Raw genomic sequence first — 130,247 nt, 5'->3', positions numbered from 1 at the left:
CCAAAAGAAGATAGCCACACAAACATAATTCCACCTCTAATAACAAAAATAACAGGAAGCAACAATCACTTTTCCTTACTATTTCTTAATATCAATGGACTCAATTCCCCCAATAAAAAGACATAGACTAACAGACTGGATATGTAAACAGGACCCAGCATTTTGCTCCATAGAGAAACACACCTCAGTGACAAAGACAGACAATACCTCAGAGTAAAAGACTGAAAAACAATTTTCCAAGCAAATGGTCCCAAGAAACAAGCTGGAGTGGCCATCCTAATACCAAATAAAATCAACTTTCAACCAAATAATCAAAAATGATAAGAAAGGACACTTCATACTCATCAAAGGAAAAATCTATCAAGACAAACTCTCTATTCTGAATATCCACGCTCCAAAGGCACCCACATTCATAAAAAAAACTTTACTAAAGCTCAAAGCACACATTGCACCTCACACAATAATAGTGGGAGACTTCAACACCCCACTCTCATCAACGGACAGATCATGGAAACAGAAACTAAACAGAAACACAGTGAAACTAAGAGAAGTTATGAACCAAATGGATTTAGCAGATATCTATAGAACATTTCAACCTAAAATAAAAGAACATATAATACCACTGCCATATTCTGTTCATAGTTGATGAAATGTCACTCTCTGCCCTATGACTGAGCATGTCCTATCATCATCCTATAAAGAAAAAAAATTAGATTCTCTCTCCCAATTAATTCCTTTTATGGCTTTGTCAAAACTCTATTCCTCACTGGACTTTCTCTGCAGATGCCACCATTGGCCTAGCTCTTCCAACTTTCTTTGTGAACGTGTTTAAACTGCTCAAGGTCCTTCTTATTCCCACATGAAATTTAGAGTCCTCTTGTCAGTCTCCATGAAAAGCTCTGAGGGGTTTGGGTTGCTTTTGCATTGGCCAGTTTGAAACAATAACATCCCTCTGGTCTTTGAACACAGATCCTTTTTTGGGGGGGGGGGTGTAGACAGGGTTTCTCTGTGTAGCCCTGGCTGTCCTGGAACTCACTCTGTAGACCAGGCTGGCCTCGAACTCAGAAATCCGCCTGCCTCTGCCTCCCAAGTGCTGGGATTAAAGGCATGTGCCACCACTGCCCGGCGAACACAGATCCTTAAATGTGTCTTCTGTTTCCTTGGTATTGGTCACGTTTGTTTGTTTGTTTGTTTGTTTGTGTGTTTGTTTGAATATAAATTTGTATTAGTTATTTTATTTATTTTCATTGCAAATGTTATCCCCCTTCCCGGTTTCCCTTCTACAAACCCCTTATCCTATCCCCCATCCTTCCTCCCCTTCTGCTTGTATGAAATGCTCACCCACCCACCCACCCACTCCTGCCTCACTGCCCTAGCATCCCTCTATGCTGGGGTATCAAGCCTCCGTAGGACCAAAGGCCTCCCTTCCCAATGATGCCCGACAAGGCCATCCTCTGCTACATATGCAGCTGGAGCCATGGATCCCTTCATGTGTATTCTTTGGATGGCGGTTTAGCCCCTGGGAGCTCTGGTGGGTCTGGTTGATTGATATTGTTGTTCTTTCTGTGGCACTGCCATCCCCTTCCGTTCCTTCAGTCCTTCCCCCAACTGCTCAATGCTTGACTGTGAGTAGCCACATCTGCCTGCGGTTCTTGGTGCGCAATCCTTGCGCGTGCATCTCTGTCGCTAAATCGTTTTCTTCTATGCTGTTTAAAATGGGTGCTTTTTAAATTTTTTAATTGTGTATTGCTAGTACAATAAATAACAGTGGGAACAGAGACTAGCTGGAGAGATGGCTCAGCGATTAAGAGCATGTACTGTGTTCGGTTACCAGCATCCATACAAGGCAGCTCACAAGCCCCAGGGGTACTCAATGCCTCTGGCCTCCAAGGTGGCATGATTAATTAATTTTTGAATGTTAAACCAACCTTGCATTCTTAAGACGAACCCCTTGTTGGGATGCAGTGTCCCTCTTAGGAATCACCGGATTTGAATCCGCTAATTCTGTTCTTTTGTCTTCAGAGTATTTGTGTAAAATCCTGGAAAACGTTGCTCTGTGGTTCCCTTAGTGCCTTGGGGTTCTGTAGAGAAGATTGCAGCTGAGCGTCACCTGTCCTGCTGGCAAATTTGTTTACACTATGTATTATTTCTCCCTTACATACCTGACAAAAATGAATGACAAAACTGAAGTCCAGACACTGTTGAGCTACCGTGTGGGTGCTGGGAATCGAACTCAGGTCCTCTGGAAGAGCAGCTGGTGCTCTTCCCCCTGTCACAGCTTTTGTGATTTAGCTGTTTCTGTGAATGTGCTCGTTGACCTGGCTGGATTTAAGTATCTGGAGATGAAATGGCTCCGTGAGTAAAGGCTCCTCTTTCTGCTTTAACATGTGGGGATTGTAGATTCTAACAAACTGACTGGGGCTTTTCCACAGACTCCCAGATCTAAAAGGCTGAACACTTCAGCCAGCCACCTCTGAGTTCGAAACCACAAGAGCAAGCAGGAGAGGTTCCAGCCTCACTGTGGATGTAACTGGTTGGCTTGGGAAACAGCTGATTCCAAAAGGCAGTGCAGCCCTTGAGGCAGTGCAGCCCTCGCTGTTACCTCACTGGCTAAATAAGCCATCCACTGGGCTTGTGTGTTGTTCACGCTGCTCAGACATATGCAACATCACCAGGCCCTGCTGCTGTTTTTCTCAGAGAACATCTCAAATTTATAATGACAAAGGCAAAAGTCCCGAAGTTTGGTTTTGGTTTTGTTTCTTTGTCTGTGTTGTTGTTGTTGTTGTTGTTGTTGTTGTTGTTGTGTTTTACCAAACATCCCCATAATTGTTCATTCATTGGGTTCATTGGGAAATTTTAAAATAAAAAAAAAAAAAAACCTTTGGCAATAAAAATAGAAATTTGCAGAAGCTGAGCGAATGGAAAGATTCTCTGTCACCATGTTTACACTCCCACCCTTCCATCTGCCCGGACAGAAGAGAGCTCGAGTCCTGTGAATGCCCCAGCTTTGGCAAGACTCCAGAAGCCATGGGCTCCATGGGTAAAACCATGTTCCTGTGTTCTCATGACACCAAAACACATCATGGAGAATCTAAGGCACAAAGGAGTCGGTGTAAATACCAAGTCTCGAGATTGTTCTCTGCAGGCAAATGTCATCTGGAAGCTCTCTGTGTTAGCACCTCATGTCAAGGTCTTCACTGAGTGACATGCTCCCTTCTCGGCCTCACTTGCTTCTCCCGTCCCCTTTCCTCCTGTCTTTCTTCTTCCTCCTTCTACTCAGGAGGTTATAGGAGGTCAAAGAGGTCTCTGGATCTCACTCTGGTTCAAATCCTGACTTTGTCAGTAGGTATGAATCCCAAATCATATTACCAATACCATGCTAGTATCAGCCGCCTTATTGATTATGAGGGTGACCCTGACCACCTCACTTCTCTAGTCTGTGCTTTGGTTTTCCTCATCTGCAGAGTGATGCTAGTATTTCTTCCAGTTACACAAATGTGAGTGAGGACCAGGTACAGAGGTTCACACCTTTAATTCCAGCACTTGGGAGACAGGCAACTGGAGCTCTGTGAGTTCAAGGTCAGCCAGGGCTACACACTGAGACCTTATCTCAAAGTAAGGACATTAACGAGATGCGATACTGTGTATCAAAATATACACTTGTCCCAGTTTTTAAATCTGTAAACAGGTCAGCAAGGTGACAGGTATAATAAACTCATAAATACACATATAAACACGTTCACACATATACACACAGAGAGAATGTATGGAAGGGAGGACAGGAAATGATCGTCTTGATGGCAGGAGAGTGCTGTGCTGACATTGGTGCTCGCCCATGGACTTCTTCTGACATTGTATGTTTCATATGAGTGTGAGTATTCATTGGAAACAAAATCACGGAGGCTTGGGAATGGCTCAGTAGGTAAAGTATGCTTGTTGCTGACCTCTGACTTCCAAAAGTGCCCCTTTCCCCAACCCCACACACACATGAACACACACACACAAAACAAGTCCATGGCACCTTACATTCAAATAAGCTTGCTGCTAATACCTGTGGTAAAAAAAAAAAAAAAACAAACAAACAAACAAACAGCAGTGATAAATTATTAACTCAAAAATATTTTCTACTTTACTAATTAATGAATTCTACAACCAGGAATACTCCGCAGCTAGAACCGTAACAGACTGTGTATGTTCAACTATCTACTATGGTGCATGTGCACGTGTGTGTATGTGTGTGTGTACGTATGTGCCTGTGTGCTGTACATGTGTGAACCACACATCAACCTTGGGTGTCATTCCCTAACTGCTGGCCACCTTGTTTTTGAAGACAGCCTCTCACTGGCCTGGAGTTTGCCACACAGGTAGGCTGGCTGGCCAGTGAGCACTAGGGATCTGCCTGTCTCTGCCTCCGTGCTAAGATTACACACATGTGCTGCCATGGCCAGTTTCTACATGTGCTGTTAGTCTTGCAGAGCAAACGAATAACAGATGGGTCCGTCCCTCTCCTCCTTGCCCCATAACAAGTGGCACCTTACAAAACAAAGTCAGAAGTCTCATGCTGTCACTATCTCTGTTTTAAATGTGGCCTCTGAGTGTATAAGCTCTGTGTGTCCCTACCATTCAGTTAACTCTCCATGGCAACAATATGATAGAGTGAGTGAGGGCTGGAGAGATTGCTCAGTGGTCAGGAACACTGTCTGTGGACAGACAGTTCAGTGGTCAGGAACACTGTCTATGGAGAGAAGGCTCAGTGGTCAGGAACACTGTTTGTGGAGAGAAGGCTCAGTGCTCAGGAACACTGTCTGTAGACAGACGGCTCAGTGGTCAGGAACACTGTCTGTGGAGAGAGATCAGTGGTCAGGAATACTGTCTGTAGACAGACATCTCTGGTCAGGAACACTGTCTAATCCTCCAGAACACTCAGGCTTGAGTCCCCACACCAGTGTCTCACAATCATCTGTAATCCAGTTCCAGGGGGTCCAATGCCCTTTTCTGGACTACATGGGCACCAGACATGCACTTGGTGCGTGTGCACACACACACACACACACACACACACACACACAGGAAAAACACTCATACACATAAAATAAAATAAATAAATCTTTAAAAATTAAATTACTGGTATATTGAAAACACAACAGACTGCTGAGGTGAAACCGGATGTCCATGAGCTGTGGCTCAGTGATGCTTTGGTACCTGGGAGTATTTTGTGCATAAGTTTAGTCTCACTCGCAGACAGGCTTATATTATACCATAATACACTATCTTTTTTTTTTTTAAGATTTATTTATTTTATGTATATGAGTACGCTGTCTTTGTCTTCAGACCCACCAGAAGAGGGCATCAGATCCCATTACAGATGGTTGTGAGCCACCATGTGGTTGCTGGGAATTGAACTCAGGTCCTCTGGAAGAGCAGTCGGTGCTCTTAACCACTGAGCCATCTCTCCAGCCCGTATGATACCCTATCTTTAACATGACAATATCCTACTGATTAACAAAAACTCAGAAACAGAATCACAACAGACCCTTCCAAATACTAATCTTTAAAAGCCTGCCGGGATTGATGGCCCCCTCACCGCCTGAAGAAATCAATTCTAGACTTTTATTTCATTAGACAGACAGGGAGAAATCGCTGCCTCCCATCACCGATAGATGGTCCAATCTGTCTTTCGTTTTTGTTTTTTGAGACAGGGTTTCTCTGTGTAGTCCTGGCTGTCCTGGAACTCACTCTGTAGACCAGGCTGGCCTCAAACTCAGAAATCCGCCTGCCTCTGCCTCCCAAGTGCTGGGATTAAAGGCGTGCACCACCACCACCCGGCCCCCAATCTGTCTTTCAATCAAGCAGACAAATATCAAATTTATTCACAGAACACAGTTCGCACCTCCTCTGACATGTTTATCATGTTTCTGCTTCCTCGAGAGTCTCTCTGTAGTGTGCCATTCTTCTGGGTAACAATGGCAGTGTTGATCATCGACAGTAGACAGCAGTGATCAGAGAGGGCAGCTTTCTCTCCGCAATGCTAACCCAAGGGCGAGTTCACTAATTAGCCACTGAGGTGGCTTTGCTACAATACTATTGATTCCAGGCCGTTCTCCCTCTGGTGGGATTGACAGATACCCAATTAAATTGGCTTGGTCAAAACAGTAGTAATTGAGACTCCCAGAGCAGCTGTAAAGATCAGGTGGGATGGGGGAGCACCTTTAGCTCAGACAATAAACCCCACAGGTCAGCGCGTAGCCTCCGCCTCAGACCCGGCTGCTCCATTCCCTGGCTCTCAGAAGGAAACTTCTCAAGGCTGGGCTTGCTCACAAGCGAGCTTCACACCACCGCATATGCAGAAATGGCTAAGAGACTAAGTGTTCTTGTGAAAACAAAGTGTGTGTGGTGACAGATATGCTAACTAACTTGGTGTCATCATTTCACAATGTGCAGTTTGTCAAGTACATTGTAAAAAAAGCTTGAGGAAATGAACCATATTAAAAGGGGTATTTACAGAACTAATATTTGATAAAGCCACCTAGATATGCTTTTCTAGAACGAGTCCTGTGGCGTGCCAATTATTCATAAATAATGTGTGCACATTACAACAATCCAGTCTGCACCTGTCCCTTTCGTTTTGACTGGTAATAACTTGACTCTCACGTGTTTTACGCTCTGTATATACTGTTACTGCATTTCTCTGTATCAAGCAAATATATCTCAATAACATTTTAAGACAAAAATAAGACAGGGTTATTCCAAGACACTCCCTGGCTTCTCTATCTTATTTGTGATTTGTCACACAAAGCTTTGTGCATCGTAGGTTAGGTATGCGACGTCCACGAGAGGGCGACATAGCCTCGCGTTTAAGCCCCACACCATCAGCGCAAGCGCGGCAAGAGTGCTCGGGTGCTCCGGGAAATCATAACCAACTTCCTTTCCATGGGTGAAGTCAGTGACCCTTCTGTCACTTGGCAAAGCTAGCCAGGCATCAAGCTTCGAAAGGCCATTCTTTAAGTTAATGATTTATTGATTTTGCTGCCTGGTTTTGCTTTCACTGAGCTGGGGACGGGGTGGGGGATACTTTTTAAACGTTTGTAGCTTGTTGCTAGAATTCTAAACAGAAAGTCTTCCTTGTGTGCTGGAATCCTCGGTGCATGCAGTGGCTGTGAATGTGGATGCTGACGGAGGACCTGCCCCCTAGCTGTTTAGTTCAATGAGAAGAACGCAAGAAGGCAGGAAGACAGGCGATGAAGCCACCCAGCTGCCTTAGGGCTGCAGCAGACCCCAGGCTGGCCTCAACTTCTCAGCATGGGTTTGCACAAGCCACAAGTGAGGCCAGCTGAGAGCTGAAGAACAGAGCTGCTAAGAGAATGAGTCACCTCTCCCCCCCCCCCCCATTCCATATGCAAATAAAAACAGAGCCATCCCCCAGACGCCTGGATGAGTTCCTGAAACTCGGAATGCTTGGCAGTTCTCACTGAAGGTTTGAAGCCGCCAGCTTACTTCTGCGCATGCGATCTGGCTCCTAGCATCATTTGTACCCTGGAGACCAGGAAAAAGCCATAATGCAATGTGCTATGTGCATGTCAAGAGGTCTCTGCATAAGGCTCTCCAGGGAGGAGACCACACAGTTATCCCCAGGGCCTTCTTATCTCCTGGAGTGGCCGCTCTTCTGGGTAGCTTTATGTCAACTTGGCAGGAGCTGCAGTCATCTGACAGGAGGGAACTTCATTTAAGAAAATGCTTCCACACTGTAAGGTATTTCTTAATTAGTGATTGGTGGGGGTGGCCCCAGCCCATGGTGGATGATGCCATCCCTGGGCTTGTGGTCATGGGTTCTATAAGAAAGTAGATTGAGCAAGCCAGGGGAAGCAAGCCATGAGGAGCAAACCAGTAAGCAGCACCCCTCCATGGCCTCAGCATCAGCTCCTGCCTCCAGGTCCTTCTCCTACGTCACTTAGGAGACTGACTTCCTCCCGTGATGAACAGTGTTATGGAAGTGTTAAGACAAATAAATCCCTTCTTCCCAAACTCACTTTTGGTCATGTTTGTCTTGTTGGGAGCCGACTTTTAGCAGAAAGCGGCTATCAGCTTTGCAGCCATCTTGAGCCATATACCCTGACATGAGACTTGGATTACAATAGCCTACAACAGCTGAGCACACTCCGATAATCTTGGTTTAGATACCTTGAGATTAAAGGTGTGTGAGATTAAAGGTGTGTGAGATTAAAGGTGTGTGACTTAAAGGTGTGACTTAGAGATCAGATTTAGAGACAAGACCTAAGGGCATGACTTAAAGGCGTGACCTAAAGGCACGGTTTAGAAGTGAGACATATAAAAGGCGAGAGGCAGACAGGAGAGTTCAGAACAATTAGGACAGTACAACAGAGAACAATTTGGAGTAACAGAGATTCAGACACTAGGAGTAGGAGTAGACATTAGACACTCGGAAGAGAACAAGAGGAGTACAACTAGGAACTAGAAGGAGTACAACTGGGAACTAGGAACTAGGAACTTAAGACTTGGGACTTGGACTAGGAAGAGAGACTGAAGAATAAACGGGATTGAATCACACTCTGTCTGGTCTCCATTCTTCAAGTCCGTCCTCACTCTCTCTCTTGCTGAACCCTTGGATCCATGCTTCCATGGACCAGAGCAGCTTGGGCCGGGAAACAGTGGCTGCCAAGCGTGGAGTAGAGAGGGCTGAAACATTTTTGGCCGCCCAAAGTGAGGCTCCAGCTCGGGCCTCAACATTGTCTCACCACAACAATAGAAACCCTAACTAAAGCAAGTTGATGCCAAGATATTAAGGCATTGCTGTGACATCCCTGACCATGTTGTTTTGGGGAGGATTATGGAAGGACTTTGGAACTTTAGGCTAGAAAAGCCATTGAGTGTTCAGTACCTGGTGAACTGCACTGTAAAACTTGGAAGATAAGAATGTTAAAAGCAGTACAGAAGATGGGGCCCAGGCGGCTGGAGAGACGGCTCCGTGGTTAAGAGCACTGACTGCTCTTCCTGAGTTTGAGTCCCAGCAACCACATGGTGGCTCACAACCATCTGTAATGGGGTCTGATGCCCTCCTCTGGTGAGCATGAAGATAGTATAGTCATACACATAAAATAAATAAATACTTTTTTTTTTTTTTAAAGGATGAGGTCTGTCCTGTGAAGTTTCAGAGGGAAGTTTAAAGACTATCAGGGCCATTTGCTATTTTGATTTAAGATTTTGTGATTCTGGTTAGCTGGAGCTGAAGAATCAGCTGTGATCATCAAGATACCAGAACTATTCAAGTGAAACCTTTGCTTTGCTGGGATACTCAATGCTGGCCAGCTGGAGCTGAGAAATTATTAGTGATTAAGAAGAGGTCAGCGATGTTGGGTTAAATCCTATGGGGAAAGTCCCCGAGAGTCAGCACTGAAGCTGTGTTCCACAGGCAGCCAAAGCTGTACCTCACGCTTGGCATCTGACGTCGGTAGTTTAAGAGTCATCCGGGTGGTACTGGTTTTGAAGTCATGAAAGGGTCATGGAGAGCAGGTTGGCACTGTGAGAGGCCAGGAGGGGCCACTGGGGAAGGTGCAGCCTCAGGGGTAGTTGAAGGCCCAGGACTGGAGGGCTCAGGCAGAGAAGTCGAAGCCCGGCACCATGGGGAGAGCCATGAAAAGCTATCTATGGAAGCAGAAAGCCCGGTATTTTGGGGATGGCAGTACCACGGGATGACCACCAAGAACAGCAGCTGCTGTGCACTGGAGCCAGCCGGGGCCTGGAAGACAAGCTGTTTGTTTTTTAGAATCGGAGCCAGAGAGTGACCCACGCCCCTTGGAGGATCCCAGAAGACCATGAGTGAATCTCAGAATATTGAATGCTGTTATTTATACTTTGGGGGCTCGGTTTTGCTTTGATTTCATTGTGACTGATCCCTGGTTCTTCTCTCTTGAAGTAAGAAAATATTTATTTTATTTTATAGGAGCATGTAGTTGAGAGACTTTGAATATTTGATGTGTTTGAACTTGTAAAGACTGTGGGATTTTTTAAAGTTACTTGTATTTTTAATGTGAGATCTTAGGGATCAATGAGAAAGTAAAGTGATGTCTGTGTCAGGTTGATGAGGGGTCAGTTGTGCTGGGCAGTTTTATGTCAACTTGACACAAGCTAAAACCACCTGAGAGGAGGAAACCTCTCTTTTCAGTGGTTGCCTTAGGGTTTCATTGCTCTGAGGGGACACCATGACCAAGGCAACTCTTGTAAAAGAAAACATTTCATTGGGCCTGGCTTACAGTTTCAGAGGTTCAGTCCATGACAGTGTGCAGGCAGACATGGTGCCAGAGAAGGAGCTAAGAACTCTATATCTTGAGTAGAAGGCAGCAGGAAGGCTGGGGAGATGGCTCAGTGGTTAAGAGCACTGACTGCTCTTCCAGAGGTCCTGAGTTCAATTCCCAGCAACCATATGGTGGCTCACAACCATCTGTAATGGGATCTGATGCTCTCTTCTGGTGTGTCTGAAGACAGCGACAGTGTAATCACATAAATAAAAATAAATAGAAAAAGAAGAAGAAGAAGAGGAGGAGGAAGAGGAAGAAGGTGGCAGGAGACAGTCTCACCCTGGCTAGACTTGAGCATATATGAAACCTCAAAGCCCCTCCTCCACAGTGACACACTTCCTCTCACAAGGCCACACCTCCTCCAATAAGGCCATACCTCTTAATAGTACCATTTCCCTTGGGCAAACCATATTCAAATTACCACAGTGGTTGATGGGGGGTAGCCCAGCCCATTATGGGTGATGCCATCCCTGGGCAGGTGGTCCTGGGTTCTATAAGAAAGCAAGCTAAGCAAGCCATGGGGAACAAGCCAGTAAGCAGCCCCCCTCCATGGCCTCTCTGCATCAGCTCCTGTCTCCAGGATCGCATTCTATTGGAGTTCCTGTCCTGACTTCCTTCAGTGAAAGAGTTTGGATGTGGAACTGTGAGCCAAATAAACCGTCCCCTCCCCAAGTTGCTTTTTGGCCATGGTGTTTTCTTACATTGACAGAAACCCTGACTAATGTGGCCACCGAGAACTGAAAAGACTTGAGTGTAAAATTTGTGAACCTAGGAATATGGAGGAAGCAGGGGTCCTCATTCTCCCTGGGGGACCACAGTAGCTCCACAGAAGACAGTCAGTATTGAAGCCAGCCTCCCTCTGTCAGAAGGGGGTGGGAGGAACTAGAGGACCTCATTAGTCAGGGGAACTTTCTGATGTGGAGAGCCCTTAGCTCAAACAAGCAAGTGGTTACTGGAGTCTAGCCCAGGTGTCACTGGCCCCACCAACTGCCAAGGGCTGCCAGAGGAGCTGCTTTTCTCTCTACCTCAGAAGAGCTCAGAATTAGCTCTGACAACCATGTGACAGACAGGAGCCATAGTACTGACTGAACCTTGGCTTTTCGCCCTGTCACCTGCCTGTCCCATAGCACAGGACTCTATAACCCTCTGGGTCTTAAACACTCAGAGAGGGGAAGCTCATAGAAGGAGATACTGGCCTTTCTCCTAGTCTGGAGCAGATGATGTTGGCTCAGTTATACATTTTCAAGACATGAAATGATGGCTGTGATTCAGTTTGTGGAATAAACAGCAGCCAGAAAGACACTCGGCCTGCGACAGCAGATGGAGCGAGGTCTCTATTCTGATGCCAAGCTATGCCTTAAAACCTCAGGGACAAGTAGTGAATAAAAGATCTGAAAATCCCCACATCTCTGCCCCTGTACTCTCACCTGTCAGGTTTGAGAGCAATAGTCCTGCTTTAAAAATGCATTCTTGGGGGCTGAATAGCTCAGTGGTTAAGAACATTAACTGCTCTTCCAGAGGTCCTGAGTTCAATTCCCAGCAACTATATGGTGGCTCACAACCATCTGTAATGGGATCTGATGCCCTCTTCTGGTGTGTCTGAGGACAGCAACAGTGTACTCATATACATAAAATAAATAAATATCTTCTGGCCTCCTTGGGAGCACACACACAAACACACGCACACATGCACACACATGCCATTACCCTTGTGCAGGCATTCACCCACACACTTACGTAAAAATAAAAATAAAGGGCTGGAGAGACAGCTCAGCAGAGCATATGGTGCTCTTGTAAAAGACCCAAGTTCAGATCCCAGCACCCACTTTAGATGACTGTCATCCTCCTAGAGCTCTAGGTCCAGGAAATCCAATGCCTTCTGGCCTCCATGAACACACATGCACAACCCACACACCCCTATACACACACGCACGCACACACACACACACACCTCCATACACATACACACATATACACCCCTCCATACACACACACCCCTCACATGCACATACACATATACATGCACACCCTACACACACCCACATCCATCCATACACACCACACACACACCTCCCTCATACCACACACATACACAGAGGCACTCGCACTCATATTAATTAAATCTTTTTTTTAAAAAAAAAAATTTTTAAGAAGCTTCATTCATGCTGTCCCATGATGAGCTAAGAGAGGGTCTAGCCAATTCTGCCATAAAAATCTATCATGACATGCGGTGCGAGCGACTTCCCAGCTCCACTTTCTGAGATCTTCAGCTAATCCTCTGAGCCAAAATGCACTCCTTTCTACAAAACCTGTGGGGCGGAGGGGGGCTAAGGGAGGGAGTTGACATATAGTTTCCAAGGGCTCTTGCAGCTGAAGAATTCCTATATTCTGACCAATAAGTATCACATATATGACAAGTTTAAAATACACTTAAACAGAGCTGGGGTGTGGCTTAGTGGTCAAGCTTACGACCTGGCACAGAGCCTTGCAGGCCACACTGCCTGCATCGGTTATGCATGCAAAGCCCCTGCCAGGGCTCTGCAAGCGGCCCACTGTGCTTCAGGAAGAGCGATCTGGTAGTCATTTGTCTACCAACTAGGAAGTGTGCAATCGGGGGTTTCCTGAGGATGGCAAGAACACGGGATTTGAAAAGGTTGACAGCTGAGGTGGTCCTCACCCTTCCCAGGGCTGAGGCCTTGACACAGCTCCTCATGTGGCCGTGGCCCCCAACCAGAAAATCATTTTTGTTTCTACTTCATAAATGTAATTTTGCTACTGTTATGGCTCATAATATAAATATCTATGAAAAGGTCATTCGACCCCAAAGGGGTGGTAACCCACTGGTTAAGAACACCTTATCCAGACGGAGAGTGAGAGCCACCTCAACACGGGAAGAGGTCGGTACCTGGGTGGGTACCAGACGCTAACCCCAAGTAGGGATTGCCAGCTATTGAGCTAGAGGCCATATGAGGCCCACGACTATGTCTTTAGTTAGTGTAGGATGGTCTTAATCAAAAGCTTGCCAAAGTTGTATGTTTTCTTTTTTAGATTCAAAATTTCAACTCTGTATGTAGGTTTCAAGAGACACGGAATTTGGAACGATTAAAACGAAATGCCTTACTGTTCAAACACTAGTGAAAAGGGACGGCTTCTAAGCTGAGGTAGACGGATGGCCTGCCAAGTGGGTCCATCTCCTAGTCTCCGTGACCTATGAGGACATCTGTGGCAAAAGGTACCAAGGTTGCCTGTGTTGCTATTGGCTCACCCTGGGTTATCCATGGAGACCCAGAGCAATCACAGGTCCTGGAAAGGGGAAAGGGCGGAGGAATATCACGGTATAATGTTGCTGGTCTGTTGTCATTTTGTCATTTGTTTGTTTAGTTATCTTTAGAGCCCTAAATGTTCCAGAATTCATTCTGTAGACCAGGCTGGCCTCAAACTCAGAGATCCACCTGTCTCTGCCTCCCTCCCAAGTGCTAAAATTAAAGATATTATCCACCTCTGCTTACCAAAATCTCCAACCTCTAAACAAGCTAGTAATCCACACAAGACATGATGGGAGTGGGCGTGGGCGGATTCAGGAAAGACAGACATTTGAGGCTGCCTAGGATATAAACCAACTTTTCTGTTATTACAAACCAATGTTGAAAACATGGCTTGTTGTAAAGTACAGATCTTCCCAGGGAGCCTCCTCCCTCAGGAGAGACAGACTCGTTGTGTTAGTCATGCTCTCAGAAGGAAATGGTTTGCACTCTCAAGTTACTTCCAGGGAGATGAAAAATTTAAGCCATTTGCTAAATCATAGGTAGACAAGGAAACTGGATCAAGGGTGGAATGCCTCAGGGTAGTGCAGGAGGGTTGGAGGATGAGCGGCACTGTTAGTCCATCCAGGGTTTACTAGGATTCCAAGCTCCTGGAATCTGCAATGCTGGGAGACTGGGGTTTATCTTGACAAGAAACAGCAGTACAGATATCCGGGTGGCTTTTCCAAATTCCAGAGCCTAGGAAAACTTGGTCAGAATGGCCCCTTGGTGAACTCTGGTGAGACTATGGCACGTTGGGAGAGCAGAGCAGAGCGAAACTTGTTGGCAATGTCAGCCAGACAATAGGGTAAAGAAAGAGGCAGGAAAGGCATCTTATTTTAAGGTTAATTCATCATGTATCAGAAGCACATGAGTAACAAAAATCCTAGAGGGCTTTGGCCCACTCCCAAGACTCTCATGAGAGACTGGCACTGCAGATGCTGTTGGTCCAGGGAAGCCCACTCTGACGTCACTGCCCTCCGACATTTTCCACAGTATCCCTAATGTCTTAAGGTGGACTGCTGCTGGTGGGGCGCTGGCAACGTTTGAACAGTGGGTGGTGTTGTTTAGAGAGGAAAGGTCATGACTGAGCAACAAGGGGGGGCTGTGAGGGAACCCGATCCCAGTGAGACTCTGAAGCAGTTCTGAGAAGAAGAGGGAAGCCAGGCCAGTGTCCCTGAGAAGGGGCCTGGCTTATTTTGAAGGTGTAGAACAATGGTTGGCCAACACAAAGTGAGCTTAGTGGGATTTTTGTGGGATTTTCGGTTTGATTGTGCTCTGTTTTGACTCCCACTCCCCCAACCCCGTACTGGTCTTTTGCTTTTCCATTCTGATTTCCGGGGTTCTTTTGAGGGTTTGTTTTTCGTTTTTAGTTTTGTTTCTGAGAGAAAGGTATCGCGTGTGCACTGTGTTGGACATGTGGAGGTCAGTTCTCCCTTCCCACTGTAGGATTCGAGGGGTTAATCTCAAATTGCGGGGATTTCACACAGAAAAAAAAAAAATTCTTTTCCTACTGAGTGATCCTTCTGGCCCCACTGTGTGAGTTTATTATGGGACTGAATGACACTGTTCTTAGGAATTAGTCCTGCAGGGTACGCCACAGGTGAGACACAAGGTTCTTTTGTGTTTGTTTGCTTGTTTGTTTTTAATGTTTTCTGAATTGCAGCTGCGTGCATAGACTAGCAGTCAAATACATTTAAATTGAAATCGTTTGCTGAGGTGCTGTTCTGGTCTAGGCAATTTGGGTTGAAACAAGGTCTCTGGTGGCACCGTTCGAATCAGAGAGTCCCAGATCCACAGAGGCAACTGGTACTCGACCTTGTGGGCTACCCAATGACAGCCGACCTTGTTCATACCACGAACTGATGCTGTTTGACTTGAAAACCTATGAACAAGGAGCCTGAGCTGCTGCTGCAGCAGAGGGAGACAAAGGGGAGCGCAGGGTGACCCTGGTTGCCTGGGATACCAAGGACCGCTAGTGGCAGGTGTTCAGACAGCTCAGGGAGGAAAATGCAAGGAGTTCACTCCTGCAGAGACTCATCAACCACAACCCTGAAACAGGTGTTGTTTGTTGTTCTGGTTGTTCTTGTTGTTGTTGAGACATCAGCAAATCCAGAGAGTTAATCAACAATGCAGAGAGGGAGGGTGGTGAGCATAAAGGCCAACACTGTCACTCACTGGTGCTCAAGGTGGGACAGCATGGTAGGGAAATGAGGGAAAGTGACTGAGCATAGCCAGGTAGTGATCATCTGTGGTAATGGGTTGCCCAAGGTGCTTAGACTTTTCAGAGACTCTGGCTCATGTGGTCTGTGAGATAACTGCTAGGCCTTAAATTATGGTTAAACAAATACCTTTCACCTCACAACAAAGCTTGTTTGCCTGTAGTTTCTAGCTAAACGAAAGAAACCAAGACCCTGACTCAACCACTTATAACTCGCTTCAAACTGAGGCGGTTCTGAGCTCTAGGTGTCAGGCGTCCTAGCCACTAACACCCCTGCACCACAGCCAGAGTAAGTGGCTAGATATCTTCCACACCTCCATTGGTGGGTATGTTCTCCTAAGAGAACTTCTTGGGACTTGAGAGATGGCTGAGCAGTTAAGAGCACTGCTGCTCTTGCAGAGGACCCGGGCTTTATTCCCAGAACCCACATGGCAGCTCACAATCATCTGTAACTGCGATGCTAGGAGATCTTGTGCCCTCTTCTGACCCATGAGAAGATACATGCACATCATACATGCATACATACATACATACATACATACATGGAAAACGCCCATACACACAAAATAAAAATAAATAAATTTTTTAAAGAGAGAGATCCTCTTAAGCAAAACACCCTGGGAGAGTCAGGTCAAGGGAGCATGTTTGGGAAGCAAGATGAATGCAATGCTCAAGTTACCAGAGATCCAAGACAGCTCTCTGTGGCTGTGTGGCTTTCCTAGGTAGGAATCCTCCTGGCTATTCATGGGCTAAAAGTAGTACCCTTGTTCCTGGTACTTCCATATGCTCTCTCTTTCTGTCCTTGCTGAGAAAGTGTTTGAACTGAGAATATGGCTCAAAGCCAAAGGGCTCTTGGCGCTGCTATTCTCCTGAACAGCTGCACTTTCTCTTTAGACCTGAAGACCCATCCGGAGTCCATAGCTGTCCCTGACACCGGAAATTCCTGGAAGAGGCTCAACCTGTCTCCTCAAATCCAGATCCAAAGCAAGGTGACAGAAGCATTTCCTTATCTAGAGGAGGAAAGCAAGAAAAGAGGTAGAATCCAGGACAGGAGGGCTTGACTTACCATGAGACTCCAGGCAAGTCATCCATCTTGCTGGACATCATTCTTGTGCTCTTAAACGGGGATGCAGGGTGTGGGATGTGTCTGCTGGTTCCTTGGGCTTCTGTCTACTTCTCTGGCCCCACTCTCTCCTGGGAACTCATATAAAAGAATGACATCTTTGCCTTGTGGGATCCAGATGAGACCTTCCTTCAGGGTCCCAAGAAAAAAATTAGAAAGCTGCAGAGAGAGGATGTGCTCGAATTGCTCTGCCCTCCTCCAGGAAGTAAAGAGGTCTCTCTCTGTGGTCTCTGTTCCCTCAAGGCAGCCATGTCTGCAGTCACCCTCTGGCTTCTGATAACCTCTTACCTAGCCCCCAGCCCCATACATGTTAACCAACCCTCCTGCACTACCCTGAGGCATTCCATCCTTGATCCAGTTTCCTTGTCTACCTATGATTTAGCAAATGGCTTAAATTTTTTCATCTCCCTGGAAGTAACTTGAGAGTGCAAACCATTTCCTTCTGAGAGCATGACTAACACGAGTGGCATGGAGCATGCCGAGCACCACAGGGTGCTTTGGGGTAATCCATTTGCACTTTGGGATTTATAGATGCTGGACCCAGTAGAAAATCAGCTTCTGTAGCTGCAATTGTGAATTTAGGGAGTGTTTTCAAAAGAGCTTTACTGGTCTCTGACGGACGGACGATAGCGCGAGTCTCTAGAATACATTTCTATCCGATGTTTTATTGGAGAGGTGCAAGCATTTCAGCAGTAACCAACCACTATCTGATTGGATTTAAGGCTCACTCAAGGAAATGGAACCCGTGTCTGACACTGTTCAGATAGCCAAGGCTCCGAGACTAGCAGGCTATGGATCAAATATGATTGTTCTGCTAAAGGAAGGTAGCAATAAAATTACTCTCGTGACATTCTGCTCCACCCTTAGCAGAGAGGCCTCCTCCTGCAGGAGATGGGCACTAATCCAGAGGGCCACAGCTGGACAATGAGAGGCCTTGGAACATTCAGATCTCAATGCAGCATCTTTCTCAGACCCTGTCCCTCGGGGATTAGGAGGGGATTAGAGCTGTGTGGAAGAGGAGGTGGGAAGATTGTAAGATCCACGGCAGATGGATCACACCAAGGAAGAGAGGCCTTCCGGACACATCAGGACGGAGCACGTATACACTCACAGAGCCTGTGGCAGCACCCACAGGCCTGCACAGCTCCAAACCGGACAGGGTCCCAGAGCTGACGTGGGGCAGTAGACACAAGTGTCTATTGCCAGTCAAAAAGGAATCTATAATTGATGAGTACTCAGAAGGAAAACTTAGTTTCTCTAATGGAGTCTCCCTGGGTATACAAACCGTCTTTAAGGGGTAGGCCCCATGCCTAGCATAAGACGGACATAAAAGCCACCACAAAGGGATTTTGGAAGACTTTCTTGCCTCATAATGCTTTGTTTGGATATTTTTTTTTAACCTTACTGGTCTTTTGCTTATATATTATGGTTTCTGATTCTGTGTTTTTATGGAGTATGTGTGTGCATGCACACGTGTGTGCCTGTGTGTGTGCATTGCCTGTGTGTGTGCATACATGTGCATGTGTGTGCATTGAATGGGCATGTGTGCATTGCATGTGTGTGTAAGTGTTCATGTGCACGTGTATGTGTGTGTATATGTGTGCATGCATGTGCATGTGGGTGCATGTGTGTGTGCATTGACTATGCCTGTGCATGCATGTGCATGTGTTCATGTGCACGTGTATGCCTGTGCATGTGTTTGAACGCACGTGTGAATGTGTGTGCATGCATTATGTGTGTATGAGTGCACATTCATTTCTTGTGCTTTTTTTTCATTTTGTTCATTTTGTCTTGTTTGTCATTTTTGTCTGCTGTTGAGAGAGAAAAGGTGCGCACTGCTAAGGGTGGTGAGGGGAAGAGGACTTGGAAGGATATGAGGGAAGGGAAACTGATCAGAATATATTTAACAAACTTTATTTGCAATTAATAATAACAACAACAACAACGTTTTACTTGTAATGTGTGGTGGTTTGTATATGCTTGGCCCAGGGACCAGCAATATTAGGAGGTGTGACCTTGTTGGAGGAAGCGTGTCACTGTGAGGGTGGGCTTTGAGACCCTCCCCCTGCCAGCCTGCAGAGCATGCTAGTCTTTTCCTGGTCCCCTTCTAAACATGCATGCACAAGAGTACACACAGGTACACCAGCACACACATACACGCATGCACACGCACGCATACACACTCCCACATGTATACAAGCACACACATGCACACACATACATGCATAAACACACTCTATAAAGACACAAAATATAGAACTCTCAGCTCCTTCTCCAGCTTCACGCCTGCCTGGATGCTGCCATGCTTTCTGCCTCAATGATAATGGAGTGAACCTCTGAACCAATAAGCCAGTTCCAATTAAATGTTGTCCCTTATAAGAGTTGCCTTGGCCATGATATCTCTTCGCAGCAATAGAAACCCTGACTAAGACATAACATATCACAGTTTTTGGTTCATGTATCATGTGCCTACTATAATGCTAGAACGTAAGTGGCAGAGGCAGGAGAATCACTCCAAGTTCCCGGCCAGCCATGGTTACCCTGTCTTGGAGCCAGCAAGAAGGCTCAGGGGATAAAGTGCTTGCCACACAAGCTTGATGACCTGGGTTTGATCCCTGAAACCCATGAGAAGGTAGAAGGGAAAACCAACTCCTGAGTTTGTCTTCTAACCTCCACATGTCTGCTATGAGCCACAGGTCTGAGTGTTTGATTCCCAGTTGGTGGTACTGTTTGGTAAGAATCAGGAGCATCGGGCCTCTTTGGAAAGAGCCGTGTCACTGGCGTTGGGCTTTGAGATCTCAAAAGCACACACCATTCTCAGCCCTCTGCCTGGTAGATGTGTCTCAAAGTGCAATCTCTCAGCAACTGCTCCAGTGCCATGTCTACCTGCCGTGTGCCTGCCGTGTGCCACACTTCCTGCCATGATGCTCTCTGACTTACCCTCTGAAGCTGTTAAGCCCCAGTGAACACTTCCTTCTCTATGTCGCCTTGGTCGTGGTGTCTTGTCACAGCAACAAGAAAAGTAACAAAGATGTCTTTGACAACTCTTCACGTTATTCATTGAGCCCGGATCTCACTAAACCCACAACTTGCTAATTCAGCTAAGCCAGCTAACCAGCTCGCTCTGCAGTTCCTATCTCTGCCTTCTGAGTGCTGGGATTACAGGCAGGTTACCACACCAACCTGGCATTTCTGTCAGTTCTGGGGATGTAAATTGTGGTTCCATGCTGGTCCTGAGCCGTCTTGCTGGTAATAGTTTAACCACTGAGGCATCTCTCCATCCCTGCCTGCTGTTTCTTGGTAATGTATCATGTGAGAAGCAATGAGTTTAATCCTCTATCTATGTTAATAGTAACTGACTACCATAGTTTTTCCAGTTACAATCTTGTCAACCCAACTACTCTGGCCAGATATATATATATATAGGGTTTCCGTTGCTGTGAAGAGATACTATGACCGAGGCAACTCTTATAAAGGACAACATTTAGTTGGGGCTGGCTTACAGGTTCAGAGGTTCAGTCCATTATCATCAAGGCGGGAAGCATGGCAGCATCTAGGCAGGCATGGTGCTGGAGGAGCTGAGAGTTCTACAGCTTGGTTGGAAGACAGCCAGCAAGAGACTAACTTTGGAAGGCAAACAAAAGGAAAGTCTCTTCCACACTGGGAGGAGCCTGAGCAAAGGAGCCTCAAAGTCCACCCCACAGTGACACAATTCATCCAATAAGTCCACACCTACCAACAGTGCCACTCCCTGGTGAGCCAAGTCCCTCCCCATTAGGAAAATGTCAGCCATTCATGACCCTCTGTCTAGAATCTGTGATTTATCGACCGCTGGAGGGTGGGAGTGGGATTGTTCCAAACATCTGCTTTTGCTTCAGCCTTCTCATACAGAAACCCACCCAAAGATGGTGGCCTCAAACTTCATAGGAACCTTTTCAGCGAATGTATCTCAGCAGCGTCTTCTACGACCCAAAGTCTGCATTCAGGAAGGGTCTGTCCTGACAAACAGCACTGCCCTTCAATAACAAAGGGTCACTTGGCTCATTCTTCACTCAAGGCCAAGATGGCTCCCTCCACCCATGGTCCCCTGCATTCTGCCCAAGTGGTCTCTGTCTGGTGAACAATATTTCCGGGATCTTGGCATCTTGCTCAAAGACATGCCCACACATAATAAGGCATGGAAGGGTTTTAGTCGAGGTAAAGTGTAGCAAGGACAGAGTTCATACTTTGCAAGGGAGAAGGACAACCTGAGACAGAGGGTTTCAGAGCACCTAGTTGTGGCCTGAAGCCACCCTTTGTGGCCTAGGAGGGCTTGCTGCTAAGGGTACAGAGGTGGACTTTGGTTTTAACTGAGTGGCTTCTGTTACATAAGCCATTGTTCACAGTGCGTGTCTTTTCCCCTAATGCATCTGACTGTAATTGTATGTGTGCCCAATCGTGCATAGACATGAGATGGTAAACAGGGACATCCCGTAAACGTTCACTGAGAGAACACAGTATGACCTACTACTGAAAGCACACCCACCAGCCCAGGCTGGATCAGCACTCAGCAGCCACCGCTCTCAGCTAGTTCTGAGAAGGAAAAGAATCAGAGTTGCAAGGTCAGCGTGACCTGACTGCTTTCTTTGGACAGGGGTGTGTGTGCAACTCTGTGAGGGTGTGGGTTCACTTTGTTGGGAAAGGGATGTGTCTATCTCAGGCCAAGCAGGGTCCCAGGCTAACCTGTCTCTAGGCTTCCCTGCCACACTGGTTTTATTCCAGGATCTTTCTCCCCCCAGCATTTCCCCTCTCACTCAGTCCCCTTAACCGTGATTCAGGTTTTCTCCAAAGTGACATTGCATTCTCTGCCGAAGTGTCAGGCTGAGGCTTAGTGGCTGAATCACCGAGCATCTGAGTCCTCACGCCCTGTTTGCTCATTTCTCATGTCCACATCACGGCTGAAGAAGCCAAGGCTGGGAGGAGTTAAGGAGAGTACCAAGGTCACCCAGCTAGAGCGTGAAACTGGATCTGTAGGATGCCAAAGCCCACACTGCCTGTGGCTCCAACTCCTCTTCCTCCTCTTCCTCCTCCTCCTCTTCCTCTTCTTCCTCTTCCTCTTCCTCCTCTTCCTCCTCTTCCTCCTCTTCCTCCTCTTCCTCTTCCTCCTCCTCTTCTTTTCTCTTTGAGGAGCTGATCTTTAGCAATGGTGTTTTCGTGACAGAGGCCACAACCCAGGCTGCAGCTTACCCCACTCTTGACAAAGGTTTATCTACATCTTTTTGTAGGGAATAATTACACTGATTGCTACTTCCAATTTCTGATATAAAAGGAAAGTGCTAGAAAAAAAATTCCTGCCGCTCCAGTTTTAAGTGAATCCTGTATTGTCAAGACACTGGGAGTCTAAAATTGAGCCCTTTAGGGAGCCAGGGTGTAGTTTTTAGAATCACAGTGAATTACAGAGGCTCGGAGTCAGAGGCAGGCAAGTGTCTCTGATGAATGAGTTAGCAAAACGCATTCATTCCACCACAGTTCCAGCCCCTGAAGTCATATTAGCTGTTTTTAGAACACACCAACCTTCTGCTAAGTTCAAGCCAAGTTCAGCAGGCAGAAGGAGGAGCGCTAGGCCGACAAGGCCTGCAGAGGGAAGCGCTCAGACTTGAGAGGCAGGAGCATTGACTTCAAGCCCAGCTGTGTGCCTTGGTGAGTCTCATACTCTCAGATGTGCCGCGAGGAGGGAGCACACTGGACAATAAATATTCAGTATTCAAATCAGCAACAGGATGAGCACCTGATGTTTGTCAGCCAGTCAACAAGGGCACCACTTGTAGTTAAAACCAGAGGAGGGAAACATCTAAAAGAGAACGTTCAGGGAGTAAGGAAAAGCAGTTAGGCGAGCGGGGTTATGTGCATGGAGGTGGCCATAGCCACATGAAAGGTACCCAGAAGCCCTTGGCTTAGGAAGGCATGGGGTAAGGTCCCAGCAGGGGACAGGCAGATGCTCTAAAGCAGTGGTTCTCAATCTGTAGGTCATGAGCCATTTGGGGTTGAACGACCCTCTCACAGGGGTCTCATATCATCCTGCATATCAGATACTTATATTACCATTTGTAAAGTCAGCAAAGTTACAATTATGGAGTAAGCAATGGAAATAATGTGTGGTTGGGGGTCACACAACATAAGGAACTGTATTAAAGGGTCTCGCCCTCAGGAAGGGTGAGAACCACCGCTCTAAAGAGAGGTTAAAGAGGAGACGATGTCCCGGCACGGTAGTGTGTGCCTAGACTCCCGGCACTCAGGAACCGTCACAAGTTCAAGGCTAGCCTGGGCTACATAGAGAGTACCAGGCCAACCAGGACACTAGATCAAGGCTTTGCATCAAAACAAATAAAAGAGAGAAAGACAGAGCCAGTGGGCAGGGCTGTGAGCAGGCCCAGAGGAAGCACCTGGTCTTCTACCTCCTCTGGATGATGCAGCATGGAGGCATGGCCAGATGAGAGCCTCTCACTCTGGAGCATCCTAGCTCCTTGACTGTAAGAGATAGAGTGCTCTTCATCACAATCGCCATGTGGTGACACGACTGTTGCCCCTTGTTCTTCCCTCTCCATACTCTGCCATTTCCAGCCAGAGGGAAAGCTGGTGCATGCAGTGGAGCGGCCCTAGCAGACCAGGCCCGGGAAAAGTGAAGGTCTGCGGTTTCCACAGTGCAGTGCAGGGTTAGGGGTGGTGGGGGAGGGCATGACAGCCCCTTACGGGAAGATGAAACAGCCCATGTCTTCTTGAGAATCGAGAATCGGAAAGGTGATGTAAAAAAAAACCCTGCCACCCTTTACAAGGAATTTATTGTTCAGAATTTCTACAAAGCCTAGGGCCCCTCTCTCTGGCAAGTCTGAAACGAATTTTACAACCTGCTGAAAAAGCTGCAAGTCAGACAAATCTAACACAATACACAAACATCTAAACATCATAGATGTCAAGTAAGGCTGTACAGACTGAGCAGATTTATTTATATATTAGAAATATACATGTAACACCAATTAAAGATAAAAGGAGGGGGTCATACATTTTAGAGAGAACAGGAATGGGGTGAACATTTGAAGGGCTGAAGGGGAAAAACAGAGGGAGAGAATAATGTAATTATATTTTAATTTCAATGTGTGTGTGTGTGTGTGTGTGTGTGTGTGCGTGTGTGTGTGTCAACGGTTCTGGTCCCTTGACAACTAGGTACAGCACTTTCTTTAGAAACCAATTCCCAAATCTGAGAACAATTTGAGAAAGTCCTAAAATAATGGCTGTGTCTGCTCTGCTTCTGTCTCTGCGTCATCGCTTGCAGGGGAAGAACTGTTTCAGCCCCGTTGTGGATACGGATGGCCCTGACCTACCTTCCCTCCCTGGGGTCCTGAGCTGGCTGGGAAAGTGGGTCCGGCTCCACGGCCTGCACATCCTCACAAACCTGACCGAACTCCCGGGTAACGGGGGACCGAGGTGTCTAGCCTTGTCTTTTCTGGCCCCTGCCTTCAGGGCAGCCCACTGTGTCCGTCTATCCCCCACTCACACATCAGTTTGCACTCAATGCTGTCTGCTGCTTTCTCTGTTCTGGGAGCACAGCCTTGGACTCATAGTGAGCGGAAGCTGTAATTCCTTCTCCCCAGCAGAGCTCAGGCTGGGAGCCCAAATGCGCAGAATCAAACATCACAGTTGCGCATGTCCCAGGAGCACAGGAACAATCAATCCACACTGGTTGGTGTCCCCCAGAATCTGAGCTCTTCATCCTGGATGAGAAGCAAGACTAGGGAGCCTGAAGTGCACCTACCCACAGGGGAGCCCATCCATTAAACATTTCAACATGACGGTGCAGTCTGCGTATGTGTTAAGCCGCGTTTATAGTGAGTAATTCTGGGACACATTGAGAGATGAACTAAGCCATATGGAACCACTGTTATGTGGGTACACTCACCCACATGTGGCTACACTCACACAAACACATACACGTAAGTAAAAATAAAAATCTCTCCTAAAACGAAGGAGTAATGGTGCTGTCTTTTCCCTTCATGAGGAAAATTAACAAAGAACAGATATCTGAGTGAAGGAACTGTGTGTGTGTGTGAGTGTGTGTGTGTGTGAGTATGTGTGAGTGTGTGTGAGTGTGAGTGTGTGTGTGTGTGAGTATGTGTGAGTGTGTGTGAGTGTGTGTGTGTGTGTGTGTGTGTGAGTGTGTGTGTGTGTGAGTATGTGTGAGTGTGTGTGAGTGTGTGTGAGTGTGTGAGTGTGTGTATGAGTGTGTGAGTGTATGTATGTGTGAATGTATGAGTGTGTGAGTGTGTGTGTGAGTGTATGTGAGTTTGAGTGTGTGTGTGAGTGTGTGTGAGTGTGTGTGCGTGTATGTGTGAGTGTGTGTATGAGTGTGTGAGAGTGTGAGTGTGAGTGAGTATGTGTGTGAGTGTATGAGTGTGAGTGTATGTGAGTGTGTGTGAGTGTATGAGTGTGTGAGAGTGTGAGTATGTGTGTGAGTGTATGAGTGTGTGAAAGTGTATGTGAGTGTGTGTGAGTGTATGAGTGTGTGAATGTGTGAGTGAGTGTGTGTGAGTGAGTGTGTGAGAGTGTGTGAGTGAGTGTATGTGAGTGTGTATGTGTGTGTGGGTGTGAGTGTGTGTGTGTGTGTGTATGAGTGTGTGAGTGTATGTATGTGTGAATGTATGAGTGTGTGAGTGTGTGAGTGAGTGTATGTGAGTTTGAGTGTGTGTGTGAGTGTATGTGTGAGTGTGTGTATGAGTGTGTGAGAGTGTGAGTATGTGTGTGAGTGTATGAGTGTGTGAGTGTATGTGAGTGTGTGTGAGTGTATGAGTGTGTGAATGTGTGAGTGAGTGTGTGTGAGTGAGTGTGTGAGAGTGTGTGAGTGAGTGTATGTGAGTGTGTGTGTGTGTTTGTGTGTGTGTGTGTGTGAGAGTGTGTTTGCGTGTGTCGTGGGGGAAGCAGTTGACTCACTAGAACCTCCTCATACAAGCTCATTCCACAGATTCTTCCTGACTGAACAACACTTGAAGCAACTTACACTTCTGGTCCTGAACCAAAAGCAAAGAAACATATGTTGATTTTTCATATTTAAGATTTATTTCTTAAAGGGCTAAATGAGGGGAGAGTCAGCCTACAGTTGTTTTTGTTGTTGTTGTTGTATTATTTTGGGGTTTCACTGCTATTGTAAATAAACAAAACTAAACAGTTGTGTTCCTCTGTGTAGTCCCGGCTGTCCTGAAACTCACTCTGTAAACCAAGCTGGCCTTGACTTCACAGAAATCTGCCTACCTCTGCCTCTAGAGTACTGGGATTAAAGTCGTGCACCACTGCATAAGGCAAGTTTCAAAACCTGTTTCCAGTTAATGAAGCATGACACGGGAACCTTTCCTAAAGAAAAGTGGCCAGTGCACCCTTTCTATGGATGGTAATATCAGCCCTCCCTTCACTGAGCTTCTTGAATGTCCTCTTTAAATATTAGATTACTATTTATTAGTTCAAATACAAGCATAAAACACACAGAAGATTAAGTAGCCCAGTCACGCTGAGCTCGAGATTACCTTTGATTCTAAACTGTTTCAGAAACAAAGAGGAAAGAGAAGAGATAAATTTCCAGAGAACTAGATATTCGAATTCAAGGGTATCTTAAATCAAATCTATCCAATCGGTCACTTCAGGCCACAGTGTTATTTCTAACAAGCAGGGGTTACGCCAGTGCTGGCCATCACTGTGAGACAAGGTCTCTAGAATACTTTCCCTAAAACCCTTGTCATAATTTGTCAAATGCCATCCTTCACTCGGAAAATATTTAAGGAGTGTTTGTATACCATCGCTGGTTCTGAATCCTAAAGACGCTGTGGGGAGACACAGTTCTGTCCTTGGAGATCATAGTGAGTGGGAGAATGAGCTGGGAAAATCCTTGTGGGCCATGAGCTAAGACCAGAACAGACCAGGATGGGCCACCCAGGAGAATGAGGAATACACACACACACACACACACACACACACACACACACACACACACACACGGAGGGAGAGAGGGAGGAGGAGTGAGGAGAAAGAGGAGAAATAAGCATGCTTGACAGTCATTGGCTGTAAGAGGATGTCTAGCTAAAAATTGGTGCTCTTAGTAAGTCTCATTCTGCCCCATGTCAGTAGGAAGTACGTTAGAGCAGTGAGAGCACACTGAAGAGTCACAGAGAGGCAGGAGGCACCAGTAATACCTCAAGGCTGGCCTTTGGGTGAGCATCCCCATTGAAATGAAACTTCTAGTTTCTTTGGAAAGTCAGTTGTATCAAATGATGTTTTGCTGAAGCAGACACAGGTGAAAGGATGTTTTGATATAGCAAACACGTGAAAGGACTCAGGATGAAGGAGTATAACTATGACCCCACAGACACTGGGAGACGAGCACTGAGTCTTGGTTTGGTTTGCTTCACCTTGCCAAAGACACGTATGTATTGGTTTGCCTTATACAGAGTTGTTGAACTCAACTTGTGATAATGCCGCCATTGAGAGAAACTCACTCAAGAACTGCTTGTGAGGTTCCTGCGGCAGCTTGCTGCTTCCTCAGCCTCATCTTGGGCCAGCTGGCAAGCCTGGTGGTTTCTTCAGTATTAAACTGCAGCTGCTTGGTTCGTGCCTGGTGTCTGTCTGCAGCAGCCGAGTCATTTGGTGTTCCTACAGGACTGCCCAAGAAGATCAAGCTCACTCCTAAAGAACTATTGCCGGACAGGTCCACTTCCCCCATAGCTAATAACTTTTCTCGTCCACTACCTGCGCTGGGTGGTGGGCTGGAGGAGAGGTTGAACCCTTATTAAAAATAGGTTGCAAAAAATGTTACTCCTACACCTCATTGAAGCCAAATGTTTATCTCAGGATGGAAAATGAATCTGGTACAAGGATAAGCCCCTGTGTCAGGAAGGGAGTGGGAATACCAAGACTCCAGAGGATGAGATTTCGGGCAGGACTGTGCTAGGTGGTCAGGAAGGTCATAACTCTCTGAGGAACCCAGTCAGTGACAAAGGGGGCAGATGTCTGTAAAACCACCGTGCTTCGTGCTTCGGGTCAGATTGGCGCCGCGGCCATTTTTGCCTTAGTTTGGCTGACACCTGGTTCCACAGGAAGGCAACTGTAAAGGAGGTTTCACTTTTGCTACTTGAACTTGCTATTGTGTAACGAGAGTCTCCTTCCTCTTGTCTCACAAGACTCAAATCTTTAGGGAACCTTAAGGATCAGGTTACAACAATGGAATGTCCGACAGATGGGAATATTCAGGATTCAGCATCTGTTTTACAGATTAAAGAATTCTTGGTAGCTTGCTTCCTGAGTCTTCAGAATCCATCATCCACCCCCTGAAATGTTCGCAAAAATCACTGGTTCAGACATCGGTCCAGTCATCAGTCCCCAACAGTGGAGTGTAGCTGGGGTTTACAGAGCATCCACGTTGGGTTCAACATAGTAATAGTTCAGTGATGGTTTGAAGTGTGTGGGCGGAGCTAGAGTGGTGACACGGGGAGGGAGGGGGGCCAAGAGGAGGGGTTCACTAGTGCTCTGCAGAGAACCAGAGCTCAGGTCCCAAGGCCCTCATTGAGCAGCACACAACTGCCTTTAACTCCAGTTCCAGGGGGTCCACACCCTCCCCTCGACTTCTCTAGCATTCCACCCATGCATCACACACACAGGCACACACATGCAAATAAGAATAAAATAATTCTTTAAAATACATGGGAGAGTGTGCACAGGTCAAATGAGAATCCTGCACTGTTTTATACGTGGGACTTGAGCCTCCACAGATTTGGACCCCCTGGAAGCAATCCCTGCAGATACCAGAAGACCACCGGAGGTCAGAACCTGCTCAGAGTCATACAGCCACCATTAGTGGAGCTTAGATTCCACTGAGGCAGATCTGTTGCCAGAGTTCCAGAGTAGCCGCTCCTTCATTCAGATGAAGAGAGAAAATGTAATCCAGGGCCAGCCTTCTGAGGAAGCAGAATGTGGTGGCAGATGGTACACACGGATCCTCCTCACCATCACGACACATGCTTGTGTTACACTCTGCATCTCCAAAGTGTGCTGGAAGCCATCTCATTGACTCTTTTCCTCACGTGGATGAGCGGCTCTTGGCAAGGCCTGCACCGTAGCTCCCCACCACACAGGTAGCACTGGCTGTGATCATCCCATCTCAAGGAAGAGAAGCTGTTACCCAGCCTATGTATGCTCAAGGCAGGCTCTCTGGGGTTCCGCTTGGCAAACCATGTGCTGCCTTCTTTACTTGGTTTTCCGTGTCTCATCCCAACGCTATGGGACTCACAGGGCTCTGAAGTTCTCCCAAAAGCCAAAGCAACATAAATAATTATTTTGTCCTGGGTCTTCAGTCTCCCGTCAAGAAAGGCTTGGCCTCTGGGCTCTTTCTAGCCAGTTCTGGACTTCCAAGGCCACTAAACTAAAGGCCGCCCCTGGCCTGCCCCACACTGAGCTTTGCACTGTTCTACAGAGAAGACACGGATAAGCCAAGGACAGTCTGGGGACATCAATCTGGAACATTGTGTGTGTGTGTGTGTGTGTGTGTGTGTGTGTGTGTGTGTGTGTGTGTGTACCTGGACTAGGGCTGGGAAAGCTGTGGTCCCTTCACCTGAGCTATTCTGCCCTGTCACCTGTCAAGGATTTGGGTGTAACACAACCCAGTATCCAAGAGGCAACACTTCCGCTTGCTGGGTTTGTACTGGGAAGGAAATAAAAACCACAAGGTGCCACCCACATTCACCTGGAGCATTACACCCTGCAGGGAGGAGGAGCTTCATGAATTAAAACGTTTCCGAGGATTACCAGACACACACCTGTAATCTCTGCAATTGAGACAATGAATCAGGAGACTCACCAGAAATCCGAGGCCAGCCTTGGCTACAACTTGAGACCCTGACTCAAACAAAAACCAACCAACCAACAAACAAAAACAAAGCCAACACTCCTGAGCCTATCTCTCTGTGGACAGCGATGAGCCCGAGGGAAAATACTGAGCCAGTTTAATGACCAACAAAAGAGACTCACTAATTAACACTAATTAACACAGACGAAATTAGTGTCATACTACATAACCATTTTAAAGGTAAACAGACCACAAACATCTTCTAACTGGTTGTTTTTAAAAGGCTTCGGTGCTGTAGACACTCTGTTTCCTTTTCTTTCTCATGCTGTGACAGAACACCCCAGAGAAACAGGGAAGAGTGGGTTTCTTGTGCTCATTGATCTCCGGATCCAGTTTATCCTGCTGGAGAGGGCACTGTGTTGTCAGAGGACAACTCAGGAGTCGCTTCTCTCCCTCTACCAAGTGGGACCTGGAGACAGAACCCAGGTCATCAGGCACCACAGCCAGTCTTCCCTGCTGTCCTCTCATTAACCGTTGTAGGAAATGAAAATCAGGCAAAAACTGATCTGGCTTTCTGGTCCATGCACTCTCAAGTTCTTAATTCTGTCATACAGAGAGGGGATATATTTCTAAAATAAAAATAGTTGCTCACTTATATCGTACGAGGCATAATGTAGTACTTTATGTAACCTTTTCATTTTATGACATTGGGCAATCTTTTCCTCTCCCTCTGAGCTTGTCCAGTTTATAAAAAGACAGAGAAATCTGCCTGCCTCCCTCAGACCATAACAACTTACGAGGGAAACCCTGCCAGCAATTTCCAGCACTGGACGCTCTCAGGAATACTGAGAGTGCTTGTGTGGAATCACACTAGGAAAGCCCGTGCTTGGGTATGGCCACGGTGTTTTCTGTATTTAACCAGAATCATCTTCTGGCAGATATTTCCTTTATTTAACCGCTATCATTTGAATATATATTGTATGAGCACCCCCAATCCAAACCTCAAAAACATCAACAACAAAAAAACCAAACACGGAACTCTTATGTGTGTGCTAGGACAGAACTAAACCGCAGCCCTGAAACTTCCCAGGTGTTAGTATGACATCACAGGTAGAAAATACACCGCCATGAAACCTTAGTCTTTTGGGAGAGATTATGAAAAACATTTTGCGAGATGATTTCCCATGTGACAGGAAACACAAATGTCAGCTTTGAATCAGTCACTACCTCCGACATAGCTCGTTGCATATGGTAGTATTCCCAACCCACAAAAATATCCAAAATCTAAGCCCTTCTGGCCCGAAGGCCAGAACATTTTATACTATAATCCACACTTTATTCTGTAACATAAACTCCTTAGAAGTTTGATGATTGGAAATAAAGTAGGTGCTTAGCATATAAGAGCCCCAGTGTAAACGGAGATGGATAGAGGGGCAAAGGAGGGAAATGGGGGAGGGTGGGGACAGGGAGGGAAGAGAAGGAGGGAGGGAGGACTTCCTGGCAACTTAAGTCACCAATATCTTCAGTGGTTTCTTGAACCTCATTCTTGAAGTTCATGTTGAGTGACAGCACACTCAGATTGCAATAACAAAATGCCATGAGCCAGGTGTCTTTTAAGCACAAGAAAGGCCTCCTTTCATATCCCTGGAGGTGTGCAGTTTTGGATCAGTCAGTGCCGTCCACATGAAAGTGCAACGGTGACTGTAAGTCTGCTATATAAAAAGGCCACTGAGTTCTTCCTTGAGGATATACCCTATGCCAAAGGCGCCACATCCTGACACCATTACTTTGAGGAGGTTATTGTTTCAATATATAAGTTCTGCATGGGCACAAACATTCAGACTGTGATTAAGACACACATCAAACTCCAGATTGGCAAGCCAATGGAGGTAGGGTGTCTAACACCTATAACCCAAGCACTCTGGGGGCTGAGGTAAGAGGACGGACTCTCTTGCATCAAAAATGAAAACAAAGGGTCAGCAAGATGGTTCAGTGGGTAAAAGTGCTTGCCACCAGGCCTGATGGCCTGAGTCTGATCCCCAGGACGTACACAGCTCAAGGAGAGAACCCATCCCTACAAGCTGATTTCCACACGAGCTGCGGTATGTTCATGTGTGCGTGCGCACGCGCACATACACACCTGTCAATTTTTAGTTAATTTTTGCAGTTAACTTTGTGGAAATGATACACTTGACTTCAGGCGTCCTGTATAATGTGGACATACTCCCCGGGGCTGACCAAAAGTTCTCGGATCTAAAAACACTGTTTGGGATTCACTCTACCACCTCAGAGAGGGAAAAGAGTGAAGAGACTTTGCTTCAGGAATGCAGTGTGGAGAGACTCGAGTGGGTGGGCACCTTCTGGCCACAGAGGCTCATACACAAATGGGCTGATGGGTGGCCACCACTTACTACAACTAGGGCAGGTCACACATCATCATGACCCACAGGGAGGACACCACATCTGGGAATGGCAGACAGAGGCAGCATCTCTGGGCCTCAGTGGACTTAGGCTCTCCACCCTTCTCCTACCCTCCCTAGATGCCCCCAAGTCCTGATAGCCCAGAGGTCCCCAGCTCTGACCAACGAGACGCTGCGGTCCGGACGTGTGCTGCGTTGCTTACCAAACTCTGTAGAGGCAGAATAACAGCCTTCTGAATTCCAAGCTGCCTTCTCTGTCTTTTCAAATTTTTTTACTTTTCTGAACTCGAACCCGCTCGTGTGAGGTCACACTGCACACAAAATGCATCGTCAAGACCGCTTCTCTCCGGGAACAACCTGCTAATGTGTCGCTCTGTATTGATCAAGTTTGTAATGCACAGAGGCAGGCGTGTGCTTCCCTCCTTTCTAGATACAGACTCGCTGTCTAAATCGTTAATTGCATTTAGAGGGATAATATAAATATATTGCAAAGAAAAAGGCACATAACAATAATTTTGTGTTATAAAAATACAGAAATGGCCGGGCAGTGGTGGCACACGCCTTTAATCCCAGCACTTGGGAGGCAGAGGCAGGTGGATTTCTGAGTTCGAGGCCAGCCTGGTCTACAGAGTGAGCTCCAGGACAGCCAGGACTACACAGAGAAACCCTGTCTCGAAAAACAAACAAACAAACAAAAATATAGAAATGTAGAGAAAACGTTTTAGCAAAACAAGGCGGAGACAATTGAGGAAGGACAGTGTTGAGCTCTGGCCTCCACATGTGCACATATGTCACACATGTGCTTCTGCACACACGGGGGGGGGGAGATGATGGTGGTGATGATGATGGTGGTGGTGGTGGTGGTGGTGGTGATGGTGATGATGGTGATGGTGGTGATGATGATGATGTGTATCATCTCTGAATTAAAGCTTTTCTTTAGCGCTTTTGAGTCCAGGCTGGGTTTGTATAGGAAGGGACACAAGCCTCAGTCACTAAGAGCAGGAATGGCTGTTTGTGGTTCCAATGGATCCACCAATCCTGGGCTGCTGTGGGTCCCAGAGTTTGATGAACAGCAGACATCCTAGTGACAATGACCACAGTTATAAAGGTCAGAGCACCAAATGGACAAAGGGGACATATTGAAGTAACAGTGTGGGTTACAGCCCCAGGCAGGGCTCACACAGCTGATGACAGACAGACAGACAGACAGACAGACGACAGACACAGCGCCTCTCTCTGGGCTAGCGGCCTACAACATATAGGAGATGTTTTCCTGATCTACAAGAATTTTTTAAAACTTACACCTCAACCTGTGAGCACCCAGTGCTGCCCCCTGTTGACAGTGAATATGTTGCAAGGTTTGCATGGCTTTATTCTCATGATTCTGCAGCTACACTAAAACTTCCCTCTGTCGTGTGTGTGTGTGTGTGTGTGTGTGTGTGTGTGTGTGTGTGTGTAAGAGCACATGTGTGCTATGTGTGCAGATACACTAAAACGTATGTTCCCTCTCTTGTATGTGTGTGTGTGTGTGTGTGTGTGTGTGTCACACACACTTACACACAGGAGCATATGTGTGCTAGGTGTGCACATGCATAGTTCAGAGGACAACACTGCCATCCTTCAAGGTGTTGTTTATCTAAAACATTTTTCTACATTTATTTTTCCATTTTTATAAGTATAGGGGTGTCTACTTCGGAGGTCAAAAGACAACTTGTGAACACTGGTTTTCTCCTCTCACCGTGATGTGATACACAGGGATTGAACTTAGATTGCCAAGCCTGGCAGAAGTTCCTTAATTCACGGAGTAATCATACCGTTGCCCCCTCCCCCGCCAACCCCATCCTACATATTCACAGTCAACAGAGCACAGGGCTGGGTGTGGGCCAGGGTTAGACTACTTCCAAGATGGAGTAAGGACCTGGATTCAGTTCCAGGCACTGCCAGGGAAAACTATTGGATAAAAAGAGCTAATGCCACTTCATAGCGTTTGAGACGTTCATCTTTGCTTGCCAAGGAGAAAAACATTAAAGCTGATTTGAGATCACCCTGTCCTTTCAAAGAAAAAGAGTGTCCGTTATGGGAGGAAGCCATTACCATGGTGGTCACGTCCTCAAGTATCTCCTCAGAGAACAGGTTCAGCCAGGCTTCTGCAAGACCAATCTAGAAATCTCTATCAATAAAAGTCACTAAAACTCAGGAAGTGGCATGCCTGCCAGGAGCCTGTTGATTTTAAGAAGGTACACAATTTATCTTGGCCAACATTTTAAATGCCATCAAATTATTTTTAATTTGTTTTATGCTTTGATAATGTATGACTTTTACTTTTTAAATGTGTTTTTTTTTTTGAGATTATATTATGATTGCATAATTTCCCCTTCCGACTCCTCAGATTATTTTTAAATCTTCAAATCAAAATAAAGTGAGTTCAATGTGTCCTGGCTTCGTTTCTGTTGCTGTGACAAATACCCTCACCAGAAGCACAGGAGAGAAAGTTTTCTTGGCCTATAAGTTTGGGTTTCCCTGGCTTTTTTCCCCATTTACACAGCTCAGGGGTCCAGCCTAGGGAATGGTGATGCCCACAGTGGGCTGGGTCTCCCTACACCAATTATCAATCAAGACTGTAACCACCAGGCATCCCCATTAGCCAACCTGGTCTACACAGTACTTTATTAAGACTTTCTTTACAGGTGATTCGAGGTTGTGCCAAGTTGACCAGTTCAACTGAAAATGGGGTGCAGTAGCCATCCTCTCTGCTTGTCATATGGCCCAGCTACATCCAGCTGTGGCAACTGGATCTTCCTCTTTATGCTGAGATTGGCAGCTCACCCAAGACACAGGCAATCAGCTACTCAGATGTTTGGTGGTACTTGGTGGCCTAGAGGGCACCCAGACACAGTACAAGCTACCCCTAAGCAGGGATATCCCACTGAGGCCACAGACAGGTACATTGCCACTGCTGTGACAGCCAAAAGGGAGGCTCTCTTGATGGCGGTACATATGCTGAGCTGATGTCTTCCCTGACTGCATGGTGCTGGCAAACAGAAGTTGCCTCCATCACTGTGTAGGCTATTTTCCTCATTGCTTTAACCAAGTTCCTAACGAGGGGCAACTGAAGAGAAGAAGAATATGTCTTAGCTGATCATTCAAAGAGAAACAATCCATCCTGACAGTGAAGATATCTAATCACACTGCATCTACAGTCAGGGACCAGAATGAAGACAGGAAGTAAGGACTAGCCACTAAATCTCAAGGCCCACCCCACCGTGATTCACTTCCTCCAGGAAGCTCTGCACATTGAGGGTTCCCAAGTCTTCTGAAATGGTACCACCAGCAGGGACCAAATTCAAAACACACAGTTACCAAGGGAAGAGACCTCAGACTGGGACACCTGGTAATTAAAGAAACCAGTACTGCTGTGTCTTTACAAGCCTTAACTAGGAAAGCAGAGCCTAGGTAAGCTCATGAAAGCCACCCGGACCAATAATAATACCAGAGTAATACCAGATGGCAGATTGAATTGGCCATCAAATCCAAAACCGAAGGTTCAAAAGCAAAGTCTAAAGGACTTGCCACCAGCCTGGGATAAAGAATCTACCTACCTTTCTCTGAACACAATATTCTTAAAAAAAAAAAAAAAAAAAAAGTCTCCACGTTCCAAATTTGCACACTACTCGATTCAGAACACACAGATTCAACCTTGGATGCTTGTCCTTTATTTTAATGTTTTGGTGGGGTATGTAGAATCTTGTCATCCTAGATATGTGTTACAGCTCGTGGTCTTCCTGTGTTACCTTCTGTCTTAGTTTGGGTTTTTTTGCTGTGAAGAGATACTGTAAGACCCACATGAGGGGAGGACCTCCCTCAAGCCTCAGGAGTTTGTGGCCATCCAGTAACTCACAAGACACCGTTCTTGATGCAAACAGCAAGAGGTATATTTTGGGATCAGTTGACTGAGACCTAGACTCATAACCCACGTAGGGGCAAAGGAGTGTCGACCCCGAGGCAGGGGAGTACAGGGTACATAAAGGAAAAAAAAAAAACCACAAACCAGGAGGAGTGAGGGGGAAACCAAGGAAACAAAACATAAAACAGTGGCAAGTCCCCAAAAGTCTCAACCCATAATTAGTCAGGGTCATGTGGAAAACATCTTGTACACTCATCTTTCCCAAGAATGTAACCTTGCCAAGCCATCCATGTTTTGGGCCTTCCCCACCCGCAGGTGGGTTCTCTTCCCTGAGGTCTGAGGAATGTTAATCAGCCTCTTCCTTCCTCTCCTGAATGTTAATCCAGCAAGTGTCCTCTGATTCAGGGATAATGTACCCCTCCTGGAATGTAAAATGTATCCCGGGGCAGTGAAGGCCTAAAATCTCACATTCAGTCCCATTTTCTTGGTGAAAGTAGTATTTTTCATAAGTTTTCTATACCTTTCAATAAAACAGCTCCTAGCACAGTCATGCTCATACAGTAGCCTCTGAGGACAACAGAGTGCCCTTGGGATGCCACCATGGACCCAGCATACAGCAGTCAGTGGTCTCTCGGCTTCTGGACTTCTCTTGGTATGAAAAGAGACTAGTCACTTAGTACCTCCCAAGTCTGCCACAGAGGAATATATGTATGTCTCCTCCAAAACTCATGTTGAAACTAAGTTGAAACTGCTTAGGAGCAGTGTGATTAAGAGGCAAGGCATGGACGAGCAGATTGGCTCACACAGACTCTCCAAACCCCCTTAAATAAGGCCTCCATAAATGAAACTGCACACAAGGCATGCTGGACAGAGTTCTTTAGAGAAACAGAACAGACAGAATGACTATCCTAACCATCCCGTGGGACTCGGCTCAGTTATTTACCTCGGTTTGGTTAGGTTTTTGACACAAGGTCTCAAATATATAACACTGGCTGGCCAGGAAAGAACCTGCTATGCAGACCAGGCTGGCCTTAAACTTGTCTCAGATACACCGCCTCCACCTCCCTATTGCTGGGATCACAGGCATGCCAACTACTAACTTGGTTTGTGTGGTAGTTGAATAAGAATGGCCCCCAACGGGCAGTGGTAGTGCACGCTTTTAATCCAGCACTTGGGAGGCAGAGGCAGGCGGATTTCTGAGTTCCGGGCCAGCCTGGTCTACAGAGTGAGTTCCAGGACAGCCAGGGCTGCACAGAGAAACCCTGTCTCGAAAAAAAAAGTTGCTTCAGAAAGTCAGTTGTGTTGGATGGTGTTTCTTCCTGGAGCAGACACAGGTGAAGGGATGTTTTGCTGAAGCAAGCATGTGAAAAGGACATGATGAAGGATTCTTCGCTAATGACACACACGTATTGGTCCACCTTACATAGAGAAGCTAAGCTCCATTTACCATGACTCCATAGAAAGAAACGCACCCCCCAAAAAATGGTGGTGGTCTTGTGGCTTCTTGCTTCTTCCAAGGACTCTGACCAAGTGGCAGAGTTACGTCAGCTGATATAGACTCCCACGGAGTTTTGCTAAGTCAGACTCACGTGGTAAGGGAAGACTCATGGGAGGCAAGACCTGTGTGAGGACACGTGACATTTGGAGGGAGTATAAATAGGACTAGACAGACAGTGATGGAGGGATGCTTGCATAGCTAGCTTTGCAATGCTTCTTGGTCTCGAATCTTCACTGATCTTCACTTCATTGAGAGAGGCGTGGCAGAGAACTTCTGGCGTCCCTGATGGTCTTGTTGTGAAGCACTTAAAAAAAAAATAAACAGGATTATCATAACTGACTTGCTTTTGGTGGTGACCATTTTGACAAGGGGGAGCCACGGGGTGAGAGCAGCTGCTGTCTTTGTGTGGACACACAGAGGAGAATGTCCCTTGAGAGTTCTTAAGCTTGCAATAATCATTTTGTGATCAGGAAAGAGACTTTCACTCTGCCACACAATTGGATATTTATCTGTAGCGAAAGCTAATGTTATACTGACTTGCACCGACAGTCCTTAGTCTGCTTGTGCTACTATACCTAAATACTAGCGGCTAGATCATTTATAAAAACCAGAAACTTGCTTTCTCGAAGTTCTGGAGGATGGAAAATGCAAGATGTCAGCAGGCTTGGTCGCTGTGGGAGGCTGGTCTCTCTACCACCAAAATGATATTTTAAAATCATGTCTTCACATGGAGGAAAGAAGAAAAAAAAGGAATCAAACCAGGAGCTGGAAAGATGGCTCAGTGGTTAAGAGCACTGACTGTTCTTCCTGAGGACCCGGGTTTAATCTCCAGCACATACACAGCAGCTCACAGCCATGTGTATCCAGGGGACCTGGTGCCCTCTTTTGACCTCTTCAGGAAGTGCATGCATTTGGCACACAGCCATACATGCATTAAGTACATCTTTAAAAAAACAAAACAGTAACAACAAAAACAAGAAAAAAAAACCAAAACACGACAGATGATAAGAGAATCCTTTGCGCATGACCCAAAAGCCTGGTCACAAAAATACCTGTCCACAGTTCAACTGTAAAGACTGTTGAGAACTGCCAGAGCCCATGGAATAGCCATGTTAGTAAATCAACCCTTCAGCCTGCTGGCACCAGAGGACAACTTACAGGAGGTCACTGGACAGCAAGGCGCATGACACAGGTGAAATGTTTTACCGAGTGACTGAACAAAGAGCTCCTCGAGCTGAGATTAAGCTGTGTCAATGTGGTTGACTCTCGACATTTTCAAGGAAGGCAGGCCACATAAGTACGATTCGATTTATACCTCATGCAAAGCAATGAGGCACTGTGACGCGTCCCTGGAAGGGATTCTTAAAATAATGTATCAAGCTCGTTTGTTGAAGCCGCCCTTCTGCTGCAGCCTGCTACTGCCCAGTTTTCTGTCTCTTAGAATAGTAACCAGCTTTGAAGCCAAAATAAACTCTAGTTCTCTAGAACACTCTTCTGCCCCATCCTTCAACACCAGGAGTCCTTCCAAGGCTCCTGAGGCAGTGCATGCAGTAAATCAGTCTTCACGTGGCTGGAAGGATGTGTCCATTTCACTGCTGCTGCAAGATTTTTTTTTTATTCCATATCACAATTACTCCCAGATTGCTAGCGCCAAGACTGTCTTTGAGATGGCAAACGAAAATAGTCCTACCCCATATGAAATAATCTGGCATTCTGAAAGTGTTCCACGGGGTCCGAGTCATGTCTAAGAAGAAGAAAATGATCACAAAAATAAGATTACATCTATTTTTTAAAAAATGTATCCTTTCTATTCATATGCACAAAACAATCACCTCATTATTATACAAAAGCCTAATTTTGCAACTTGTGAGTAATGTTTTTATAATCTTGGTGATTCCTAAAATGTTACGACCAGAAAAAATATGGAAGTCAAACATTCAGTATCCCAGTGTCAGAAAAAAAAAATAGAAATACAAATGAAAAGACATAATAAAAAATAAAGCATGGCTTTCCTTATAAGCTTTTCCCGGAATTTTTCTAGAATTTTCTCTTGTATTCATGATGACATCATGTTCAAATCCAAGAACTAGAGTGAGAGCGTGCCAGTAGCTGCAAAGACGTCAGTGTGTCATCATCTATTTCACAAAGGTTTACAGTCACTGACACCGAGATACAGGAGCAGGAGAGGTGGCTCTGTAGGTGTGCACTCGGCTTTTGCAGGCCATGCTGGTTCAGTTCCCAGCTCCCACAATGTGACTCACAGTCACCTGAAACTCAGCTCCAGGGACAGGAAACCCTCTTTTATCCTCTGAAGGCACCTGCATGTATTCACATACTACACACACACACACACACACACACACACACACACACCATGCACATGATAGGTCTGTATAGACACTTAACAACGTGTGTATCCTATAAAAAGAATCTACTAAGTTTCTTGTCTTTTTACGGGATCCACTCTGTGTCAGTTACAATGCTTTTAGCCTTCAACTGGCAAAAAAGAAATATGCTTTTTGGTTTCAATATTTTATATCATTCTGCCTTGTAAAATACAGAGCCCAGATTGTCTTAAGTGGTGGCGAAATTAATTGACTCGCGTAGTTAAATAATGCTTCTGAAAATATCGGCTGAGAACAATTGCTTTGCAGTGGTTTCTGTGTTTTCTTCAATCCAGCACAGACTATTATGTCACCCTAAAGCACAGCCCTTGTATGGGCTGCTCTGCCGGCAACTCAAACACATCTTGGAAAACACCCAAACTGGCCCACAGTCTATTTGGCAAGACAAATCCATTGGTCACATGCTTAGTTGTGACAGCAACGTCCAGGTATTCACTTTCAGTTTCTGCGCATGTGTCATTGCAGGATGACATGCAGCTCACAGACGGTCCCACCCCACATTCAGAGCAGCCTTGGCTCCATGATGAGGCAGGCCTTTGGCATGGCTCTTGCTCCTTCTCCTGGCCGTCTCCATTCTTTAGGGGGCTGATAAGTGCAGTGTTTCAGTCATGAGTCAAAAACGTTTGCCCAAAACATTTTTGGGAAAACCATTGGCTAAAACTTAGACACAAACCATCCCTGGCAATCTGAATGAGCTCATCACTTAAATTAATCATGACTTTTACCCCGATGGGACTAGGATGAGGCCACAAAATCGAGAGTAGTTCTGAGTGTTATGGTGGATAAATCTGGCTGTAGAGAATATTGTATCATTCTCCTACAAAAGGGCTTCCTTTGGCTTCTCCTTTCTTCTCCCCAGTGGGTAGAGATACCCAAAAGGCAAGCTGTCAACGTTTGGGTGGGAAATGGCTTCAATAGGTTCAAACTTTTGAACGTGTGACCACCAGCTGGTAGCTCTGCTTAAGGTTATAAATCTTACATACATAAATAAATATTCAATGGAGAGAGTGCATCACAGGGGACAGGCCTTGATCAGATAATGCTACTAGCTGCCTCCCGTTTCTGCCAGTGTGCCTTCACTGCCGTTGTGGGCTGTATCCCCATGAGCTTTAAGCCAAAATAGATCCTTTCTCCCTACCCACAAATACCCACAGGAAACTGATTTGTAAACAGAAGACTGGAAATCACTCTTGTGTGCCGCACTGCTGACTTTGAGGAGCCGTATTAGTTCATTTCCTCCTGTCATTCATTCAACAAACATCTGCTGATGACTTAGTCACATATCAGAACACAAACCCTAGGCACTCACAGTGACATCGAGAGAACAATTCTGCACAGCAGTCTAGGTCAAGAAAGGGGATGGCTGATTACAACGACACAGTCAGTCACCTGGAGAACTGGGCGTCTAGAGGACTGAGGAAGAGGGCTTAGGTCAGACAACAACTTCGGAGGGAAGAAATGGATGTCGTAGGGTAGGAAGGTGGCTGAGGACCAGGGCGAAGGTTCTTTAGGCAAAGATGGGTGCTTGGCAGAAGACCTTCCTGAGCTGGGATCCAGCATCTGCAGTGGTGTGGGGGGTGATTTACAAGGTGATGCGTCTAAGCCAGGCTGTGGGAGCATAGAGTACCCCAACCAGAACATTCCTGTCAAGGGTTATCACAAAATCACAGGGTGGGGAGCAAGGATGGAAATCTCTCAGTGCACACATGTAAGGTGGACCTCTGCAAACTTGATCCACAACATCGCCTTTGTCGAGGTAGACTTGGGAAACATGCGGTGATAAAGCGAGGCTGATTCCATGACAGGCTTCACACTGGCTGTTAAGGAGACTAGGCCTAAATCTCTTTTTCCAAGAACTGGGCAATTCCAGGCAAATCCAGGCCTCAGAAACTGCCCGGCCACCTGGCCTGAGGCAAGGACAATGGGTCAGCAGCAGTTTCCAGACTTCCCAGCTACTTCCTCAACAACAGTTTCCAGACCTCCCCAGCAAGTTTCCAGCCTCCCACACCCAAGTAAAGGAATGTCTGTAGAGATGGACCCAACAGATTAACATAGAGGTCACCTATCCTGGAATTCCCTAATGTGCTCTAAATCAGGCCTGTAAGCTCACTTGGTTGTCTCTCTATTCTGGTAATGGGAGACCCTAGGATGTGTGACCTCTGCAGAATAAAATCTCTTTGCATTTACATACTATTTAAGTCCGGGGTATCATTCTTCAACAAACCGTGAGCCTTTTCGTTCTCTCTTCCTTCCTTCTTTCCTTCCTTCCTTCCTTCCTTCCTTCCTTCCTTCCTTCCTTCCTCCCTTGATCCACTAAGTCCAAACATTTGTTTAACACTTTCCGAGCGAGCTGTTGTTATACATTTAGCTCAGGATCTGCACTGAGGGTTTCATTCGGAAGTTGAGCTCCACCCTTCTGCTCGAAATGTTCTCAGCTCAGAATGCTGTGTCATCCCACAAGTTAATCGGCTTCCCTACGCACAGTCCCTCCAGTGGCAATTACTGGCCTGGATTCACATTAGGTTAGCGTAGAGTCAGCAGCTAACTGTGGTATAGTCTGAATGCCTTGAAATGAGCTTGGCTGGGTATGAGACCAGCCCAACAAATGATGGTCTCCGTGGGCACCATTTCTAGAGTCTATTGTTCTGCAGGACACTGGACATGGCAGACTAATCCAAAGGGCGGGTGACTGTGGAATGTGGCGGGCCTCAAACTTCACTCTGAACTTCCTAAGCTCTGTGTTCATCAGCACCTGCTTGCCATGCTTAACTCCCAGTGGAAGTCGGGTCTGCCCTGAGCATACGAGGGACTCCCTGGGATACAACTAAGCCCCCGACACAGCTAGCTATTTTAAGAACAAATTTGGACCCTGTAGGAAGAAAACTGCTGCTCCCTCGGATTTGCTTTCAGGGGAGGAAATTTCCTTTCCATTTTCCCATGAGGGCCGCAAGGAAAAACTGTGCCCTTCCCCCAGCCTTGAGCAGGCCCGAGAGACCGTGTTTACCACAACACAACAAGTGATAGGATCTAGGCGGAGTTACTCACCTTAGCTAAACAGAATTTAGATGAACTGCCCCTGGGCTTGCCTCAAAATGTCTCTGACCAAGAACGGATTATCAGATTATCTCACCCATCTCCGGCTTAAACCAGAAAGGGTTTTAGTGGAGCCTTTCCCTTTAAATTGAGAGCTGAACATTAAAACTTTGAGCCTTGATCAGAGAACTTTCTCTTGGCTTCATCTCTTCTCAGCCTCTGCCCCCCTTTTATTCCCAGCCCCCCTTTCAGGTGAGCCCAGTTGATGTGTGGCCGCAGGCGGCTAAAAAAAAAAAAAAAAAAAAAAAAAAACAGATAAAATGGTATAGCATCTGTGCATACCAGAGTTTCATTCAGCCATACAGAAGGATGCCATTATGTCATTTGCAAGAGAATGGATGGAACTGGAGATTATCACATTAAGTGAAATAAGCCAAACTAGACAAGAATGTTGTCTCTCAAATGCAGAATTTAGGGGCCTGTGTGTGTAAGTAAAGAGGGGAGGGATAAATAGATAGATAGATAGATAGATAGATAGATAGATAGATAGATAGATAGATAGATAGATAGGGATAGACAGGTAGAAGATAGGTAGTGTGTGTGTGTGTGTGTGTGTGTGTGTGTGTGTATAAAAATGCCTTGGAAATAGAAGGGGGCTGTGTTAACTATGAGGGAAGAAGTTCCCTAATGTAAGTGGAGAGCAGAGGACAAGAGAAAATAATGAGTCAGAAAAAGCTAAAATACCAGTTTTATGAAGTGGGAATTTCTGGTTTCATTGGAGACTCAATTGTGTCGTGTGATGTTTTATTCTGAAAGCTGTCTTATGAGAGGATGTTTTGCTGAGAACAGACAGGCACGTGGTGTTTTTATGGAAGCTGTTGGGTGAAAGGGCATGTGGTGTTCTCCTGAAGCAGACACTTGAGAAAATACATGATGCTTGGAAAGGGTATAAGTATAATCCAACAGACAGTGAATGGTGCTCTGGCATTGGTTCGCCTTGCTGATTTTCATTGGGCTTCGCTGATGCTGGTCTTCTCTGACAGTGTTCTGGCACTGGTTCACCCTGCTTTCTTCCCTGATCTTTGCTTGTCATGACTTCACAGAGAGAAATGCACCAAAGAACTTCTGGGGGTGTTCTGGCCACTTTGGTGGACTCATGCTGACTGGCAGAGCCTCTCAGTTTCTTCTGGATGGAGCTGCTCTGTTGATTCATGTTTAGTGTTTTGCTACTGTAATATGCTGCTGACGACAAAGATTGGAATTGCCTCAAGGAACTACTTCTAAACAGGTCCACATTCACCATATTCTAGTAGCCACTTTCTTCCTCTAACTTTGGTCGGTGGACTAAAAGTGAGGTCGAAGCATTTAAGAACCTTTATTAAATGTTTTGAAAACTAGAAGGCTTTCTCGAATTTTCAGAATATTAATTTATGGAGAAGGACCAGTGGGGAAAGAAGGGAATCAACCAGAAGAGACATGGGGGAGAGGGGAGTGTAGGTAGGTAAGTGAACATGAATAGCACATAATAATACATGCCCATGTGAACAACATACTGAAACTAATTATTTTGTATCTGTTTTGGTTACTTTGTTGCTGTGATAAAGGACTACCAACAGTGACTTTTATTTGGGCTTGAGGTTCCAGGGGAGAGTCCATATGGCCAGGGGAGACATGGTGGCAGAAAGCTGAGGGATCACAAGCACACTTAGACAGCACAGAGAGTGCACTGGAAGTGAGACAAGACTATAAACTCTCAAAGCCCACCCTTGCCAGTCTGTGTTTCTACCTCACTGATGAGATGCTAGGGTGCTGCCTGGAATGTCACTCATGTAAGTCTGAGATAAAGGTCCCAGCCTGTGTTTTCCTAGGTGAGAAACAGTGGGGTCTGGGACAGAGGCCATGTTTTTCAAACTCCTGTGTACCCAGATGCCACTGGGCACCTCGAGGAGTTGAGAACAGTCTGCAGGCCTTGTGCTGAGCCCATGGTTGGGGAAGAATCTGGCTTGGCTCTGAGTGAGTGCCAAGAGTTCAGAGGGGCCTGTGTCTGAATGTGTATGTCTAAGAGTGTGTGTCTTAGTGTGTGTGACTGTGTGTCTGAGTGTGTATGAATGTGTGTGTGTGTCTGAGTGTATATGTGTATGGGTGTATGTGTGTGTGTGTCTAAGTGTGTGTGAGTGTGTGTGTGTGTGTGTGTGTCTGAGTGTGTGTGAGAGTATGTGTGGGGGATGTATGTGTGTGTATGTCTATGTGTGTGAGTGTGTGTGTACGTATGTATGTATGTGTGTGTGTTTTGTGTGTGTGTGTCTGAGTGTGTATGTGTGTGTGTGTGTGTCTGAGTGTGTGTGTGTGTGTGTGTGTGGTTTGATGATTTTGTTGAAGTCAGTTGCTGTGTTGAAGAGCCCTCATGTGGGAAAGAACTAGAGGCAACCAGTTTCTGGACACAGCTAAGTATGAAATGAATGCTTTCAGCCAACAACTTCACAAGGAATTGAGCCTAGCAACAATCACATGAGAGATCATGGAAGCAGATCCTCACCCAGGTGAGCCTTGAGATGGCTGCCTGAGTAAGACCTCTCTTCACTCCCAGCCTATGAAGAACCCTCCACTAGAGGGCCAGCTGGGCCTCCCCAGATTCCAACTACACTGTGGGCTAGTTTGCTACATTGTTCTTCCTGTCATGTGAAATGAAGGTTTAGCTGAGGCTCTAGCTCAGGAGACTGCCTAGCAAGCACAAGGCCCTAGGTTCAACTCCCAGTACTGCCAAACATACCTGGTGACACTAACCTTGTCAACTTGAATGGATTTACAATTACCTTGGGAAGATGCCTCTTTGGGTGTGTCTGTGAGGATGTACCCAGAAAAGCTTAACTGAAAAGGGAGGGCCACCCTGAATTTGGTGGTGCCATTCCTGTGGGTGGGGTCTTAAGCTGACTGAGAAGGAGGAATGTGCTGAACACCAGCGATCTGTCCTCGTCCTGACTGTGTGCCAGTGGCACCAGCCACACCACAATCCTGCATCTCTGTCTTCCTGACATGACCCACAAGTCCACGCGCAGCCAAGGGTAGCTGCAGCTGCAGCCTGACACAAAATCATATGCTTCATCATGTGATTACAGGACTTCTGTGTGCCTATTTTGGTCACTGAACCATTCTAGCGTGTGAACTTTGTAGATGACACTAGTGCAATCCTTAAATCTTCAAACCTGGAGCCCAAATGAAGCTTCCCCACCTGGGCTGCTTTCCGTCAGATTTGTGTCAACAATGAAAGGGAAGAGAGAAGTTCACATAATACACCCCCTAATACCCGCGAATAATCCTCTGCACCATGTTTTTCAGAGCTGTGTTGCTCTGTTCAACATGAAACAGGCATGAGAAGCAGCTAGGGGGCGGGAGGTTTGGCTCCCTGGGTCAAGCACCTGTTATGTGTGAGGCCTAGGTTCAGACCCCAGGTGCAGCACCACACATCTATAACACCAATGTTCCCATCCCAACGTGGGAGGGAGAGCCCAGAGAATCCCCAGAAGCTCATAGTCCATCAGTGAACAAAAGACCCTATCTCAGACAAGGATCAAGACCCGTGGTTGAGTTGAGAGTGGTGGCTCAGGCTTTTAATCCTAGCACCCGAGAGGCAAAGGCAGGTAGATCTCAGAGTTCAAGGCCAGCCTGGTGTATAGAGCAACCTGGGTTACATAGAAAAGCCCTGTCTCTGCTGGGCACTGGTGGCGCACGCCTTTAATCCCAGCACTTGGGAGGCAGAGGCAGGCAGTTTCTGAGTTTGAGGCCAGCCTGGTGTACAGAGTGAGTTCCAGGACAGCCAGGGCTATACAGAGAAACCCTGTCTCGAAAAACCAAAAAGAAAAAAAAAGCCCTGTCTCAAAAACAAAACAAAAAAACAAGGTACACTATACCACATGCTAGTTGTTCCTTGCAGACAACTTAATCAACTAATTAAGTTAAAATGTTTTAAATAATTGAAAAGCTATCTATAAAACTCAGCAAAGTGGCTAACATAGAGGGGAATTCATGTAGGCTAGGTATCATGAGACTTATTAATCTCACTTTGTGACAAACTAACATAAACGAGAAAAATATTCTATATTAATTATTAGTTTAATTAAAAAGAAAACGGCCCCGGGGCTGAGGAGGTGGTTTCACCAGTTAAGAGCACTGACTGTTCTTCCAGAGGGCTGGGGGTCACTTACCAGCAACCACATTCAGTAACCCCAGTTCCAGGGGATCCGTCGCTCTCTCTGGCCCCTGTGGGTACTACACACGCGCACAGCGCACCCACAGACGTGCAGGCAAAAACACTCATACACATAAAATAAATGTAAATCCTTTTTGAAAGTGGTGCTTTTTATGTTACTTCTGCTGTGCTACAGCAGTTAAGTGAAACCAAAGGAGAGTTCTTCTGTATTTTAGGACCATGTGAGGAAACGTGGCCTTGAAGGGATTAAAATCCCATCTCTGTTGTGGGCCTGAGGAGAAAATTGAAGTGTTTACCCTTCCTGGGGCCCCGGTGCCTCTCCTGACTCAGCAGGCCTCTGCGCTTGCGCTCCATTTGAGCTGGACACAGGGCTCCAGCCCAGAGCTGCGATCGATAGCGCTTTCATCATTTCCTGTGAAGAAATCTATTCACGGTCCTTAAAAACATCCCATCGATTCATGTGAAAGAAAAGAAAAACTGAGAAAGGGAAAGTCTGAGACCAAATATAGATGTACGCTTTTCCATCATTGATTTCCCTCTGCTGGGAGGCCCAGACTGAATCAGTCTCGCTGGTGATGCAGAGAGAAGAAAGAAATAAACAAATTGAACACTGTCAGCACGGAGAGGTCCTGGGGTTCCTGATGCTGGAGGAAGGAGATGGAGATGGGGGCGTTGATCGGCTCCGTTTCTCCCTCCTTAGGAGCTTTTGGGTTTGTTCAAGGTTCACAATTCGCTTCAGCCTCTGAACGCAGTTACAGGTCTGAGCCCAACACTCCTTTTGTGACCTCGGCCGCACTTCCTCCAGCTCCCAAAGGCCGTGGTGCTGACTTGAACCGTCAGTGGAAACTGGTCCACGTCAGTCCCACCTTAAGGCTCTCCGGGTCTCAGCCGAGGCCAGTTTTAAGATTCAGGGAGGAAGAGGGCAGAGTTACCTGCTCTCTTCTGTGACAAAGAGAGTTTTTAAACTCCGAGAAAGTTCTCAATTCTTTCTTCCGCTGACAGATAAATTGCCTTTTTCTAAGTCCTGCCCACTCCTTGGTGTGGGAAAAGATGTCTTCTACTCTCCACAACATTCTGTGAGAATTCCGACACCAGAAAACCACCGACACCTGTAATCCTAGCCCCCAGAAGGTAGAGGCCAGAGAGTATGATGTTAAGGGGCGTTCAAAAAGGCAGAGACAGAGATGGGAAGGGGGAATAAGCTGGTCCTGAGACCCTCTGGTGCTGGTTGCTCTTCCTGAGAAACTACCTTACCCTCCTCTAGCTTTGGGTGGGTCTCATCTAAATGGCAGACAAATGCAAAGTCACTAAACAGCCCCATACCTAGAAGGCCAACTCCTCCCTGAGTCCCTGCAAGAGCCTCTGAGGAAAAACTGATCCAGAATGGCTTTTCTGCAGTGATTAAAATGGCCGTCACATGCCTGCTTCTAGGAAGGAATCTGCACTGCCACCTTTCTTAGTTCCTTCAGTGTGCTATAACAAAACACCTTAGACTGGACAACTTATAAACAACAGAAATGCTTTATATGCTTCCAAAAGATAGGAAGCCCAAGGTTAAAGTGCTAAGAGTCTTAGTGTCTGTTGAGGCTGTTACCAAAAGCTCATCCCATAGAAAAACCATCGTCTAGAGGTTACAGCTAGGGAAGAAGGAGTCTATATTCAGTGACCAAAGACTGGAGAGGAGGGAGCTGGGCTCATGGACCATCTCCTTTCCCCAGGGGTTGAATAATAACAGACATAGGAGAGGAGAGATGAGCTAATAGACGGGAATGTTTGTGATACTCCAGAAGTAGGTGTCACTTCCAGAACCTTGGGTGTCACTCCCCCTGTGGCCTGGTGTGATGGTCATGGCTGGTGAGTGTATTTAGCCTTAAAGAAGAGAAGAGAGGAAGACTAGGCCGCTGAAAATCAAGATGACCCCAGATTGTGGCTTTAGACAAAGCATTTCTCAGATGATTAATGCGTCTACATACAGAGCTGAGATGAGTTTCACCCAGAGGTCAAAATAGCAGTGCAGACAGTCACAACATGAAGCTGGAGGAACCAAACCTCATTCTGCTCCGGTCACCCACTGGCCACTTGTGTCCCAGTGGTCACCCATCAGGCCTCTAAAATGGAGTGCTCAGTCGGAAGTGCTGACCAGGGCAGAGGTAAACCTGTGTCAACACTCAGCTCTGTGGGCCCCAAACCAGTGAGCAAAGCTAAGGGGCCTGTTTAGGTTTTCAGATCCCCCACCCCACCCCCCAGTAACAGCAAGTGTGTGACATTCCTCAGGTCTGTGAGCCTTCTCTAACACACTGCCTGACACACGTCTGAGTTCATTCCACTTCCTCAGCTAGGGAGGGGGCTTCATGGACAAGGTGTTCCCTTCACAAGAGAGGTTCTGTCCGCTTCAGGTCCAGCGATCCTTGATCCTATCTTTTTTGGATACTGGCCAGAGCCCAAGAGTGTGGCTCTCTTTTTCTTTCTCTGAAGTCACCCTTCCCCCTTTTCACTATGTAGCTGCTTGCTAACCTCTCATGCTGAACGTGCTGGCCTAGCTCAAAAGGCTTTGCCGTCCGTCCGTCCGTCCGTCCGTCCGTCCGTCCGTCCGTCTCTGCTGTTTTTATTTCTCACGGTCTGATAAGACCGGCTGTGAGTTTCCTCCTGGGTCTGTTTTAAATTCTTTTATGAACAAGACTAAGAACCCAAAGAAGAGCCTGGGGTTTCCCCTGTAGCACTCAAATCCTGTCTGCTCTGTCACTAGCTATATGGCCCCTGACAGCTTGCATTATAATAAATTCAGCATGAATACTGGAGAGTGTCTTAGTCGCTGTTCTATGGCCGTGAAGAGACGCCATGACCAAAGCAACTCTTACAAAAGAAAACATTTAATTGGGGACCTGCTTACAGTTTCAGAGGTTTAGTCTATCACCAACATGGAGCGAGCGTGGTGGCACACAGGCAGGTGGTGGCACACAGGCAGGTGGTGGCACACAGGCAGGTGGTGGCACACAGGCAGGTCCTGGAGCAGTAATAAGGAGCTACATTCTGATCCGAAGGCACAGAGAGAGAGAGATAGAGAGAGAGAGAGAGAGAGAGAGAGAGAGAGAGAGAGACTGGGCCTACCACTGGCTCAAACAGTGTCACTCCCTGGTGACTACTCCTTCTAATACATGAGCCTATGGGGGCCATTCTTATTCAAACCACCACATAGAGCAAACAAACCATATTTCCAAACAACTGTGCTTTACAATCTAGAATCTTCTGGGGAACTTTTCAAACCAGACCGGTCATAAGCAGATCGCAGAATATGGAACTCCAACATCAGTATTGTTTAAAGTTACGACCAACCAGGACTAAGAGTCACCTAACGGGGCTGTCCATAGTGGCGGAATGGTTGCCTTGCATATGTAAGGTCCTGAGTTCCTACCCCAACACCACAAAACACTGACTTAATCCTAGCTTCGGATCTCAAGCACACCTATGGCTTTGGGAAGTAGCTGAACCTCTGAGTCTCTTTCCGAGTCTACCAGATACAGCTTTAAAAGTCCAATGGCCAGTGGCTGCATCAAACTGCCCCACCCAATTACAAATACCCAGAGAGGCATGGTGGTCTCTGTTCCTTACCCCAGCCCTAGCTTCTTCACAACTCAGAGACAGAGAGCCTGAAAGAGGGAGGTCAAGGAATGTGGCGGCTCTCCCTTTCCTTGGGGGTCGTTGGCCACTGAGGCCCATAAGGGTTTGGAAGGCCATGAGTGTGACAGAAGGACTTGTGGGAGTCAGCTTCTGTGAGACAGCCCTACTTTATTATCCAGGGATACAGTACCTAAGGGCTTTTGGGGTTATGGCTTTTGGGGTCATAACATAGTACCTAATTATCATACAGGCGAGAGGAGAGAGACAGAGAGAGACAGAGACAGAGAGAAAGAGACTCATGTGCTGAGTCATGCTGCACTTGCAGGAAGCTCTACGCAGAGTCAGCCTCCAAGTAAGGTCAGGCATCTACTCAGAGACACTCTCCAAACAAGATCCAGCAGAGAAATGGACACCCCATTAAGAAAGGCAGTTCTCCATTTTGTGCTGAACTCAGAGAGCCATCTGGACATGGCAGACTGAGACCTTAATAGTAGGGCTTTCCAATGAGGGAATGTGTTTCCCTGTCCCTTTCCTGCCAGGTCATCAAAATGACTGAAGTCTCTCCACCAAAGGGCGGGACTCATTCCCATTGAGCAATCCTCCCCAACAGGTTTTCTCTGCATTGCACAGGCACACAACACACACACACACACACACACACACACACACACACACACACACACCTGGCTGCTCCATAGGCAGGGTCAACTCCTGCTGTTTCCGGTACCCACAATGCTTTGGGCCTTCCGAGTATGTCTTCACTCTACCTGCACGTTTATAAACAACCCTTTTGTTGTTAGGGTGTGAACATGCCTGTATTCCCAGCATCCCAGTAGAAGAGGCAGAAAGATCAGCGGTTCAAAACCAGTGTGGGTTACATATATAAGTAAGACCTTGTCACAAAAGGCTGGGCTGAGGATGAAGTACAGGGGTAGAACATTTTTCCATTTGTTTAACTTTTATCCCGCCTGGTCTACAGAGTGAGTTCCAGGACAGCCAGGACTACACAGAGAAACCCTGTCTCAAAAAACCAAAAAAACAAACAAAAACAATAACTTTTATCCCCAAACATGCCTAAAATAGAAAAAAAAAAAAAAAAAAAAAGGAAAGGAAAGGAAAACAGATAAGCAAACTTCATATAAAGCATTTCTTTATTAAAAGTCTTCCTTAAGGGATTAGAAAGATAGCTCAGTAGGTAAAATAGCTTACCTGGCAAGCATGAGGGACTGAGTCAGAATCCCTAACACCCACTTAAAAAGCCAGGCATGGCTGTGTTATGGATTTGAACTCGGGCCCTGCAACCACAGCACCCTGAGGTGAACAGACAGAAGGATCCGGACAATGTGGTCGACACAGCAAGTTCCAGACCATACAGGCTGAGGTTACAGCTACATAGTGAGACTCTACCTAAAAATTAAACAATACAAAAGCAAAACCACCGTGAAGTTTCTCTGAGACCTCATCTTCTGCCACTGTCTTTTCTGGTTGGTTATTCGGCTTTCCTTCAGAGCCTCTTTATTTATTTATTTATTTATTTATTTATTTATTTATTTATTTTATATAATCAGAAAACATCCAATAGGATTGCTGTACAGATTAAGTCATATACTCCATGAAAGACAAAAACAAGCCATCTTTGTGGGCCAGAGCTGACAAGTTCAAGGCAGACCTAAGTTTGAATCCTGCTCTTGAGTTAGGCCGAAGCTTCTGCTCTGGGAAATGGGATACGAATACTGCATTTGCCGGGCTCTTGTCGTGTACTGATGCATCATGGGCATTTTAACAACTGATCCCTTTAGCTCCTGAGCAATGTGGGAGGACTGTGCGTGCATCATTTCACTCCACTTGGGAAAACCTCATGACGTCAGTGTGACTTTCAAACCTTGTATTCTGTACATGACACTTTATGAGGGGAGTTAAGGAATCTGTGCCAGGTCACCTAATCTGTGCCAGGTCACCTGCTCCTGAGTGACAGCAGGCGACATGCCGTCTAACACTGGGCAGCTGGGTCTCACACTGGGTGCTCTGGAGTGGTCATTATTTTTCTTTGCAGTGCTGGGGACTGAAGCAGGGGACTTACACACGTCAGGTAAAGTACCTTACCTTCGGCTTATGTTCTCGGTCCTCTTTCTACTTTATAGTTTGAGACAAGGTCTCAGTAAGTTGCCTGGGCTGCTCTGGATCTCACTATATAGCCCAGTCTGGCCTTGAACTTGTTCTTCTGCCTCAGCTTTCTGAGTAACCGGGGGGCGGGGGGAAGAAATAAAATTGCCATTCTAACCTTGATCTAGTGACATTTCTGAGCTTATAAATAGTGCCACTTACTTCTTACTCTGTTCAGCATTTAAGGATTTCTGTCTAGAACTTCAAACTGGGTGTAAGTCTCATTATTTCCCATTTCTTGAAATTTTCCCAATAGAAACTTATCCACAAAAAGACATCTAAGAATGATCAAGGTAGTGCCTCTCTCTTTGTATGTGTCTCTCTCTGTGTCTCCCCCTCTCCTTCTCCTTTTCCCTCTCCCTCTCCCTCCCTCTCTCTCTTTCTCAAAGATTTATCTATTTATTTATTTATTTATTTATTTATTTATTTATTTATTTGAGTACACTGCCACTCTCTTCAGACACACCAGGAGAGGGCATCAGATCCCATTACAGATGGTTGTGAGCCACCATGTGGTTGCTGGAAATTGAACTCAGGACCTCTGGAAGAGCAGTCAGTGCTCTTAACCACTGAGCCATCTCTCCAGTGCCGCCCCCCACTTTAATACAAAAAAAAAAAAAACCTTGAAATTATTCTCATGCCATCCACATGAGAGGAAAAAATAATTGCATATCTATACAGTGGAACTGCATGATATGCGATCATGTAGACAGTGGGGATTGCTCTTCCTAGCTGGCTTTTCTGTTGCTGTATAAAACACTGACCAGAAACAGCACAGGGAGGAACGGGTTTATTTGGCCTACAGTCAATCCCCTAGGGAGGGGCCGACTGTCCCAGAGGCTCCAGAGCACCGTCTTCTTCCCCGGGTCCTCTAGTATTGAGGCTGAGATTTCCACTGCACAGAGTTTTACATGGGTGCTGGGGACCAGAACTCAGGTTCCCGTGCTTACTTGGCAGACGGGCACTTTGTTGACTGGGTATTCTGTTTAGTCCTTTTACAGTTTTCAACGATACAGCCAACTTGTTGTTAGCGTTGAGGTATCTTTGTTTGTTAGTTTATGACAGACTCTTGCTATGTAGACTTGGCTTACCTGAAACTTGAACTTGAGTTATCCTCCTGCCTCAGCCTCCTGAGTGCAGGGTGAGGGTTAGGGTCAGGATACCACCATGATAAATCGGAGAAACGGTTTTGTTTTGTTTTGTTTTGTTTTGTTTTGTTTTGTTTTTCTAATGAGATTTTTTTTTATCTACTTTTCCTCATTCCTCATTCTGCTCTCTTTATATAATCATGATTATTTATTATAATGTGTTTTATCTAAGAAGCTTTAAATTACTAATTTTATAGCTGTTTATTGTTGGACCTTTCCATCTCCTCATTCTCCTCCCCCCAGCCCTCACTCCTTCCAGGCCTTGATATTAAGTCTAGGGTCTCACACATGCTAGGCAAGCAAGGACTCTACCACTGAGGGTCATCCCTAACCCTTCAGTTCCTGACACACTATGTAACTGTAGACACACTATGTGAGATTTCAGAGGGTCAGGTTCACAGTTAAATCCTTAGAAACTGTTAGTAAACTCTGGGCTTTTTCTAGTTGTTGTTTTTTAATTATTATTTGTTATAGTGTTTACCTACACACACACACACACACACACACACACTCTTCAGATCTGTAATTTGGTGATGCATAAAATATATTTCTCTCCCCAGCTCCTCCTCACTGGCAAATTGCTCCGAGAGAACACAGTGGTTCTCTGTGTTCCCTTTGTTCTGAATCAGGAACGGCTGGTTTTGCTTTGCTGACATGTGAGAAATTTGCTCTCAGAGCTCCACTGAGGGCCCAGCTCAGGCTCATCAGCGCTGCCCTTGACTGCTCCCTGCGAGCTGCAGCTCTGCCCGTCGCTTACTGAAGCACGGAGATGTGTTTGGTAGTCTCTCTTGCTTAGAGCCATTTCTAGGGAGAGGACCAGGGGACTCAGCTATTACTGTGCCATCTTTTTTTTTTTTTAATGTGTATAAGTGCTTGCCTGCATGTATGTCAGTACACCCTGTGAGTGTCCGCAAAGCCCAAAGGGGGCATTAGGTCCCCTGGGGGCATTAGGTCCCCTGGAACTGGAGTTACAGATGATTGTGGACTGTCACGTGGGAGCTGGGGAACTGAACCTGGGTCCTCTAGAAGAGCAGTCAGAGCTTTAACCACTGAGCCATGTCTTCAGCCCTGTGTTGTGGTATCCTAAGTGCAGATATCTCGTTATATTTGTAAAAAGCAGGTGCAGTCTTTACTATGTGTAAAAAATGAATTAATCTGTCTTCATCTAACACAGATTCTTCCCGTCATGTTTGCTCTGGCTGCGGGTGTTTTTAGACAAGATCATCCCTTTTACACAAATCTGCACAGAGTTGTTGCTAGCGCAAGCGTTTTTTTCCCCTGAAATTCATAACATCATTAAAGGACGCCATATGTGAGACTATTGTGGAAGTAAAAACCGGATCTAGGTTTAAAAGAGAAAAAGACTTTACCAGAGGGTAGGAAGAGCTGCTCCCAGCCTATGAGTGAGATGCCCTCAGCAATAAAGAAAACAGCCTGTGCCCTGGAACCCAGCTCTGCTTCACAGCTAGGGAGCCTAACAGTACTCCGAGGCCTGTGTGGGGGACAGAGGACATACATGTACCTGCCCTTCAGTGAACGACCAGCCCGTTCCTGTGAGCCACTTCTCCATGGATGCTAAGCTCAGGCAGGATGTGTTAGCAGCCTCTTCTTCGGCCTTTCTCTCAGTGAGCAGACAGATTCGGAGAAGTGCACGTCAGAGCCAGAGCTGTGGAGGATGATGCTCAGAACCGGCATCCTTGCATATTTAATACAGTTAACAGTCTGGCGGCTTAGCACTTTTTAATATTTCTGTAAAGTATCTCCAGAAGAACATGTCCTTAATACTTGAATTCAAAATTGACTCATCAGAGCCAACAGCACAAACACTCAACACCTGTCGGGAGTCACCTCTAGCCCAAGGGCTGTGTGAACTTTGCTGTGGGGGTCTGCAGGGAGGCTGGGCGGTGGATGAGCGTCATTTGTGTAGGGAAAACACCTGCTTGTTACCTTTGATAGCATACAGGCTAACTTCCTAGTGTCGAAGTCTGATCATTCTTGGGGGCTGGAGAGATGGCTCAGCAGTTAAGAGTTCAATTCCCAGCAACCACATGGCAGCTCACAGCCATCTGTAATGGGATCAGATGCTGTCTTCTGGTGTGTCTGAAGACAGCTACAGAACTCATATACATTTAATTAATTAATCAATTAAAAGGTCTGATCGTTCTTGAGATGAGTTCAAAGTCAGTTCTGAACAGATTGTCCTGTGTCTGGATTGAAGCTAACTGTTTACCTTGAAACTCTTCAAAGTGCACACAAGAAGTCAAATATAGTTTAAAAACAGAAAAAAAAAAGTTAGTGCACAGCCTTAATTCCAGCACTCAGAAGGCAGAGGCAAGTGGACCTTTGCATTCGAGGCCAGCCTGATCTACAGAGCAAGTTCCAGGACAGCCAGGGCTACACAGAGAAACCCTGTCACTTTTAAGAGTCAAATTCACAGAGACAGAGGTAGATTGATGGCGGGTAAGGAGGTGGCTCAGATGGAGGAACACTTATAGGAGCCCGAGGACCTGAGCTCAAACCCCCAGGCCCCACACAAACAGCTGGGTGGCTAAGCACTTGTGACCTCAGCATAGGCTCCACGCACAGGCAGATCTTGAGACCTTACTGACCCACCAGGCTTGCCAAAACCATGACCTTCCAGTTCCACAGGAAGTCCTATCTCAAGACAATGACACACATACTCAATGCCACAAAACTATACCCTTAAGATGGTAAATCCTGCCAGGCAGGTGCTGCAGGCCTTGGATCTCAACAACTTGGGAAGTGAAACAGGAGTGTCGTGAGTTCAAATCCTGAGCTAGGTAGGCAGTGCCTGGTCAAAGCCTGATCTGTGGCCCTTGGTAGGATGCTTTCTTTTTCATACATATAGGCCAAAAAATAATCATGACACCCTTTCTCAAAAGAAAAGGTGAACGGGGGAGGGTATGGCTCAGGGGTAGAGAGTCTATCATGTACAAGGACCTAGGTTCTATAGCCAGAACGAAAAAAGAGGGAGAACCAAGGGAGGAGGAGGGAGGAAGGAGAAGAAAGAAGGGAGAAAGAGGGAGGGTGAAGAGGGGAGGAGGGAGGGTGGAGAGAGGATGGAGAGGGGAGAAGGGAGAATAGAGGGGGAGGAGGGAGGATGGAGAGGGGAGGAGGGAGGATAGAGGGTAGAGTAGGGAGGATAGAGAAGGGAGGAGGGAGAATAGAGGGGGAGGAGGGAGGAAGGGGGAGGATGGAGAGGAGAGGAGGGAGGATAGAGAGGGGAGGAGGGTGAATGGACAGGGAAGAGGGAGGATGGAGAGGGGGAGGGAGGATAGAGAGGGGAGGAGGAAGAGGGGAGGAGGGAGGATAGAGTTGGAGTAGGGAGGATAGATAAGGGAGGAGGGAGAATAGAGGGGAAGGAGGGAGGAAGAGGGAGGATGGAGAGGGGAGGAGGGAGGATAGAGGGTGGAGTAGGGAGGATAGAGAAGGGAGGAGAATAGAGGGGGAGGAGGTAGAATAGAGGGAGGATAGAGGGGGAGGAGGGAGGATGAAGAGAGGAGGAGGGAGGATAGAGGGTGGAGTAGGGAGGATAGAGAAGGGAAGAGGGAGGATAGAGAGGGGAGGAGGGAGAACAGAGGGTAGAGGAGGGAGGACAGAGGGTGGAGGAGGGAAGATGGAAGATGAAGGAGGGAGGACAGAAGGGGAGGACAGAGGAGAGTGCACATGATCAAAAGACACTGTGGGAATGCATAAACTTCTCAAGGAATTAATGAAATAATTAAAAAGAAGCAACAACGAAAAAGAAAGGTGGTGGATGTTAGGCTGCATGTGTAGCAGAGAAAGGAAAGCAGCAGCACAGCCGTTTCCCTAGGAAAACTTTTAGGCATTTAGAAACAATTAACAGATGAACAAGTAAGAATCTTCCACTCTCAGGTGGCCATGGCGGCACAAGCCTTTAGTCCCAGCACTCAGAAGACAGAGGCAGATAAACCTCTGCGAGTGTGAGGCCAGCCTGGTCTACAGTGCAAGTTCCAGGACAGGCAGAGCTACACAGAAAAACCCTGTCTGAAACATACACGCACGCACGCATACACACACACACACACACACACACACACACACACACACAAATAAATAAATAGAAAATGTAATACAAGAAGTTTTGTTTATTTGTTGTTTGTTTTGAGACAGGGTTTCTCTGTGTGTCTGTGTGGCTCTGGCTGTCCTGGAACTCACTCTGTAGACCAGGCTGGCCTCAAACTCAGAGATCCACCTGCCTCTGCCTTCTGAGTGCTGGGACTAAAGATGTGCTCCACCACTCCCCCAAAGCATTTTTAATGAAAAAAAAAAAAATCTATCAGCTATAATAAGGTGGATCCTCTTGAGGAAAGACATCAGACTCTGGACAAAGTCCCAGAGGAAGAATTTTCAAACCACAGTTGGCCAAGGCAGCGAGGCGGGAGCAGGCAGCTGCCCCCTTTTATCCACCGCTCGGCAGAGGTGTCAAGGTTCCCACCTACGCTTCAGTCCTCTGAGCCTCACAAGGGGAGGCTCTTTGTGTCGCAGATGCTGTGGACATCACTCGTTGCTCAAGAGGCTCTAAGGCAGTGTTGCTGTTCTCAGGGAGTTCAGTCTGACCCTCAACGTTTTCACTGTCCTATTTTCATTTATCAGTTTAACCTCTCTGTTACCAGGGCAACAGATAGCCTCAGACCGTACTAGGTAAACACCAGGTTCATGACATTGCCAGGGCACTGTGGTGTTGTGTGGGGCAGATTAAACACGCTTCCCTGACCTCTGGTTTCTGAGATCCAAGCAGACCGGTAACACAGTTTAACAGGAATTGATGCAGAAGGAATGAAGGGCCATCTAAAGTGTGCTCAACAGGGTTTGTTTTGTTTTAACATTTATTTTTATTTTAACATGTATGAATGTTTGCCTGAATGTATATATGTGCACCAACGCCTGCCTGCTGTCCATGGAGGACAGAGAAGGGTTTTTGATTCTCTAGCTGGGGTTACAGATGGTTCTAAACTACCTTGAGTAGATGTTGGGACCTCTGAAAGAACAGTAAGTGCTCTTGCTGCTGAGCCGTCTCTCCAGTTTCTATAATGCCAGATTTGAAAGGTAGACATTTTATTGGTTTCTAAGATGTTTCCAGTGCGTTAATTTTCTTGTTACTGCAGCAAAAGCAGGTTGAGGAAGGAGGAGCTTCTTTCTGCTCACAGCTGGACCATGAAGTCCATTAGGTGGGAAAGCACGCTGACAGGAGCATGAGGAAGCCATTCACAGCTCATCTGTGGTCTGCAAGTGGAGACATGAGGGCTCCCTCCTCTTTTTACCAAGTCCAGAGCCCAGCCTGTGGGGTTGTGTCACCGCATTCTGAGTGGGCACTTCCTCCCGGGTTCAATCTTTCTGGCTAATTCTCACTCACATATATGCCCATAGCTGGGTCTCCTATGTGGTTCTAAATACCGCCAAGTTGGCAATGTCCCCAGCTTCACTCACACTAATCACGACTTCATTAGAACTTTTCATGTTTAAATATCATTCTGCCACATCCATTATATCTGAAGGGGTAAGACAAGAGGAACTGATTTAAGAAGAAAAAATAAATAAATCAGGGTTGTGGACATTTTTAGTGGGTTTGTTGTTATTTTCTTTCTTCTTTTCTTTCTTTGAAGACATGGTCTCATGTAGCCCAGGCTGGCTACGCAGCTGAGGATGACCTTAAACTGAACCTCCGGTCTCTACCTTCCATGTACTGGGGTTACAGATATGAGCTACCATGTTCATCTGATACTTGGTTTTGAATGGTAGAGGCAATATTGTCATAATTTAATTTTTGCATTACAAATAACCACTTAATCAGCCCACAGGGACAAGTCTTAAAGAGAGGTTAGCATGTTACATGATGTCCCTGTTATATGGAGGAATCATGTGACTTCTCCAAACTCTCACATCTCCCCCTGCTTAACCATTGCAGTACCTGCCTGAAGCTGTGTTCACTGAGGTACAAACCTTGACTTCCCTGGGGCTGGAGAATAGCTCAACAGTAAGTAGCACTTGCTGCAGAGGACCCAATTCCCAGCACTTGTGTGGGGAACTTATAGGAAGCATTTAATGGGGCTTTCAGTTTTCAAAGGGTGAGCCCATGACCATCATGGCAGAGAGCACAGTGGTAGGCAGGCAGCAGGCAGGCAGGCAGGCAGGCAGGCAGGCAAGAAGGCAGGCAGGCAGGCAGGAAGGGAGGCAGGCAGGCAGGCGGCAGGCAGGCAGGCAACAGGCAGGAAGGGAGGCAAGAAGGCAGGCAGGCAGGCAGCAGGCAGGCAGGCAGGCAGGCAGGCAGGAAGGGAGGCAGGCAGGCAGCAGGCAGGAAGGGAGGTAGGCAGGCAGCAGGCAGGAAGGGAGGCAGGCAGCAGGCAGGAAGGGAGGCAGGCAGGCAGGCAGGAAGGGAGGCAGGCAGGCAGCAGGCAGGAAGGGAGGCAGGCAGGCAGGCAGGCAGGCAGCAGGCAGCAGGCAGCAGGCAGCAGGCAGCAGGCAGCAGGCAGCAGGCAGCAGGCAGCAGGCAGCAGGCAGCAGGCAGCAGGCAGCAGGCAGCAGGCAGCAGGCAGCAGGCAGCAGGCAGCAGGCAGGAAAGGAGGCAAGCAGGCATGGTGCTAGAGCAACAGCTGAGAACTTACATCTTGATCCATGAGCATGAAGCAGAGAGAGAGAACTGGCTGGAAATGTTGTGGGCTTTTGAAACCTCAAAGCCAAATCCCAGTGACACACCTTCCCCAACACGGCCACATCTAATCCTTTCCTAACAGTCCCACTGACTGGGAACCAAGTATTCAAATATCTGAGCACATAGGGCCGTCCTTGTTTAAGCCACTACACAGCCCAAGACCACGAGCCTATGAAAAATGGCTAATGGCACTGGGACCGTGGCACCAAAGGCTAGCTTAATTACTATGCCCTTTAAGTCTGGGAGAATTATGACTCGAGACAAGAAAGTTTCTTATATCTCTCTTATTCTACTTTGTGTGTACGCGTGTGCACATATATGTCTTTGCGTGTGCACGTGTGTGTGTGTGTGTGTGTGTGTGTGTGATGTTGGAAACAGAACCTAAGCTTATGCATTCAAGAGAAGAACTCTACCATTAAGTTCTTTCTTTTTTGAGACATAATCACATACCAGACAGTTTGACGTTCACAATTCAATGGTTCTTAGTATATGCATAGTTGTACAATCTCAAAAGCAATCGTGCTACTTGTTCATTTATTTAAGAAAACTTGTTCTACATTCTCCTCTCCCACCCTCCCCTGATCCTACACATCTACAGTCTATCTACCTGCTCTCTATAGACTTGTCTTTTCTATTTTGTATAAACGGACTCAGTGTCGTCTTTTGTGGTTGCTTCTGTCCCCTGGTACATTGTTTTAAAGTTAGTCCAGCGGTATAGTATGTATCAGAAACTGTTACTTTTTAGATGGGTGTCCTGGCTCATATCTAAAATCCCAACACTCTAGGAGCAGAGGTATAGCCGAAGGTGGCCACGGCCACGGATTAACTGAGTTCACCTGAAAGTGGGGCTGGGAATGAAGAAAGTGGGGAACGGAGGACGAGAAGAGATGAAGCCAAGCAAAGTTCTCTGATCAAGGCTCAAAGCTTTAATGTTCAGCTCTCAATTTAAAGGGAAAGGCCCCACTAAAGCCCTTTCTGGTTTAAGCCAGAGATGGGTGAGATAATCTGATAATCCATTCTTGGTCAGAGATATCTCAAGGCAAACCCAGGGGCAGTTCTTCTAAATTCCGTGCAGCCAAGGTGGGTAACTCCACCTAGATCCTATCACTTGGTCTGTTGTGGTGAACAAGGTCTCTCAGGCCTGGTCTTGGCTGGGGGAAGGGCACACAGAAGCAAGACGATCTCTACAAGTTTGAGACTAGGCTGGGCCACACAAGTAAATTTGAGGCCATCCTAGCCTATAGAGTGAAACCACATATAGATGGTTTCATACATATAGACATAGATGTATAGATATAGACATATAGATGAAAAACCATCTTGTTGGCCTCTGTTTAACTTCTTTTTTAAAAGATATATTTATTCATTTTATGTATATGAGTACAGTGCAGCTGCCTTCAGGCACACCTGAAGAGGGAATTGTATGCATTACAGATGGTTGTGAGCCACCATGTGGGTGCTGGGAATTGAACTCAGGACCTCTGGAAGAGCAGTCAGTGCTCTTAGCTGCTGAGCCATCTCTCCAGCCCCTCTGTTTAATTCTTAACGCCAACTCCTGAATTCTTTTCCATACTGCCACAGCACTTCTCAAATCCCAGCAGTGTGAGTGGATTCTAACTTTCCACGCTCTGGACATGTTGGTGGGTGTCAAGTGGCACCTCATGGTGCCTCTGATTTGCATTTCCCTGGTGACTAATGCTCGACACCTTCCATCCACTTACTGGCTAACTGTACGTGTTCTTTAGAGGACTGTCTGTTCAGATCTTTGCCCACGAGAGTCTGTTTTGAAAAGTTAAGTGGCAGATTAAATTCCTAATCTCTGGGTTGCTTCAGATCTGGCCCTTTGTTCAGTGAATTACATGAGTGCCAATGCTATGAACTAGAAACCCTCGGTCCCTGCAGGGTCAATAAATCAACACTTTAAAAGGGCTTCTCTAGCCGGGCGGTGGTGGCGCACGCCTTTAATCCCAGCACTTGGGAGGCAGAGGCAGGCGGATTTCTGAGTTCGAGGCCAGCCTGGTCTACAGAGTGAGTTCCAGGACAGCCAGGGCTACACAGAGAAACCCTGTCTCAAAAAAACAAAACACAACAAACAAAAAAAAAGAAGACACACAATTCAGGCATTTTAATTATAAGCCATATGCCTAGATTGGGTGGATTTAGGATGATCCTTATTCCCTGGCTATAAGGCCACTCGTTACTTGCTCTTTCTCCTGGCCACGTGGTTCTGGTCTACGGCTGCTTGCTCCACTAGTCTTCTTCCTCCTTCTCCCTCTCCTGTCCCTCTCAAACCTCCAGTCCCACCTTTCCCCTCTACTTCCCAACCACAGGCTCTAGCTTTTTATTGACCAATTAAAATGCAGAGAAGGTTCACTTGCCACCACTGGAGTACAGGCTCCTCTGGGACAACCTCCTCTGGTCATATCAGTATTAGCATTATAACACAAGCAGCGTCAGGCCTACCCACTACGTCCTCCACCACACCTACCCAAACACCATCGACAGCTGAGAACCTGTGGGACCAAGTATTCAAATGCCCAGGACTAGGGGGTTCAGTTCAAACCACTGAACTGACTTTGTCTCAAAGGGTCAGAGGAGATGAAAGGGGAAGACAGACACCTGACGCCGACTTCTGGCCTTCCTGTGCACACACGCACGCACACATGTCTGATACACTCACAGCTCATGATTAAAATGGGATGACTGACAGGCACGAGAGGCCATAATTCAAAGCACCCTCCACAGGCTTTTCTAACCCTGACATTCTAGGCTACCTTTACCCACATTGGTTGTTCACAACCCTCCCACTTCTGTGCCTACTGAGGAAGTGCCGATACACGCTCCTCTCAAGTTAGTCATGGTGTAGGCTGGGGATGATCAGGGCTCAGCCAAGCTCCACTGGCCAAAACCAAGCAACCCTTCACAGAGGCAGGAGGAACTTCTGAGAATCTTAATCCTAAAAAACCACTCTCCATACATTTCAGAAAAATCTAGTTTTGAGCTGGGTGAGGTCACGCAAGTCTGTAGTTCCATCACTTCTGACGTGAAGGCTGAAAGACTGGAAGTCCCAAATCATCTCTATTACACAGAGTTTAGGGCCAGGCTTAGTTACATGAGACCACCTCTCTAAAACCAGAAAACCTGGTTTTAAACTCCCTGTAGGATCCTTGGGGGAAAATGCCCTCAGGACACCTGCCTAGGGACCAAAATATTACGATAAGCCCCAGATGAAGGAAGAGGAAGGAGCCAGGTCTGGGCACCAAGGAGCTCTCTGAAGAGGCCCTTTCAAAGGGCATGTGCTTCAGTCTCTCCTTACTAAGAAAAAAACAGCCCACAGAAAGGATTCTGCAACAAGTCTCCCTAAATGGTTGTAAAACCTACATTATGTTGTTTAATTCAGAGTTAATGCAGAGTAACCGTGTAGTAAGAGCAGCTAAGTGGGCACTGAGGAGAATGTAGAACAGAGAAGACTCACTCGCCTATGTCCTATAAGAATTTTATTACCAGCCCAAATGTCAGAACCTGATTTAATATGGAGTTTCTTGTTGCTTCCACATAGATTTATATGTGTTTATTTGTGAGACTGGTTTTGCTTGGCACTGAGTAATGAGAGTTGAAATCCACAGGTAAAGAGACTACTGTGTGGATCAAAGATGAAGTTGGTGGCGTATCTGTGCCCCGTCCCACTGGCCCTTAACTCCGTGCGTTTTGTTCTTCCTTTCCCTCTGTGATTCAGGTGAACTCGCCCCATAACATCCAATTCTACCGTTCTGGGCCCTGCGGATGAGGGATGGGCAGACTCAAATGGCCACCAGAGGCACACCGCTCACATGAAGGAGGTCACAATTGCAATCTAGTATCTCCATGGCGACCTCTCTGAGCTGTGAGGTCAGAACTGTGGGGTTAGTGCCATCCTATGACTGAAGCAAGCATAGGGCTGAGAACAGCCTTGACTACTGTAAGTAGCCCTCATGCTCCCTTTGGACTGAGAAAACGTAAGAGCTTACGGAAGGGAAGGCACTTCTGGTTAAGATCTGAAGGCCTCCTTCAGCTTTCCGACATCTGGGGGTTGGAAGTGCAGCATCTGTTGGAGGGAAGATCAGTGAAAGGGATTCTAGTCGGCAGAAGCCAAGGGACTACCCCACAGCGTCTTTAGCCAACTACACTGTGAACTTGATCAGAGCTGCTTAAAGCAGAACTGGTCTCATGACCCACCGCCTGTCACCATCCCAGGACAGTCAGAGACGGTTTTCTATCTCACTCAGGTGGTTCCGGGGAGAAACCTTACCAGGGCCCATGTGTGAGCACAGCCACTTTTCCTGACCAGGATCTTTGCATCACCCAAGTAAGTTATTCCCAGATCCATCCGGCTTCCCCTCTGGATTGACCGGAAGACCTTCTGTTTTCCTGTATGACCGATGTTCACGTCTTGGCTTCTTTACCTCCTATTCACATGACTTAAGTCCAACCCACTAGAATGGTCTCCCCCCATTCCTATAGAAAAAAACCACTGGCCACCTGTTTAGGGCTCTGGAGTCCCCACTTTGGGCTCCTGGACATTATGGTTGTGTCCTTTGAGCAGTGAGCATATTTCAGCTCAGCTTTCAGAGACTGCTAGTCAAGTATACAAGAGGGGAACATTTCTCTTTCATTGTGGCCAAACGTGCTCAATCACTCAGTAACCAAAACAGGGTAGACTTAACGAACCGCCTACTCAGCCACGCTGCTCCTTAGAGAACTGAGTGTCCTCGCCAGGGTGAAGTTGGTGTCACCTTGCAAAGAAAATGATCAGAGATGACCCAAGGCCCATCCATATCTGTGGAGTTTCCTAAACACTTCTGTCACCGCATGAGTGTGGGTGGTGGTGGGTCACACTGGTGGGAGAGACAGCTTTGGATTGGAACAGTGTCGGCTCCAGAGAGATGAGACCACTGGGCACAGTTATAAACCCTAAAACAGAAAGTTGATGGGGCTGGGGGTGGGGCTCAGTCGGGAGAGCCCTAGTCTAGCAGGCATGAAGCCCTGAGCTCAATCCTCAGCGTTACAGAAAAGCCATAAAGTCAGATGTGGCCGCTCATGCTGTGAACGGCATGATGGGAGCACAGGGAGGAGCTGCTCTGGGTTCAAAGCCAAACTGGTCTATATACCAGTTTGGTCTGTATCCCAAACCAACCAGAGGTATACAGCAAGACCTTGTCCCCCAAAACCCTCTCCTCTCCTCCAGCAAAAATTCCGTTATCCTCAGCTACATTTCAAGCCCAAGAGCAGCCTACATGAAACTGCATCAAAAATTAGACAGACAGACAGACAGACAGATTGTGTAAGTGTGGTTAAATCACTGTTCCATGTGTGCTACTCTTCAGGTATGTGCTGACACACACAGTCACCATCTACCTTTGACTCTCCTGGCATTTAGAGCACACATGAAGCCAGATGACAAGTAGTTGGCAGATAGAAACAGCTGCCATTTTTGGTTAGCAGTTACCACAGATGACGGCAAGTGACAGAGAAGAGGTGTTCCTAAACTCTAGGGAAGATGTTGGGAGCACAGGTCTCTAAGCTCCGGGACAAGGAACCCTAAACTGCTGGCTGCTCTGGGGACACTCTGTTACAACACAATGGATAGCTGATTTGGTCATCCTCACCTGCAGGTGGCAGGAAGACACCCCAGGGAACTGGTCCAACCCTCCCAAAACACAGATAAGGGCAGCCAGGAGAACCGGGATCATGGCTGTTTAGTGGTGAAGGTGGGATGGGAGCCAGGGGACTTTGACCCTGAAGCCCTAGTCATGTAGTAACCCCATCACAGAGGAGAAAGTCTTCAAAGCTACAGAGGCTGGGGGATGGTTCTGTATACAAAGTGCTTGCCGTGTTCTGCTTGGTCTCTGCAACTCATACAATGGTGAAAGGACAGAACCCACTCCACAGAGCTGTCTTCCGACCTCCATACCTGTGCTGGGTACCTGCGCACAGGTGCATACACATGCACACACGTAAACAGGTACATACACACATGTACATGCACACACACATGCACACGTGTACACAGGAACACACATGCATAAACACGCACAGTTACGTGCACATGCACATGCACACACACACGCGTGTTCACAGATGCACACGTGTATACATGCACATAGGTGCATACACACGTGTGCACACGTACAAACACGCACACTTGCACGCAGTTCTCCTGCGCACCCACTCAAGCTTAAGGGAACATTTTCACTGCCCGTTTCCCCAAGTGCTCTTGTCATCATCGTAGCCTGCAGTTCTCCCTTCACCTGCCTGCGAGAGGCAGACAGACCTGAAAATACAGCCCTTGCCTACACCCTGTAGACAGTCTTCAGAAGGGCAGGGACCATTATCTCTCTGAATAATCAAACAAAATTGTAAGCGAGAACAAAACAAAGAACGTAACTGCTTGGGTTAAATCGGGAGACGTCAGTGCCAGCACGTGTTGAGTGTTTTTAGTCCTACTTTGGTCTCCTTCTTTAGGTGAGGCTTAAGTTCTATATTGCTAAGAGGGAGGTAACATGGATTAGAAGTCAGGAGAGATCAGAGGTCAAGGAGACTGGGGTCAGGGAGATGGCTCAGGGTAAAGATGCTTGCTGCCCAAGCTTGACAACCTTAGACTCCACTGTAAAGAAGGAAGGCAAGAACCCACTCCATAGAGGTGACCTCTGACCTCACCCTCGCCGTGGCTCGTGTGCCCATCCACACCATGCTCATGTATGTAAAACATACAATACGTTTTTAAAACACCTCAGAAGAAAACAGGTTTTTTTTCCTTTATACGTGGTAACCAATCTTACCTCTCTTTGTGTGTAAGAAAAAAAAAATTAAAAACAACTTTGTCAAAGATTATGTGAAATGACTCCCTGCCCCTAGTACCTGTTTGTCCAAACAGAGTGGGTTCCCCACTCATTATCCCCACTCATTAGTGTGCTGTGGGATGTGTGGTCACACTGTGAACCCCAAGATTGGGTTGTTTACTGAAAATACCTGTATCTAGTTGTGTGACTCAGGCCTTGGCGCTCACCTTTATCCCTCTGGCTGGAATGCAGACACACCCTTGGTACACACCTTCAATCCCAAACAATGGATGTAAAGTTAGTTTGTAGAAGGAGGCATCCATGTCTGAAAGTGGTGTCTAATTGAGTGGCCGACAAAGTGATGAATCAGAGAAAGGTTTGAATAGGATATGCCCAACTCACAAAAAGAGAGAAGAAAGGAAAGCTACTTAAGAGAGAGAGGGAAGAGAGAGAGGGAAGAGGGATAAGGAGAAAGAGGAGGAAGAGGGAGAGGAGAGGAGAAGGAGGAAGATAAGGAGGCAGTTTTACCCAGACAGTTATAGAGATACAGGTTGCAGAGAAAGAACAAACTAGACACAGATAGACAGAATGAGCCAGAAAATGAGAATGAGCCAGAAGACCAGAACAGTTTGACAGAGTATGAGGCCAAGCAGAACAATTCAAGAGAATCTGAGAGAAGCCAGATTGAATAAGTTAGCTAAGAGAGGATTTTGAGCCAGAACATCTGAGTTGAGTTAAACAAGCCAGCCAGTGTTCAGATAGAACTAGAAAGGGTGAGTGTATTCAAAAGTGAGTCTCAAAGGCTGAACACATGCTAAGCTATGGTTAGATTGTATGGAAGCTACAAGCTTCCAGGACTAGGCCTAGGTTAGCAGAGGGAGACAGTAAGCCTCTGAGATGACAATTATATCAGGTGAACCAAAGTTACATTTACTTTAGTGATTTCCTAAATGCCAAAGAAATGTTTGTAATCAGAAATCAACAGAGAAATCCAAGCATCCTGGCACAGACCAATAATCCCAGTGCCTGAGGGGTGGAGGCAGAAGGATCAAGAGTTCAAGCTCATCCTCAGCTACATAGAGAATTGGAGACCAGGATGCTCAAAGGATAAAAGCCCTTGTTCTGTATGTGAGGACCCAGGTTGGAATCACTAGCACCCATGTAAAAGGCCAGACATGACTGTGAGTCTGTAATATAGATGTCAGGGACAGAGATGCCAGTTTCCCCAAGCTTGCTGGTCGGATGAGCCAGCGAGTTTCTGTTATGGATCAAGAGGAGAGCTTATCTTGGGCAGAGAGGGAGGAAGACACTGGAGGTCATCCTTTGGCCTCCACATGAACATACAAGCATGCACATAACACATATACAATTTAATTGTTTAAAAACGGAGTTTAAGGTCAGGCTAGACTATGTGAGTGCCTGTTGCCAAAAACAAAACAAAAACAAGAAGAGAAGGTGGAAGGTGGAATCAACAACAGACGCTGAGTTCTGTCACCTTTGCCTCATTTAATGACATCACCAGTAAGTAACTCAGACCCCAGACTTAGAGGAAGATTCACCCTGAAGCCTATGAAGCTTAAACTTCAGGGCCACTTCACAGCTTAGAACCTGGGCCTCCGGTACATTTTACATTTAGTGGGATTTATTTATTTATTTTATACAGGATCCTTAAATTATATTTTAGATCACACACACACACACACACACACACACACACAATGATGTGTGTCCAACTTTATAATCTTTACTTCTTGAGACAGGGTATCTGTGCATCCTAGAACTTCCTATGTTGACCACACCAGACAGACTGGGAACTCACAGAGATCCCTCTGCCTCTGCCTCTGCCTCCTGAGTGTTGAGATTGAGGATACGTGTTGCCATGCTCAACTGAGATTCAAAAAGACAAATGAAAACTTGCTAAATTTGACCATTTTGAACACGGCTGTTGGTGCCACCTGATAGGCTGAACCGTGACTCCGTGGTGCACAGCAATGGCTCCGGCTCCTCAAGCCCCCAGCACCCTCGCTTCCCCTCCTGTTTCTACAATGCGTCTTTTGAACTATCTCTGGCTTTGTTTTGGCCTTCTGAGAGAGGAGCCCACGTACCGCAGGCTAGCCTAACCTCATGTGTGGCTGAAGATGACCGAGGGCCTTCTACTTCCCAAGTCCCGAAATTAAACGGCTTACACAGTGCTGGGGGCAGAACCCAGCACGTTCTCAGCAAGCGCTCTCCCAGTGTGGTCCATCCCCAGTCCCTCAAACTTTCCTTCTAAGATGCTGTCTATTAACCCTCCAGGAGTTTCCCTTTTCCTTACATTGAGTGGCACTGCTAAACTGGGACAACGCCTTATGTCCCTCCCAGGCCTCCCCGCCCACCTTGCTTACTCCAGTCTGGCTAGGTGCTTTCCTCCTGTCTACAATGTACATCATTCATCTTCGATTTACAGGGTTTGTGCTGTTTTCTTCACGCCTCCATTTCTTCTCATTTTTCTTGTTTTTCAGGAAAAAAAAAAAAAAAAAAAAAAAAAAAAACTCTCAAAAGACTGTGACCTTAGAGTCACCCGGCCCGCCCCCTCCAATCTTGATCTCACTCTTCTTTCTCTCACTTACCACTATAGGAGATTAACTTGTTCCTTATCTCTGGTCCCAGCTACAAATTGAAAACATGAGGGCATGGTAGCCTGTGCTCATAGTCCTACCAATTAAGAAGGTGGAGGCAGGATGACTGTGATTTTTGTGGCTAACCTGATCTACATAGTAAGACCTCAGAAAGAAAAAAGAGAGGACAGGAACTTTTGTCTTCAAGCTTACCATTGAAACTCCACAGACTAGCAAGCAGCACCCACCATACTGAGGGGGCCAATCCAGTATCCTCTACATACACAAATGACCAAGATGTTCATTAAATACTAAAATACTAATGTGGTTGAATATGGTACAAAGTGTGTAGGATGGACTGAGTGAAGGAGAGGGATAGGAAGTCCTTTAGGCTGCTAAAAGTCTAGCCTGCCAGTAGCTATGAGTTTGGGATATGATGTCATACAGTTACTGCTCCCTGGGTATGCCATGTCAACACTTGAGGCAAAATATATCCAAGCATCCAACTGGAAGATGTTCTCTGTGAATAGAAAAGAAGGAGGAAAAAACCCCAAAACCCCAACAAACAAACAAACAAAACAACAAAACACATAGCCTGAGTCTTGCTAGAGTTATCCTTTCTGTTTCCCCCAATACTGACATGGGAATGTTCGGAAATGTGAGGGTTATGAATGCTGTCATCCATACATTCTGAACACACACAAAAATATTGTTAAAAGAAAAAAGACTCAGTAACTGAGGTCAAGGTCAATTGCCTTCAAGTTTGTAATGTATTTTAAAGTAATAGCTACTGGGATATAATCCATGTATCATAAAGAAAATCCCTTTTTCATTTAGTTTTTGGTTTGGTTGTTTTGGTTGGTGTTTGTTTGTTTGTTTGTTTTTATGGGGTGGTTTTTGTTTTTTCCTTTTTTGAGACAGGGTCTCACTGCGGGCCTTGGTTAGCCTGGAGCTTGCTGTGTAGTCCTGACTGGTCATAAACCCTACCTTCTGAATGCTGTAACTAATTGTGTGGACGACCAGCCATGGCTCAATATGTTTTTAAAATGACATTTAGGGGGGTTGTTTGTTTTTATTGGTGGTGGTGGTGGTGGTTTTTTGTTTGTTTGTTTGTTTGGTTGGTTGGTTGGTTGGTTGGTTGGTTTGGTTTTCCGAGACAGGGTTTCTCTGTGTAACAGCCGTGGCTGTCCTGAAGATTGCTGTGTAGACCAGGCTGGCCTCAAACTCAGAGATCTACCTGCCTGTGCACCACCCTGCCTGGCTATGTTTGCTCACCTATCGAATGTGTATGGGTTAGCATATGTGTCTTCCCCACCTGAGCTCGGCCTTTAAAGTATACAATCGTTAGTCTAGGATATTTACACTTGTACACCAACCACCCCTGCTGTATCCATGAACCTCTTTGTTACCCACGTTAGCTTGCTTTCTGCTGTTCAGTATAAACACCATCACCAAAGGCAACTTGAGAGGAGGGAATTCACCGTGCCTCATAACTATAGCCTATTGTACAGCAGGGGGCAAGGTAGGAATAAGCAAGGCGGGGCCTTAAAGCAGAAACCAGTGGAAAATGGCTGCTTACTGGCTTGCTTGCTCAACTAGCTTTCTTTCTTTCTTTCTTTCTTTTTTCTTTTGGTTTTTTTGAGACAGGGTTTCTCTGTGTGGCCCTGGCTGTCCTGGAACTCACTCTGTAGACCAGGCTGGCCTCGAACTCAGAAATTCGCCTGCCTCTGCCTTCCAATTGCTGGGGTTAAAGGCGTGGGATTAAAGGCCACTGTCTGGCCTCAACTAGCTTTCTTGTACAACCCTCCTGAAGTGGCTGAGATCTCTCTCCCACACGGATTTCTGAGTTCGAGGCCAGCCTGGTCTAGAGAGTGAGTTCCAGGATAGCCAGGACTACACAGAGAAACCCTGTCTCGAAAAACCAAAAAAAAAAAAAAAAAAAAAAAAGAAAAGAAAAGAAAAAAAACACCCATCCCACCCCCCAATACACACCCACACATACACACCTACACACAGACACACATACATACACATAGACACACACAGACACATACACAGACACACAAACAGACTCACACACATACACACACAGACACATACATACACACACAGACACTCACACATAGACACATACACAGACACACACACGGACTCTCTCACACACAGACACATACACACAGACACACACACACATACACACACCACAGACACAGACACATACATACAGACACACGTACACACACCACAGACACATACATACAGACACACATACACACATATAGACACACAGACACACACATACACACACCACAGACACACACACACACACACACACACACACACACACACTTGCCTACAGGCCACCCTGATCTCGGTAGCTCTTTGATTGAGGTTCAATCTTCCCTGGTGACTATTGGTTTTGACAAGTAGATGATTAAAACTAACTATGGGACCCCCTCCCCTCTCCAAAAAAAGCCACACAAGTATCTTCCACTCCCTCACCTCTTCTCCCCCGCCCCACCCCCAGGCACATGGCAACCACTCATTTATTTAAACGTATTCTTTTTCATTCTGGACATTTTGTTCTTGAGCTCCTGTGTCTGCCGTCGCTTTGTAAGAGGATCTTAAAGTTCGTCCGTGTTTTGTCGCACGCAGGTGTGCTCTATTTCCTTTCACTGCCAGGCACTACTTTGCTGTCTACTTGCAGTACATTGGGTTTCCTCGATCCCCAGTTGACAGTCTTCTCTCTGCCACTGTCCTAAGGCTCAACTGCTCCAGGGGCTCCATCAGCAAAGCATGAGGGATCTGAGCCTGGGGATCAGGGTTTCAGTTCCTCCACAACAAGTGTTCCTGGCAACGCTTATTACCGCCTTTTTAACTAGGGCAATGACTCCAGACAAAATGGTACCTTGAGGTCTTCCTTTGCACGTCTGTCATGGCTAATGCTGTGTGGGACGTCTTTTCCATGTGTTTATTGATCATTTGTGTATTTCCCTCGCAGGGACGTCTACTCAAATGTTTTGCTCACATCTTGATTGGGCTGCTTTCCAGCTGAGTGTAAGAGCTCTCTATATGTATGTCTTGAACACAAGTCCTTGATGGACACGAGGCTTGCTCAGTTTTCTCCCATTCTACGAGTTGCCTTTTCACTCTCTTGGTGGTGCTAAGCACTGCGAGACGGGGCTTGTCATTCTACTGGTTGAAGACTTTACCCTGCATGAGAGAAGCCTACATTCCATCCCTCAGCACCACACACAACCCATCAGGCTGTTACAAACTGTGATCCCAGAGTTTACATCGGATTAAGATTATCCTCAACTACAAAGTGAGTTCAAGGCCAGTCTGGTTACATACATGCAGCCTGGCCTTGTACATTACTGTATAGACCAAACTGGCCTTGAACTCACAGTGATCTGCCTTCCCCACCTCCAGGCATGTGCCACCATGGGGAGTGTAAAATATTTACTGCAAAGAATTAGCTTTTAGCGGGCAGTGGTGGCGCACGCCTTTAATCCCAGCATTTGGGAGGCAGAGGCAAGCAGATTTCTGAGTTCAAGGTCAGCAGGGTCTACAAAGTGAGTTCCAGGACAGACAGAGCTACACAGAGAAACCCTGTCTGGAGCCCCCCCCCCCAAACAAAAAAATGAAAGAAAAAGAAAAATAGCTTTTATCACCACAGGAAACAGCAAGGTCAAAATCTGAGAGAGGACCAGCCCTCTGCAAGTCCTGAGAGCAGCTACTAGTGTGACCTGGAGCTTAAAATCCTAAAGGCACCCGAATCTCCTTGGCATGAAATTATTTCTTGCTCCAAAGATCTGCGTGGTTCTTACTAGGGTCTCAGTTACAACAAATGAACACACTTCATGGTCTGTTTTCTTAAGTTGGTTGATTGCAAACCTTAGACCACATTCCTCAAATCCCTTCTCAGCAGTTTCTAGCCTTGTATGTGACCAGACAATTGGGCAGCACAAAGTAGCCACACTGAAAAAAAAATTAACCATCACAGGACCATTGTCAAAAACCAGGAGCTAGACATGATGGCCCAGACCTGTTACTTCAGCACTGGGGGTGGCAGCAGGAGACTCTGGCCTCCTGAGCGCTGGAATTACCAGAAGAAACCATTCCACCTGGCATCCTGCACCTTTTCTTCTGTAGGTGTTTACAACTCTGATTTCCCTTAGGAACCTGCTGTCATGGTGCTCTGTAAGTGTTGCTGTCTGACAGTTCTATCATTCTCTAGTGTTTTCTAATCTCTCTCATGAGTTATCCTTTGATATGGCTTTCAACGTTGATTGGAAGTTGTGTGTTTAACCTTCACAGACATGTCAAGTTCTCTGATTTTTTTGGAGTCCTAAAACCTAACCTCAATCTATTATGGTCAGAGAACAAGTTTTTTATGATTGCAACCTTTTCAAAAATAAAATCCATCCTGGATCATGCTGTATGTGCACTGGGGAAATGTGTGCTCACAGCTGTTAGTGGGTGGTGTCCTATGCAAACCTAGTAGGGACACTGGATTTATCTCTGTCTGTCTTCTGTCTCTATACCTGGCTATCCTATCAGTTGTTGGAGGTGGGAACTAACATCTCAAACTGTTCTCACTGAACTGTCTCATTTCTTACATGGATCAAGCTTTATTTGAGGGCATTTTTAGGTTTAGGTGTTTAAACTTTCTATGTCTGGCCTGGTAAGACAGATCAGCCAGTAAAAGCTCTTGCCACCGAGTCACACAATCTTGAGTTTGATCCCTGAGACCCACATGGTGGGGGGAAGGAGAGAGCCAACTCCCTGTCCTCTGACTTCACACACCATATGGCACATATGCACCCATACACATACTCTCTTACGAACTCCATGTAGATATGTGTAGATTGTGTATCTCTCATATATAAGGACATTAACATACTAGAAATCTTTACCCTGTACCTTTCTGATTGGGTTGACCCTTCTGTAATAGAAATATGCCATCGCTAATGACATTTTGTTGTAAAAAATGTATGTGATGTGTGTCTGTGGGTACAACGGTTGCCACACACAGTTAGACAACTTTGTGAGAAGGTGGTCTCCTTCTGCCTTCATGGACCTTCCAAGAATTGAGCTCCCTTGAGACAACCCGAAATTCCAGCTTCAGCTGTCCCTACACTCAACTCTAAGAATACTTTGTGGTCCTGGACTTTGCTTGGGTGACAGCAGTACAGCCCGTCAGCCTTCTTTTGGAAACTGTATATATGATGTGTCTTTTTCCATTCTTTTCCATTCAACATATTTGTGTTTTAAGTAAAAACATTAATCTTAAAAATAAAATCTTCCTGCTAAGTTTATTTTTATTTCATGTTTAAAATGCAGCAAAGGGGACGGTATTTAAATCCATTTGCCACGTTTAAATAAAAAGTTATCCTCCAGAAAATTATATTTTTCTTGACCAGTACTTGATTTAAAGAAAAACAAAGTGTGTGTGTGTGTGTGTGTGTGTGTGTGTGTGTGTGTGTGTGTCTGTGTAGAAGTCAGAAGACAACTTGGGAGAGCCGGTTCTTTTTCTAATGTGAGTCCTAGGGATCAAATTCAGGTCGCCCTGAGTTCTGGAACTGATGGTTAGAGTCACCAGCCACCAGGCTCAGCTGTAAATTTTTATTCTACAAGATCAAATTTGACCTGATTGTCTTCTAAAGGTCTCTGATTCTGTTTATGTCAACCCAGCAGGGAAAGGAAATTCCTAAGCAAGGAACACCGCTCAGAAAGTGCTGTGCCATGTCTCCAAATCCCTGAGAATCAAGTCAAAAAACTGGGAGCGACAGAAAACACTGTACGGTAACTGATTTATCCCTTTAAGTCAATACTAAATTTAAATGACCAAGTACACAGTGCAGCTGTGTTTAGCACTTATTTTATTCTTCAGCTAAGCGCTATCAAACATAAGCAGAATGTGTTTTTTACATGTTATTTTTAAGTTTCTAATTAGCCATACTTTAATATGTAAAGAGAAACATCTAAAAATGATCGATATATTAAAGGTATATTATAATAATATAGTTAGTAAATTTCAGTAGACTTTAACCCAATACTTTCTACATGTTATCAATATGTTATTAATGTCCCATTGTCTTTAAAATTCTATGCGAATTTTACATTTTTAAACTGAAAGCACATCTCCTTTTGAACTAGACACACTATCAATAGGCACACAAATCCTAGCACGTGAGAAGCAGAAGCAGGACAGGCTGTGTGGTTTCAAGCCAGAGGCCGACAGTGAGACCCACTCAACAACCAAAAGAAACAGAAACTAATAAGACAACTGCTACTCCCATAGAGCTCTTGGCACACAAACTTACGTTGAGGTGTTTATTGTTTAATAATCATCGATAAATATTTGTTTGTTGTTTTTGGTCAAAGTCTTATGTAGCCCAGGCTGTTCTCACCTCTAAGCAGCCAAGGGTGAGCTTGATCCTGAACTTCCACAATCTGAGTGCTGTGCTTACAGGCACGAATCTTCAGGCTTCCCTTAAGCAGTGCTGCCAAACCCAGGACCTCATTCGTGCTAGGCAAACACTCTATCACTAATCTACATCCCCAAACCCTGCATATATGCAATGTATAGATTCTGCTCTCAACAGAGTCTAGGCAAAGGCATGAGAGCCAGCCAACATTTGTATAACAGAATCTGACTTGTGGAGAAAGGTCTCCCCTCTATAGTTTTAGCTACAACCATATATTATATATATACCCTCTAGGTAATTTGTCTTATTTCATTGTTACCTAAATTAAAAATTAGTAATTCCCCAAATTTTAAGAACTCTGAATGAGGAATTCATATCCTATTCATTCTCCTCCCCCACACACACACACACACATTAAAAATATGAACTCCAAATTAATGTAGGAAATGGTCTGACCTTGAAGAAAACAAATGAGGTCAGGTAGGAAACCAGTTCTACACGATAGTTATGCTGGCCTCCTGTGGAGAAAGAACCCTGCCAGTGTAGCAGAGGGGGTGACTTTCTCCACAAATCAGCTAAATGCCACTGTAGAAATGGTGGCTGGTTCTCACAATTCCAAGTGATCCCAGGGCTTCTGGCCAGAGTTTTCATGGATGATATAAGACCAACCTTTAAAATCAACCAAGAGAAAATATTTAAGACTTTCAAACCGCACAATTGCCAACAAGAAATACAAAAGTTCAAGATAAATCCCATGAGTTGCTGAGCCGTAGTTAACTGCCTCGGGCTGTGGAAACCTATTGCTCGGGAAGCGGTAGAGTCCTTTTGATACAAGACGTTCACCTGCTTTCGTCCTCAGCTTGGGCAATGCTTTGGACACACACACAGTAGGCTCTCAACAGAGTCTGGGCAAAGGAGCTGGAACAGACTTGTGAGCTGAGAGCCAGCCAAGATTTTACAACAGAATCTGATTTGTGGAGAAAGGTCTCTATAGTTGTAGCTGCAATCTTGATTGCGTCCTTTCTCTTCGGAGGACAGCGTATCTATTTTGTAGAACTAGTTTCCAACTGGGGATGTTCTTTCATTCTTGGACTACGTTATTTTTTTTTTTTTCAATGTCAGACCATTTCATACATTAGTTTGGGAGTCGGTTTTGTCTTTTGATAAGAGCATTTGTCTGTGGACGGTATATATGATTCTGAATAGGGCATGATTCTCAAAGTGTTTCGATTTGAGTACGGCTGTCTCTGGCTTAGGCTGCCTCAGATAGAAAGATGAACCAACACTGGCATTGGAGATCAGAGGTGGGGGAGGAGGGAGGTGGAGGAAGTCTCTGATCCTCTCCTTGCTGGCACACACACATCAACTATCATTAAGATCAACCACGCTAGGGAGTGGTTCATGACTTCTCCCATCCTTAGAGAGCAAAGAAGCTCCAAACACCAGGAAGGCTGGCAATTCCCGGGTGGGAGCGTGTGTGCTTTGATCCCGGGCGGAGAGAGGTGCAGGGGGAAAGAGTCCGCGATGAGCAAACCCTCTTCCGGGACAGTCCCGGAATCTGAATCACAGCACAGCGGGTAGGGGCCGCCTGAGTCACAGGCTGAGGGGAACGACACGACACCACAAAGCCAGACAGATGGAGGGGGTCTGCGGAGGCGGGGGTGTGTGATCCACTGCTGGGGAGATTGGGATTGTGGTTCCCGGAGCCCCAAAGCCCTAAGGCGCGGCCACGCGTCGGGCCGCAGGGAAGGGAGTCCAGCCAGCCCGCGGCGCCGAAATCTCCCGCGCTCAGGAGCTGGCCCCTCCTCCGGGCCCGGCTTCACGCCCCTCGCGGCGGCCCAGCCGGGTCGGCTCCTCCCCACCCGCGCCCCGCGAACCCCAACCTCGTCCTACAGCGGCCCTGTGGCCGCCACACACACCCGCCAGCCCCGCCTCCCGGCGCGCGCTGGAGTGACGACACCGCAGGGTGCGTGACCAATCGGCGTGGCCCTCGAGGGGGCGGCCTCGGGCACGCCCCCCGCGCCGCGAGCCAATGGGATGCCGGCGCCGGCGGCCGCGGCAGGGTGAGAGGGCGCGAGGCCCCGCCCCGTCCTCCCTTGGCCCCCCTCGGCCCCGCCCTTCCCGCCCGGCCCCTTAGCCCCGCGCCGCCGCTGGTGCCGGTCGCCGCGCTGGGCCCGCCCCCAACCCTCCCGCCGGCCCGCCAGCGCGCCTCACAGCTCCCTCCTTCTCTCTCTCACGCCTAGCGCAATGGCGGCGGCCGCGGCGGAGCAGCAACAGTTCTACCTGCTCCTGGGAAACCTGCTCAGCCCCGACAATGTGGTCCGGAAACAGGCGGAGGTAAGCGAATCCGCGGCCCCGCGGCCCCGGCGCGCCGATCCTAACCCCTCCGCGGCCGGCCCGCTGGCCCTGGGCGCCCGTCGGCCGGCCGAGCGGCGCAGGTCGGCCCGGCTGGCGGACAGCGGCCCCGCAGCCCACGTGCGCGCCTCCCGCCCGGCCCCGGCCCTTCCGGCCCGTGCAGCGGCAGCGGCGGCGGCGGCGCCGGTTGCCTCGCCGCCGACCAGCGCACACGTGCCACGGCGCCTGACGCGCTGCCCCGCCCGCGGGCCCGGCAGCCCAGCCCGGCTCTTCCCCGCGTGGCCCACCGGCCCTCCCGGGCGGCCAGACCCCGGCGGCCCCGGACCCGTCCCGCTTCCCCCACCCCTGCCGCTCCCTTCCCCATCCCAGCTCTGGGAAACGTGTGTCCTGCCTGTCGCTGCCTTACGGCGTCTTTTCCTCGAGCCCCTTTCTGGTTTCTAAAAGGAACTGCACAAGCCGGTCCCTTCAAGATCGCGTGGAGTTGCCTTTGAGGGATTCCTGCTGACCACCTCGCTCTGCTTCTTCTTCCTTCAAATTTTGTTTGATCTCTAGAGATTTGGGCTTATAAATGGGATATGCCGGGGACTGTGACTAACTGGGCCAGTGCCATCTCTCTTTTTCCATATAACCCAGATCGTTCTCAATCTGTCTTAGTTCAAGAGTCCCATTTCAGATGCAGTTGTAAGCCCGTTTGCAGGCGAGCAATAATGCCATTAGCACACTAAAGATGATACGTTGTTAGTGTTGAAGCTCAGATTTTTGTGAGGTAATTTCTAGGAAAGTTGATACGTGGAGCCCCTTGCAACCTGAGTGTCTGAAGTTTCTTAGGAGACTCTATAAAGATATGTCGATGCCTTTGCTTTGCCAGAGAAAAGATGTATTTTACATGTAGCTTGTGAAGTTGACGTGTCTTGTACTTATTGACCTAAAGTTGAGAGTTGTCTTTTAAAACACAGTTGCTAATTTCGATTGGAGTAGAAAGGATATTCTGGCCACACTTAGTTTAGTAAGTAAGTTGGAAATTTAACTTCTGTGTGAAACAGTGCTTTAAACTGTCTCTTTTTTAACTTTTAAAATTAATTTTGGGGGGTGGAGAGATAGCAAGGCCTAGTTCTAGTTGACACAGCCCTCAAACCTGTGCCAGTCCCCCTAGCTTCCTGAGTGCTGGGATTGTGGAGACAGGGTCTCTGCCTTATTCAAGTAATATACAATGTATAGGGTGACATTCAAACGGTACAATCCTTAACCCCTTCTCCACATCTGAGTATTTCATAAGTCTTTCTTGAAAGTGTATCTTTAGTAAGTATTCAGGTGTACACCATGTTACCCAAGTGGATTTATAGTATACATAATTCTGCAAATTGAATCTCCCCTGGGTTCATATCACATTGTCACCCAGAAGACCATACATTATATAGATGAGGCACATTATTTATACCAGCATCTCCCTATGAATGAGTAATCGATGCCTCTAGTGTGTTCCAGGAGCACTGCACATAGAAATCCGTGTACACTTGTCTGGGCAGACTTTGCAGGGTTTGTTTTAAAGGTAGTATATGTAGTTAGAAGTAGTGTGCATATACCACTTCCAACAGTTTCCGCTTGGGATGTGGTGATGCCTAACATTTCGATACTTTCTGCAAACTCGAGGTAATTTTTTTTAAACCAAAGCAAGTTCTTAATCCCACCCTATAATAGAAATGTCCATGTGTTGCGAGCAGAACTGCTTTGTAATTAGTAAGCTAGTTTAATTCTCCCCTTCCCTCCAGTTGCTTAAGTCTATTGTCAAGCCTGGTGGGGAATCTCTCTCCTATTGAATTAAATACCAATGTCTGGTTCAGCTTGAATTCCAATTCGGTGCCTGTTGTAAGTCTTTTATCTGTTATATCACTTCAGGGATGGTGAGTAGCATTCAGCACATTTTCTCATAAAGAACAATCGGAAATAAGTGCTGTTAGCACCGTCTCTATTCCTAGTGAAAATATTTAGATACTACATGTTTCCTTAATATATCCTGACAACATACTTAAATAGAAAGTAAGTACTGTGACACAGAATTCTCTTAGTTTGGCAAAAGAGTAAATTCAGCGTGAGGGTGGTCCTTGATACCAATATGGTATAATAATAAGTTGAAAATAAAACTTTCTTGAAAAGTACCCCTCCCCCCCAAAAAAATGACTGTACAAAAGTTTTCAATGGCCCACTTTAGCCTGGGGAAATTTATAAGTAACCTAAACAAAATGAAATTCTAAGTCTGGTGAAATAAATAATGAAAATACTTTACTGGAGCTACAAAGTTGGCATGGGCTCCAAGAATATATTTGTAATTTACTCAGCCAAAATAAAGTACTCAGTTGACACATCGATACCAGAGACTCTTGACTGAGGTCACTTTTACTCATATAAGGAGTCAAAACAGTGAAAGTCACATTGTTACATTTTGTTGAAGTGGTTGAAAGACTTTAAATTTTCTAAAATGTTTCTCCATTTGTTCAGGCCTTTTAATACTTTTTTTTTTTTTTTCAAATCTACAAGGACTTTCTAACTTTACATAAAATGTTTCTCATATTTAAGGAAATGATTTTGAGATGGGCTTAGTAGCACGTCTTTAATTCCAGCACTGGGGAAGCCAAGTCAGAAGAATCTCTTGAGTTCAAGGCCAGCCTGGTCTAGTAAGTGCCAGGCCTGCCAGCCAGGGTTGAATAAAGAGACCCTACTTTAAAACAGGAAGGGAAGGAGGGAAGGAAAGAAAATGATTTTCAATGTTCTTGTGTCTTGGAATACAATAATGAACACAAATAAGGAACTAAATAAATAATTGACAAGCATTTCAAAGGCATTCATAGTGTCCATAACTGGGCATTTTTATCTGACATTTCTATTAATTATATGTGAATTTTAATTCTTTTTTATTCTTTTTTTTTTTTTTTTTTTTTCTGTAGATGAGTAGTTGTCTTCATACGCACCAGAAGAGGGCATCATATCCCATTACAGACGGTTGTGAGCCACCATGTGGTTGCTGGGAATTGAATTTTTAGGACCTCTAGAAGAGCAGTTAAGTGCTCTTAACCACTGAGCCATCTCTCCAGCCCCTTGAATTTTAATTCTTTGTTTGTTTTGTTTTTCGAGACAGGGTTTCTCTGTGTAGCCCTGGCTGTCCTGGAACTCACTCTGTAGACCAGACTGGCCTGGAAATCCACCTGCCTCTGCCTCCTAATTGCTGGGATTAAAGACGTGTGCCACCACTGCCCCGCTAAGAGCTAATTCTTTACAATAAATATTTTACACTCAACCATGGTGGCCAGCAAATTTTAATTCTTAATATTCCTCACCAATAATAATAATTGTATTGAAGAAGGGTAACATTGGAAAAAATACTTGATTAGGGAACCAAGATCTTTATAAAGTAGAAGTTCCTTGCTCCCTCTTTGGCATTTTCTCACACAAGGAACTGTCATAAAACTGACAGAGTGAATGAGAAGAGAACATTTCTCCTTTGTGTTGAGGAAGAGGGAGGCAAAGCTTGACAGTTTCGATTGTGTATAGTGGAATCACATAGGGTTGGAATTTTAATTGCTTCAGGCTCATGGTGAGCACTGGACATTTGGTGTACAAAACTGAAAAATGCAATCTCTGCATTTGTAGAACTTAGTCTACCTAGACCAAGAGAAAGGTAGACTGGACTTAAAGCTGTGTTCCTGTGCACCATTATCCTTGCCTATTCTCCTGAAGTCAATGTGGTACCATGTTTCCCACCATTGAATATGCAAATGACAGACCCCCCTTAGGAGTCCCATATTATTCATCCTGAATTTCCATTCATCCTGGAACCATGCTGCATATTTGGTGTACTTTATTCTCACTTTGAAAAACATGGCATGGCGACACCAGTGGCCCCACCTGGACAAGGATGGCGATCCCCGGAAATTGCTGGGTGTTTCAAGAATGATTGCCATAGGGAGATTTTTTTTGGATAATATGACAACTCCAGAGGGTCTGACACTGCTGGGTGCAGGGAATTAAGAGATTTATTACATGGTTATAGTTCTGTAACAGGAAGTTTCTTTCTTTGAGATTTTTCATTTCGAGTAGTTTATTGCTTGCCTATTATTTGTATTTTTGTTTTTTAGACTAGAGTCTCATCTTGTAGCCCAGGCTGGCCAGGAACTCCAGGCAGTGTGAGCCTCACTTTTGCGTTGGCCTTTTTTTCAGGTGCTGTGATTCCAGCCAGCATCTATACTACTGTTGTTCATGACAGCTTTGCTGGGTTCTTTAGTTGCTTTGGTAAAAAATTAAGTGAAAAATTTTCAAGATGCATGTCCATTTTGTAATCAGCCTATCTTTTACATAAATTATGTCATTTTTAAAAAATGAATAAATTTAGCCCAGCATTTCAGATGTGTCCACCTTTGGGCACAGATTTCAGCACTATTGGATCCAGTGTTTTATATTACAATGGGACTATTTTTTTGCCTTAGGTTCACTTTCCCTCAAAAAAAAATCTGTTTTTTTTTTTTTTTTTTTTTTTTTTCCTCTGACTAAGATGTTTAAGGAGGGGCTGGAGAGGTGGCTCAGTATTTAAAAGCACTGACTGCTCTTCTAGAGGTTCTAACTTTAATTCCCAGCAACCACATAGTGGCTCACAACCATCTGTAATGGGATCAGATGCTGTCTCCTGGTGTGTCTGAAGACAGTAACAGTGTACTCATATACATAAGATAAATAATTATTTTTAAAAAAGATGTTTAAGGAGTTTAAACCTTGAGTGACCTTATATAAATAGAACTCTTGAGTATGCTAGCCCCAAGAATGAGACCCAGAGCTCTGGTACCAGAGACGATTGAAGAATGGTTGCCTTAAAAACCCAGGTTGTCATTGTTGTCTTTCGTTTTAGGTGATTCAAGGGATAAAACTTGCTCACCTTCTCTGCCAGTATCTTAGAGATGCTGTGATGCTCATTTAATGCCGTAAAAGGAGATACGAGGGGACTGGGATTTGTTTGTTTGTTTAGTTTTATTTTTCGAGACAGGGTTTCTCTGTGTAGCCCTGGCTGTCCTGGAACTCACTCTGTACACCAGGCTGGCCTCTGCCTCCCAAGTGCTGGGATTAAAGGCGTGCGCCACCACTGCAGCGCTACCAGGACAGGTTCTAAGTAGCCTTTATTTTCTTCCTGGGTCAGTTTTGAAAATCCAGTGACAGCAAGTAAGGTCTTCAAAGTTAGATAATTAGGAAACTAATATCTACTTTAGACAGATGGAAAAAGATCATTTATTAAGAACTTTTCTAGGTAAAATATTATAAATGTGCTTAACTTGATCCTAGTGTTCAAGTGAAAGATATCTGTCAGTTTTCTTGCACATGAATTCTTTTCAACATAAGTTGAGACTTGTTTGGATCTGTTCTAACAATTTGCTTTGTGGTTGTTGTTTGAGATTTTAATATAATATTTCTCCCTTCTCTTTCCTCCCTGTAACTTCCCATGTTCCTCTCCCCACTCTCCTTCAGTTTGAGGCTTTAAAAAAAAAAAGCTGTTAATGCATGTGTGTGTGTATATGCATATGTATGTGCACATATGTTGCTAAATAGAGCCTGCTCAGCCTGCTCAGTCCGTATGATACTTAGGATTTTAGGGCTGAGTGTTTGAACCCTGAACAACCAGTTGCTGTGCTCTTCCACATTCACTCTGTTACTATCTTAGGAGAGAGAGAGAGAGAGAGAGAGAGAGAGAGAGAGAGAGAGAGAGAGAGAGAGAGAGAGAGCGAGCGCGCGCGCGCACTCTGACCACAAAACCTCTTTTTAATAGATCCAGATTCAACGCTGGGGTTTGGTTTTGTTTGTTTGATCAATTGTTTTTAGCCAAATTTCTCTGGACTAAAATCATTTGAGAGGTAGAATATTTCTTCCTTGAAAATGAAGCATAAAGAATTTGGATACTTTGTTGTTTCATTCATCTAAGGCATGTATGTAATGTTTTTAAGTAATTGTGATTTGAAAATGTTGACAAGATAAAGTAGTTATATTTGATATCAGGAGATATCAAAGTGAGCATTTGTTTGCAGTGTTACACTATGCTCACCTTATATTTGAATTTGACATGGAGACTAGAAGAGAGTCTGTTGCATGCAGCTCCTGGAACTGGATTCGTCTGCTCTGAGCTACAGTGTCCATGGTGGTAACCAAACCCTGGTCTTCTGTGAGAGCAGTGATGCTCCTAACTACTGAATCATCTTCCCAGCCCCACATTTGAGACTGTTTGTTTATTTATTTATTTATTTATTTATTTATTGTTAACCAGAGGACATAAGTTTTGAAAGTATGCAAACCTCAAGAGGTAAGTAGAGAATTCTTTCCTTACTTGTGTGGAGTAGAGCACTTCACATCCCAAGAGAAACTGCTAACGTCAGCGCTGACTGGCTGCATCCCGGTCCTTATGTCAGCACCACTCTGTTCATAGGATTTTCTAACATTTTATCTGAACTTTTTGTTGTCTCATGCAGGAAACCTATGAGAATATCCCAGGCCGGTCCAAGATTACATTCCTCTTACAAGCCATCAGAAACACATCAGCTGCTGAGGAGGTGATTCTTTAACACTTGACACTAACTAACCCTCATGGAGTAAGCCACAGTGTTGGTGGTGCTCAGTGCTCATAGGAGTGTAGTGATTCATTACTAAGTCCGAGCTTTTACAGCATACTCTTAAGGTAGTTAGAAATGAGTACCTTATATAATATAATTATATGTATAATAAATACATAGTTACTTTTTTAAAAAGATCTTATTTAGTTAGTTTTGAGATGGGGGTTGGTGTACCCCAGGCTGACCTGGAAATTTGAAATTTTCCTGCCTCTGTTTCAAAGTGTTTGGCATTACACACATAACAAATAAATTTCCAACTATAAAAATTGGGTTCTTTCATTGAACTGTTCTAATGGAAAAAGTTCTATTTGCAAAGCATTTGGGGAGAAAATTAGATTTATTGATTTTATGTGCATAAATGTTTTGGGTGTGTGTGTGTGTGTGTGTGTGTGTACACCAGATAAGTGCCTGTGGATTGTTGTAAACCAACATGTGGGTCCTGGGAAGGAAACCAGGTCTTCCTGAAGAATGGCAGGTGCTGAGCCATCTCCAGCTTCTCAACAGCATTTTAATGTTAACCAAATACTTTGAAAATAAATTTATAAAACTTATATATATGGTCATTTCTACATAAAGTGTGTGTGCTGGGGGGAAGCTTAGAACAGTTTCTAGGGTTTCTCTGTGTGGCCCTAGCTGTCCTGGAACTCTGTAGACCAGGCAAGCCTAATATTCATAGAGATCCACCTGCCTCTGCCTTCAGAGTGCTAGGATTAAAGGTGTGTACTGCCACACCAAATTTTAGGACTTTTATAATATGATTTAAGCACAAAAGGAAAGGTGCCCCAAAAGAAAGCTATACCCCAAATTCTTAGTTTTTAAGTATGTACACATTCCTGTGTGTGTGTGTGCGCACGTGTATTTGGAGGCCAGGGAGTGACTCGGTCCCCACAATCACTCACACTCCCCTTTTTCTTTTGAGATAGGATCTCTCACTGAACCTGGAACTCAATGATTTGGCCAGACTGGCTAGTTAGCAAGCCAGGCTTTCTGCTGGTTCTGGTTCCCAGCCCGGGATTCTAAGCGCGTGTTGCCATACCTAGCTTTCTGCAGACACTTGGCTCGATGTGTCATCTCCCAGTCCACCTTCCATTTAAAAAAAAAAAAAAAAAGGTCTCACATTGTAGCCTAGGTCACCTGTAATGTGTCTCCTGTATCTGCCTAGCCAGGGAGTAGGATTTTTAGTGAATTATCTATTGTACAAGATTCAGATTTACTGGAATTTTAATGTATTTCCTCTGTGGTAAAAATGGCTTTTATAGTTTGCTTTTCTTGTGTGTTTAGTACCTAATTTTATTGTTTCCTACCGTAGAGCAATATCGTTCCGGTACTATCTCTTACTTTGGGAAAAGCGTTGAGTGCTTGGGTCTAGAAACCCTATCTACAAACACAGCAGGGTCATAGGCACTCTATGCTAAGAGTTGAGCATTTGCTTGTGATAATTGATGGAAATGAAGAAAACAATATAAAATGGCCACCAGCTAGTCCATCTACACATTGTAATTCAAAATGATGTGAAGCCGCTCACAGGGTGATTAACAGTAACAGCTAGCTGCTTTGCTTGATGGTTAACAGTGAAGCCATGTCAAATGCTGTGTAAATCTTGACTTGGCTCAAAGATTAGCTGTGAAGGAACCTCTAGGCCCTGGCTGTGGCGCTCCCTTCAGCTCTCTGTGATTAACTCAGGGAGTAGTACATAGAAGTCACCATAAATATATTACACAGGGCTTTGTTACTTTTGTTTTGCTTTGTTTTTGAGACAGGATTTCTCTGTGTAGCCCTCACTGGCCTGGAATTCACTTTGTAGACCAGTCTGGCCTGGAACTCATCAGGCTACCTCTGCCTCCTGACTGCTGGGGTTAGAGGCCTGTGCCACCACCACCCAGCTCCACAGATTGTAATATGTGGATCTAAGAGTGTACACATTTACTTAGATCAGTACTTCATAGTTACTGAGAACCTGTGGGTTTGCTCACACTAGCGAATCATAAATGGATTTCACAGCATTTTACAAAGAGCCTGATGAGGAAGGGCAGTTAATGACAAGAATAGTCCAAACTGAGAGAAGGTGAGGTAGGGAAGGCAAAGCTGGGCAGGCAAGTGATTCACAGTCCCCCAGAAGTATCAGTTCAAATTCTCAAGTGTTTGGAGTTTTTCTTGCCTGTGCTTTCTAGATTATTGTAACCAGAAAGAGTTAATTATTTTTAAAAACGAAAAGGTGCTTTGAAATGAGTTATAAAAATAGGACAGTAAAAGCCATCAATGGCGTAGGGTTGGAAATCCTTTCTCTAGTAGACATGAGGTTAATAACAATGTTGTCTATTTATAGGCTAGACAAATGGCCGCTGTTCTCCTGAGACGTCTCTTGTCCTCTGCGTTTGATGAAGTCTATCCAGCTCTTCCGTCAGATGTCCAGACTGCTATCAAGAGTGAACTGCTCATGATCATTCAGATGGAAACACAATCCAGCATGAGGAAAAAAATTTGTGATATTGCTGCAGAATTGGCCAGGAATTTAATAGGTGTGTGCACAGTAGGACTCATTTGCTTCTGTTTCTTAGTTTGGGGCCGTTTTTGAGACGTGGTCCTAATTAGTCCTCCTGTGTGCTGTGGTTGCAAGCCTGTACATCATTTCTCTCTCCTTTCACACTGTGTGGCTGGTGTCTAACGCAGGTCAGTCTTGCCCCAGCTTCTTGAGTGCTGGACAGCAGGTGAGAGTCAACATGCCCAGCTTTCATGTTCCTTTTTTTAAACTAGAATATTTTAGAATATTTATAGATACTGGAGAACTGTGTATTTGGTCAAAATGAATGTAATTATAGATTCTACATTTAGAGCCAAAAATCACAGGTATTTATGGAATCTAATTCTAATATTTTAACAATTGCTATTCAGAATGCCCTTGTAGACATTTTTGTCTGTGATTCAGGGTCTCCTACGGCACAGGCTTGCTTTGAACTTGCTGACTGCTTCCACATCCCCGGTGCCGGGATTACAGGCACGTGTTACTTACTACATGAATGAGTACTTTACAAATCTTTTTTTTCTTTTTTCTCTTTGGAACACAACCTTGTACAAGCCAGACAATTCTACCATTGAGCTACAATCTAAAGCCCCCTGGGAAAACTTGTAAATGGTGTGTCAGAGGGTGTGTTGGTTTGGCTAGTGGGTAGTTTTGTTGTTTTGTTTGTTGTTGTTTTGGGCCTGTTTTAATCCCCATATAATTATCCTTAAGTTTGAACAACTTGCGGGCCTGTTGGTGGTGGGAGTGCAGCTCAGCAAAGGAGTACTTGACCATTATGCCCAGGACTTGGGAGTTAATGCCCGAACCACAAAGTTAGAAACAGGAATTTGGTTCTGTCTATCTTTTAGTGTTGAGCTTTTTAAAAAGAAGGGTAGTGGTAGAAGAAGACAAACAGGACTTGCTGCTGCCTGGGCTGCCTCAGACTCTTAGTTACTTGTGGCAGTGTGAGCAGGGAGTCTCCTAAGGGCCACGGCACCTTGTATGCTTACTCCTTACACGTCCAGGCTAGCCTTAAGCTTAGGGCAGTCCTCCTTCAGCCTCCCAAGTGCTGGGACTGTACATAGGCTTCTTTCAGCTTTCTTCTGTACTGTACATAGGCTTTCTTCTTTCAGCAGATTTTTTTTTTCTTTTGCAGTACTGAGGGTTGAATGTAAAGCCTCACACATGCTAGGCAAAAAATAATTTACTACTATCCCTAAGACAGTCCTGAAGTTGGAATTTTCTTGTCCTATCTAAGTTGGGATTTTAAGCCTGCATGGCCAGCTCTGGCTTAATTTTTGTATTTTTCAGTCTTGTTAAATAAACACCGATGGCACCCTGTCACACTTACATAACATTCTAGATACACTGCACAGAGGGCAGGGCCAGGGTGGGACTATGTAGTGAGGCCTGCCTCAATAATAATAATAATAATGGTAATATATTGGGAGGCCCTGCCTCAGCAGTGGGGGAGGGGGAAGTTGTGGGGTGTGGTTGTCTGTGTGACCAAATACTCACACAAATGGAAGTACACTGTTCTCTACAGTCTGAGGGTGAGCAGTGCTACTGTCCGCTGTTATAAACCTTTACTGCACAGTTGTCCTCTCACAGTGCTACTGTTCTGCTTGGATTGGTTTAATGGGATGTTAATAGCGTGGGTGGTGTCTGCACTGGTGTGCATTGTGAGTCACACATACATTTATGAAGTTTGAGTTGCACACTTCATGTCTGGATTTTGTATTTGTAGACGAGGATGGCAACAACCAGTGGCCTGAAGGTTTGAAGTTCCTCTTTGATTCAGTCAGCTCACAAAACATGGGACTCCGGGAAGCTGCCCTTCACATATTTTGGTATATAATCTGTTTTAATATTTTGAAAACTTTAATGTCATTAACATCGAAAACATTTTAGCTGATTGTTTTAGCCTTGTAGCTCTGAGAGTTAGAATAATTTCTCTTTTTTATATTTTATTTTTTTAATGTACTCACCATTGCTCTCTTCAGACACCAAAAGAGGGCATCAGATCATATTACAGATGGTTGTGAGCTACCATGTAGTTGCTGGGAATTGAACTCAGGACCTCTGGAAGAGCAGTCAGTGCTCTTAACCACTGAGCCATCTCTCCAGCCCTGTAATAATTTCTTAAGTTTTTTCTTTGTGTTGGAAACAAGTCTGAAAGAAGAAACAGCTGCTCTTGTCACACTTGGCATTCTCCTATGTGTCTCTGACAGTTCTGAAGTGTTTTCACACAGGACCCAAGTGTAGCTTTAGAAAAACCACTTTGGCAATGATATTTTGAAAAAGAGAACCCTGTGGAAGATGGTCATTTTATAATATTTTAACAAACTTCTTTGTATTTAGGAGCAGTGATTGGAGCTTAGCTTTCATGGCTGTCTGCTTTGTTTAAATATCAGCAGCACTGGGTTTGTAACTTTGTCAACTGTAAGCGGTGTGTGATGGGTTTTAGACGGATTGCTGCTGCTGTAGTAAAAAAGTGTTTCATTTAGTTGCTTTTCAAATGCACAGTAGAACAACTTGAATGTCCTGGGTCACCAGGACTAGTGCAGGTGGTCAGAATGTGCGGGCGTCAGGTGTCCAATCCTGCAGGTTAGCTTGTCTTGTGGTTGAGACAGGTAAAAGAAAAAGCAGGGGCCTGCAGGGGCCTGCTGCTCTCGGTGCACAGCTCAACTGCCTTCTTTAATTCACCCACTTAGAACGAACGCATGGTAGGTGCTATTTAAGGACTGATAAACACTGTTTAATCAGGTTTAATTAAGTCCACACCTTGGAAAGATGGTATAGCTTTTAAAGACCGGTCTTCTGAATCATTTCTTAGGAACTTTCCTGGAATTTTTGGGAACCAACAACAGCACTATTTGGATGTCATCAAACGGATGTTAGTTCAGTGTATGCAAGATCAGGAACATCCTTCGGTAAAACATTTCACCTCTCTTGGCACCAACAACATCAGGTCTGACCTGTGTGTGACCTGAGTTCATGGAGTAAAGCACGGTTTTACTTGTTTTTTCAGTTTTATTTGTTTCTGTGGGGTGAGTGTTGGCATGTCCATGTCCACAAGAAGGGCGCAGCTTTCAGGAGTTGATCCTCTCCTGCCTTTATGCGGTGCTGGGAACCCAGTGTATGCTGCAAGCACCTCTTAGCAGCGCCCCCCCCACCCCCCCAATTTTTACCTTTATCTCATAAAATATAACTGCTGGAGTCACTGAGTCTGCCCAGGCCTCACCTGTGACCTCCTGCCTCCTTGCAGATCAGGACACTGTCTGCTAGAGCGACAGCCGCCTTCATCCTCGCCAATGAGCACAACGCTGCTCTGTTCAAACACTTCGCAGACTTGCTGCCTGGGTTCTTACAGGTAAGTAAGAACATGCTTTGGACAGACAGCAGTCCATCCTGGCGCTGGGTTCCAGGGGACTGCATTTTCATCAGTTGTAGATTCAGTCAGGGAGCACGCACATGTGCGCCCATTGAGCCTGTATTTACTGTCCTCGCAAGGGCTCCTGATTTGTGAATGTCAGAAGCCAAATGGGAAATTCATTCTGTCCGTTTACTCTGAGTCACAGGGATCAGGCTCAGATTGCAGTCTTGGCTGCAGTGCCTTAGGTCCTGGCCCATGTCTCTGGACCCCTGAGAGGTGTTTCAGAGACAGGATTTCTCTGCCTGGCCTGCAGTTGACTCTGTACACCAGGCTGTCCTAGACTCAGAGATCTGTCTCCCCACCCCCACCCTAACCCCACTCCCTGGCTGAGACAGGGTCTTATAGCCTAGCTTTGCCTCAAACTCAACCTGAGTACTATTGAAAGACAGTTATTTGGTTGAGTTTTTTTGTTGATTGCTCTTTAGGATTTTTTTAGTTTTCTTTTTGAGGGAAGATCAAAGGTAACCCATGTATGCCTATAGCTTGCTATGCAGCCAAGGATGGTGTTGGCCTTCTGAGCATCCTGACTCTACCTCCTATGTCCTAGATTTATTTACATCAGTTTTATGAGGTGTTGAGAATAGGACACAGGGCTTCCTGCATACCAGCCAAACACCAGTTGAGCTACAGCTCAACCCTAACAGGCTTTCTTAGCCTGTTTCAAAATCTGTATGTTGTAGAGGTTGTATAAGCACTTCATTTATTAAATTACCAAATAGCCTGTAAGATTTCCGTATCCTTTTGTACAAGGAGAAACTGAGCAGGAAGAACAAGCTTGCCCAAAAGCGCAGTCCTACAAAGTGGAGGGCTGACAGCAAGTGCAGACAGGACTGCAGAGGACTGCCCACTCTGCCGCAGGCTTACTGCAGACGACTGCCTGCTCTGCCACAGGCTTATTGCTGTTCCTCACATTGTTAGTTCCCACCACAAGTTACTGCTCCAAGGCTGCCTCCTGCCTTAGTCACAGAGTGAAGACTGGTATCCGTACTGTAGTGGTCCAGTCTTGTCCAACACCAAATACTGGGGTGTAATTGGCCAAATATGTGTTATCCTAAAATGAAATCACACGGGGAACACAACTCAATTTTCTATGTGTACATATTTTAAATGTCAGTATATATTCCTGTTACAAAGAATGAAGAAGAAATAAAATCTAGTACAATAAAATAGCTTACTTCTCCCTTTTCCACAAGCAAGTGCTTAGGCACAGCTACCCTAGAGCACTGCCAGACAGAATGGTCTGTAATCTGTACACATAGCTAAAACTGGACAGATAAGAGATAGCATTGATAAGTCGAACCCCACTTTGTTTTTACTGTTGGTAAGATCCAGGGGCCTCAGTGGGTAGCCATGAGGCCAAGGGCAAGCTTCAGGGTCAATGAGGAATTACGGTGGAGCGTGATACAGGAAGACACCTGATGTTGACTTCTGGCCTGCACACGTGTGGGAGAGTGTACAGTACACTGTGCACATACCTACCAACATCCTTACAGTAAAATGGTGGTGAATGTGTGTATGACCAGGTATATTTTGACGTACTTGACTGTGTTGCTTCTAAGACCTAATAGGAGGCCAGTGCTATATAAGTAGTGATGTTCCTTGGGAAATAGTGATGAAAAGACTGGACTGGGTGTGGCGGCCCACTTCCTTAATCCCAGCACTTGGAGGCAAAAGCAGTTGGATCTCTTAGTTTTGAAGCCAGCCATGTGTACGTGGTGAGCTTAGGCCAATCAGAATTAGCAGAATGGACCCTGACTCAAAAAAAGTTGGGTACAGCCGGGTGGTGGTGGCGCACGCCTTTAATCCCAGCACTTGGGAGGCGGATTTCTGAGTTCGAGGCCAGCCTGGTCTACACAGAGAAATCCTGTCTCGAAAAATCTCCCCTCCCCTACCCCCCCCAAAAAAAAGTTGGGTACAGTCACTGTACATACACAGTTTTACCCTCTAGTTTTTGTTGTAATTGATTCAACCTGTGATACAACTAAAGCTAAAAATAAGTTGTTAGATTCTAGGCTCAGATCATGTGATTCCCCATTTTAGAAATACTTGGCATTTGTGGACGGAAGATCTATGATGAGAGAATCTTGTGATTCCCTCATAAGTCAGAACCAGTGTCTCCTGGCCTTGACTTTTCTTGACCTCAGTCGTATAGTAAGCAAGTACTGCCTCCTAGAAGAAATTGCATTCTAGGTGTGGGCCGTACAGGTTTTCCTAGAGGCTGTACTAACATATTCTGACTGGCCTGGAGCTGGATCACAGTGTGTTTGTTGTGATAAAGCCATTCATTCTTACAGTTCGGATGCTGTTTCATTGTGACTTAGGTTTGCCTTTTCCAGGACTCAGGCCTAAGTGAGTGTATTTGGGGTGTGTGTGAGAGAGTGTGTGAGTGTGAGTGTGCACGAGTGCACGTGCGTTCCTCAATGGGAAAGGTGTTGTCTTAACTCCAGGTAGGCAGCACATTAGCACTGGCTGACTGCACTGCTCAGGTATTTAGTGCTTCTTAGGAACGAGGCCTCATAGCACAAGGTGAGTCTTGAGCACCTTTGTTCTCTGTTTCTCATTTGTAGGCCGTCAATGACTCGTGCTACCAGAACGATGATTCGGTCCTAAAATCCCTCGTTGAGATTGCGGATACTGTTCCAAAGTATTTGCGTCCTCACTTAGAAGCAACTCTGCAGTTAAGCCTAAAGGTAAGTTAAACTCCCTCAGTCGGTGTTCTGCTTATCCTCTTCCTGTGGTCTGAACTACTGAATGTTTACAAGTTTGTCTTTACAGTTGTGTGGAGACACTAACCTCAACAATATGCAGCGCCAGCTTGCCCTTGAAGTGATTGTGACGCTGTCAGAGACTGCAGCTGCTATGTTAAGAAAACACACCAATATCATCGCACAGACTAGTAAGTCAAAACTTTACAAAGACTTTTGGGATGGGGCAGAATCGTTGAGTAAATTTCCTAGTATTTGTGTGGTTTCTCAGCTTATTCAGAGTATGAGTATGTGTTGAGTTAGGTGAATCTGGGGAATGCCTCTCTATTTGTACGTATTAGTGAACCCAATATTGTGGATCTGCTTTTAGGATCTCTGGAACCTAGTATTAGAACTAGAATTGGCATTCTTAAATCACGTACACAGTTGATGAAGAGAGAATAGATACCTGACCGTGAACAGAAAGGAGAGTACATGGCTGCAGCTCCCCAGTGCAGACAGGACCACAGCAAGCTCCCATCTGCTCACTCCTGACAGGGAGGCTGCGTGTGCTCAGGAGGCCTGTGTGACTGCTGTGCTATGGACACACTTGGGTTAAGGGACCAACCTGTCCCTTTCTTCATGAGCTAATAGGTATCTGAGCTAGATTTAGAAAGTAAATGTACAGTAGACATTCTATAGTTTCTACGATGGGGGATGAACTTAAAACTTTAAAGGCAGGAACAAGGAAAGGGTCTCCACTGTTAATATGTCTGTTGCCAGTTCCAAACAAAGCATGCAGTAACATACTGAGGATTGGAAGCAAAGAAAACTGCTTACTTAACTTACTTGATCTAAGAGTTTCATAAGGTTACTAACGATAAGAATCCTAAAAACGGTTAGAAATAGCAGTTAAGCAGGTGAGACCCAGTCAGACCATTCAGAGGCCAAGAGAAGTAAACAGCAGTTCTCAACGCAGCCTCAACCGCAGCGCCATGGCAGCCAGACTGTAGGAGCTGCTCACATAGAGGATCGCAATCCTGGGTGGCTAGAGTGGGTTAGATGAGCATCACAAAGAGCCTGGCCTCCCAGGCAAGGATGCAGGGCGTAAGGGTGCAGGTCCAGCACTGAGGAAGCAGAGTACGGAGTGCCAGAGCAGATGGGAGTAAAGCTGACCTGGGATGGGAGTAAAGCTGACCTGGGAGGAAGTAAAAGTTTAATAGGTGATACACTACTACAATTGCAGATACTAAAGATAATTTTTTTTATCAACCATCTGCCAAAAGACAAGGTTCAAACTAGCAAGATATATTTTAGGCCAACCTGGGCTACATGAGACCCGTCTCAACAGGTAAACCATAAGCTTAAGAAAAAAGGATAATTGCAATATATATAGCTATCAAAGCTTTGTTTTTTAGAAATGAGATTTGTATGTACTCTTCTGGTTTAGCATTGGCAACTCAATAAAAACAACAGTAAAATAAGTATGCGCATAGTTGCTGAGAGGTTGGAAGGTAATAAGGAAGAAGCAGATTTTGGGGTGCTTGCAGTTCCCTGGTATTGATGGGGAATGATTTACAGAACTCAACCCTGCCAGCATTCACAGGCACAAAGGAGCTGCTAGTGTTTTGTTTGCCTTTTCAAGTCCTCTTAGGTGTGTCAGGCTTAGGACAACTCACAGTCACTTCTCTCCTTCCACTTTATGTAGGTTCTAGGGTAAGATGCAACTCACTGACCCATCTTGCCAGTCCATCATGAGTCTTCTGAAGTGAGCCTGCTTGCTTGAACACAAGGCTGTAGAGTCTGGGTGGTGGGCTGGCTCGAAATGTGTTCCTTTAAAGAAAAAAAGGCAATCTCACTTAAAATTCTTGATTTCTTTTTTTATTTTCATTTAAAAAAATTTTTTTTTGTATTAAAAACGAAACATGTTGATAAAATTCAGTCTTGAGGTATAAATTAATTCTTGACTTTAGTTCCTCAGATGTTGGCAATGATGGTTGACCTAGAGGAAGACGAGGACTGGGCAAATGCGGATGAGCTAGAAGATGATGATTTTGATAGGTAATCTCCTACAAATCCTGGGTTAGGGTAAGGAAGGAGTGATAGAGGGTGGGCTCTGAGACCTGGCTCTCCTTACCAAGCTGTATCTCTAAACTCAAAGTTTGCTTTTCTGTTAGATGCATTTCAATATCACATAGGTAATGTTTTATTTTTCATGTATAATTAGCATTAAGGAAATTTGCACTTAATGGATGTTCTTAAAACAATACTTCAGCTTGCTTAGGACTTACAAGTACATCAGGAAAAATGCCCATGACAGCAAAATGTTTATATTAGTCTGGGATTTTCTTCAAGAATTGTGTGTGTGTGTGTGTATGTCCCCATGTGTGTCCGCCCACATGCACACATGATCTGCTCTATTAACTGATACCCAGCTTGGGGACATCCTGAGACATCTTAGAAACAGATGAGCTCACAGTAGTGGGGAATCCTGCTGTTTCTGAGCTTCTGTTTCAGTTTTCTGTGTTTTATCACAGGTGAATTGAATGTATTTCTAGGATGAGAGATACAGTTTTCCTCAGTAACTGCTTTTACTTGATTCTTTAAAAATGTAGACAACAGGACAAAACAAACCTGGTAGACTGTGATTAAAGTTTCTGTGTGCCAGGCTGGAGGTGTAGCTCTACTGTGGAGTGCTTGCCTAGTGTGCAAGAAGCCTAATATCCACCCCTAAGTTAGCACACAGTGTTTTTATTTACCTGAGTTGTCCTGGAGGGCTTTAAACTCACAACTTACATAAGACTGGATTCTTCTCAGATATTGGCTCTATATACTTTTTTTTCTTTTTTTGCTTATCCTAATTTCATTGTGTGTTTAGCAATGCAGTTGCTGGTGAGAGCGCATTAGACCGAATGGCCTGTGGACTTGGTGGAAAGCTCGTTCTGCCAATGATTAAGGAACACATTATGCAAATGCTTCAAAACCGTAAGCTGCCTATACTTCAGATGGTCCAGTGGTGGATGTGCCCTCCTTAAGCTTCAGCTCTGACAAATGTGTAGACTGTTTAAAGTTAATCTGCTTGTTTCTAGAATGCTTTACCTAATTCTTATATTTCTCCTGATGAAATTCTATTCAGTGTAAAGCTAAAGAATGAATTTACAAGAGCCAGGCATGGTCACACATCCCTGTAGTCCCAGCACTTGGGAGCCTATGAAGAGGTTCATAAGTTCAAGGCCAAATTAAACTATATAAGAAGACCCTGTCTCAATAGTGAAGGGTTACCTTAATGCTATAGCTAGTACTCTCCTCCCCCTCTCCCACCCCCAATTAATATCTGTGCAGAGAGGTAGAAAACTGTTTCTGTTGTTGGCTGACTTGACTTGGGACAGTTGTTTTTGCTATAGCTGTCCTGGAACTCTGAAGCCAGGCATGGTGATGCACGGCTGTAGTGCCAGGGCTGGCTGTCACTTTGGAGTGGAGATGGACAAAAGTCAGGCTGCATGAGGCCCTGCCTACAAATCAATAAATAATTTTAAAGATTGGGATAAAAGGGAAAATTTGATTGGATGCAGTTAGACACTAAACCATTGCTGTTGATTGGCCATTGGTCTGCTGTGTTCCTGTAGCTTACAGCAGTCCCATATCATTGTTAGTTGCACTTAATTTCAGTTTGTTTTCTTCTTAAAAAGTTGATAAGGATGATCGTTTTTAGAATTTAAAATACAGATGTGTGTAAATTCCAAGTTTTTCATACAATGGAGTTTGCTGTTAAAGCTCGTTGGAGTTTTCTCAGACCTTTGTACAGGTCCACGGCATAAGCTTTTGTTATTAGTCCTGTTAGCTTAAGGTATCTTGTCCCTTCTGACGGCTGCGCAGCATTCGAAGATCACGGCTGAACACTGCCGTGCTGCTGCAGAACTCGGCTCATCTTAGGTAGATGTCTGTGTATCTGAGAAGTAGACTGTAAGAGCCACATAGGAAGGCCAGGGCTGTCAGTGCAGGATTCTTGTTTGGTTTTGTTTAGGGTTTAGAGCTAAATCCTAGGTCTCCACATGCTAAGTACACACTCTGCCCCTAATCTGTAACCACTGACCTGGGGGTCTTTTTTTTTTTTTTTTTTTTTTTTTTAGATTTATTTATTTCATGTATGTGAGTACACTGTAGCTACTCTCTTCACACACACCAGAAGAGGGCATCAGATCTCTATTACAGATGGTTGTGAGCATCAGTCATGTGGTCGCTGGGAATTGAACTTAAGACCTCTGGAAGAGCAGTCAGTGCTGTTAACCACTGAGCCTTCTCTCCAGCCCATTAAAGGCATGTGCCAACACTCCTGTCCTGGGGTCTTAAGGTGAAAAGAGAAGAGACAGGCAAGCGAGATGTGGAGAACTCAGGCCCTCTACACTATTCATCTGCTTAGTGATGTCATCCTTGCAACCTGTTAAGCTCCTTGTGTATGTGTGTTGTGCATGCAGACAGCATGCGTGTGGGTCTGTGAACACTAGTAGGAATTCACTCTCCACCATGTGTTCTGGGTTCAAACTCAGGTTATTAGGCCTAGCACCTTTGACCCACTCAGCCATCTTGCTGGTTCTAGTGCTAGGGTTTCACTGCGTAACCCTGGCTGACCTGGTACTCAGAGATGTAATTCTGCTTCCTGTAAACTAGAACAACAGGAGTGTACCACCACCCTGACCCTAGACGTAGACACTGCCTCCATACCTTTAGCTTATAAGGGTTGCTAGGACGAATAAATTTAACTTGTGAGTTTCTATTTTGAAAAAGTGAAACTCACAGAATATTACAAGAGTAATACTACAAGCTGACTGTAGTAGTTACACTTGTTATACATTCACAGAAATAACTACATGTGTTTGAATCTGGGTCTTACTGTGTACCCTTGGCTAGGCTGGAACTTGCAAGTAGACCAGGTTAGCTGACCTTGAATTTAGAGTGATCCATCTGCCTTTGGCTCCTGGATGCTGGGATTAAAGGATGCACCACCAGGCCTGGATAAATACACTGTAATTGTGAGGAATAACTGTTATTCAGAGCAAAAAGGAGAATTGTAAGAATTACTGTATTTGTGTGATATTTTTAAATACTTTAGGTGAGTTCTCATGTTCTTCAGCATATCTGTCTAGTCTTGGAATTTCACACATCATCTCTGCAATGTTGTATTCTGTTCTTCAAAGGAAGAGTGAAAGAATAATATAAAAATAATTTTGACATAGTAAAAGCCCTTGAGAAAGGACTTTGGGGTTCTTGGGCACTGAGCCATCGTTCTGTGACTTTCGTATAAACTTACTTGTTTATGTATAGCTCGCTTCGTTCTACAAAGAATATGAAGCTACAGAGCCCACATTACTGTGGTGTAATAAGCAGGAATGTTTAGAAATGAATCAGGGGTGTAGCTCAGGAGTAGAGATTACTTGCTTAGCATTTGTAGAACCCTGGAAGCCATCCATACACATACCGGGGGGTGGGGGGACAATCTGGAAAGATAGGTTGTGTGCTACTTGGTTATGCATTTTCCCTGACCTCTGTTTCTAAATAGTTGGGTGTTTGTTTTTAATTGAATTACATTTACTTAGTTAATTAGCGTGGTTATTTGTTGGGGCTAATATATGCCTCAGCACCCCTGTAGGCATAGGGGGCACCTTAGTGGAAATCTCTTCTTCCGCTATGTTGATTCAAGGGACCAGACTTAGGTCATTGGGCTGGGCGGCAGACCACTTACTACCTGGTGAGCCATCTTGTTGGCCCTTATTTGTGGTTTTGAGATAGATATTTGTGTAGCTAAGACTGGCTAGTTAAATTCCTAATTTTCCTGCCTCTGCTTCTGGAATTCTGGGATTGAGGTTGTCTGCCACAGTGACCAGCTGCATTTCTTATTTAATGAACCTTATAAACAGATTTTTAGAGTCCACTAAAATAAACAGTGCTGGGTTGATGTTCTGTTAGCCAAAAAAAAAGCAACTAGCTTTAATTAATGCTAGAATAAAAATGAGTTTTACCCAATAAACATTTTCCTTGCCTTTTCCTCAAAGGCATCAGTGCGTCAGTCTAACCAGAAAACAGGCTCTGGCACCAAAAGTTTTAGTATTTGTTGCTTGCAGTGAATCTTAGAGGAACATTTGTTTTGTTTTGTGTTTTTGTTTATTTGGTCCCCAAGGTGGAACCCAGAGCCTGTGTATGGTGGGTAAGCACTCTACCATTGAGCAAGCTATGGACCCAACCCAGAAAAGTGTTAATCTAGGACATAACTGCAGTGAGGCAGAGTATGGTGAAACCTGCCGTCAGCATTAGGGAATACCTGAGGGGCGATGGCAGGCTCAACCTCAGCTGGACAGACATCAGCAAGGCTGGGTCTGTGAGAGGAGGAAAGATACCAGCCAAGTTAGAGCAAGGCCCGATTCTCTGAAATCACACGGGGTGTGTGTGTGCTCGCGCACTTATATCCATGTACAGCCGAGCCCCAGGCCTGCTTGGGCTCTGTAGTCAGACAGGACTGGCTGGGTTCATCCAGGATGCTATGGCTGGAGAGCAATGTTAATGTTCTTTTCTAAGGAGGTTTCTGTTTACATTTCTCTTGTAGAGTTCGTATGAGAATGAGCATCTCATTACTGTTCTTTTGTGTGTAATTCTTTTTCATAGCTGATTGGAAATACCGGCATGCCGGGTTAATGGCCTTATCTGCCATTGGTGAAGGGTGCCACCAGCAGATGGAAGGAATTCTAAATGAGATTGTAAATTTTGTCTTGCTTTTCCTTCAGGATCCTGTAAGTACCAATAAATATTTTATAATTATTTAAGCTTCCTATGGAGTTGGTTGCCTTTATTAACACAAAGGAACATGTTCCAGCACCCAAGAGTCCGGTACGCAGCCTGCAATGCCGTGGGTCAGATGGCTACAGATTTTGCACCTGGTTTTCAAAAGAAATTTCATGAGAAGGTACGTAGCAAGTCCTCAGTTACCTGCATACTTTAAAAGGAGGGCGGATACACGTCTCCGTCTCAACGCTTGGTTGAATTTTCCAGGTGATTGCAGCTTTGCTTCAGACCATGGAAGACCAAGGCAACCAGCGGGTGCAGGCCCATGCAGCGGCTGCTCTCATTAACTTCACTGAAGACTGTCCTAAGTCTCTGCTTATTCCGTACCTGGATAACTTGGTGAAGCATCTGCATTCCATTATGGTACTCAAGCTCCAGGAGGTAAGTTTCAAGATTCTCGAAGCCTCTGTATATGACATGAGATTTGCTGGACAGTAACGCCTGAGAGAGGCACTGGCATTGGGATAGAAACTAAAATCAGGAGGCAAACTCGCCAAGCTCCTCACCGTGTGGTAATGTTGGCAGTCTCTAAAGTCAGGAAAGGCAGCCCGAAGTAAAACTTCATGTGGATCAAATTGGGTAAAAGAAAAGGGGGTGGGCGTGGGGGTGACTAGCCAGAGTAACAGAAATGACAGGCGTGGAAAACGACGCCCTTTTTCTTAAGATTTTGTTTGGTTTTGAGTCTGTGAATCATTAAATCCAGGATGTCCTCAAGTGTGTTTTTGTAGCCAATAATGCCCTTCACTTTCTAGTGTTCTCACCTCCCAATCTCTGGGATTATAGGAGTTTGCCACCACAGTGGCCATACCTGGTGATAGTTACAGTGTCAACTGCAGGGTGCAGCATGGAAACAGCGGGTGACTGCAGCACACTGTCAGCTGAGAGAGCGTGTGGAGAAAGACTGGAAACGGATCACTGTTATGAAATGAGGTGCATGCTGCAGTGCCTCCTGTGGGAGCGCTGATTGTGTGGCCAGCCCTCCTCAGGAGGAGACTGAGGTCAGGAGAGCCCAGGGTCATTGCCAACCTTGACCCAGTCTCCAAGAAATGAATGTAAAGCATGGAAAATAAGGCTCCTTGTCTCTGTTGGACTCAACCAACATAAACCCATGTCACTTCGCCACATGTTAGACTACTTTGGTTCCTGTACTTGGTATGGACACAGTGACACTGGTGTCTAGTTAGAGAGAAGAGATATGAGAATGCACCAGAAGCCATAGCAAAGGTTTGGCCAGGCATTGAATGTCAGATACAGAGACATCGTGGAGGTCGAAGTGTAGAAGGTGAGCAGGCTGCCTGTACAGTCTATAGTAAATAGATCCAACATGGCTTTGCAAGTAGATTTAGACAGAGAAGTTAACCTCAAAGAGAATCTACCTTGTCAATCAGTCCCCAGAAGACCCGCGTGTGGGAGTGGGTTGGGATGCAGAGACGAGGACAGTGTTCAGATAGCCTAGGAGAGACACTGCTGAGGATGGTTTACCATGGGTAAGAGAGATGAAGGGTCTCAGAGATTTGGCTGGTTCTCAGTGAGAGAGCTGGAGAGTATTGCCAGCACACAGTGTGCACTCTATTCCTGTTGTCTCTGCTACAGGCAGTGAAAGGAAAGCATAGTTTCCTAGAAGGATCATCCAGGGAGAGGTCCTTCAGAAAAAATAAATGGAAGAGCAGGCAAGGGGCCTAACCTGTAGTCAGGATCAGATAGCGACCTGGAGTATAATTTGTGGTGCTGTCTCCAAGTGAGGAGTGGTGTAACAAGTCACAGAGGGGTTTTTCTCAGTGACATAGTAGGACAGCATAAAGTATTGATTTATATCAGTAAGCAAAAGATGAGCTTTATATGGAGAGAGAGAGAGAGAGAGAAAGAGAGAGAGAGAGAGAGAACACACTAACAATGGTTCCAGGTTGTGTTTTATCAGCAGCTATGCTCTGAGATAGAGCAGAGCTATATACTTCTGACACCTGGAAGGGTGGCCATAATATCTGTTCAGAAAAATAGTCAAGAATTTGGGAGGGGGATTATTCAGTTAATTATTGAAATGATTGTTTCATGTCTTCCCTCCAGCTGATTCAGAAAGGCACCAAGTTAGTTTTGGAACAAGTTGTGACATCCATTGCATCAGTAGCAGATACTGCAGAAGAAAAGTTTGTTCCCTACTATGACTTATTTATGCCATCTCTGAAGCACATTGTGGAGAATGCAGTCCAGAAGGAGCTGAGACTGCTGCGGGGGAAGACCATCGAGTGCATCAGCCTCATCGGTCTGGCCGTCGGGAAGGAGAAGGTAAGATGGGTTGGCTCCAGGGCCTTGGGGCTACTGGAGGAGGCTATGTTGTCTGTCTAGTCAGCGGGTCTCTGAATGCTAAGGGGCTCTTGTCTTCTGTTTTTCTTCATTTTCACCTCACACGTTCTATTTTAAATAGAAATACATAATTCCCTACTTTTTTCCATTGTTAATATTAAGGATTTTGGTTTGGTCTGGTTGGTTTTTTGGTTTCTTTTCTCTTTGTTTTTCAAGACAAAGGTTTCTCCGTGTAGCCCTGGCTGTTCTGGAACTCTTATAGACCAGGCTGGCCACAGATTCAAAAATCCTTCTGCCTCTGCCTCCTAGTTCAGGGATTAAAAGTGTGTCATGCCACCACCACCCGCCTCACTATTAAGCCCACAGCCCACATCACTGACAGTGGTGAGAGCATTAAATCTTTATCCTACTATTCTGAAGCCCTTTTTTTTTGTTGTTGTTGTTGTTGTTGTTGTTGTTGTTGTTGTTGTTGTTGTTGTTAGTATTTTTGCCTGACCCATCCCAACATATTACTTATCTCAAGCTTGCTTACTTGTGGATTCTTTTCTAAGGGCACTAAGCCTAACCAAAATTAGTATAGTATGTGCGTGTGTGTGTACATGTATGTGATATTCACTATGGCTTTAAACTTTGGAACACTGCTTCATTGATTATAGTGGAGATTGTCAAAACTGCAGTCAAATGGAAATCATATAAAAATCTTCATACACTTGACTTTCATGAAGCAATCTAAAATTTTCTTCATTCATAATTATAACATAATTTATAAACATAAGTTATAAACTAGATTTTAATGCCATTAGAAATTTCTTGCCTTTTTACCTTAAATTTGAAGTGTGTTTTCTTAGAGCATTATGTTAGTTATACAGTACAGAAAGAAATCTGAATAGTTTTATCTGTATGACTATGATCCAAAATAAAGATCTAGATTTAAAAAAAAACAACAACTTTTATGTATTGGGAGGGTGGGAGTACCATAGCGTGACAGCATGCTGTAAAGGTGGGCTCACTGTTAGGAGTCAGTTCTCCATGTGGCCCCTGAGGATTTAACTCAGGCTGTGAATTCTCACGCTCCTCCTGTACATGCTGAGCCATCATGCTGGCCCTGGTGTTGGAGGATGGTGGTTCTTGTTTTGCCAATGTCTTATTGCAGAAGAAGCAAAGTGGGGTAGCAAGTATAAGAGCATCTCTGATGGGATATGCATTAATACGATGGATGTGCTTTTCCACATATTCTCTAGTTCATGCAGGATGCTTCAGATGTGATGCAGCTATTGTTGAAGACACAGACAGACTTCAATGATATGGAAGATGATGACCCTCAGGTAAGCAGTTTGCTGCATGTGCCTCTGCAGTGTTGTTTGGTTGGTTGGTTCTTGTTTTACCTGCATGCATGTGTGTGCACCTTGTGTGTGTCTAAAAGTGATTGAGAGCAACCATGTGGGTGCTAAGGATTGAACCCAGGTCTTCAGCAAGAACAACAGCAAGTGCTCTTAACCCCTGAGCCATATCTCCAACCCAGATGTTAATTTTAAAATGAGTGACAGCTTTCTAGAGATGCTCTTAATTGAACCTCTGGTGACAAAGACATTGGTCGTGGCCTGCCCTAGAACTGTTTCTCAGCCCCCTGTTAGCTGTTCCTGCTTTCTCTGGTCCCAAGTTTGTTGGCCCTGCTTGCTTTCTGGAGCATAGATGTTCAGAGTTGTGCTGTAGATTTCTCCTCATTCTTAATGACTCACAGATCTTTCTCAAGGGTAGAGTATGTTTGTTAGGTATCTCTTGGCCCTTTGTCAAAAGTTAAGTCTCAGCCCTTATGCATGTGCACATGTATGGTTGAGTTGTAGTCTTCCTTTGTAGGGCTTTCTTGGTGTATTTATTTATTTATTTCCCAGTATTTACAACACCATAGTGGCAGCACTGGTGTCTATCCTGGTCTTAATGGTATTGGCAGTGCTAACTGTCTCACAAGACAGTGAATAGTTACTGAATGAACCGCCAACCTTACATAAGCTTTCTTTGATTATTTCTCGGGGCTAAGTAGGAAAGTGCCATTGTGCAGAGGCAGAACTTCCTCTTTGAGTTTCCTTTCTTTATAAAGTGGCAGTGTGTGAATACATACCTGCTTTGTGTAGACAGGTAAAAGGCTGGACTGCAGACAGCTAAGAGTAGAGAGGTTGGGGACCATAAGCTATAAGGAAGTGGGAAGGACTACAGTGTTAGCTTCATATTGGTAGATGTAGAATGCTTGGTATATAGAAAATAGACACGGGGCATTGTGGAGGGAATAGACTTTCTTCACAATTAAGTACAAGTTAAAACTACTGTGATAGTCCGTATTGTCCCCGGGCAGAATGGCTGTTATCAAGATAACAACATACTAGCTGATATTAACTTGGAGGATATAGGGAATGAGGAACCCTTAATTTACCACTGTGAGGAATGTGAATTGTTACAGCAACTATGGAAATTGGTGTGAAAGTTTCTTAAAAGACTGAAGTCCAACCTGGTCACCCCATGGCTGACAACTTTAACCCCAGCACTTGGGAGGCAGGGCAGGCTGCTCCACATAAAGGCAGATGTAGTGGTCAACAACTTTAATCCCAGAATTTGGGAAGCAGAGGCCAGGCTAGTTTATATGAAGGGTTCCAGGTCAGCCAGGGCTACACAGTGAGACCCTGTCTTGACAGACAGACAGACTGACAGACTGACTGACTAAAAATAGTGCTGCAGTGTTGCTGTGTGGCCCACCCGCGCTCCTCCTGGGTACATGCCCATAGGACTCTATCCTACCACAGTTGATTGAAACATTCATGTCTCTGGGCACGGTAGCAAGGAGGCAGAATAAGCTTAGTTGTCCATCAACATACAAGTGGTAGTGAAAGTAGTGTCCGTGTGCTAAGCAGGATTTCACTGAGCTGTAAAAGATGCAGTCTGCAGAAGAACAGGTGACATAAGGAATGGAAATGGCACTGGCACCAGAGGGTGCGGGCAGGTGGGCGGGCGGCAGACCTCAGGAGGGGAGGACCAACCAGAAGTAAGTGTGAAGGTTCCACCGTGAAACCTGTGGAGAGTGGGTTTCAGTAGTGTTTGTGGATGCTGTGCTAGGGATTGTGCATTCTTCCTCCAAAAAGATAGATGCCTGAAAGTCAGCCTTCATTTGTTATTGCATCATTGTGGGAAAAGTAGGACAGCCTCACCTGCCAGCTCTCTTGTGAACGTTTGAAGCATATGACATTGGGAAATGCATGAACATGTCTATGAATCTGTTTCCTCAACAACGAAAAATGGCTTTATCTGTCTCAGTTACCCATTGCCTTATGGCATATTTGAAATGTTTCCCCAGATTTCTTACATGATCTCAGCATGGGCCAGAATGTGCAAAATCCTTGGGAAAGAATTCCAGCAGTACCTTCCTGTGGTTATGGGGCCGCTGATGAAGACCGCTTCAATTAAGCCTGAAGTGGCCCTTCTAGACAGTGAGTGCCTCACCACTGGCTCTCTGCTCTGCTCTTTCTTCTTTTTTCTTTTTTCTCACGTTTGTCTTTGTTCCGGTTACTAGCCCAGGACATGGAGAATATGAGTGACGATGATGGTTGGGAATTTGTGAACCTCGGGGATCAGCAAAGTTTTGGGATTAAAACTGCAGGACTGGAGGAAAAGTCAACTGCTTGCCAGATGTTGGTATGTTGTTTTTTTGAACTAAGCTTTGTTTACATCCTCTCATGATAGCTCTTAATTGGTTCATAAGACTTCTCATAAGGCCTCATGCAAATATGGTAGACTTTTGTGCATGTAGATTTTCTCCGTGGCTTATGCTTATTCTGTGTGTGTGATATGTGTGAGAGAGATGAGCTACCCCCTTCTACTGTCACAGTCCACGCCACCCAGGCTGGGTCCCAGCTCATCAGCCTCAAGTGCTTACCCAGAGCCGGCCGTACCGCCTGTGTTATGTAAAGTTTACAGGGGGTTGGGAATAGGCTGTGGGAGTAAAGGGTTTTTCTGCATTTCAGGCAAGTCTATATAGTGACTAAGAATATCTTTTGAATAAATGAGCAGAAATGTGCTTGTAGTATTAAAAGAGCTAACTTGTCTGTTTGCAGTGTAAGACAGACATGGTCAGAGAATCAGTGTTAATCTTTTGAAACCCTATAACCTGGACCATGATTTCTATTCTTGCAGGTTTGCTATGCTAAGGAATTAAAGGAAGGTTTTGTGGAATACACTGAACAGGTTGTGAAACTGATGGTCCCGCTGCTGAAATTTTATTTCCACGATGATATCCTTCAATAGCTGAATATAATAAGCACATCTGGGTGTAGTAAAACTGCAGTGTCTTCTGTTACCTGAGCTGCACATAACCATTGTTTGTGCACATCTCTGACACGGCTGTGTGTGCTTGTCTATGCGTGCCTTCATTTCTTTCACCTTACACCAAAGGTGTGAAGAGGAAAATACTAACCATGCTGTATTGGCACTCTGTGACCTTACTAAGAATTGTGAAGGCTGACATTTTATAAACAGATGTCCATAGTGCTTGTTGGATATCCACTGATGGCTTGCTTCCTGTCTGGCTCCTGTAGTGTGAATGTGGGTAACACCTCTAGGGAACATCTCAGTAAATCGCAAAAGTGTTTCATCCTCAAGTCCCTGATAGGCATAGTTAATACTTATGGGTGTGTTTCTAATCTGTACACACAGTCACTTCCATATGGTGGGTACAAGAAAACCAAACCAACCCTCATGTTGTTCCTCAGGGTTCTGTCAGAGCTGAGTTTTACAGTCAGTTCTCTAGTGGATCCCTGGTGATACCAGAGGAGGAAGTAGAATCACCCTTTATTAGGAACATAGGTGCTTTGCCTAATTATGTGTTCAGGTCCTACATGTGTCCATTATCCAGGGGAGACCAGAATATATCGTCAGAGCCCCTGAAGTTAAAGATGGATGTGATTCACCATGTAGATGCTGGGAATCAAGCCTGGGTGTACTGGAAGCCAGTGCTCTTAACCCAGCCAGCCCCTAGAACTTCAACTTTTTTAGATTTAAGGTTTTTATTTCATGTGTATAAGTGTTTTGTATAAATGAATGCATGTGTACATGTCTGCTGGTACCGTGGAGGTCAAAAGACATTGATCCCCTGGGACTACAGTTAGGGATGGTTACAAATCACCATGTGGATTCAGGGGAACCAAACCCCTGTACTCTGCAAAAGCAACACATACTCTTAACAGCTGAGCCATCTCTCCAGCGTTTAGCGTCTGAAATGACTAGGAAATTACCCAAGGCTTTTTACATTATAAACAGTAGCAGGTAGGGAAGAGCCTCATTGAAGGCCAGCAAGTCCTCCACGGGGTTCTGCATAGTTTTCTTTGGAGAGCTGTAGCTTCCATTGCGTGTGCTACAGAAGCAGCAGAACAGTGAGAGGCCCTTCTTTCTTCCAGCCATGCTCCTGTGATGTGGGGCAGGCAGAAAGAAGCCTTTGCTGGTTCTGTACCTACTTTATATTTAACGCAGCGCTCACCTTAGGCGAACAGGGCCTGGCTTAGCATGTGGATACAATGCAGGGACACTAGGGAGGTTCCTTGATTGTACATTTCCTTAACGATAAAACGGGTCCGAGTGGCAGCAGCAGAGTCCATGCCTCTTCTGCTGGAGTGTGCGAGAGTCCGGGGTCCTGAGTACCTTACACAGATGTGGCACTTCATGTGCGACGCTCTCATCAAGGCTATCGGCACGGAACCTGACTCAGACGTCCTCTCGGAAATAATGCACTCCTTTGCAAAGGTAAATGTTTCCTCTGAATATTTCCCTCCCGATTTATAAGGCACATTTGCTTAGTTCTCTGATGAATAAATTAGGGCAGGGAACTATAGGATTTTTCAGTGTATTGTAACAAATCACTTTCTGAAAATGTTGCAACTTTTTTGTTCTGCAATGCTGGTTTTGTCATTAGACTTGAGAAGTAACCTTTTGAGAAATAGATTACACTGTAAGGATTATTACAGGTAGAGGGAGTTAGTTATACAGTAAATAGTTTTATAGGAAAGCTGTAGCTTCAGTTGGCCTGAAGCCAGTTAGTGTGCAGTCCTAGGATCACAGAAGGAAGTCTGACACTCTTATCTCAGCCGTGGTAAGTGCCTGTCTTAGAACCGTGGTTCCTAACCGCAGACGTGCTATGTATGCCTAGGGCCTCCTGTTAACTCCTATGTCTCCCTGCTCACCCTGCTCAGCTCTTACTTTGCTGTCAAAGCTAGGTGGCTGTGGTAGAAGTTGGTTACTGTCCTGGCATTGAGTCTGCATAGGATAGTCTGAAGGAAGAGTTGTTTCTAACTCCTCTCTGTGCAATGCTGTTCCTCAGAGATAAGCTAGAAGTGTGCACTCAAGGAGTAATGAGTTGATTGTTTTTCTCAAACCTCGGTGTTTTCTTCTCCCTCAGTGCATTGAAGTAATGGGAGATGGGTGCCTCAACAATGAACACTTTGAAGAGCTGGGAGGTATACTAAAGGCTAAGCTTGAAGAACATTTCAAAAATCAAGAGTTGCGGCAAGGTGAGTGAGCTTCACTATTCTTTTACATCTGAACAAAGTCCTTGGTCTTTTGCGTGATCATTTAAGAACATTTATTTGGGTACGTTTTAGTTAAAAGACAAGATGAAGACTATGACGAGCAGGTTGAAGAGTCACTACAAGATGAGGTAAGTCCGTCCTCCCTTCAGAACTTGACTCACGTGACCTTTGCATGCTTCAGTTCTAGTTACCTTCTCTAGTCTGACGTAATCAGTTAACTCGGAGAAGAACCTGGCATTACAGAATAAGTCCTTTGGAAGGAAGTGTGGTCTTTGGGTTTTTTTTATTTTGGCAGTGTTTGCACCCAGCAGATGCCATAGGCTGCCTGGTAACCTGTTGCTCACAAGCATCCTTTGCCTTCAGTGGTGGTTTCCCACACTCAGTGGCTGTCTAGAGGCAGCTGTCAGTTGGCAGTCAGGGGCAGTTGACCCTCAGGCTTCTTGGTGTGTTGCAAGCGAGCATTGTTTGTACCCCTGGATTAGTATCCCTGACCCTCTTTATTTGGAAAGGAAGATTTGTATCTCATTTCTCAGTGTGCTTGCCCAGAGTGGACTTGAACTTGGATACTCCTTACCTGCGCCGCCCGCGCCTCCCCCCCCACACACACACACACCCCACCATGCTTGGGGTCTGAGCCTGCCTGCACCCTAGGCCCCGCCTTGGCTTCCTTTCCCTCCGTTCTGTCCATGGGCAGAGCCGGTGGTGTCTGTGGTGTGCCACCTGCCTCTCTTCTGGGCTGCACTCACATGCAGTTCCAAGGCAGCTACAATAAGCACAGCTCTCAGCATCTACCCCTCCTCTTCCATGGTAGAGGCTTACTGTCAGACCAGCCTCCAGCTTCTCAGCAGAGTTGTTACAGATGTTGCTGCCCAATACTCAAGAAGATAGTTTTTAACTCATGGTTTTCTGTTGTGTTTTTTTTTTTTTTAGGATGATAATGATGTTTATATACTGACTAAAGTGTCAGATATTTTACACTCAATATTCAGTAGCTACAAAGAAAAGGTGTTGCCGTGGTTTGAACAGCTGCTCCCATTAATTGTCAACCTGATTGTAAGTGTTAATCACCTCAGAGCTATATGAACAGTTAGCCTGGCATCCTAGAATCACTTCATAGAATGTCTTACACTTAGGGTTAAAAATGGGTATTGGAGGTGGGATTTTCACCATACGCTTTTAAGCCCTGTGTGTTTTCTGCTGAAGCAAAGTGATCCTTGCTGGATCATCACAGTCTGCATCTGTGGCCTTCAGTAAATATTCCCTTCTGGTTGGTTTTCACATATTTGGAACAGTTCAAGGTTACAGAGTGAGCACAGGTAGACTTGTCACACCTTTGCCCCCACGTACACAGCTTCTTGACCAGTACAGCTACAATGGTGGAGAACCCAAGACTTTGCATGTTCTAGACAAACTGTCTAGGCAAGCTGCTTAGGAGCTGTCAGAAGCCCCCCTTTTCCTGACCTTCCTCCCACACACCTTTTTTTTTTCTTCTTCTATTCTGAGCTATAGTCTTGCTAAGTATCTCAGACTTCGGTGGAACTTGGAATCCTTTTCTTCACCCTAAGAAGTAGCTGGGACTACAGACCTTTGCCACCAGTCCCAGTTTGGGACAGGTTGGTGTTAGCCTCCTGGGCTGCAGGGAATCCAGGCACAGTGCTCACACTTGGTCACCTCACAGAGTAAATGTACGCACATTGCTGCTCTGTCAGTTCCTTGGGCAGTGCTTGGGATTCTGAAACAAATCATACAAATCTATTATTATGAAGTTACATAAATGTATGTATTCCTTCCAGTGTTGTTGCTGTAAGAAGTGGTTATTGTGTTTTTATTTCCTGTATTGGTACATTCCATAAGCAGATGATACATAATGAATTGTTTCCATTTTTTGTACCAGTATTCAATACTTAAAAGGGAATCTCATTTTATAGTGTCCACATAGGCCGTGGCCAGACAGACAGTGGGGATTGTGCATCTTCGATGATATCATAGAACACTGTAGTCCGGCTTCATTTAAGTATGCAGAATATTTCTTAAGACCAATGCTCCAGTATGTGTGTGACAACAGCCCAGAAGTCAGGCAAGCTGCGGCGTATGGCCTCGGCGTCATGGCGCAGTATGGTGGAGATAACTACCGCCCTTTCTGTACAGGTGCGTGTGCTCGTTCTGCATTCTGCTTTGTGCTTCTGTCCCAGGCAGCCTCTTCCCCGGCCACACACACACACACACCCACACACACACCTACAGCCCAACCTGTACTGTGCTTATTCTCATAGATGGAAATGGAGGTGGAACAGCCTCTGAGCCTGACTAGGGAGGAGAGGCCAGCAGTGCTAACACACGAGGCTCTGAAGCATAGGCAGCAAGTGTAGCTGCGTGTGCCGGCTCTCAGGTGTAGCTCTCGGGTCCTGTCCATGCTCGGTGTCCCTTCTATTACATACAGTCCTGGGACGGTGATGCTTGAGCAATCAGTGGCTGGAGCAGACAGGAAACCATCCATGTTCATCTTCATCAGCGTGAAGTTTAGCTGGCCTGTTTTTACTTGTTTATTTTAGAAGCACTCCCGCTGCTTGTAAGAGTCATTCAGTCTGCAGATTCTAAGACCAAAGAAAACGTCAACGCCACAGAGAACTGCATCTCAGCAGTGGGAAAGATGATGAAGTTCAAGCCCGACTGCGTGAATGTGGAGGAGGTTCTACCACACTGGCTGTCGTGGCTCCCCCTTCATGAAGATAAAGAAGAAGCTGTCCAGACCTTCAGTTACCTGTGTGACCTGATTGAAAGGTGCAGCCTGGCCTTCTCTCCCTTCTTGCATTACTCACCCGTGGCTAGCATGCACGTGCGCATGCATGTGTGTTTTGGGGGGGGGGGTTAACCCTGGCCTTGAGCATGCTTGTGGGGGGTGCGAGGTAACCACCCTGACCTGTGACCTAGTAAGACCTGTCACACTTTAATTCTTGGATAAAGATGTGACTTGAAGTTGTTCTCTGTGGAATTGTGTTAGCAAACACTGTTTCATGAAAGTTACTTCAGTTGCCACTACGTTTGCTACGTATGGAGCAGGTTAGTTAGTGGAGGCGAGGTATGGTAAGGCTACTGAAGTCTCAGGGCAAGTTCACAAACATTCTTGCCAGCCTAGCCAGATCCTGTCAGAAAGAAATGTGCTCCACAGGCAGCCGTCGTGATCTGGCCTCGTGTGTGGTATCACTCATTCCGTTCTAAGCCCCTGGGTATTTAAGCTGCACCTACATAGTGGCTTTAGAGCCCCTGGAGTCAAAGCGATTGCTTGTTGTCCTCCAGCTGTGGCTTTCATCTTGGCTCCTCCACTGTTAATTACTGTTTAGTTTGTTCATTCATCTATCCAGTAGAACCTCCCGAGGTTTGGCTTTGGGGGTAGCATATTCCTTCATGCCAGTTTGACTCAGGTTCATAAATACTGTTTGTGTATGTGACCCATGAGGTTCTGAGGAATGTGATAGCCACCCTCAGACTACACTGTCCTTGCCTGCATCTGAAATAGCAGTCCTCGTGCTATTTGATCTGCTTGGAGTTGACCGGTGTCAGTGACTTCTACTCAAATTCTCTGTTACTGTGTCTTTCCATTAAGCCTGCCTGAAGTTTATCCCCTAGTTTACTCTTGATACCCAAGTAACCCTTTTGGTATATCAGACGTTATTCTTGGTACTGTTGTGCCTTATTTGTTCAGTGTACTGGTGACCAGCTCCAGGGGTCTCACATGTGTAGGTCAAATGCTGTGTGGCTCAGACCTCTTTTTCCCTTGAGCAGGGTCTCAGTAAGCTGCCCAGGCTGCCCTTGAACGTGGCACTCCTCTTCCTCCTTCAGCCTCATGCTTTCTAAGTTTACAGACTTGAGACAACACTCTCTTGAGGATTTTTTGTTTGTTTTGTTTTTGACACAGTGCAGATTCATACAAAGCACTTGATTTTTTTTTTTTTTTCCGGTCCTTAAAAAAAAAAATCTGAGAAATGAGGCAGTCTGTGTTTTTCCTGACTGACATAAGAAACTGCAGGCCTACTAAGTAAAACCAGTTGACTGACTTTCTAACTGAGCCAAGGGACACTTGTTCTTAATGAATATATAGCTGTTATGTACAAAAGAACACGGGAATGTGGTCGTGAGTGCTTCCTCTTACAGGTTTTATTTATAAAGGTGTTTGGGTTTTTCTCTCTTTTTCAGTAATCACCCAATTGTTCTTGGCCCAAACAATACCAATCTACCGAAAATATTCAGTATAATTGCAGAAGGAGAAATGCATGAGGCCATTAAACATGAAGACCCCTGTGCCAAACGCCTGGCCAATGTAGTTCGCCAAGTACAGGTGAGCTGGTTTGTTTGAGCTGGAAAGGGACAGATAGAATATAGGTTGGGGAGCTTGTTGTCCTTGATCTACATTAGGAATTAACATTTAATGAGCTGCAGAAATTTCATTTTTATATTAGCAAACTTCAAAATGGGTTATTAATAAAATCTTTCCATTGTGCATGTTAAGTCCTTCAGTGGGTACTTAGCATATGATCATTAGTTTCAGAATATCAGAAGGAAAAAAGATGCAGTTTAATGATGGTGTCAGAACAAATCAATTACGGTGCCTTACTTAGTGACTTGAGGGTAGTATATAGGCTGCTAAGATGCCGGCTGTTGGGCTGGGTTTATTGAGGTAGAGGAATGAACTTTGAAGAAATGAACCGATTTATTGGTTTTACAGTAATCATCAAATTAAGATGTAGAGCATTAGTCTGGGCGTTATCACAGTCTTTGCACATTGTTTACCACGTACTTGGAGGGGTCACTGTGTCTAAATGTGTGCTTTTCCCCCCTAGACTTCTGGAGGACTATGGACTGAGTGCATAGCACAGCTCAGTCCGGAGCAGCAGGCAGCCATACAGGAGCTCCTGAACTCTGCCTGAAGGGCCTTACTACCACCCGCCAGAAGACTAACTCCAAATAAACGTTTACCCTTTTGTTTAGGTTTCTTTGTTTTGTTTTTGAGCAAGGAGAGCAGTAGTGTTGTGTGTAGGCCATTCTTCTGGACCCGTGCACAGGAACAGCAGCCCTGTGTGCAGCGTGGACTGCCGAGGATCCTCCAGATCCGCAGAGGAGGTCCTTGTAAGCCCTATGGTAGCACTGCAGAGTATTTTTCTATTGCTGTGTCCGACCCATGTGAAGGGAAAGGGGAAATGGTTCCTTTTTCTCGGTAGATACATAAGGAAAGCAGCTTTCAGATCTGTTCATCCACATAGATGTGTGTTACACAGACTGGGGGGCAACCTAGTGTTTATTCTGTAAATGGAGTGAGGTCTGGCGGGCAGAAAGAAGCCTTTACCAGCCAACCAGCTGCAAACAACTGCTGACAAACCAGAAGCACGGGGCTGTCACTTGATGTCACTCTGGTTCTTTCCCAGACGGCTTATGCAGTGACAGTGTGGAGGCTGTCCCACTCCCGGCCCTTGAATGTGAAGTATCGTTGGCATGTCTGGCAGTAGTCTCATTCACTCCTCAATAAACAGCATTGAAATACAAAGAGGCCTGTGTAGAACTTGAGTACTGTCTGTCTTTGATTCCTTTCATGTTTTAACAAAGAGTGATCTGATATTTTTTTAAGGTGATAGCTCTGGCTCAGTGCTTTACCTCCACTCTGTGCAGTGCGGCCTTGGAGGTGTCTGCCGTCTGAGTTAACTCAAGCTCAGTTATAACACAGCTGCTCTGATCACATTGGTGTTCTGAAGGTTTGCAGATTCAACCAGCTTGTTTAAAGCTAGGAGTATTCTGTAGATCAAAAAGTTTTGGCATAGGATTTTGATTGCAGATTGTAATTGCTTTACAGCCACATGCAGCATTTGAATTTTTTAATTTTACAAGTATTATGGCTAAACTTATTTACTGAAAATTTCAGTAAAATGTGTGAAATTTTCTTTATGTATTAACCTCAGCAGTAACTGACTAGCTGTTGTTTCCTTTAAGTAATTTTTCTAAGGGATCTTAATAGATTTCTGTTGAAACCTCGGTGTTAACGTTTTCATAGTTTGTACTAAATTTAACTGTGATACAAAAATGAGTTTTATGCATAAATCAGAATTTAAAATTAAACAATTTCTTTCTTTAAATGATTTGCATCACTTCATTAAAACAAAATTTGGAATGAAATTGATAATAAAGTGGATTTTCTTCAGATGACTCACTGGTTAGCATATGCCCTTGGAATATACGGTCAGCATCTAGCCACTTTGTGGATGCATAGTCTGTCTGGATGATTCAGGATCTGGCAGAAAATACGTTGAGTGACTTCAGCGTCGGTCAGTGCTTTCAGTGGGTGCTTGGCCTCTTGGAGAAAGGGGTGTGGCGGTATTTGGAGGGTCTTTGTGCTCTCTTCCCTGGAAGAAGACACTGGTACCAGTGGTGCACACCCTCTGTGCTCCAGTATGAAGGGGCTCTGCGCTGTTGCCCGGTGCCTAGAGCAATGTAAGCTTGGCTTTTGTTTAAATTACTGCTGCATTTGCTGAAAATAAGCACATGAAAAACCTGGCTTACCTGCCAAGTTAAGGTGGTGGTGTGGTTAGAAATGTTGGGATTTGTGGAGAGCTAGTGTGAGCACTGTGCTAAGTACTTGTGAGGATAAGTACCTCCCACCAATCACTAGTGGGATCTGCAGCAGGATACTGGCGGGATGATGCAGACTGGCAAGTAGAAGAATTGGGAATGAATTGAGGTGGGGAAGAAGCAGGTGCCAGAGGCCACTGTGTGCACATAATCTGAAGCATGGCCAACTTAAGATGCTGTGGGAGCTAAGTCCCTTACATTATTGGAGACACGCCTCGAGTTCCTCGGCTCTGTCTATACAAGATGACAATTAGTGGTTTTCCATTTTTTACCGTGTTAAGTGGCCTTGCATGTCAGCGAGTGATAGATTTTATGAATCTGAGCTTTCTGGAGAGAAAACTACAGCACAGTCTTTTCTGGGAATTTTGTAATACACACTTAGCCCAACTCAATTTTGAATATTTTTTTAATGCTGTAAATTAGAAGTAAAACTGTCACAGTGGTAACTGTATACTCTCTAATGGGAAGCACCTTTGTCACAACTCAGGTTGTAGCTTGGCTTAGTAAGTATTCGTTAGTAGAGGAAACTCCTGATGCAACTAGACTCCTAAATGGGGACACATGCAGCTTGCTAAGCGTTTATGGTCGAAGGGTTCTTCTTTTGAATGCCAAGTAGGTAATTGGAAAAGCTAAGTAGCCAACTAAGTGTGTCCCTCGGTTAGCCCTGCTCCATCTCCCTGGATTGTACCAACCTCATCTGTATGGGATTTGTTTGCTTTGTTACGGGCATGAGTGTTGGATACCGTCCAGGCAGTGCCTGAGGAGGCCAGAAGAGGGCATCAGATCCCTAGGAACTGCAGTTAGAGATAGCTGTGAGCTGCTCTGTGGGTGCTGGGAACTTAACTCCAGTCCTCTGTAAGAGCAGCACATGCTTTTAACCACCGAACCCTCCCTCAAGCTCTTACTAGAGTTCTGTGTAGTTAATTTCTTACTTCAGCGCATGCATTAATGTGCATGTCCTGCGGTGTTGTACTGAGGTCAGAAGACAAGTTGGTAGACTTGATTCTCCTTCCACAGTCTAAGTCCCAGGGATCAAACTGAGGTGGTCAGACTTGGCAGCAAGCACCTTCATCCGCTGAGCCACCTTGCCAGCCGCTAAAACTACAGGTTCAGGGGAAGTGGCCAAGCCAGCTGAGCACTGGTCTAGCATGCGTGAGGCTCTGGGTTCAGTCCTCCGTAGGAGAGATCAGACTCTGAGCAGGATGTGGGTGAGTGAAAGTATCTCCTGGTTGTGATTCCATACAAGGCCCCACGTTCATTCCCCAGCCCTAGAAAAGGGATCTATGTTTAAAATATACTCTTCCTCATTGGAAAAGATTACCACAATAACTACAGCAAAGCCAGGAGCTTACATGGCTGTCAGTGTCTGAGAAGGGCAACAGGTCCTCTGTAAGGAGCAGTAGCTAGCCTGCACCATAAGAGGGAAGGGTCCTGGGCATGGCTTCTTCTGCTTCACATGGGACACACGCTTCAAAAGGCTGGGAGACAAAGCCTTTTGATTAAATTATCCCATTTAATCCGTGGGAATCTGGGTGAGGCACCCAGCTGACTTTGCAGCAGTCCTCCCGGGACCTGCAAGCTCTGGCACAGGAATACAAGGCCAGAGGGGTGACAAGTGGGGGCCTGGCTGTCTCATCCAGCTGCAATTAGTTAGACATTCCCCCAAAAGTCTCCATAGCTCAGATTACAGATAGAGACCCTACCTAGGGTCTTTGATCTTCCCCCAAACTGCCTGGTAACACACCACCACAGCTATACCGAGTTGTATAGGGTCCAGAAAGATGGCTGTGCATTGTCGCCTGACTGGTGTGTGGCACTGTTGTGGTAACCGAGACATGTGCCAAATAGGGCACTGGCACTATGTTGGTAGCAGCTCACACCCAGGTCCTGGGGTTTGGGGGGGGGGGGGGTTGGGGGAGTATGACTCCCAATGAATCACTTCCAGATACTAACCACAGCCTAAGCTACATAGCAGACTGGGACGTAGCATGGTGGTGGACTGCTGCCTTAGCATGCGGGAGGCCCCGGGTTCAGCACTGGAGAATTTAGGGACACCTGTAATAGCAGTCCAACATACTATCAGACAAGTCCCCATAAGGAAAGATAAACTGCTGTGGGTTGGACCCAGAACCTTAACGTGCCAGGCCAGTGCTTTGTTGTGTTATATCCCGGCTCACTCATTTGTTATTACATGTATGTGTGTGCACAAATCTGAGCATGATGTAGAGACCAGAGGACAACCAGTGAGAAACAACCTCCTCCTTCCACCAAGTGGTCTCAAGGAAGCAAACACAAGCCTCAAACCTCTAAGAGTTTTATTGCTGTGAAGAGACCAGTGACCAAGGTGACTTCTAAAGGAAAGCATTTTAATTGGAGGGTGGTTTACAGTTCAGAGGCTTATTCCATTGGCAGCTTGGCAGCAGGCAGGCAGGCAGGCAGGCAGGCAGGCAGGCAGGCAGGCAGGCAGGCAGGCAGGCAGGCATGGTGCTGGAGGAGTAGCTAAGAGCTTTACATCCTGATCCTCAGGGCCTGGTGTGGGCTTGTGAAACCTCAAAATGAACCTCCCTCCAACAAGGCCACGCCTGATCTTTTTAATCCTCAACAGTTCTCCCTGTAACTAAGCATTCACATATATGAGCCTACGTGGGCCATTCCCATCCAAACCACAGTAATAGTAAAAAGCCATTCAAAGTACGATGAGAATGCCACTCCGACTAGCTCACTATACATGTGCCTGTATCAAAGCACTGCTCTCTACCCCAGAAAGCAACGCAATTACATGGTGGCTTACAAGTACAAATAGTGAAATAAATGTCTGAATTGATTTAAATCAAAATATAAACAGCTACAGTTTCAGTAAAACGAAAGCTCTGCAGATGAAAGCAGACCAACTAATAGGGAGGTAGGGGCTTGCCTGAACTACACAGAGAATCCAACCCCAGCCTGGACGACTTGGTGAGCCCCTGTGTTAGAGAAGAAGAAGGGTTCAGGGGTCCTTCCCTTCCCTACCATGCAGGAGCCCTGAGCTCAGTCCCCTAGCACCACAGACATTAGAAAGCCAGCTCAGCTCAGCCCGGGAAGGCTTTTTGGATTTGGATTTTTTTCGCTTGTTTTGTCTTAAAACAGTATCATGCTTCCTACAGTGGCCTCAAAGTCCAAAATATTTCCCCTCCTCCCCCCTTTCCAGGGAGCAAACAAGAATTACATCTCAACATATATAGTGGGAAAGTTGGCAATAAATACAATAAAGTAATGGAACTTTGTAGTTATATTTTTGTTTTTTTTATTGTGTGTATGGATGTGTGTCTATGTGTGGGGGATGGTACATGAATTTAGGATCCCACAGAGGCCAGAGGAGGGCATGATATCCCATGGAGGTGGAGGTGGAAGCCATTGTGAGCTGCCCAATGCGCACTGCGATGCCAAGAATGAAGTCAGATCCTCCACAAGAATAGTAACGTCCTTAATGTAGTATAGAATAGAGTTTATTCAGGGCACGGGGAGGGGAGTTAAGAGGGGAGGAGAGGCAGAGAGGGGAGAAGTAGGGGCCGCCAATGAGCACGTGGAGCAGGGGAAGGAGCAAGAGGGCAGAGCAGGAGCAAGAAGGCAAGAGAGGAACGAGAGATGAAGAGAAAGCAAGAGCATGATATAATTTCTATTTATGAAGTATCTTTTAATCAAAAATGGTGCTGCATGGTCAGCTGCATCTAATAGGAGACTTTTCCTGTTCACATTTCTTTTTTTAATTCTTAAAACTGCCAACATGTCAGGTGGTGGTGGCACACACCTTTAATCCTGGCATTCAAGAGGCAGGGGTAGACAGATGTAGACAGAGTCTAACCTGGTCTACAGAGTGTGTTCCAGGACAGATATGGGTATACAGTAAGACCCTGTCTTGAAAAAAAATAAAACAAAACCAAAAAATAAACCAAAACCTAATATTGTAGGGTTTCATCAACAAAATATAAAACAGTAGATTCTTTTCCCTGACAAATTATAGTATAATCTCACTGAATTTTCTGTCCTGTTTGTCGATCTTTTTTTTTTTTTTTTTCCGAGACAGGGTTTCTCTGTGTAGTCCTGGCTATCCTGGAACTCACTCTGTAGACCAGGCTGGCCTCGAACTCAGAAATCCGCCTACCTCTGCCTCCCAAGTGCTGGGATTAAAGGCGTGCCACCCTCACAGCAAGCATGCAGAAGGCAATGTTACTGAAGTTTTTAAATAGTGAAGACATGGTTGTTTACATTATGAGTGGCTTAGGTATGGTTTTAAGATGCTATTTGGGTTTTTTTTTTTTTTTTTTTTTTCAATTCTTGTTCATGAACAAAAGCTTTGAAAACCTTGAGAGGGCAGTAGAGCCCCATCCCTGCTTTAACAAGTTTGGGAACAATGGCATTTAGAATTTTTCCATTTAAAACAAAAAAAAGTCATGCTAACCCACTAACTCATGCTAAAGCTATTTCTGAAAAATCTCTTACTGATTATATGGAAATACTTCAGATCTGAAGCCAGCTTCTCGGCCGTCTGGTGTGCTAGAAGAAGGCCAAGTGAGGGCTCCAGAGATGGCTCAGCAGCTAAGAGCTCACCCTGCTCTTCCAGAAGCCACAGTTCAGTTCCCAGCACCTGTATCAGACAGCTCCGGGCTGCCCGGGCTGCCTGCAACTAACTCCAGCTCCAGGAGATCTGACATCTTCTGGCTTCTAAGGGCACCTGCGCTCTTGTCCATACACCCGCATGCATACACACAATTAAAAACAACTCTTTTTAAATTTTTCAAAGATATGGGAAGACTTGGGGTATCTTTGAGAGCAACAGAGCCTTTATCAGCTTGGTGAGCCTAGCTAGCTCCAATGGGCTAAGATTGTTGAAAACTCCATAGCCATCAAATGTGAGCTAGTCTCACATTCAAAGCCTAGACTTGAAGGGCTACAGAGAGTAGGTGTTAGGGAGAAGTTTGTTTTAGATAGTGCAGGTAGGAACTAGAGAGGCAGAGAGCAGAGCTCCTATACAGCAGGGGAAATAGGGCACCACTGAACTGTTCATCTGGGGGCTTTTAAAAGGCCATAGAGCAGAGACAGGTACAGTATTGGGAGGGTGTGAGCTATGCTAGGTTGACCCAACCACAAGCTGTCCAGGTGCCTGCTCTCAGTTCTGTCACATCCTCACTTAGAGCTCCCAGGCAAGGGTGAGAGGTAACAGGGAACCAGAGCTATCCCTGGTGTCCCTGGCCTCCAGCTGCTGTAGGCTTGCTGCCCTGGCTGACCAGTCTCCATCTATCCTCTGCTCACCAAAAGAGCAAAGCAAGAAATGATGCCAGCACTGGGGAGGCTGAGGCAGGAGGAGTACTGTGAGTTTGAGGCAAGCCTGGCTACAGAGAAGGATGGGGTGTGGGGTTGTCTTGACTAACTGGAACCCCAAGGGCAAAGGGATGCTAGGGACTTATCTGGGGCTTTCCTGGGTTACTCAGCAGTAATGGGTTCAGGCCCAGAGGGACCCTATTTTACAAGCAGCGTTTGGCTCTGTCCTGAGCGCAGATACAGAGACAGGATGACACCAGAATCACCCATGTAGCAGGTAGATAGCTTACACCTAAAAGTAAAAAGGACCTGCCCATAGACTACTCTAGCATACTGGGAACCTGTCACCGTCCTATGAAGAATACGATACCCTCACCTGGACCCCATAAAACAAGATATTAACACCACAACAGCAACCTGCCGTCCAGCTACCCAGTTTGTGTGTCAAGGGACCAGCAGAGACATCCAACTGTCCCCAGGGCTTCAGGTCACCATGGTCCCCAGTGCTTGATGTGACCCCAGTAACTGCCTTCCATCTGTCCACCAATATGCGGCCATCCTGTGAATTCCCTGCTTGGCCAGTTGACTCTGCAGTTCTAATCGACCCTGGCTCATTTTGACCCTGCAGATCTGGGCTGCTGCAGCAAACTCTCAAGCCAGGTGGTCAATACCTTGTCACCTCAAGCTGTGGTCCGCCTCCAGTAAGACTTGGGTGGTGGTGTTCCTGTTTTATTGTTGTTGTTTTGTTGTTGTATTATTGTTGTTTTAGTTCTGTGGCCTGGTTTGGTTTTTTTTTTTTTTTTTTTTTTTTTTTTTTTTTTTTTTTTTTTTTTTTTTTTTTTTTTTTTGTAGCTATTCTGTAACTTACAAGTAGGTCTGCTTTACTGTGTAAAGTGTGGTACATGATATGAAAGTTACTATTCATAATTAAAACTGGAATAAACGCTGGTAGGAGGTGTTTTGTGGTGCACTCCTCTAGACACAATGCTTTTTGCTCCTGAACTCTTTGCAGCCAAGGTTACCTGCACAGCAGGGTGCTATAAAGGTTTGGATAAAAATGCCCCTTGTAGCCTTGGGCATATGGATACTGGTCCCTAGTTGCTGAACCTACCTGGAGAGGTTCAGACAGTCCAGCCCTGCTGAAGAAAGCATGTCACTAAAGGTACGCTTTGGAGCTTTGGTGACTTGTGCCACCTTCAGGTTACTCTCTATACTTGTGGCTTTAGGTGTGCACCGTCAGCCTCCTGTCCTGTGGCCATGCCTGCAGCTTGCCGACATGCCTCTCTGCCACAACAGACTCGTCCCTCTGTGTCTTAGTCAGGGTTTCTATCCCTGCACAGACATCATAACCAAGAAGCAAGCTGAGGAGAAAAGGGTTTATTCAGCTTACACTTCCACATTGCTGTTCATCACCAAAGGAAGTCAGGACTAGAACTCAAGCAGGTCAGGAAGCAGGAGCTGATGCAGAGGCCCATGGAGGGATGTTACTTACTGGCTTGCTTCCCCTGGCTTGCTCAGCTTGCTTTCTTATAGAACCCAGGACTACCAGCCCAGGGATGGAACCACCCACAAGGGGCCCTCCCACCCTTGATCCCTAATTGAGAAAATGCCTTACAGTTGGAGCTCGTGGAGGCATTTCCTTAAGGGGGCTCCTTTCTCTGTGATAACTTGTGTCAAGTTGACACACAAAACCAGCCAGTACACTCTGGAACTGTGAGCCTCCATCAGCTTACAGCTGTAAGCTGTCTTTATCATGATGCTTTCTCACAGTGACCAAAAAGCAACTAAAGCCTTCCTCTTGCATGGTGAGCGTGTGGAAAGCTGCCTGCACTGACAGTCATGGGTTACTGAGAGAGGGAAGGATTTCTTCAGTGGTGTAGCCGGCCACAGGGAAATTGCAGAGGTTCCAGTAAATGACCTCACGCCTATACTCATGGGACTCACTTTAGTGGGCTACTGTTTTTAAAAGCCAGGGAAGTAAGAAGGGAACACATTGAGAGGCTGAAGGTGACAAGAGGGGATGTGGGGACTCAGTACACTCAAAACACATATACACACAGGAATGTGTCAGAGGATAAAACGATTTTTAAAAGATTGGAATAGACAAGCTGGTGTTTGCGGCTCTGGAGGAAGCCTGGAAACCAGAGAAACTGGGGAAGCTTGTGAATTTGTTACCCATTCAATACATTCTAACACTGAAAAGACACAGATGTGTCAGCTGCTCCAGGCATAGCTGCTCACATCCCTCACCTGTATACCCACTCGTCCTCCTCATCTGGCAAGAGTGATCTAAGAGGGAAGTTAAAGCTGGTAAGGCTTGAGACTGAAATATTCATATAGTAGTCATCAAGAAAACTGTAAAAGTGACCTATCATTCAGTGTCTGGTAAACAGCAAGTAACTTTAATATGTGACAAAACATTTAGTGCTATCGGATGACTTAATGTTACAAAGGGGTGGGGTGATTTGCCTGCATGAATGCTGGTCACCATCATATGCCCATGTGCCCTCAACAGCCAGAAGAGGGCATCACTCGGGCTCTGGAACAATCCCAGGTCCTCTGCAAGTGCAGCAGTGTTGTCAGTTGCTGAGCCATCTCTCCAGCCTCTGCTGTTACTTTTAAGGCAATCTGTAACTCCCATCAGAATTTCAGTCTGGAATGATATAGTTAAGCAAAGAAGCAAGGGGAATTACAAAAAATCATTAGAGAAAACATGTAAAAAGCAGCATTCCTTTAAAATGTAAGTTAAGCTACCTGTGTGCTTTGTTTTGAGACAGGGTCTCACCCTTGTCAAGGCCAGCTTCAAACCCCAGCCAATCCCCCTTCATCAGCCTCCCAAGCGCAGGTGTGAGCCAGCACACCCAGCTCTGAACACATTTCTGAAAAGGAATCATATACCATCTGGTGAAAGGGTCTTATATTGTTAGAAATCTAACATATGTTTGTTTTAAAAAAATCGTAGCCTTTAAAAATTATGTGATTTTTACATAATGCCGAACTTAGAGTCTATCTTGTCATGTGTAGTTTGAATGCATTTACTTCTCCTACACAAAGCACATAATAAAAAGTCATCTTACTGCTTCCTAGGTAGTCAGACTGTGTGTGTGTGTGTGTGTGTGTGTGTGTGTGTGTGTGTGTGTGTGTGTGTGTATGTGTGAATAGATAGTGACTTTGTGAGAACAATCCTATGAGTGAATATGGAAATGTCCCTTCCACAGTATGAGCGTTTCTGTTTCCACTATCTAGGAAAGCTTAGGGGTGGGTTAGGGACGGGGGCTGTACAAAAAGGTTTCTGGCTAGAAGTTATAGGTCTTTGTAATTGTAACCCTTCTTGCTTCCAGACTGGTTTCTTCTTCCCCCACCCCCCACACACACCCTGAGGAACTGTGAAAACAGTAACAAGACCCAACTCTGACTGGACAGTTGAAGAAACCTTTCTTCATGGCTAAGAATACAAGAAGCTAGGGAGCTGCTCCAGGGGACACAGCACCTGACATTCTAGCATGAGAACTGGAACTCGGGTCCCCAGAACCCAACTAAGAAGCTGGGCATGTATCCTCAATACTTCCAGTGCTCAGGAGGCAGAGGTAGAAGATCCTCCAGGAAGCTGGCCAGTACCCAGACAACAACCTCCAGGTCCAGAGAGAGACCCTGCCTCGGGAATAAAGTGGAGAGAGGTGCAGGAATCACTCAATATGGCCTTGCAGCCTCCACATCCAGAAATGCACACATCCAAACAACACACACACACACACACACACACACACACACACAGAGAGAGAGAGAGAGAGAGAGAGAGAGAGAGAGAGAGAGAGAGAGAGAGAGAGAATGAATATGGGACATGGGAGATGAGCTCAAAAGTCAGCTGTACCTCCCTTAGGGGCCAGAGGTTATATACAGGATGTTAACGAACAAGAGTGAAGGAGAAGGATATTCATTCATCCTCCAGGAATATGGATGGCACTTCCTTCTCTTCTTTTATGGTTTTTTTCAACCACTTTCATGGCAACTGTCAGCTCTTCGGTTAGGGGAAGGGAGGTTATATATCAGCATACAGATGGGGAGTTGTCTGATATCACTCTGGCAGCCATCTTTGTAGGTCCAGTCAGTTTGGTCAGCCTGCTGAAGCTAGATGTGGTGGTTTGACTATGCTGGGTCCAGGGAGGGAGTGGCGCTATTGGGGGGTGTGGCCTTGTTAGACTGGGTGTGGCCTTGTTAGACTGGGTGTGGCCTTGTTAGACTGGGTGTGGCCTTGTTGGTGTGGTTTAAGACCTTCATCCTAACTGCCTGGAAGTCAGTTTTCTGCTAGCAGCCATCAGATGAAGATGTAGAACTCTCAGCTCCTCCTGCACCATGCCTCCCCGGATGCTGCCATGCTCTCACCTTGATAATGGACTGTTCTCTGAACCTGCAAGCCAGCCCCAGTTAAATGTTGTTTTTATAAGAGTTGCCTTGGACATGGTGTTTGTTCACAGCAATGGAAACCCTAAGTAAGACACTGGATGAACTAACCCCAAAGCTATAGTTAGAGCAGGGTAGAAAGTGAACTAGGCAGCACAGTTGACTGTGTCAGGCACAATCCTGTTCCACACACACTCAACCACATGCTCAGAGAGATACTTGGTCAAAGGACCGTGGAGTATAACTCTGCTTGAGGAAGTATAAAAAAAGGAAAGAACATGAAAGGGACATGAGAAAGAAAAGAAGCCTCTCACCATGGGACATAGTTTGCCTTCAGTGATGATGATGGTGATGATGATGGTAGTGGTGATGGAGATGATGATGATGGAAGTAGGCATGGTGGTGGCTCACACCTATAATGCCAGCCCTTGGGAGATTAATGTTGGAAGATTACTATGAGTTTGAGTTCAACCTGGAGTGCATAGTGGGTTCTAGGCGAGCCTGGCTTACAGAGTATGAGCCTGTCTCAAGAAAAGTAAAATAAAAATACATAGAGGACTGGGGGTGTGGTTGTGTGATGGACTGGGAGTGTGGTTGTGTGATGGAGTTGTTCCCTAGCATGTGTGAGGCCTTGGTTTCAGTCCCCAGTGCAGTCTGTGATGTAAGCTGGGATGTGCCACGCTGCTGCTGGTAGCACACAGAGCATTCTTTCAAACATCTCTGCTCAGGTGAATCTGGGGTTCTTGGCTTTACCACAAAACGGAACTTCAAAACGAGTCAGCGTGAAGCTGCAGCGTCTGGTGTTCACTGTCAGCTTGACAGAGTCTAGAATCTCCTGGGCCTCTGAGCATGCGTGTCTGTGAGGAATTATCTTGATGTGAGAAGATGGGTGTTAATTGTGGGTGACACCATTTCCTGGACGGAGGACTCAGAACTGTCTACAACTGTCTACTTCGAGAACAGGAACCCGGCAGCGCGCACGCCATTGCTCCCTTCTGACTATGGATGTCCAGCTGCTTCAGTTTCCTCCCGCCTTGACATCCACCCCAAGGTGAACTGCACCCCTGCACTGTGTTGTCTTGACTTCCCCACCATGGCAGACTGTACCCCTGGACCATGCTACTTTGACTTCCTCACCATGGTGGACTGCACCCCTGCACCATGCTCTCTTCATTTCCCTCCATGGCAGACTGCACCCCTGAACTGTGAGCTAAAATAAACCCTTTCTCCCTTAAGTGGCTTTTGTCAGAGTATTTTGCCACAGCAACAGGAAGAGAAGCTGAAGCAGAAGCAGATATGGAGTTTACTAGCCTATGGAAGGAGGCACTCAGGGACAGGTATCCTATACATGGTCTGTGCTTCCCCAAGAGAGAGCCTACAGTGCTGTCTACTGCAGTACTTATGTTGTCTGGGTGATTTCTGAAGTTACATATCAAAGGAGATCCTTGGTGACCCCTGATGTGCACTGGATTGCAGTTGACCAGGTAAAACCTCAGGTCATGGAGTTGCAGAGGAAGTCACATTTTGACTGTAAATGAAAGTTTATAGCCTTGTTCATAGCTTCCCAGAAAATTAATGGTTTGCCTCTGGGAAGGAATAAGCTATTTATGCTCAGGCCTTAAGCATGGCGCATTGCTATTTTATCATTCTTGCTTTAAATAGCTCCATATGATGGGAACATGGTCTCTGTGTAGGCAGCCTTCCCAGCAAGCTTATTGTACTTGAATTCTTGTGTGTGTGTGTGTGTGTGTGTGTGTGTGTGTGTGTGTGTGTGAGAGAGAGAGAGAGAATGTGTGTATGTGTGTGAGTGTGTGTGTTTGTAAGAGAGAGTGTGTGTGAGAGAGTGTGTATGTGAAAAAGTGTGTGTGAGAGACAAAGAATGTGTGTGTATGTGCGTGTACATGTGTGCATGTGTGTGTGCATGTGTGTGCATGTGTGTGTGCAAGCCTATGCATGTGCTGCCTGTAGAGGCCACAGATCCTAGTGGAATATCTTCCCTGTTCAGTCTCCACCTTAGTTTTGAGGCAGACTTCTAACTGAACCTGGGCTCTCCCCTTCAGCTGGCTGCTGGGATCCTCCCATCTGTCTCCAGTGCTGGAATTACAGGCACACCCAGCTTTTCACAAGAGTGCTGGAGAATTCACACTCTGGTTCTCATTCTTCACACCAAGCACCTCCCCACTGAGCCACTCCCAGCCCTGCTAGAATTACTGACTTTGCAGGAGAAACTTCCAATAGCCTCTGAGGGAGAGGCTTCTTTTTCTTCTATAGCCATTTAATTTCCCTCAACTTTCTGTCCTGTCTTAAAACTGGGTGGGCGGGCACATTTCCTCTGATTATGTCCTTCATCTAAAGGAGGGCCGTGGCAACCCAAAATCAGTAAGTCATGTACATTTAATTTTTTTTTTCAGTTGTGAGTGGCAATATCTCACAGTGTCCCATCGGGTCCTCCCTAGGCCAGGGACACACGTGCATCCTTAGGACCCTGTAGTCAGGAAGGTGCCTTTTGTAACTTAGGTGCCTTAGGGACTCCACCTGAGAATGAGCCCAGGGCCTCAGCTCCGACAACTCTCTCCAGCCAAGGAGACAACCAGGGATGAAATAATGAACAGTGCAGCTGGGCTCTGTCCTCCCACGGGCCTCTGGTAACCAAGACACTTTCTGGAAGCAAATAAAACAGACTTTTTTTTTTTTTTTTTTTCCCTGCATTGCAACAAAATCAGTTTTCCTCAGTTTCCTTCAAGATAAGACGTTAATGGTGGACCGGCTAGGTTCACAGGCAGTCATGCAGTGGGGAAACAGGGAAACCATTTTGCTCTTTTGTTCATCCAAATACCTTTTAGCTGGCACTGCTGCAAGCAGGCTCCTCTGAGGCTTATAGGCCAGTACGCCAGCACCATGTTCCTCATCCCAGGCTGCTCCTGACAGCAGAGTGGGCTTCGACAATGAACTCTGAGCCTTGGGCTGTCTCTGGATTCTCTACTGGGAGGGAGATGACCCTAACACCCAGCGCCAGAGCTGAGCCTGACGTCTCTCTCAGCAGCCTCTGCTGGTCCACTGGCTTCTTAAGTTTATGAAAAGCTGTCAGAGATGTGTGGAGACCAGCAGACCTCCATTCTACAACCCAAAACCAGGGAAAACGTTTGCACAGTAATTTCGAGTGTTACCAGCCCAGGTCATCACCCTGTCAGGATGCTTGGCTCTAAAAGTTAAAAAAACAAAAGCACCATTTAGAAATCTGTAAGACTAGGAAGAGTTACCATTTAAAAAAACAACAACAACAACAAAAACTATTCCTTTCAGGGATCATTAAAAATGGACAATTTAATTTGCATTTTGAAAAATTCAAAGGAAAGATACATCTGTCGGGATGACTAATGGGGAACTTTGATAGTACAAATTATTATCTTTTGTCTTAGTGGAGACGGTGATATACAATGAAATCCAAAAAAGAAATGAAACCAATTGCAAAGGAAACCTGTGAAAGATTTAACGAGTGTGGGAGAACACAATGGGGTGATCGTCCCTCCAAGGGAACTTCAAACTGATTTTTAAAATTCACACATAAAAACCCGAAGGCCTAGGAGTTTAGCTCAGTTGGTACAGTGCAAACCTAGTTTGCATAACTCACTGGGTTCCACTCAAAGCCGCATAATCCAGGCGCCTTGGCGCATGCTCGAGAAATCCCTAAGAAGAGCCGCCTTGGCGCGTGCGTGCCTGCAATCCCCGAGAAGGCTCCTCAAACCACCTGGTCTTAAGCTCGTGGCGCAGCAACTGTTCAAGTGCAGGCTCTGGAGCTGTTCTCCAGGTGGGACCCGGGCTCTGCTGCTCCACAACCATCCTGAGAAGCAGGACTTTAGTCTCCCAG

At 45.6% G+C, this 130,247-nt stretch overlaps 1 protein-coding gene across 2 annotated transcripts; it reads left to right on the top strand.

Annotated features, from left to right (window-relative positions):
• The first annotated feature begins 64,777 nt into the window (after nucleotides 1–64,777).
• Nucleotides 64,778–115,604, top strand: Ipo5 (importin 5). Of its 2 annotated transcripts, XM_076930576.1 has the most exons (29): nucleotides 64,778–64,863; nucleotides 65,171–65,250; nucleotides 76,018–76,123; nucleotides 78,998–79,091; nucleotides 85,607–85,687; nucleotides 88,074–88,266; nucleotides 89,995–90,097; nucleotides 91,084–91,180; nucleotides 91,516–91,620; nucleotides 94,251–94,373; nucleotides 94,459–94,579; nucleotides 96,341–96,428; nucleotides 97,246–97,352; nucleotides 101,025–101,149; nucleotides 101,233–101,322; nucleotides 101,409–101,582; nucleotides 103,266–103,484; nucleotides 104,744–104,827; nucleotides 106,846–106,978; nucleotides 107,062–107,183; nucleotides 107,682–107,778; nucleotides 109,111–109,283; nucleotides 109,936–110,047; nucleotides 110,138–110,193; nucleotides 110,996–111,118; nucleotides 111,994–112,213; nucleotides 112,618–112,846; nucleotides 114,260–114,401; nucleotides 114,904–115,604. In XM_076930576.1, exons 4-29 carry the CDS (start codon nucleotides 79,002–79,004, stop codon nucleotides 114,988–114,990), a joined length of 3,294 nt encoding a protein of 1,097 aa, XP_076786691.1. In that variant the 5' UTR covers nucleotides 64,778–64,863; nucleotides 65,171–65,250; nucleotides 76,018–76,123; nucleotides 78,998–79,001; the 3' UTR covers nucleotides 114,991–115,604. The 2 variants fall into 2 exon arrangements, with proteins under 2 accessions (XP_076786691.1, XP_034353307.1); XM_034497416.2 differs by lacking the exons at nucleotides 64,778–64,863; nucleotides 65,171–65,250; nucleotides 76,018–76,123 and having other exon boundaries at nucleotides 78,779–79,091.
• Nucleotides 115,605–130,247: the final 14,643 nt, after the last annotated feature.

Source organism: Arvicanthis niloticus, chromosome 3 (assembly GCF_011762505.2).
Source record: "Arvicanthis niloticus isolate mArvNil1 chromosome 3, mArvNil1.pat.X, whole genome shotgun sequence".
Taxonomy (NCBI): domain Eukaryota; kingdom Metazoa; phylum Chordata; class Mammalia; order Rodentia; family Muridae; genus Arvicanthis; species Arvicanthis niloticus.
This window is presented reverse-complemented; position numbering and strand designations above follow the sequence as displayed.

Bases quoted from the DNA above. Each gene is read 5' to 3' on its own strand.
- Ipo5 (XM_076930576.1), top strand. From the start codon at position 79,002: ATGGCGGCGGCCGCGGCGGAGCAGCAACAGTTCTACCTGCTCCTGGGA. The intron at 104,828-106,845 runs GTAAGCAGTTTG...ATGTTTCCCCAG, and splicing joins TGGAAGATGATGACCCTCAG to ATTTCTTACATGATCTCAGC. The intron at 112,847-114,259 runs GTGCAGCCTGGC...TCTCTTTTTCAG, and splicing joins CTGTGTGACCTGATTGAAAG to TAATCACCCAATTGTTCTTG.